This window comes from Cryptomeria japonica, chromosome 4 (assembly GCF_030272615.1).
Source record: "Cryptomeria japonica chromosome 4, Sugi_1.0, whole genome shotgun sequence".
Lineage (NCBI taxonomy): Eukaryota > Viridiplantae > Streptophyta > Pinopsida > Cupressales > Cupressaceae > Cryptomeria > Cryptomeria japonica.
In genome coordinates, this window is record NC_081408.1 from 644,188,773 (window position 1) to 644,332,951 (window position 144,179).

Below are 144,179 nucleotides of genomic sequence, written 5' to 3' on the forward strand. Positions count from 1 at the left end.
AAGTAATGAAACCTACTTGGGTGTGACAATTACAGTGGCACTGAAGTAGAATTTTAGATTTTTCACTAGTCATATGATCAACTAGGTGTCTAGAATGAATTAGAGATCTTCTTAATATGTTTGAGATATAGCAATTGATAGATTTTGGGTTAACAAGTCTCAAATAGTGAAATCACTACCCAACCATAAGTAAAGCATCATCATAGGGTAATGTTGAAAATGAATGACCTTAGAACCTCAAAGATTTCATGTCCAAATATCTAAGAAAGGAGATGACCCTTGTTTCTCTTGAATGCAAATGAATGATAAACCTGGATAGTTGCCTTGTTTTATTGGTGTTGCTATATGAAAATGCAGAAACTTTGCAAATGCGATGTATTTAAAAAAAAGAAACTATATGTAATGCAATGCTTTGAATAATATGATATGAAATGCGGAAAGTAAAACCTAAACTAACCCAACCCTTGGGTATAATATCGTTTAAGATGCATGTTGTTCATAGGGTCAGAGAGTTTTGTGTAGATAGTTCATTGGCCTTTGTTTGAAGAGTTGGATAAAGATGTCTTTTCCAATAGGATATAAGGACTTAGCTAAGTGTACATGTTCAACATCTCCAATGTTGATTTTATTAGTTTTTGGATTTTGTGGATCATCAGAGGGAAATCTAGCTCTGGAACCCTTGAATTTAGCTATAGCCTTATCATTTTCAAAGAAATCCAATTGTGGTAGGTTCTCTTGCCCCCAGTCTTTCAAGTGTGGGTATATGAGGCAAATAGATTCTAGTTCTGAAGTTGTGACATGAGTGGGTATTATGCTTGTTTCTATTGATGCATTTGAAGAGGATGATAAAGTCAACCAGGTGTTAATCTCATTAGTTGGTGTTATACTTGTTTTTGTCACCACTTTGGCATGTGATGATAGCTCACATACAATTGTTGACAAGTTTCTCTATGTAGTATGATTTGGATTGGTGATTTTATTGATAAGGGGTTCATGAACAACTTGTGTAGAGGGATTGGGATCACTGGGATCATCCTCTTGACATGGGGAAGGAGTTTGGAAATGCATGGGAGATAGTTGGAATGTTTCAACATATTGGCCTGATGAGAAAGGATTTTGAATGAGACCCTCTGAATCATGACTTGAATTAGATTGGATTTGTACGATGGATAACCCTTGGGAGATTGTGTTATTGAATAGAGATGGCATGGATTGGTCTTGTGTGACTTCAGGGGATGATGAAATGGTGGATAAATATGGTTGATTTGGGCTTTGGTTGAAAGGGATTTGATTTTGGTTGAAAGGAGTATGATTTTGGGTGAAAGATGTTTGATTTTGGTTGAATGAATTTTGATTTGGACTTTGGTTGAAAGGGGTTTGATTTTGGTTGAAAGAGGTTTGAATGTTGGGTTGGTATGAATTTTGATTTGGACTTTGGTTGAATAGGGTTTGATTTGGTTGAAAGGGGTTTGAATGTTGGGTTGGTGTGAATTTTGATTTGGACTTTGGTTGAATGGGGTTTGATTTTGGTTGAAAGAGGTACTTTGAATGTTGGGTTGGTGTGAATTTTGATTTGGACTTTGGTTGAATGGGGTTTCATTTTGGTTGAAAGAGGTACGTTGAGTGTTGGGTTGGTGTGAATTTTGATTTGGACTTTGGTTGAATGGGGTTTGATTTTGGTTTAAAGGGGTTTGATTGTTGGGTTGATATGATTGGTATGATTGATATAGTGGGTTGAAAGACAAAGAAGGTTTACATGACTCTAATGTTGGTTGAACTAAGGTAGGAATGATTTTTTTAAAGAACAAAGATTGGCATTTTTGAATGGTTTCATAAGAAGAAGAAGGTTGGTCTGATACTGATCCCGTCGTGGTCATCACTTATGTCATCATTTTTTCTAACCAACCCTTATGGTTGTCAGGACCAGTCATGTCAGTCACTTCTTGTTGCAAAGTTTTGATTTGTTGAGCTAAGGTTTCCATGGATGGTGATGGAATAGGAATGGAAGGGATGAATCCTCCACGTTCTCTATGAAATGTATAATGCCAATCCATGATGTTTTCTTGATTGGTTTGGACCTAGGATCACAATATGTAAGATTTTTTCTCCATTTCTCTGGATGTGACAATGTTTGATTGAACTTGACCAACTTGTTTGAGTTGAGGTTGAGTTTGATTGATCCTCTGATTGTGTTTTGGACATTTGGGGTTTGACTTTCTAGGATGATTATGCAAATGATGATGGACTAAGCCAAACATATATGAGGTCTAGACAAGGACTTATATGAGGATGATGGATGATAATAAAGACGTAAATGAGGACTATGCAAGGACTATGTGAGGACTATGGATGATAATAAGGATGTAAATGAGGACTATGCAAGGACTATGTGAGGACTATGGACTATAATAAGGATGTAAATGAGGACTATGCAAGGGCTATGGATGATAATAAGGATGTAAATAAGGACTATGCAAGGACTATGTGAGGACTATGGATGGTAATAAGGACGTAAATGAGGACTATGAAAGGATTATGCAAGGACTTAGGATGATAGTGAGGACATGAATGAGGACTATGCAAGGACTTAGGATGATAGTGAGGACGTAAATGAGGACTATGCAAGGACTTATGCAAATACTTAGAACAATAGTAAGGACGTAAATGAGGACTATGCAAGGACTTATGCAAATACTTAGGATGATATTAAGGACATAAATGAGGACTATGCAAGGACTATGCAAGGACTTCTTATGGTCACATGTGTATAAACCTTTGAGTTTTGACATTTCAAAACTGGACTTTGTTTTCAGTAATTCTATGTATAGGACAAGCTTCATGGTTTTTTCAAGTCCGAGAACAATTGTTTGGAGGTAAATATAGCTGACTGAATCATTTTTTCAAACAATCTCATAGAATTCAAAGATACGCAGGATAGGGCCTGAAATAGCCCAAATGACTAACTCAATACCGGTCTGATATAATGATACATATAAAGACACAGGAGACAAGCTTAGGCTAGAAATTGGAAACCATTCAAATAAGGCCCTTACGAAATATCGAAATAAAATGAACAGATATAGAGTTTGGCAGCACTGGCTCCACTTCATGGCACACACTTCTCGGGCATGCCAATCTCTCTTACTTCGAAGATCTAAAGATCTTATAATCAAGGGATTTCTATATCATAGTGTAAGGTACATTAAGGGTATCTATGGGGTACGATCTGCACTCCCGGAATCACTAAATGTAGGGTTTTGGGCTACTAAGTTGGTTCTTATTGTAGGGTTTCAAGGGGTCTCGATCCAACAATAGATTCTCAAAGCAAGCCACTTAAGACTTTAGTTGATCTTATCGGTGCAGGGAAGGCCCCCGCATACATTGAATTCACTCAAAACTCTAGCCACTTGACCAATATATTTATATAGCGGCTCGAAAAACCCACTTGAGAGTACGCTGGGAGAGATGATATCCCCAATACATCCCAATTCAAAGTACCTCTATGGGGTGATGAAATCCCTAGTCAAATATACCCCTCACTATGCAAAATAAAAAAAAATTTGCTGTCGTTGTCACCTCCTTCCTTTCTCCCAAGACCCCGAAGGTGGGTGGAAAGTTAGTCAATGCAACAATAGGTCCACCCCAAACAGGAGAAAAGTTCTTTCCCTAAAGAAAATCAAATGTGATTTAATCTAATGCAGCCTGATTCACGTTCATTTTAAAGCCCAAATTGAGGTGTTGAATATGCAAGTTCATGTCCATTTTAAACACCAAATTGAAATATGAAGGCATGCATATCCATTTTAACCATTGTTGATTTTAAGCCCAAATCGAAGTGTTATACATGCATGTCAATTTTAACCAATGTTAATTTTTAGCACCAAACTAAAGTGTTATGCATGTATGTCCATTTTAACCATTGTTAATTTTAAGAACCAAAAGATGAAGTGTGAGATTATGCATGCATGTCCATTTTAAACCCAAAATCCAAAAGTGACTTAACCCTAAAGGATCCTGCAATCAAATTGTTAATGGTGTCCAAAATAATCTGGAATGATCAAGCCTTCTTTGTAATTTCGCCACACTCTGCAAACAAACAATTAGTAAGAGAAATCAAAACAACAACACTAAAAAAAAGAAGCTTTTTTTTTTTTTAAATTTATTTTAACCCCAAAATAAAATTACAAAGAAGATACCCCTAATGAATTTTAGAGAGCTTTCCAAAAATGTAACTCACAGAAATTAGTTTATTTGCGCAAAAAAAAAAGATTTATGAAAATAATTGAATCTATCATATCTTACTCAAACATGATGATCTAAAGCTGATTTTTTTACTATATATCCATGAGATGAACATTAACGTGCAGCAAAAAAATCATGAATATATTCACAATAATATGGAAGATATGATAAAATTTTGAACAACCTGCAATCTTGCCTGGATCCCAATCTGCACAATGTTAGTCTTGAATTTTTTTTTAATAAAACACCAATTAAGATTAGAAAACCTCCTAGAATATGAATTTAAAATATAGGTGTAGCTTGCTAGATCCAATACCTATACCTGCAGGCATATCTCTGTGGTATGATGGCTCTCAGATATTACACTGGCAACCTGCAAGTGACACAAAGATTCAAAGTTCGTAATTGTTGATAATGGAGATTGAATGCTCAATTTATAGATTTTTGGAGAAGATTGATTGAAAGGTGGAATAGATTGATCAAGAGGTGGAACTCAAGTGAGCTCACATGCTGATTGATAGTTGAACTATTGATTTAGAGGTGAAACATAATAGACTGAATAGATTAATTGAGTTAACTGATTGAGAAAAAGCTAACTGAAGGAAGAAATAAAATGATTGGAGGAAATAAAGAGGATGACAAAGAAAGCTTATTTTAGAAAAATCTAACTAGAAGATGGAAATAGAGATTGGAGAGATAATTGAATTAATTAATTAATTGATTGAATTAATTAATTTAGCATGTGCTTGCATTTTAACTTAGATTTTTAATTTAATCTTTGCATGAGATTTATTCAAATAATTGAATTTATTTTAATTCAATTTAGCATTTGAATATATTTAAAACTTGACTTTGATTTTCAATTTGGTTTTTGAAATCACACACATGTAACTCGAAGAATTAATTAGTTAATTAAATAATTTAAAGAAAGTATTTAATTATTTAGAAATAGAAGAATTCATGAAATTAAATGAAATTAGAATTTAGGGATTTGGAAATAGAATTAGAAGAAATAATTAGTTAATTAAATAATTTAAAGAAACTATTTAATTATTTAGAAATGGATCTTAATTAAATAATAAAGATTATTTAAATTAAAGGATTAAAATCATAATTAATTAAATAATAAATATTTAATTAATATTTAGAAAAGGGTTAAATGATTAGATGATTAGAGATAGAAATTGAAAATAGAATTTATTTAAATAATAAAGATTATTTAAATTGGGGAATTAATTAGAATTAATTAAATAATAAATATTTAATTAACATTAGAAAATGGTTAAATGATTAAATGATGATAGAACAAGAAATATAATAATTAGTAAGATGATGAGGAAATATGAAATTAGAAGAATATGATTAATTAACTTAATTAAATAATTATTTAATCAATTAGACGAATAATTAGTGCATGGTTAATGAGACATTTTTAGGTGTCTATAGATCAAACAATATAAAACTCCCTATTGTGCATCATGGCTTCCATTGTTCTTCTCTTTTTTGTGGTATGGTGGCTCTCAGATATTGCGTTGGTAACCTGCAAGTGACACAAAGATTCAAAGTTCATGATTGTTGAAAATGAAGAATTGTTCTTGAATTTATAGATTTTTGGGTGAGATTGATTGAGAGATGGAACATAATGATCAAGAGGTGGAACTCAGGTGAGCTCACATGTTGATTGATAGTTGAATTGCTGATTTGGATGCATAACTCTATTGATTGAATAGATAAATGAGTTAACTAATTGAGAAAAATGTTGATTGAGAGATGAAAAAGATTGATTGGAGGATAATCAAAGAATGATGCAATTAATCAATTAAAATAGATGGAATAGTTAACTGATTGATGATTGATTGAAAGCTTTTTGAAAAAAAGAAAAGTGGAAGATAGAAATAGAGATTGGAAAGATAATGATTTAATTAATTAATTAATTGAATTAATTATTTTGGCATGTGCTTGAACTTTGGCTTTGATTTTCAATTTAATGTTTGTATGAGATTTAATTCAAATATTGAATTTATTTTAAATTCATTTTATTATTTGAATATATTTAGAACTTGACTTTGATTTTCAATTTGATTTTTTGAAATCATGCACATGTATTTGAATTTAGATGAAATTAGAAGAATATGAATTTGAATTTGAAAATCAAAGTCAAGTTCTAAATATATTCAAATAATAAAATAAATTTGAATATATTTAGAACTTGACTTTGATTTTTTGAAATCATGCACATGTATTTGAATTTAGATGAAATTAGAAGAATATGAATTTGAATTTGAATTTGGAAAATTAATGAAATTAGAATTTGAAAATCAAATTCAAGTTCTAAATATATTCAAATAATAAAATAAATTTAAAATAAATTCAATATTTGAATTGAATCTCATACAAACAATAAATTGAAAATCAAAGCCAAAGTTCAAGCACATGCCAAATTAATTAATTGAATTAATTAATTTGGCATGTGCTTGAACTTTGGCTTTGATTTTCAATTTAATGTTTGTATGAGATTTAATTCAAATATTGAATTTATTTTAAATTAATTTTATTATTTGAAAATATTTAGAACTTGACTTTGATTTTCAATTTGATTTTTTGAAATCATGCACATGTATTTGAATTTAGATGAAATTAGAAGAATATGAATTTGAATTTGAATTTGGAAAATTAATGAAATTAGAAGAATTAATGAAATTAGAATTTGAAGAATTAATGAAATTATATGAAATTGGAACTTGGGGATTTGGAATTAGAACTTGAAGAGTTAATTAGTTAATTAAACAATTTAAACAAATTATTTAGTTATTTACAAATTAAATTTAATTAAATAATAATAATTATTTAAATTAAAGGACTAGAATCACAGTTAATTAAATAATTAATATTTAATTAATATTTAGAAGAGGGTTAATGATTAATTGATTGGAAGATAGAAATTGGATAATTAGTAATATGATGATGGAGAAATATGAATTTAGATGAATAAGATTAATTAGCTTAATTAAATAATTTAAGAATTATTTAACTAATTGGATGAATAATTAGTACATGATCAATGAGACATTTTTAGGTGTCTACACAAAGTTTGAACAAACACAAAACAAAGTTCAAGCTAAGGTTCCCCTTCATTCGAAGGGCCTTACAGACTTTTAGCAACCAACAAGTTTAAGTTGTGACAAAAAGTGTAACCCACTATTGTGGGATCACCCTGGTAGATGAGATAATTTGAACTAGTGAATTTTGAAATTAGGGTTTATTTGTACACCAATTAAGTCAAGTTGAACACTACTATCATACACATAAAATTACAAAAAAAATTACCAAATGAAGGTGTAAATGTTTATGCTATGTTCTTTTATCATTTACAATAGCTTTTAAATTTGAAGATGAATAATTGTCATATATCACTATCATGTTCATTACATATTTATTATGGATAGTAAGTTTACTTGAGCTAGATTTATTCACCTATTTGTAGCATCATAAATTGTACACCCTTGCTAGGGTGGTACAATTCTATGCTTAGTTGAGCACCCACCTTAGTGTGTTTGCATCTGCATTGTAATTTCCCTTTAAGCATTTAATTAATTAATTAAATTAAATCTAAAGTCATATTTCATCACTCCATACATCATAAAATTGGGCCCTTTACCCTAAGCGTGCCCCTTTTTATTTTATTCCTCCAATAAATCATTAAATCATAAATCCTAATTATGTCTTATTTCAACCTTTAATGCCCAATTTCGCATATCAAAACATCTCAAAATCAGCAGTAACTTTGAGATTCTCTCTAATATCAATTTGGTGAAAAGTTGGTCGGACCAGGTGCAAAGTGCACCTAGTCCCCGACATTTTTCCCAAAATTTTGGGAGCATAATTCTATGATATTATAATGCTTAGCCCCAATAAATTGTCAAGAAATTCAAATCCTAGGTTGGCCTAAAGATGAAATTAAGATCTAGGTTTTCATACATAAGAGCTCTCTTTCTTCATTTGAAAGAATCTAATCGCATCTATGAAAATGAAGTTTTTGGCTAAGCGATCACAAGGACCCTTCTATGTAGTGAAAGAGAAGCTTATGTGGAGTCTTTAACAACATTCATCAAGCTTGCATCAAGTATTCATCAAGTATTCATCATCAATTAGGAGCCTTAAAGACAATGAAGAACAATAGGAGATGAAGTGGCTTATATCTCTCCCTTGGGGATTGGTATGGTTTCATGTTAATTTCATGTCTTTGTATGAGCTTCTTTACACTCATTTTAAAATTTAAATTCATGCTTTAGATCATTTCACGCATTTGATTTAGGGTATTCTCATTTACAAGTATTTCGGGTTTACTCTCCAAAGCGTAGGATAGTTGTAGTTTCTTATCTTTCTCATTTAGGATCTTGCATAGACACAAGGTTCTAGCACACACATTTTCAATACATTATCTACTACTTGTTGAGGTGGAAACCACCAAAATAGGGGTTTTACTAAGGAAAAACCTTACATAGCCACACAAACCCTCTCTTTTCAGTTGCAAGTGTAGGTACAGGTACCCAAGAGACTTTCAGGATCAATAGAAGACATAGGGATAGTTACAAGCCTCATATCTACCCTAAAACCATTAAGGATAGGGGCGTGGTACCCTGGTCCAACCTAGGGTAGGGGCATGGCACCTTGGTCCCCCCACTTTTAGGTGATTTTGAGCAGGGTGGGGTCTCAGGACCTTCAATTTGCAGTCTCTTAGTTGCAGCCCCCTGTCAGACAAAACAGGACTAGAGTGTGGCACTCCTATCTAGGTCAGTTTGCCTCATTTTCAACTCCAGGTACACATTCAAATTCCTCCCCCTTCTCTACTTTTAGTATCTCATTTTCAGATTTGCAAGTTTTTGCAATTTCAGTTCATATATGCTTCATTGTTTATCTCCTACTCTAGTTGATCAATCACATCCTATTTCGCACATCCTTTCTTCATACACAACAAGAGGAATAGAAACCCTAAGAGATAATCTTTGGCTCTCTCTTTCTCACAAGAAATATCCAAAGTGAGCTATCTCCCTAGGCTCTTTCATATTCCCAATGTGTTAGTAAAAGTGGGATTAGGTCCTTGTCACCCGGTCTCGCATTTTCCCCTCCACACTATCAATAGCACTTTAGGTTTGAAATTCATGTATCATTATAACAAATATAATGTGGAAGTTACATGAGATATATCTATAATTATGAGAGATTTAGATGCTCTATGGATGTCTCCCTCTATGAATAGATTTCTCTATAACTTGTCATATTTTACCATCTTTGTGTAATTGACCACCTTTACCACAATAAAATGTGTTTTATTGCTAGGTCCTCCAAACTTATTGGAGGCTTTCCCATTCTTAACTATTAGGATTAAGTTTTATGCACCTTTCATATAAAACTATTTTAATTTTATATAATTATATACTTATTTAGTTGTGGTACATCTATTTAATGTGTTTAGCCACTTTAAATAATTATTTGGGGCCACTTGTAAAGTTGTATGCAACATTGGGTTAGATAATTTATGTGGGTCACACATGAGAAAAGTATTTAACTTAATATTTTGGGAAAGATATTTAATAAAGTGAAAACTTAGTACCCAATATTAAATATGGAGTCAATGGTTTTAATAAACCACTTGGTTGTATTTGTGTGATCTTACGTCTATAAAAGAATGCACATGTTTAGTGGTTTAAGGTTTGTCTTGTTGGTGATAACTCAATGATGAACCACTAGTACCAAATCGGTACTGAGAGGGGGGGTGAATCAGTACAAACACAAATACAGCCTAAAACTAGTTTGATAGCAAATGCTCCAAATGACTGACAAACAGGGATACTAGTAAAACAGAGTGCAACCGGTAACATCCAGTACAACTCAATCAGTCATGAACTGGTCATTCAATAAGATTTCCTCTTAGCTCAATACTACAGTATCATTATATTCTCATGCATAAACAAGTAAACTTAACCACTAGATCTTCACAATAGCGAGTTCAATATGTTTTATAGACAGGCATAAAACATAGAACCTTCATGTGCTTAACAGGTCAGATAAAGCATCACAAGACAAAAGCATTTCACATGACACACATATTTTTGACATGGAAACCCAACTAGGAAAAACCATGGTGGGGATGAATACCCACAAGCTGCTTTTTGAACTCTTTAGAAGTCCACTCTGTTAGGAGCCTTATCCGGTCAAGGACATTACAATAGGTTCTGGTAGGAACCGATCCTGTTAGGGATCACCCAGTTAAGGGATACCTAGTTAAGGGTTAAACTTGGTAGGGTCATCTTGTTAGAGGATTTCAAGAACTCAATAGATGAAAGGATCTCCTAAGCTCTCTATCTTCTTAGAAATCATTAGCCTTGAGTTGCCTGGTTAAGGGATTTGAATCAAGCTGGTTAAGACCAGCCGATTCAAGGGATTTTGAATCAAGCCAGTTAAGGCTACCCTATTAGGGGATTTTACAATTGTTGAAGTGGTTAGAGATCAACAGGTATTACAATGATCTGTTAACAACACTCAATGCTAATGCATGTCTATTTAGGCTCCTCTTTTCCTTTTGTACATTCACTTTGTAGGTATCTCTTCTCTCCTTTGGTCTGGCAAGAATCACATATCACTTCCCTTGGATACACACTCACAAATTTTGCCAACAACCTCAGAAAGAAACACAACATTGACCTTATAGGAAACATATAGGTCGGTAGCAAAAACCCTAAACCCTAAACCTATTAGGTTAAGCAATTCAAACGGTTCGATCTTGACCACTAAATCATATTGCATTAAATGTAACAATATTGAATCGATCTCAAGACATTCTCCATCGTCCATTATCCACCGATTTCTTGGCGGTTGATAACCCATCACACGTTATCACCATTTGACAGACTTTGCACATTCTCGAGGTAGATAGGAATAGTCTTCCTCATGCAAGATCCTTCATGTGCACAAAGCTTACATGGCAACATGATTTGTCCTCCATCATACTGCTAACTCATCACACAAAGATCACCGATTGAGTCACACAGACTTGAGGTACTCTAACCGAAAACCTCAAAGTGGAAGCTACCTACCAACTGGTAGTCATATAATGCTTCCATGTGCTGGTTCTCATAACTACATGCCGGTTCACCTTGAACAAATATGCCACTTCACTTTCGCATATAAACTGGTTCATACATATGTCGGTTCCTCTCTCTATTCACCTAGCACATGTGCTGGTTCACACTATGTCTCATATTGACATCAATGACAACATCCAATATCATTATGTCTTCATGCCAGTTCACATAATACCAACAATTGGGGATTTGGATAGGTTATCATTGTATTGAGTCTTCTTTTGAAGAGTGCATATGTGAAGCATGAAATGGGATTTGTGGATACATGCTTGGACACATAGAGGATGAATTGGAGAGGCTTGATGTTTTAGAGGTGTTCATGGAGGCTTTATAAATGTATTGCAATGTTTCATTATGGAATAATACATTGAGCATGTATGATTTTGGAGGCTGGGTTTTTCTTCTATGAGGGTTTTCTCAAGGTATATCTTGCCCTATCTTTTGATATGTCATTGATATTTGTATTTGGTTATATCTATAAACTTGTATGCATTCTATTCTCTGAGAATATTACGTAAGAAATGAATTGATCATCATAGTTGATTTTTCTAACATTTGGTATTAGAGCCATGTTTGTGATTGTGGGGTTTCTGAGATCCCTATGGTAGTATAGCCATTGGGTGAGTATATTTAATGCAAAGTTGAAGCCATTTGAATGCAAGAGGGTTTTCAATAATTTCAAAGTGATAACACATTTTATAGGTTGCTACTTTGTAGATCTAGGGTAATGGGGCTATAGATTTGTGATTATTTTTTGAAAATATGTGGTTATTTGCAAAAGGCATTTTTATGGGTGTTTATTATGAGGGATTTTGAGGGGATATTTCAAAAATGATCCCTTGGGTCAAAAAATTATTAGAAATGTATGCTTGGTTGTCATTGATGTCAAACATAGTGATCTGGATAGGTCCAAATATAGTAAGAGTGAAGGTGATGCTAAATAGTGGAAGATAGGTATGTATGTATGAAGATGAAGAACCTTGTTGTTATGTTAGTTAGCTAGTGTTGTAGAGACAATTGTTGTAGATGTATTATAGTTGTTGTGGATGTGTTTTTCATAAGGATGTTGCTCTAAAAATATATGTTGATAGTATGAGGATATGTTTTTCATGCTGACCAAGTTTTGGACTTGGTTGTGGCAATTGAATTTGTACTTTGGATGTATGTGTAGTTGTGGAGATGACAATTGTTAACATATAGGTGACAAATCTTAGGGTTTCCGAGCTCTACATTTTTTGTCTCATTGTAGATATGGTAATACAATCTTGGTATGATGGTGGGCATAGCCTAAGATTGTTGTACTCTGGTTTTTTTTCTCTAGAAGTTGTGCTTCAAAAGTGTATTTAGTGATGATGGTATTCTAATAGTGTTTGCAGTGCTCCACATTCCTCTGTAGTTTTAGTTTCTGATGATGATCTTTTGGGAATATGTTGTTCATGACCTTAACTTCTTTGTGTCAAGTTGGATCATGTTTTTGTTCTTCGAAAACATGCTTGTGGAAGATCAAGGATATGATCATTCTGGGTCTAGCTGACCTTGGATGTTTTTGTTTCTTGGTTTTTCTTCAATGATTGTAACATGTGATATAGTCATTTGAAGACTCATGAAAGAAATCACATAGAAGAATGATGGAGAAGTATTCTTGGGGAAAGCGTTCTTGAGGCCGACTTGGTGTATATACCTACTGGTATATATATATACATATACATATATATATATATATGTTATGATTTTCTCAATATAAGGAGTGAGAGTGTTTGTGTGTTGTGGTTGTTAAGTGCATTATGTGTATGTGAAGAAGAAAGGAAGAATTGGTACGACAGTGGATTGGAGCAAGTGGATTGCAATATAGTTGCAAAGTTCTTGACCAGATTTGCTGCAAGTAGTTGTTTAGATCTCTGAGCTTATTAGAAACTAAACTCATGCATATGTAGATGCAATTTTATCACTTCATATTTGTTTCTATCTATTGGTAGTGAGCCTTCTGATAGTAAGCTATTTTAATATGGGTAGTGAGCCCTCTGATAGTGAGCCTTGTAATCTCATATAACTAGTTATATCAGCTTGAGAGTTAACCCTCTTTGTGGTTTTTCCCATTTAGGTTTTACACATATAAAAATCTGGTGTCTATCTTATGATTGTGTATCTCTTTCATTTCAATTATGTTGTATGCATTACTTTTGTGTCAAGATTAATTGAGAATAAATAAGTTTCATAAGTTCAGTTTGTAAAAGGGAATATTGATTCACCCCCCTCTCTCAATATTCTGGACTATTCAACAATTGGTATCAGAGCTTGGTCCCTTGTTGCTAGCTTAATTTCTTGAGGGAGATCTTGGTCATTTGAATAGATGACACCTATGGATATGGTAGGAGAATACTATTTGGATGAAGATTTGAAGACAACCTTTGAAAACATGGAGAGTGTGGAGAATGAGGAATTGAAAGAAAATATCAAGGAGGCAAATGAATGTGTCAAGAAACTGATAGAGCAAATCCAAAAGTTCAAGGCGAGGCATTGAGAAGTTAACAAAGAGTTGAAACAAGAAAATGAGGCTGTTATGAATCTAAAGCTGCAAATTAAAGAGAGAAATAAAGTGGAAGAATGTCTAAAGGACAAAATCAATCAAAAGACAAAAGAATGTGGAAATATGGAACAAGAAGTAATGAAGTTGAAGTCAAAGGAAAAAGTCATTGAAAATAGTTCATTACTGGATAAACTATTGACCATGTATAAATCTCATAAAGAGAAAGAAGGATTAAGTTTTCATTTTGGTGAATTCTCAAATCAGAAAGGCAAAGGAAAGGAGGAGAAGGTAGAAGTTGAAAAGAAACCTAAAGATACAAACAAGGTCCATAATCAAGGACTTACTGCAAGTAGACCTTTGGTCTGGAAACCAAATTCTCAGAGGCACCCATCATTCAATGGTTATTATTTTTAATACAATAGTTTTGGACATAAGGCTATTAAATATAGCCTCACAAAGTAAACGAGAATACTCAATGCTTTAATTGTAGGAGTTTTGGACACAAGGATAATAATTGCAGTAATCAAGTTATAAATAGAAGCTATATACCGTTTGTGACTAGAGTGAATGGATCACTTATGAACATGATGAATAAACCCCTTTCATGGTTATTTTCACCTATGCTATGGTTTTGGTCATAAAACTAATTAGTGCAGGTCTAGAAAAACTTCAATGAATTCAGGACAAAGGAATATCATGTTATAATTGCAACAAGTTTGGACATTTTGCTAATAGATGCAGGAATGTGATTTCTTTGGCAAAATCAAATGAATCTAAGAAGAATAATGTTACATGGTATAGAATAATAAAGAAGAGATTGTGTCTATTGTACCAAAGTCTGGTATAAATGCTAGCGATAGAACCCTAGGTGTATCAAACAAGATAAATATCAAATTTTGTGATCATTTTGAAATTATGTGTTGAAGAGACTGAAGAGCAAGAGTAGTTGAAGTGTGGAAGAAGAATCAGAGTAGGGTTAGCACAAAAGAGGCAATTCTTTCATCCTTTCCTATGGAATCCAAGATGATTGAAATGCAATGTATCCGTGGAGATATTTGAAAGTTGGCAAAGGTACAATTAGATGAATTTGATCACACAAAAAATCAGTAATCTTGAAATTTCTTTCATAGATGAAGAATCACAGAGAGTTAGACAATTAGGGCACAAAGGTTTGGACATTTGGAGTGAGTTTTTGTGGTTCATCGATGAGGATTCAATCAAGTTCATTTTGAACTGTACTCATAATGGTTTTATGATGTTGGACAAACCTTATCAGATTACAAAGGAAGCTATCTCAACTATTTCTAGTCTTTGTGGTGTTGGACTTGTTCCAGTAAAAAAATTCAGTCAAAAACAAAGAAGTCAAAACCCTAATTGGCATTATGGGAGATCAAAGAGCATTGCTAATTGATACAATCATTGAATCGGTGGTGAGGAATGTTGCTTATGGTGTTTCTTACAAGATTTATTTCCAAAACAAAGAAGGATCTACTTCTACTATAGTTGTGTACGTTGCACATCATATGGTAAAAGAAGGCAAATATTATAATTTGTGTGAATTATTATTGATGCAATTAACAAAAAATATCACTATGACAAAAGATGATGTATATTCTTTCTATTTTGGTTCCTTAATCATGTTCTTAATGCTTTATTTCTTGAGATATTTACCTTTGAAGGAGAATGTTGTATGGAAGTCAAATGTACCTATTAGAGAGTATATTTATAGGTATTTGAGTTCTTTAGCAAATAAAGATAATGCATGTAAAAATAATTTCATGAATCTTAAGAAGATAAGGTGTTTTGTTTTGGTTCCTAGAGTTGTTAGCACTCTTGAGGAGAGTCCCTCCTTGGGTAGAACAAGATTGAAGGGAACCATTGTAGTTTCCTCTCCAGAACCAAAGAAGGTGAAGAAAAGTGAAGAGAAGAAAGAAATAATTAACCTTGATGATTTGAAACCTCCTAAAGAAGCTAAGTAAAAGATGGCTAAAATTAAAGAACATGAAGATAGTATGGATGAAGATGACCCTTGCAAGACAATAAATATTTTAAGTGTGCTTGAAGAAGAAGATGGTATGAAGAAATTTGGAGATATGTGGCTTTCATGTCCATCCTATGATCAAGATAAAATTGAAGAAGTCTTAGTTGGTTATTTTCTTTGGAACAACATTAATTTGAATAATATGGTAGATATTTTATCAGATGTCTTGTTTGAGTAGCTAAAAGATTGCTTGAAGCATTCACTTGAAGAAATTGTTGAAAAAGATGGAGTACAAGAAGCTATAGAGAAAAGGTGTGTCAGTGCACAAACGAGATTATCTGAAAGCATAAAGGAAATAAGTGAATGTGTTGAAGAAGTGGCCAGAGTGTATAAATATTGTCTCTGGTGGCCTATTGCTATTGAAAATTTCAAAGATAAAATTGAGTCCATTGAGTCCAAGCTATACTCCCTTGATAACATTTGATATTTTTAGTGATAAAGATTGTACATAGAGAAAAAGGATAAATTCCTTATAGTTCGAGCTTATATCAATCTAAAGATAGCAAGAAGATGTAGTGAATAGTTTCTAGAAAGTAAAGGAGATGGTTAAAGGAAGATTGGAACATCTTTCTAGTTTCCTTGTTGAAGTAGAAAAGTGTGAGAAGAATCCTTCCATATTGCTTACCTTATCTGATGCTATTGACTTGATGGTGGAGAACAATAGTTTGTGTGTAAACCTTAGAATGACTATGAATTCTTGGAAGACCTTTGTTTCAAAACTTAAAGAGAGGTATAAGATAATTTTTCATGTGAAACGCAATTGAAACATTTTTTTTGGAAACATAATTTTTGGTAACCTTTTTGTTGTTAACCTTTGTCTTTGATGTCAAAGGGGAATAAATATAGACATTATCAAAGGAAGAGAGATATGGAAGATATGTACAAATGTATAGATAAAGTAGAGAATAGAGAATCAATATCTAAGGGGGAGGGATAAGTGTTTTGCCATCAATGACAAAGGGGGAGAATATTAGAAATGTATGTTTGGTTGTCAATGATGTTAAACCTGGTGATCCAGATAGGTCTAGATATAGGAGGAGTGAAGGTGATGCAATATAGTGGAAGATAGGTATGTATGTATGAAGATGAATAATCTTGTTGTTATGTCAGGTAGCTAGTTGTGTAGAGACAATTGTTGTGGATGTGTTTTCTGGAAGGATGCTGCTCTAGAAACATATGTTGATAGTATGAGGATATGTTTTTCAGGTTGACCAAGTTTTGGACTTGGTTGTGGAAATTGAATTTGTGCTATGGATGTATGTGCAGTTGTGGAGATTATAGTTGACAACATACAATCGACAAATCTCAAGGTTGCTGACCTTTACATTTTTTGCCTCATTGCTAAGCTTTGCATTGTATGATGGTGGATATAGTCTAAGATTGTTGTACTTAGGTTTTGGTGCTCCAAAAGTTGTGCTCCAGAAGTGTATTGAGTGATGATGGTATTCTAATAATGTTTGCAGTGTCCTACATTCCTCCATATTTTTAGTTTTTGATGATGATCTTTTGGCAATATGTTGTTCATGACCTTAAATTATGTGTCAAGTTAGATCGTGTTTTTTTTGTTTGGAAACATGGTTGTGAAAGATCAAGGATAGGATCATTTCGGGTCTAGCTAACATTGAATGTTTTTGTTTCTTGTTTTTGTTCTTGTGATTGTAATGTGTGATCTGACCATTGGAAGAATCTTGAAAGAAATCATGTAGAAGACTGATGGAGAATTATTCTTGGGGAAAGTGTTCTTAAGGTCAACTTGGTGTATATACCTAATGGTATACATACATACATACATATGTACATACGTACCTACATACATACATACATACATACATACATACATACATACATACATACATACATACACACACATGAGTTATGATTTTCTTAGTATAAGGAGTGATAATGTTTGTGTGTTGTGGTTGTTGAGTGTGTTATGTGTATGCGAAGAAGAAAGGCAGAATTGGTGTGATAGTGGATTGGAGTAGGCAGATTGCAATTGAGTTGTAGAGATTCTTGACTAGATTTGCTGCAAGTAGTTGTTTAGATCTCTAAGCTTATCAAGAACTGAACCCATGCATATGTAGATGTAATTTTCTCAATTTTCTTAGGATCTGAATCAGGTCAAGAAGAAGGTCATCCTACAAATATTTGACATTTGGTTGGATCAGGGGAACTTTGCCTTTGAGTACCATCTTTTCCATTGCTGAAAAACTAGCTACTAGGATTCCTCTCTACAACGAGCTCTTCTTGTAAGTGTTGTTCATGGTTCTTAGTCTGTTCCACAATTTTTTCTAATAGAACAATAGTTTTTTTATATTGACTGAAGTCGGTGTGCTTTATACATGCAAAAGACCACAACTATTAGATGATATCTTCCTGCTTGATTTCTAGCCAATTCAAGTCTAGGTTATGAAATGGCAATTTGTTGTGATGAGGCAAAACCATTTCGATAGGGACAGCTCATGATAACATATGCTCCTTCAACTAGTTTCAAAAGGTGGTGCATTAAATTGGCTCTGCAAGAATGACAATATCAAGTGTTGTAACACATGTCGCCACCTTTACGTGTCCTTAATTGCTTAACTTGCCATTAATAATGGTACTCTATGAATCTCTTCTTTGATTTGTTCCCTGGGGACTATACATGGCATGGCACCAAGTAAGGTTGAAGTCGATAATGATAGGAGGCAACTACCTATATCGACTTGACAACCTTATTTAATTCTTGGCGGTGATTAATTATGGCTTATCCTATGTCAACACTTGTGTTGCCACCTTACCAAGTCTATTGCATCGACCTTGGATCACATCCTCGATAATTGCTCCAACTTTGAAGTCAGAGGTGTCCCTTGAAAACTTCATGAAATATCCAATCCGATGAAAAAACAAGTATGTTGGGGAGTTAGGCAGGTTCATAACCTTTGCACTAATTTAGAAGGCAGTCAAAAGTCTGATCTTGTTATGAGTCCCCGTTACGAGATGCCAACCTTTGTGAGTCCTTGAAACCATGTCAGGTGATCGAGTACTTTGAAAACTTTGAAACCCCATGACCAAGTTAGTAAATGTGAGAGGCTAGCAATTAAGTTGGGAAATACACAAAAGCCACGACCGGGATTTGGTTTGTTAAGGAAAATAAAAGGGAACCTTGTAAAGACTTGTGACTTAATAATGAAAATTAAATTTTGTGGATAACATGGGCTCTAAATGGGGACAAGGACTAACAGGATGTAGAGAACCCCAAAATCTAGAGCAAGACCAATGCATAAATATTGCCTGCTACAAAGTCAGAGAAAAACAGAGGAAAGGGCACCACTTGGCAAGAGGGAGGAGGGGCAACTAGGCACAAACTAGAAATGGACAAACTCAAGAAGAGACAAGACACATGGAAACTAAACTAACCACAAACCAAAATCACTTAAATATATACACGGCCAAGGGGCCCTACCCTAGTGGTGCACAAAACTTTTCAAGAAAAACCATTAATGGGCTGAGAAAAGTATATACATGTGTGAAACAAGGGGTTGTGACCATATGACATGATGAAAAACAACCAACACTTGGCAACAACTCTAGTGCCAAACCTTTGATTAATGATATATAAAAATTTCCTGTATATGCATTCATGTTCAAACAACCATCCTTCATGATACACTTCTTGAACATAATCAATGATACTTCCACAACTTGCTTGGGATAACTAAAAGGTGTCCTCCTGGAAGAACATGACTGACATGTTTTGATTCAAACAAAATTTCTCTTGACCTAACTCAAAGATATTATCACAACCGGCATGACCAAGCATAAAGCTATTATTTTCACTGAGTAACAACTCAATGTTTGGGTTTTCACCAATTGAGGAGTCATTGATGATTTCACTAATAAAAAAATAGTCATCAACAAGTTCCTTGGAATTTTGATTTGGGAAATGAATATCACTACTTCCCATTTGTGCATGATGGCGTAGAGAATCAAATTCATCATTAGAACTATCCTAAAAAATACACCTTTCAAGTTCATTTAGATGATGTGGAGAAGGAGAAAAATGTTCTTTGATCAGCTGAGGATCACATAATTCAAAAAGAGGATTATCCCTAACTCTTTAATTTTCAGAAAACCCCATAGGCTAGTATAATGGATTGAATAAGCCTCGATCAGTTTTTGTTCCCAAGTCTTCTGATTGCCCCTCTATTGTGGATACCATGGTGGGACCTTTTTCAGGTAATATATCCCTTACAACTTCAGTCAAACATACTAGAGAGGCATCAAAAGTGAAATTTTATTTTTGCATACCCAAAGGTAGAACAAAATCTATGTGTGTTGCCCATTGTGACATTTGGGCATCACACTCTACCAACATAAGATCAAACCTAGAAAGAACTTTTTCTTTTCTTACACAAAGAAAATTGTCTTGGGAAATACAAATAGGCTGAGGGTATGATATATTTACATCAACAGATCCAACTAAATCATTTTCACATGCCCGAATTTCATTTTTTGACAAATCTTTCCCTTCGAAAGACTTAGATGATTGGGAATCCATACCTTTTCAGTAACATTAGGGTTGTTGATGAATGCTTCTAATCTAGCTTTTGTGATATGACCCTTATCATCTACAATGCCACACCAAAAATATCCATCAGAACCTTCTAGGAATCAAATTAGAATGAAAACCCTCCTATATCCATCTGATGACCTCTCTTCTTTAGGAGAACCGAATGATAGTTCCTTTAGCTAAGCTAGCATGCATGCTGAAAATGATCTGGATTTTTTGCTTCCATTTGGATGCACAACTTCTCTTTGCTGCTGGTGATAACTCCACGGTGCTGACAATTCCTTAGAATCTTGTCCTCTAAAAGTGAAGAAGTTGCATGAGGTTGGTCCTTTTAATCTTTCAGTTGCAGCCTGATATGATTCTTCTTAAAAATGACTCAATTGACAATATCTCCTATATGCATTCCCCAATAGTAGTGCAAATGTGCAATCCTCAATAAGACCTCTTTTAGCTTCACTAATGCTTCCCTTGTAAGTATTCCAAGGATATGAAATTATTTGAATAGATTTAGTATTCATTTCTTTAAACACCTATCAGTTGTTAAGTTAGGCTTGGCCCATGATCATTTTCTAGATTTTCAGCCAAACAGAGTCCTCAACCTTCTTTCCCAAGAAGACGCCTTCAAGTGTTTTCGAAAATAAGTATGTATAGGTTGATAACCAAATTTTTTATTTTTCACTCCCCCCAATAGATTCACCAAATTTGTTTTGGTGAATAGATTTGTCTTTCTAGAAATGATTATAGAATGATTCAATGTGCCCAGCTTGAAGACAAATGAGAAACTAACAATTGGAGAGATCGTCAACTAAGTTGACAATCTTCCTTTGAATTTTAGAGGTATATCTCCCTCCTAAATCTATTCCTAAGTTTTGCAATATGCTTTTTACTAGAAAGAAGGAAAGGAAAAGATACACACTTTCCTATATGTAGAAAGAAGAAATTTAGATTCAAATTATTGAATGGGAATGCAAGCAACACATAGTCTACTCACAACACAATCAATTGCATGGAACATATTAAAATATAATGTAAATAAATTGAACAGGGAACATGCAGAACTCAAAGTTTCTACATTATTCTCATTTAACCATAGAAAGTAAGTGAATACCAAGTAAAATTGCAATAATTCAAACCTTACTTCCAACATCCAAGAATATAGAAAACACCAAGTTCTGATATATTAATTCGCACAAAGATATAGAACTCCTTAGAAATGGATAACTATTCAAAATGTAACAATAATTTTCTAGTATTTTATTTCCCCCCTTATTTTAATTTATCATCTATTTATTTATAAATTAAAAGTCTATTTCCTTTCCAAGAAATAGTTCTTTTAAAGTAATGGTCTTGAAAAGGATTGTTTCAGATAAGAATTCTATCAAAACAAACAAAATTACTCTATGAAACCCATCACAAAATATTAAACTATAAAAGATAACACATTCAAGCTTCTTCGTTGGGCACTGGATTCTATCCTACAATTTGACAATCAATCCTGTCTACTATCATTCTTCTTCAATCAGCACCAAAAGGACTTTTGTAAATTCATCTTCATCAAGTATGGTTGTCTGGGTGAAATCACTCAGGTCAAGAAGAAGATCATCCTACAAATATTAGACATCTGGTTGGATCAGGGGACCTTTGCCTTTGAGTAGCATCTTTTTCATTTTTGAAAAACTAGTTACTAGGATTCTTCTCTACGGTGAGCTCTTCTGGTAAGCATTGTTTGTGGTTCTCAACCTGTTCCATAATTTTCCCTAATAGAACAATAGATTTTCTATATTCACTGAAGTTGGTGCGCTTTTTCCATGCAAAAGACCACAACTGTCAGATGATATCTTCTTGCTCAATTTCTGGCTAATTCAAGTCTGGGTTATGAAATGGCAGTTCGTCATCATGAGGAAAAACTATTTCGATAGGGACAACTCATGATAACATACACTCCTTCACCTAGTTTCAAAAGGTGGTGCATTAAATTGGCTATGCAAGAATGACAATATCAAGTGTTGCAACACATGTCACCACCTTTATGTGTCCTTAATTGCTTAATTTATCATTAATAATAATACTTTATCAATCTCTTCTTTGATTTGTTCCCTAGGGACTATGCATGACATGACAATAAGAAAGGTTGAAGTTGATATCAATAGGAGGCAACTATCTCTATCAAATTGACAACCTTATTTAATTCTTGGTAGTGATTAATTATGGCTTATCCTTTGTCAATACTCGTATTGCCACCTTACCAAGTTTGTTGCATCAACCTTGGGTCACATCCTTGATAACTGCTCCAGCTTTGAAGTTGGAGACGTCCCTTGAAAACTTCATGAAATATCCAATTCGGCGACAAAATGAGGATGTTGGGGATTCGGGCAGGTTCATAACCTTTCCACTAATTCATAAGCCAGTCAAAAGTCTGATCTCCTTACAAGTCCCCGTTATGAGACACCAATCTTTGTGAGTCCTTGAAACCATGTTGGGTGATCGAGCACTTTCAAAACTTTAAATTTTGATGACCAAGTTAGTAAATGTGAGAGGCTGGCGATTAAGTTGGGAAACACACAAAAGTCATGACCAAGATTTGAGTTGTTAAGGCAAATAAAAGGGAACCTTGTAAAGACTTGTGACTTAATTACGAAAATTAAATTTTGTGGATAACAGACAATGAGCCATTGTAATCTAGGTAGTAAGCCTTGTAATCTCATATAACTAGTTATATTATCTTGAGAGTTAACCCTCTCTATGGTTTTTCCCATTTGAGTTTTCTACGTATAAAAATCTGGTGTCTCTCTTATGATTGTGTAACTCTTGCATTTCAATTATGTTGCATGCATTATTTTTGTGATAAGATTAATTGAGAATAAAATAAGTTTTAGAAGTTCAATTTGTAAAAGGGAATATTGATTCACCCCACCATTCAACATTCTAGACTATTCAACAATAAGCTCACAACTGGTTCCAAAAGGCTAGAGATATGAAAGTTGACATAAAATTCAACCTTTTTTGGAAAAGTTGAAAAAATAATTTTTTTGCCCCTAGCCTTGCTATAGAACCATATAGATCAAGCAAGAAGGCACAATTGTCAAATAAGAAAAATAAATTAATTTCATTTGGTGGCTTGTTATAATTTCTTTAATAGGAAAAAATAAAAACTAAATTTTTTAATAAAAGTCAGGGGAGCTAGGGGGTTGTGGGTCTATAGATCACCATACCCTATTGTGAAAGTGTGACATTAGTGCGGTACTCATTGGTGGTCCACTTTATTGCTAAGGATATAACCTCACCACCATTGATAAATAAAAAAATAATTTCATAAAAAACATTTATTAGTAATTGTTATCCTCGATTTTATCATTAAGGAAAATTGAGGGCACCCTACAAATTTTTGCTCATTTGTGGTTAAATTGCTCTATGCACACTTTACAATATATCATTGTCATTGTAGAAAAGGTTTTCCCTTGGTTTTTCCCTTGTACACTAAGGAGTGTAATATAGGTGTCAATCGGATTCATAAGTCCGATTTACACTAAGTATACCTTTTTGGTGTAAATAGGGTTTATAAACTCAATTTACACCTCTTCATTCACTTGTTTTTCCCTCAAGGTGCAAATTGGGTTTATAAACCCAATTTACATCTTGTTGGTGCAAATCGTGTTTATAAACTCAATTTGTACCTATTTATGTCACTTAGAGTCATTAATTACTCAATTGAGTAATTTTTTTAGGAGTCTCCCTCTATTTTTTTTAAGCCTTTAAATCTCTTTTTAATCTTCATTTTACTTGATTAAGTTCACTTGGAGATAAAGAGGGAGATTATCCACTATTTTCAAACCCTAGTATGTATTATTTCTTCCTTTTTCTAGGGTTTTGAAAACCCTTTTTGTTTTTTCCATGAATCATGTTGGTTTTCCCTTTGCAAAATTATGTGAATGAATAATGTCATTCAGGTTTTCATACCTGAATGACATCATAGTTTAAATGTATTTCGTAGTGGTGTGAGGTGATGGTTGTTAGCCTCCTATGCACCACACACTGGTGCATGGTGGGTTGATGACCAACCCCCATGTGTTTTATTTTTCCTTGCATTTTATTTTATATGTTACCCATATTGTGGTGTTTGACAGGGTCATAGGCCCGCCACACACCACAATGTGGTGTGTGGTGGGTCGGTGACCTCGACCACCACCCATGTTCCAAATTTTATTGCATTAGTCACAATGGTGTTGGGTGGGGCTATAGACCTGCCACACACCATGCGGGTCTATGACCCCAATGACCACCGCCAAGTACTCAACCGATATTGTTTTCTTTTCTTTTGCAACATGCGAAGTGGGTTTAGAAACCCACCTTCCACCTATATTGTTTTCTTTTCCTTTCATAGGTGTTCATCGGGTTTAAAAACTCGACCAACACCTCTTTCCTATGCATTGTTCATAGGTGTTCAATGGGTTTGGAAACCCCACTGACACCTCTTCTCATGGTATTTTTAATATGTGTAATTAAGGTTTAAAAACTTGAATTACACCTTTCAATCCACACTCTTTTGTAAATGATTTTTTTTGAGTTTATGGATTTGAAATTCATTTATCACACACATGTAATGGTTATTTTTTATCCAATTTACCATGGAGATATCAGTTTGCCAAAGAGGGTTTTGGAAACCCTAATTATTTCAATTGCACTATTTTTTAGAATTTCTTCAAGTCATATGAACAAAAGTGTTTGATCAAATGTATCATTGTAATATTGATGAATGTCTTTTTCTTAGTGTGATTATTATATCAATGACAAAAGCATCTCCAAACAATTAATGAATGAAACTCAAGAAACTAGACCCTCATCCGGTCTTTCCTTCCTCTTTAGTTAGTTCAAACATTGATCACATAAGAGATATAGAGATAGGTCTTGTTGACCTAGCTGAGTTTCTTAAGAGGATTGAGAAACCACTTCATATCATAACATAGACATTGTTATCAATAGTAGAATTCATCTAGTGGTTGCTTTTCCAATGTCAACTCAAGACCCCAAATTTATAATAGTAGTTGCAAATAATTTTGATCTAGTCAATATATGTTTAAAGGATGAAACTAGGAAGATATTGATCAGACTTGATGATGAATTCTTCGATTTAGTCTTTAAGTGTCTCAGTATTGAGGAATATTCCAATATTACAATACAATCAGCCATAACTTATTTTGATAGAAATTATAACAAATACAGAAAGAACATGAATGATAATTGGCAGAAGACCCTAAGACCTACCATTGCAAGATGGCCAGAAACTCTTCCCAGATGTGATTTCATCGAAGAATTCAATGATTTAATAACTCTTTTAAGTAGAGTTAAAGGACTTCCCACTGCCAACACTTTCTATAAATGGATGTATCAATACATTCATGTGACCAGGAAAAACAAAGAGAAGATATTTTGGGGAAAATAGATCAGTGATGCTATTTGTGAGTGACTTGCCAAGGTACCTACCACACTCAAGTTCTACATGACTTCATACTTGGTGTATGTTGCATCTTTAATGAGACATTTTCATGGATTGTCTACAACTGGTGATAGGAGGCAAATTGAGGTACATAAATACTATTCCCAGTTGCTTCTTCAAAATAGTCATAGTCATTTTTTGAGTGTAAATGATTCTTTATTCAGTTATTATATGGTTATGTTGAACAAGAATTTATACAATAAAAGGGTGTTTGATCATGCCTAAGAAGTGGTTAATCAATATGGATGCATGTTTCTATTAGCAGCAATAAAGAAGGAAGACTGAGAGGGGGGGTCAATTAATCTTCACTGAAATAAATAAAACTTTAAGCACAACAACAAATCTAACAAATTGCAACAATAAATAGATAAGAGAATTAATAGGACAACACACAATACCAAGATTTTGATGTGGAAAACCCAGTTAAGGCTCCCATTTCTAGGTATGATGAGGAAAAATTCAAGATAGACTAGCTCAAGGCACAGATTGAGAAACTCACTTCAATTGTTATCAAAGTGACCAAGTCTTCAGAAGTTGTTGAACCGGTAGCTTCATGTTTGGATGAGAAAGTTGTCAAGAGAGCTGAGCACACCACATCAAGGGGCAGAGCTATATGAGAATAGATGGATCAAATGATAAGTCAAGGTACACAACTCCTAAGTTCAACTTGCACCATTGTCAACATCCTTGATGTTGTAAGAATAGACGTGGATAATACTATAGGAATTTTCTCCTAGGAACTTGAAACACAAGAAAATAATTTTGAAGCTTGGTTGAAATTTGAAGACTATTATCCATATGATCTCATTCAAAATGGTGTGATCCCCTCATGGCACATGTACATTGAGTAGCGAGAAGCATTGGAGCACTAGATGAATATCCTATAGCACCTAGTCAAAGATACGAGGAAGGCTCAAAAAGAATGTGCAAATAAGAAGGAAGAGATTGTTGCAAAAATATCCATGATCCCATGTGCTTTCCTCAATGAGAATGAAAAGGTGCTTGATGTGGATGAAATCATCAAGGAATTCAGTTTGCATGTAATTGTCAAAGTTAAAAGGGAGGACTTCTCTTTGTCCTCTATTGATAAATTACTTAATCTTCAGTTCATTCTGGATTTTTTGGATCTAAAGAAACATAAGAAGTGTTGCATTGAATTAGAAGATTCCATCACTAGGGTTAAAGTCATTACTAGAAACACTCTGAGACCTGATGGAGTTCAAATGAAGAATGCCTTATAGAAGCTTGAGGGGTTCCAAAAGTGAGATTTGACTTAATGGAAAATTCCACTTAGTCATTTTCATGTTTTTAAAGTGGCTTTTCATTTTACCCATTGACACTTCAGGTGTCTTTTTGTAATTACTCTTGTGCACTTGTTGAGTGCAGAAGTCATAAGTCAAATTGAACTCTTCTTTTGACTTAGTCTTAGGATTAGTTATAATTTCCTATTTTCATTCCACACCCCTCTTCTATATATATGAGGGTAGTATTGTAAAAGGGATCTTTTTTCCATCTATATTTATGCAACAAAACTTTGCCCAAGCAAAAACAAAATCAAAACTTTGTGTTCTTTTTGTTAATTTGCAATTTAATCAAGGAGATAAGCTTGACATTCAAACTTTGTTTTGAGTTCAATCTTTTATGTGGTATGGATGTTCTTATGTCATTTGTATCATATTTTCTTGAAATATTAAAGTTGGTTATAGTCATTAGTGTTGAATATTGAAGAACATTTGAGTCTCTACAAGTAGTCTTTGAATTGCTTTGGAAATTCAAAAATTGGAAATTAGTTGAGATAATATTTCTTTAAGTCTTTAAGCTTTTACAAGTTATCTATTGATTTTCATTTAAAGGATAAGAAGTAAAGTCTTTGTGCTATATAGATGATCTGGTTAGAGTAGAACATCTTTCAATATATTTCTCAGTCTTTGAATTAGCAATATATCTAGGTTACAGTGGTTGATAGGAGTTTTAGTATATACAAAGAATCTTTGAGTTCCTAAGTGTACAAATTCCCATCCCTAGGTCATTTTCAGAAAAGGGAAGTAATGAAAGACTTTGTTCTTTCATGGATGCTTTACTTTCTAAAGTTAGTATAATATTACTACAAATTTTTAAATTATTTAAGTTGAGGAAAAATCTATTCTTTCAAGAGAATTAGATAAAACTAGTTTTGAAAGAAGAGAACTAACTTATTATTGTATCTTGGATTAATGTAAAATTAGCAGGTAGGAAAAATAGAAAATAGTTGTAGTAGAAAGGGGGAACCTTCCCTTATAATTAGGAGTGAGCATATCTGGCCTTCTGAGAGATATTATCTTGAGTGCTGTCGTGAAACAATCATTTTGTAATCCTTCACCAGTTTACAAAATTTTCACCCAATAGTTTTTTGGTAACTCTGTGGGGGATACGAGCTACAACCAATTTCTACTTTGGCTGGACAAAGCTATACTCGAGGGCATAGAAATCAAGGTGTTGTTGATCCTATATTTTAACTTCTATAGAAACATCATTTTGATTATTTACCTATGCATGCAAGTTATTCTCTTCAAAAAACAAGGAGTTTCCCACCTACAAGTCATATATCTTCTATTCCAAGTGAAGCCTTGAGTGCACCAAGGCCTTTGGAAACTCTACAAGTACCAAGGTTTGTAATTCCTCCTTTTCAACTAGTACAACCTATTGTGATGGCTGCACTAGGACCATGGGGACAAAATTTTAAATTTAACTCCACCTCTTCATCCTCTTACACAAGGGCCGAGGAAAAATATTCCCAAATTCTTTGGTGATGGTAAGAAACACTCAGATGAACATATTCATCATTCCGTATTGCATGTGGGCTTCTTGGTGTTGAATATGAAGATGTAGCTATATGTCTTTTTGTCAAGACTTTACAAGGTGTTGCTACTAATTGGTTTTATCACTTGGCACCTCAAACAATTACAACTTGGGATGTGCTTAAGACTCAATTTGAAGCATGTTTTAAGATAGCAGAAGATGCACATGTTCTTTTAGCTAAGATAACTCCCATGAGGAAAGCGCTGCATGAAACCATGAGGGATTTTGTTGCTAAGTTTAATAGATTGAAGATTCTAATTCCTACTAATTCTCAGCCTACTAAGGAAAATTTAAAATTTTTCTTTATTAATGCACAATTTCCAGAAGTTAGGTTCTTATTGAGGAGAACACCTCTAGCAAATGTGTTAGTAGCCCAAACTCAAGCAGTGGATATGGAAGACCACTTAATCTTAGTTGGAAAGATAAAGAAAGATCCCAAAAAAACCAAAGTATGTTTTTCTTCTCAAGAAGCTTCAAGTTTTTCTCCTACAGGTACTACTGATTCTATGGTGCAGAGACTTGCAAATGAGGTTCTTTCTTTGCAAAAGAAGATTTCTCAGACATCTTTCCATACCCCATACAAAGATGTTCCATGAAGGACCTACCCAAACAATGATTCTAGCTATGCAACTAGAAATTTAAACAAGTTACCCCCTCCTCTCGAGAGATTGGCTCTTGAGGCACCTTCTATTAATGCTTTAGTGGGGTATTATGAGACTAAGCAAGGTGACTTTGTTGTTGAAGATCTTCCACCTGAAGACATAGTTAATTATTTTCAAAAGGATGAAGGAGAATTATTGCATATTAGATTAATGCAAAATTGTAGGTAAGAAGAATAGAAAATAGTTGTAGTAGAAAGGGGGAGTCTTCCCTTATAATTAGGAGGGAGAATATCTTGCCTTCTAAGAGATATTATCCTGAGTGCTATCATGAAACACTCATTTTGGAATCCTTCACCAGTTTACAAAATTTCACCCAACAAAAAATCTAAATCTATGGAATTATTTTTCTTTTAAACAAGCCATTTGGTTTGCCAATATTTTTTGCCCACCACTAGTCCTTTGCCCATGCCACTGGCTAGCCACCATATAGATATATTGGAAGATTTGTGTTAAAATGTGCATGAATTTTTCTTAGGTTATCCTTTTTTTTAACTTTCAATAGTCATCAGAAAGCTCTCTCCAAGCTCTATGCAGTGATGTAGATTTGGTTTTCAGATTTTAAAGTTTTGACTAATTTTTGGAGCCTAAAAGCTAGACATTCTTTGATATGTAGTTTTGATCATTAATTTTGCATACTAGATTAGTATTTTGATTTCAAATAGACATTGGAGAGAATGTACTATGTACTTCATGGTAGTTCCAATGAATTCTTAGTTTGATGAGTAGAGAGAGATGGACACTTGTTTGATCACTTAGAGGTGCTTGAGATTTGGGGTGCATTTTGGGTTGCATCTAGAAAAGTCAAGAGCCTAAAACTTAAAGGAGTACATGATTTTATGATATTTACATGATTTTATAGTTTATTATTAGTATTATTCTTCCTAATATAGGTTTTACAAGTGTTTTTAGAGTTTAGTATTTGACAAAGATAGGTACACATGGGTAAAAGCACAAAGTGAGTCCACTTCTTGTGTAAGTTTTAAACTTAACAAAAAACATAATGTACATTGATAGAAATGGGATCCCATAATTTTAGAAATAGGATCTCATTATGCTTTGGGGTTTCGAGCCTAAATTTACAAAACATGATTACATTATTTATAAAACAAGATCCCATTATTTAAAAATTGAGATCCCATTATTTAAAAATTATTTTTGGTAATTTTTTTTTTTAAATGGTTAAAAATGAAATTTGATCCCATTTTTCCCATTTCAAAAAGCATATAATGGGATCCTATTTCTTTAAATGTGAATTGGAGGCTTTATTTTTGCTATAGGTTTTGGCTTAGAAAAGGGTTGGGGAGCCAATTCTTAGCCTTGGACTTTCTTTGACCTACAACTTGAAGATCATGGTAGTGGCACTAGAAAAGAGTAACTTTGGACATCTATTTGAAGACATATTTTGCAAAATTTTCTATCAAAATTAAAACCCATTATAGATGAGACTGTGTAGATTTCAAATATGTATTTTTTTGCAATTGGATATATTTTTCTATTTTTAAATATTCTTTTATGAAATTGGTCCATAAGCTTGAATAACAAGTTTTTAAAATTTTTTAGTAACTTTTTTTTTAATGAAAAAAAATTTATATGTCAACAAGCTAATGACAATTCTTTTTATTTGAAAAATAAATTAAAAAAAGGATATGTTAAGGTCTACTTATGCTTTTTGTATACAAGGGGTTTTTCAAAACAACAATTACAACCAATAAAAACATAATAGAAAAAAATATTGAAAAAAAAATTACAAAAAATATCCTCAACAATCTTCACTATCTTATAGATATTTTCCCAAGAGTATTCAAAAAAATAATTTTATTTAGGTCAAAATATGCTTACCATACACATGCATATCATGGTCATGAAAAAGTGATTTTTAAACAATTACTTTTAGACATTCCTATTGAAAATCAATTTGTATCATCTGTGTATTGAAATAAATTACATATTTGGAAAATAAACTCTAAATACTACATTTCATATTATCAACTTTTTTTAAGATTCAATCTTTTATGTTTTTCAAAATTTTAGGTCAAATGTGAAAAATTCTAAAAAAAAAAAAAAACACTTACACTTTTTGGCGAAGAAGTGGACTCAACTTCTTGCACACACCCATGTTTTTTTTGGTTTTCAAGACATGGATGGACATGATTGGAGACTTGGAGTCTCATGTGGGTGATAGTTGAGTGTAGATACATTGTTGGTGTTAATTATGGTGTCATGTATTTTAAGTATATTTGTGTACAAGCACAATATAATCATGTTTGTGATTGTTTGATGGTGGCATGATTTTGTTTTAGGATGTTGTTCTTATATCCTTGATGCTTGTTTTGGTGCCTATGGTACTTGGTTGTGGATGTTTTTGGCAAATTGGATCTAGTGTTTGAGTCTTGAGATCTACAAGTTATCTTCTTGGCTATACTGGTTTGTAGGTTACTGATGTGATATTGAGATTGTATGCTTCATTGATTGTGGATCTTTGATTTATGTTGTTCATGATTTAGCTACCCTTTCTCTTGCAACGGGATGAATTATTTATAGACTATCTATATCCATAGGTATTTTCAATATTGATGTAGATTTTATTTTTTGACCTTGTTTTTGGTCATGGTGGCATTGGTATATTTGCATTGTTATGAGAAGATGGAAGATGTATAGTGCATGGATAGTTAGTTATGAGACTTGTAGAATGATGTTTTCTCACTATATCATGATATATTGGTTATACATTTTAGTTGGAGCTTTTGGTAGTGATGGTTTGGCAATATTGGATTGGTTCTTGATGTTTGACAGTGGTTGCATCTTCTTGGTGTGAATACCATGGTTTTAATTTACCCTTTAGGATCTCACAATGTTGATTCCATGAAGGATCTTCAATTAGGTGGTGGTTATCATGATGCTTGGAGTGTTGAGCATAAGTTGTCATTGATGTCAAAATTGAACATAAGTTGTTAGTGATGTTAGAGTATCAGCCATAGGTTATCTATGATGAATTAGCTCATTCTAATTGATTCTATTGTATCTAAGAGAGTGAAGAGTTATGGTAGTGACATGCAATGAAAAAGAATTTTGAGTACTGACCAAACTTATGAAATCTCATTGATTTATATGACTATATAATTAGATGAAAGATGAGTTGGTGGAAGTAGTCAAAAAGCTTGTTCCAAAGTATTTGATATTATTACCCAAATAGTGAGTTTATTATAGTAACCTTCAAGATATTTTTATCTTCTATTGACTAAGAATAATGACCTACAGTTTGAATTGTCAACATACCTACACAAGCATTGCTAGTACCCAATTTTTTTGGAATCCTAGAGTAGCAGAAGGAAGTGTTTGGTTCACCTATCTATTTCTATGGTGTTGACAGGCTTGGTTTGTGTGCCACAATGTTGTAATAGTTAATTTGTGTGTGGGCTAATAGAAATTAAGGATGAATATTCTCTTTGATTAGTTTGACTCTTGCCTTGCTTTGCATGACAAGTTTCTCTCTATGGAGCTGAATGCAAGTTGTTTGGGCTAGATGTATTGCAAAATTGATATGAATAACTCATAGAAGAATTGAAGCATGTGGAGTGTATTCTTCCTTTGGGTTGTGTATGGGATAATTAGGACCTAGAATACTATATGTTTTGATGAAATAAATTGTATGGCTGACTTTTTAATCATGCAACTATGTACATGTGGGAAATCCATGTTTGTAATTGTAAATGAAAATCATATATATGAGTATCATAGAATAATTTGTGAAGCATGAAGTTGAATGGTAATATAGTTATGAGGATACAAGTTCATATCAACCAAGAATAAGAATGGATCAGAGGGGGAGTTCTTATCAAAAAATCCTATGAGGAGAAAGAGTATAAGTGTTTGAATTTTAAATTAAGGAGTAAGAACTTGTTAGATTCAATGAAAGTCCCAAAGACACTAAGAGGGGGGGGTGAATTAGTGTCTAATGAGTTGATAGAATATTTAAACTTATTAATAACTTTGCATCCCAAAACAATGTAGCAGTAAATAAGAATTATTGCAATAAACATAAATAATCAAGACAACATAGAAACACACCATAACACAAGATATTTAATGAGGAAACCCAGTGTGGGAAAAAACTCAGTGGGATTTGTGACCCACAATACTTACTCACCGACCAATGTATAAATACTACTTACAATGAGGGACTTGCACATGCAGGGAGGCCAACAGCCTAGAGCTCACTGCTCAATAAAGAGTCACACTGACTACAAAATGGATTATCAAATCCAATACAATGTACTGCTGAAAACAACATCTCTCATGCTAGGTTCAGTACTGATTTAAGCTTAGTCAATAACCAAAACCTTCACTGTCAACTATATCACCTTATGCAAAATTTCCTTATCACACATTATATCTTTCTCTCATCTACTTACATAAAATGACCTATAAGATCTTATACATATATGAGTCTTTTACAATATACCATGTCAGATCGAGGGTTGGTATGCTTTGTTGCTGATGTAATCTGAATGTTGGTGAAGCGCCTGCTAGTGCTGGTGTCTACCAGTGTATGAATTTTGTGATGTCAGGCATGTAGAAACCAATTGTCGGTGACTTTCCAGTTGGTTGCCAGATGGTTGCCATCAATGACAACATCAACTATTCTCTAAGAGTGTAGAGTGCCAACAATCCCCCCCTTTGGCATTGATGGCAACACTCATGAGAAAAATCAAAACTGTTATCAAAAACTAAAATCCAAAAAGATGTGCTCCCCTTGAGCAAGTGATCTCCTCTGTACATGCATTTTTCTCTCCACTACTCCCCCTTTGACAACAATGAGAAAGGATGTCATCGAAAGAGTACAAAAATCCTACCTCAAGGTTTGTAACCGTTTGGTTACAATCTTAAACATTTCCACAAAAATTATATTTAAACTCTGCATAAATTTGTTGCTATCATCTAAAGTTGCCTCAGTCTCCTGGATCATACCGGTGAGATATTGCATCTACTACTCTAGTGATCATTCTCCTTGTATTATTGCCTTAGACAATTTAGTTCTCTAAGTAATCAGATTATCTAGCCTCGAACCAAGTTTATCTTTTAGTTCTCGGGCATTAGACTTTATCCTTGCCTTCTCTTTCTCAATTTTTTCTAATTTCTCCTCAAAGACTACCATTTCCTGTTCAAAAGCTGATATGAGTCTGGATGAACCTATAATATTATCCGTAATGTCATCAATTTATTTCTGTGTCTTCTTGATCTCCTTATCAATGTCCTCAGTCAAATAGTGAGGTTTACATGCTTCCCTATAGAGCTCCTCATAACATGCTCTAGGTGCTTGTTTCAAACCATATAAAGCTTTGTTCAATTTACATACCTGATCATTATTTTCTCTTTCAACAAATCCTTTAGGTTGTTCAATGAAAACTTCTTCTTCTAATATACCATTCAGAAATGCAGATTTGACATCCATTTGATATACCTTGAAATTCTTGTAAGTAGCATATGCCAACAATGTTCTTACTCCTTCAAGTCTTGCCATGGGTGCAAAAGTCTCCCAATAATCAATTCCTTCTTCTTGGGCATAACCTTTGCAAACTAGTCTTGCTTTATTTCTAATGACCTCACCTTTTTCATTCAACCTATTTCTGAAAATCCACTTTGTACTGATTACATTTTTGTCCTTCAGTCTTGGGACTAGTGTCCATGTGTCATTCTTCTTGATTTGATCAATCTCTTCTATCATAGCATTTATCCAATCTTCACTATTAAATGCCTCTTTCACTATCCTTGGTTCAAATTCAAATATCAGACATGTGTTCTGTCTCAGTTTGTTCCTTGTCATCACTAGATCATTCTTATCTCCTATAATCTGACTTGATGCATGATTCCTTTTGACATACTTGGCTAATACAAGCTTGGTAGGCTCTGTATGATCTTCTTCATCACTCGGTAACTAGATATTCTCTTCATTTCCTTCAGCAGTCTTCTTGGTAGGACTTCTCAGTTGAACATAGACAAATTCTTCATAATCTTCTAGTTTTTTGGAGTTTCCTTCATCATTTCTTTCTACAAATTCATTAATTTTCACATTTGTACTTTCTACTATTTTGTTAGATGATTTGATTAGACATTTAAATGCTTTGCTTCTAGAAGAATAACCTAGAAATGTTCCTTCTTCACTTTTCTAATCAAACTTACCATTTGTATCATCTTTGTGTACATAGCATCTACTTCCAAAGATTTTAAAATAACTTACATTAGGTTTCTTGTCATACCAGATTTCATAAGGTGTCTTCAAAGTTCCTTTCTTCAGTTGTACTTGGTTCAGGGTGTAAACTATTGTGCTTATTGCTTCTCTCCAAAATGTTTGTGGAACTTTCTTTTCAATCATCAGGGTTTTGGCAATATCCACAATAGATTATTTCTTCTCTCAGCTATTCCATTTTGCTATGGAGTTCTCAGTGTAGAGACTTGTCTTTTTATACCATGATCATTGTAGAATAAGTTGAACTCATCAGATGTGAACTCTCCTCCTTTGTTTGATCTAGACATTTTAGTTGTCTTCCTGTTTCATTTTCAACTCTTACCTTGTACCATTTAAACATTTGAAAAGCTTCTGATTTTTCTTTTAAAAACATTACTGACATCATCCTTGAGTAATCATCCACAAATAATATGAAATATTTATCACCATAATAACTCTGAACTTTCATAGGACCACAAAGATCAATATGCACAAGATCTAAAATTCCCTTAGAGGTGTAGGACTTACTTGTAAAGCTTGATCTTGTCATCTTTCCCATCTGGCATCCTTGGCACATAGCATTCTTAGGTTTCTCAAGACTTAGTAGACCTCTTACTCAGTGCTTCTTACTTATTTTGATCAGATTATCAAAATTTACATGACAAAACCTTTTATGCCATAACCAGGTATCACCTATCTTGCATATAGACACTTATTCTGAGTTGAGTCAAGGTGAAATGTGTTACCTTTTGTTTGTGTCCTGGTAGCAGCTAACTTTCCATGCTTGTCATGAACTTTGACAATTCCTTTTTGAAACTCTATTCGGTAACCTATGTTGTTTAGTTGTGCTACACTCAACAAATTGTATTTCAAACATTCAACCCAATAAACATCATTGCATTTTGCATTGTCAAGAAGTGTTATGGATCCTTTACCTCTTACCGGACATGGTGCATCATTACCAAATCTTACATAGCCTCCATCATAATCTTCTAATATAACAAACTTGTGTTTATCACCTGTCATGTGATGTGAGCATCCACTATCTATGATCCAAGAATCATTAGTATTTATATGAGATATTAAAGCTTTTTCCTCATACCTTTCTTCATCTGATCCATCTTTGATAGACACATAAACAACTTCCTCTATATCAGTTTCATTTGATTTATCATCATTGGATTCCTCATCAGCTATTAGGCATGTCTTTTTATCTCTTCTCCTGGAGTCTCAGTGTCCTCTGTAATGATTATCTTTCTGTCTATCATCTCGGTAATCTCTCTTTTCACTAGTTTCTTTGTCAGGATAGTTAGAAGCCATATGTCCAATTCTATCATAGTTAAAACATTTCAAAGGCAACTTTCCTTTGTACTTACCTTTTCCTCTCGGTAGCCTTCTGGCTAATAGTGCTTCAAACTCTTCTTGCTTTCTGATTTCCTCATATAGTTTGTGTACCTCCTCCATGTTTTTGTGAAATCTTTCACTTGCTCCACTATGATTCCCTTCAGAATACTTATACTTTCTATCATTGTAATCATCAGATTCATCAAGATGGAAAGAACTAAATGCAGACTCAACTTTATTTACCGAAGACCCACTGTTATAAAATTACTTAACTCAAATGCATGTAGCTTAGCAATAGTAGCATCTAAAGAAACTGGAATATTAGGTACAGACCTCAATTCATTGATTGCATAGACTCGGATTGCATAAGCTGGTAGAAGGGTTCTCAATAACTTACTTGTTACATCCTTTTCTTCAATAGTTCCTCCTGCTCCTTTTATTTGATTGACAATCTCCTTTAGTCTTGTACTGTACTGGGTTATGTTCTCACCTTCATTCATCCTCATAGATTCAAGTTGTCCTCTTAGACTATCCACTTTTTCTCTTTGAACATGTTCATCTCCACCATACATAGATATGAGCTTATCCCACATTGCCTTTGCATCATTGCAGCCTTCTAGATCATTAAACTCTGAGTCGGTCAATGCAGATGTTATTTCTATCATTGCTTGGATATGTTCTTGCTTTGCCTTTATCTCTTCCATTGTCAATGGATAGGTGCTTGGTGTGATGAAATAATTCTCTAGATAATATACAACACATTCTCCAACTCCTGATAAGTGTAGCTTCATCCTTTTCTGCCATGTAGAGAAACTTGACTTGTTTAGCTTTGGTGCATCCCTCTTATATATCTTTGGATCTTTGCCTCAAGTACCTTTAAACTTTTCTCCTAGAGTCCAAAGCTCTGATACCAATTGATAGTTCTGATACTAATATGTTTAGTACAAATGTCAAGTCAACAAGATGAGAGGGGGGGGTGAATCATACAAACTTAATCTTCCATAAAAACAACAGATTCAACCTTGGTAACCTTATCAGAAAAATAGTAAAGCATGCAAACTCATAAACATATAAGATCACAAAACATATAACACCAAATTTAATGTGGAAACCCAAATAGGGAAAAACCACTGTGGGATTTCGGACCCACTAAGAAATATACTCTTCTATAGTATGCTCGGTTAAAAGCAAATCTTGTTAAAGATTACAAACACATTGCTAGATGTGACTTGGTTAAGGGATTTCCCTCAGATTTGTTAGGATCTTCACCTTGTTAGAAGTGACCTTATTAAAGGATTTCAAACATTCAATCTGAATGTCACCTTGCTAGAGGGTTTTACAAATAAGACTATTAAGTCCACTTGGTTAAGAGATTTTTTGTCACTGCACAAAATAATAGTAATAAAAATTATATCTGCAACTTCACATCTAAAAATGCTAAAGCAGATTCTTATTTTCTCAATACAATCTAGTCATAGGACTTATCTTATCCCTCTGCTAGGCTCTATACTTTGTTATCAAAACAGGTCTTCAAGCTTCTATGCTTGGTAATCACTATGTAGCATCCCTATGCTTACACTTGCCCGCATACATTGTTTATCAACAATTCCTTATTTATAAACAATTTTCCAACCGCTTAATCTCCTTGATCACATTTCCCATTATCAATCATAGCCGTCAGATCTTCAAACTTGACCAGGTTCAATGTATCCTTTGATCTGAAAATGTTTGACCTCACCTTGGAACTTGCATACATTTCTTGGAACTTGTGCTAAGGTATTGCGGTTCAATATGAGCTGTAGATCTTCCTGCTGATCTTCCATTGCCATAGATTCTTAACAAAATTCATGCATGACTTACCAATCATTTAATCAACTCTAGCTCATTAGCTTCCTTCATTAAATAATGCTTTTATTCATTCAATGCATTCTGTTATTACTCGGTTACAACTCAGTAAATACTAAACTTCACTCAGTAGACATTCTGCCTTCATTAACTGATAGCGATAACCTTAGGGTTTATTGACTAGGTTCTTTGCTCGGTAACATAGTATAGTATTAACCTTACAATCAACAACATATGTAGGATATCAAAACAATCCAAACATTATGATCTCATCATTGTCTAACTCGGTAATAGTTGCCCATTGAATAACTTATTTCTCCCCTTATTCATCACATTCTTTCTATGTCTTTTACCGACATCTTAACTCTTTTCAAAACATACTTCTTAAGATATGGCAACATCATACTGAATTAGAAAATCAATTTCCTGATATCAATGACAAAATAATAATATTAAGATAGTGAATATCCTTAATCAGTTATATCCATAGTCATCAACAACCTTCTAAATATCCTTATTGAAATGCCAATAATCTCTCATTGTAATTGGAATGCCAACACCTGAGAGTCAACAGTTTGTGTCGGTTTCTCTGAAATTTTGCTATTATCAACACCATCTACCTTAACCTCTAAATTACCTTTATCCACAATAATGTTTACCTCTTGAGTATCCACATTCATTTTAAAGAGTATCTCAGACCCAAGGTTAGTGTTATCATGTGTTATACCTTCAGTATCAGTAGTCGGTGGATCTTCTAAGTGTACCGGTGGTGTATCCAAAGGAGGCAGTGGAAGGTTATCTATAACCTTTATGTTTGGAATACCACCAACTTTGCCTTTACCCTTGTCCTTGTATTTCTGATATACTTTGAATGTCTTTTTAGGTCTGCTCTTTTCCTCTTGCTTTTCCTTCTCTACAAAAAATATATCCCATTTATCTGTAGTCTCGTCTGCAATCTCTTTTACCCTCCAACCATCAAGCTTACTTGTCGGTGTCCACTAACAAATATAGATCGGTTAGCTTCAGAGATAAGTTCATTAATTTCTTCCTTGGATTTTATCGGATGAACAAATGAGAGTGCTTCAAATTTTAATTTCTTATCCAATTCCATCACTGATAGCCTTTTTGCTTCTAGTCTCACGTAGAGATCATTTGGTAGCTCATCAATCACTTCTATCAAAACTTTCTTGTATACATCCAAGTGTAAGACAATGCTTTCCTCAATTGTGTTGTTGTCAGTATCATTTGAAGTGTTATACCATTTTCTTACATTAGACAAATTACCTTCCTCTATTATCTCATTCAGTAAATCATTCAATGTGGGGGTAACCGGTGTCTATTTCTTCTTAGGTGTAAGTTTCTTCTTCGATTCCCTAACTGTCTACTATTTCTTCCTTTGTGTCCTAGTTTTCTTAGGTGAAGAAGAGGGTACCGATGAGGGTTTTCTCTTCCTTTCTACTCTTTTAAACTTAGTAGCCTTACCACTGTCAGTGTCGGAAGATGTTACAACCAGTGAAACATGTGCTTCAGTTTGTAGTCCTTCAAGTTCACTTGCTGATATACCATTGATGTTCATGACATTTTCTTTGATTTCCTTTACCTTCTTGGAGGCATCTCTAATGAATTTTTCTCTTCTCTTAGTCCTTTTCTGCATAGACACTTTACTCTCTATGGTTTCTACATTTCCAAAGAATTCCTCAGATGGCTCCCTCAGTGCATCAAGTAGAGCTTTAGCATAAGTTTCCAAAATAGACAGGTCTACCTCATATCCCATCTCCATAACCCAAATAGTTCTAGGACTTGCTACTTCCATCCAAGTTTCATCTCTCTTAATAACAAAGCAAATTTCCTTGTCATATTTATCAACTATGCTTTGTGGTAGTCTCTCTCTTGCTCTCATCTTAGATTGGAATGTTTTGAAATAGTCTATAATGTTCTTAACACTATCAATGCCCATACTAGTGAAAGTATCTTGTATCTATTTTCATATTGGGATGTCATAACCAAAATCCTTGTGACCTATGTCAAGTATCTCCTTGGTAAAGTACAACATTAGACATACTAGAAGGTTTCCAAAATGGAAAGTACCTTTCTTGTCACCCTTAATCTTCTTCAGGTTTTCAATTAACTTATCTTTAAGCCATTCAGACACATAAATCTTAGCATTATTGTGTACCATCTCATATGCACTATGAATACATAGGCTAGAAATAGAATTTAGTCTATTTGCATGAGTAGCTTTGTAACCTAGTACCATACTCACATATCTTACATTTATGTCCTTAACATCAATTACTCTAAGTGACCCATTATTAGGTGTTGCTCTAGTTAAATCCATAACTCCTCTGTTAGGAATTTTCTTGGTTTTCTCAAGCCTACTACCGGTTGAAGGTAAAAAAGTAACTAGCTTAATTGCTTCCCTGGTTATTTTGCAAACTAATTCTAACCACATGAATTCTCCATGGACTTTGCTCAATACAAGTCTAACAACTTCCTTTGGAAATTTAGGAATGTTCAGAATCTCTACAAAACCTAAATTTTCCACAATCTTATGTTTGGGTTTGATTACTCCATTTTCATCAGAAATGACCTCATTAAACATTTTCTTCAACTCCTCAGTCCCTAGGTTTTCTATGTTGCAATGTATGTAAATTCTAGGGTCTTTTGCAAATGCTACACCCTTAGGGATTTTTGAAAAATCTCCTATAGAATCATCTTGTTTCACAATCTCAGGGATAATCTTGAATATAGGTCTAGGGCGTTTAACATTTTCCACAATGGTAGGGTTTGAAATAAACTCTGGAACAAAAGATGAGGAAGCCATTTTAAAGATAAATACCTCTAAATCAAAATTCTGAATGCTTGAAAATCACTTTGCAGTTTTGCCTTAGAATGCCTTTCTCAATTTCACACTCTCTAATCGTTTGAATGCTCGGTGAGTTCAAAATGAGGGTTTCTCGGTGCTTTATAGCCAAAAATTTCTTTAAAACAACATTAAATACTCATAGGTTAAGTGAAAACTTAACACATCTGCCAATAAAGAAGAAATATAGAATCAACCGAGGGTAGAATGCATGATCTTCAACTTGCTGCAATACCCCCTACGGATTGTTCCTTAGTTAGATGAAGAATCTCCTGCCAGTGGAGGATTACTCTATTCTACTGGTGAAGATATAGTTTCATCAGTTCTTTGATGACTCTTCTTAATCCATTGTTTTGAAAATTCTTGCTTAACTTCATCTACCTTTTCTTTCCCTTTCAGAGTAGATCCTTTGTTGTTTGCCAGTGCATTCTTGCTTCTATAGAATTTAGCAATATGTCTAATCTTGTTACAAGAATAACAAGTTACATTATTCCTCTGAATAGCCTTTCCATATAATTGACCTGTTTTTGATCTGCATTGATTAGATAAATGCCCAAATCTTCCACAAACATAGCATTTCGTATTCATTCTGCAATTTTCTTAATTATGACCAACTTTGTTGCATTTGGATCATTGATTTGTGGGTGAGTTTGTATTCTGATTATTTTTAAATCTACACTGATTTTCTCTGTGACCATATTTGTTGCAATTGAAACATTTGCCATTAAATTTATAAGCATTAGGTTGTCTTACCAATTTGTTCTGATCTTGATTGTTTGCAGTACCGGAACTTTCCCCATATTCAAATCCAAGTCCATTAGTATCTCCATTAGGTTTCTATTTTTTAAGAATGTCATCAAGTTCTTCTGAACTTTTCTTGAGTTTGTCTTTGTGTTTATTTGCACTAGGCAACTCATTTTCCAAAATTCCAACTTGTCTCATAAGCTCAACTTTATCATGTTGCATGTGAATCAAGTCTATCTTTAACATATCATTTTCATGACCAAGTCTCAGATTTTCATTTCCAACATCATTAAGTCTCCTAGTCAAGTCTTCTTCATTCTTCTTCCTATCTTCAATATCTTTACATAACCTCATAGTCATATCTTGCATTTCATTCTTTATATTACTATTTTCTTGTCTCAACTTGTTTGCAATGTCTCTAAGAGTTTCTTTTTTATAATCATCATTCTGCATCTTCTCATGAAGTTCTTTTCTTTTATTTTGTGCTATAGAAAATTTCTCCTAAAGTCCTTTAATGAATTCCTGTGCAATCCTCAGATCATCTTCAAGTTTGATATTCTTCAATTTTTTTGCATCAAAATCTTCAAGGGCTCCTTCCAACTGTTTTCTTAAGTTCTCCATCTATATTGGTGTCAGAATCTTCCTCAAGCTATTAGGCTTTTGAAAATAGAGGACAAGGCTCTGATACCAATTGTTAGATTTAGCGACACTCCCAAAGACACTCAGAGGGGGGGGGGGGGTGAATCAATGTCTAGCTGGTTGACAAAATATTTAAACTTACTAATAACTTTGCATCCCAAAATAGTGTATCGGTAAATAAGAATTATTACAATAAATAGAAATAATAGAGACAACATAGAAACACACCATAACACAAGATATTTAATGAGGAAACCCGGTGTGGGAAAAACCTTAGTGGGATTTGTGACCCACAATATTTACTCACTGGCCAATGAATAAATACTACTTACAATGAGGGGCCTGCACATGCAAGGAGACCAACAGCTTAGAGCTCACTGCTCAATAAAGAGTCACACTGACTACAAAATGGATTATCAAATCCAATACAATGTACTACTCAAAACAACATCTCTCATGCTAGGTTTAGTACCGGTTTAAGCTCAGTCAATAACCAAAACCTTTGCTGTCAACTATATCACCTTATACAAAATTACCTTATCACACATTATAACTTTCTCTCATCTACCTACATAAAATGACCTATAAGATCTCATACATATATGAGTCTTTTACAATATACCATGTCGGTTGGAGTGCCAGTACGCTTTGTTGTCAATGTAATCTAAATGCCGGTGAAGTGCCTACTAGTGTCAATGTTTGCCGATGTATGAGGTTTGTGATGTCGGGCATGTAGAAACCAATTGCCGACGACTTTCTAGTTGGTTGCTAGATGGTTGCCGTCAATGAAAACATCAACTATTCTCATAAGAGTGTAGAATTCCAACAACACTATCAAAGGCCCTAACCTTATCTTTTATATTATTGAGATTGAGGTCCTATCTTTTGAGTTGCTACTCAAACATAGGCATTTGAGATTAGTGTATCTAGTGGGTTGGTGCTCAAAGTGTTTTAAGGGGATTGATGTCTATGGTAGGTTGGTACCTAAAAAATTATGTAAGTGATCTTTTGTTTATGAGGATCAAATTGGGTAGTAGATCGAGGTAGTTATTCTCAACATGGTTTTTCTCATCTTAATTTTTCCACTTAACTTTGGTGTCCCTTGTGTGTATGTGTGTTTATTTACTTACTACTTCAATGAGTTACATATGATAGTAGATTTGATGTTTATTCAAAGAAGTTATTTATGGTTATTAATATTGAAGAATAAGAAAAAAATTATATATTTATTCACCCCCTCTCATTAGAGTATGTCCCCTTCAATTGGAATCAGAGCAAGGTTCCTTGGATAAAGCTTAATATTTTGAGGTAGATCCAAGATGGCACACTTAGTTACTCTAGAAGGTCCTACTAATTGCGTCGTATTGTTTGATAGATCAAACTATGGATATTGGTGTGGAAGAATGGAGTCTTATTTGATGGCTCTATGATTTAAATTTTGGCAATATGTGCTTGATGGATATGTGTTTTTGGATAGTCCCCCAAGGAATGCAGCAGGTAAAAAAGCTTATGAAAACAATGATAAAGATATGAATGTAATAATTTGTGGTTTAACTAACACTGAGTATATAAAGGTGATGCAATTTAAGACAACCAAAGAAATGTGGACTAAATCACATACAATCTATGAAGGAGATGAGAAGGTTAAGGGGACAAAGATTCAAACTTGTAGAGCTCAATTTGAAAGTCTAAGAATGAAGGAGAATGGAAATATATCTAGTTTCATGCTTCAGCTTGATGAGATAGTGGTGCAGTCAAGGTAGGGAGATCCAATGAAGGACAACCCATCCTTTTAGCCTAACACATAGACCATGCAAAATATACTGGTAACCGGTAACAAGATGCCATAAACAACAGAAAGAACAATTGGTAACATAAAAAAACACATAACCAGTAAACAATATGAATAAATCTTATTGCAGTTTGAAGAATTACACATGCCACATGATGGATTGTATTCCATGATACAAATAATTCTTACAACATAATTACAAGATCCATAGATCATCCACATATTAGATCAGCCTCCGAAATCGATCTGTCAGTTCTACCCTAATCCAAACCTCAACCTTCCGGCCTCAATCCACCAGATCCACATCTTTTCTCGATCTCTAAAATTTATATTCTATCTTATAACTTTTTTCCTCTTAAATTATTCACAAACCTCCATTTATACCATCCGTAAATTATAACAACATAATCAAGTTGGCCCAAAGACCAATTGGTTCATGAAACATGTAACGGTAGCATGTCAACTCAAATCATCAAGAACAACTTCTAAAATGCATAAAAATAATCACGGTCCTTCGAGAACATTAGGCACGACACAAGAAACATCAATCAACGATCTGCAATTCATGGAGATAAACTGCAACTTGATCCAACTTCGCTCAACACATGACCAGAATAACTTGTAAGAACATATCAATTGGGCCAATACCGGAATCAATAACTCATCGGGATTAAATCCAAAATCCATGAAACTCGAACATGTCAAAGACCACAAACACAAGGGAATAAACCCAAAACCACAACACTAAACTAGCAAACATGAAGAAATGCCACAATCTCAAGAAATTCCACTAAAAACTACTCAACTGGTAAGAACAAGACCAGTGCTCCTACATCAGACTCTCGAGGTTAATTAAAAAGTGAGTTCCATCACTTGATTTGGTTCAGTGATCTGTCAAAAGGTACTTGCAACTGCCTCAGGGGGTTCAACAATTTGACTACAGCTTCTGGTTGCCTCTCCTCGACGATCTACTAGTCCAAACTGCCGCTTGCCTCAATCAACGATTTGTTCAAGCCTCACTAATTTCCTCAAGCTCAAGCTCTAGGATTGGAAACCTACCTATGAACCTTTCTCTACCTCACATTTGGTGATCTGAACAAGTCCACAAGTTGCCTCAACTTTCTCTCCAAACAACCAGTGCACAATCAACACTCTATCTAACAACAAATTCACAAACCAACTCTGATACCACTTGGTGCACTCAAGGTAGGGATATCCAATGGATAGCCCATCCTTACAACCTAACACATAAACCATGTAAAATATATTGGTAATCGGTAACAAGATGCCAGAAACAACAAAAAGAACAATCGGTAACATAACAGAACACATAACCGATAAATAGTATGAATAAATCTTATTACACTCTAAAGAATTACACATGCCACATGTTGGATCAAATTCCAGGATACAAATAATTCTTACAACACAATTAAAAGATCTACAGATCATCCACATATCAAATCAGCCTCCGGAATCAATCTATCAGTTCTACCCTAATCCAGACCTTAGCCTTTCGGCCTCAGTCCACCAGATCAGAATCTCATCGGATCTACATCTTTGTTCGATCTCTAAAATTTGTATTCTATCTTCTAACTTCTATCCTCTCAAATGATTCATAAACCTCCATTTATACTGTCCACAAATTATAACAACTTAATCAAGTTAGCCCAAAGACCAATCGGTTCATGAAATGTGTAATGGTAGCATGTCAGCTCAAATCACCAAGAACAACTTCCAAAATGCATAAAATAAAGCATAGTCCTTTGAGAACATCGAACACAGCATAAGAAAAATCAATCTACGATCTGCAAGTCATGGAGATCAACCACAACCTAATCCAACATCGCTCAACACATGACCAGAATAACCAGTAAGAACATATCAACTGGGCCAATACTGGAATCAATAAATCACTAGGATTAAATCCAAAAGCCATGAAACTCTAACATGACAAAGGCCATGAACAAAAAAGAATAAACACAAAACCACAATGCTAAACTTACAAATAGGAAGAAATGCCATGATCTCAAGCAATTCCACTAAAAACTACTCAACCAGTAAGAACTAGATCGATGCTCCTACATCAGATAGTCTGTTCAATAAGAGAGCTAGGTGAAGAGCTAAAAGAACCATGCATAGTGAATAAAGTTTTCAGATCTTTGTCATTAAGATTCTTTCCAAAAGTGGTTGCTATAGACACCTAATATTGTCCTAACACCTCCTAGCGACATTTTCACTAATTACTCCTCTAAATTAATTAAATAATTTTATTATTTCATTAAGCAAACAATATTCCTCTAAATAAATTCAAATTACAAATTTCTCTCCATTGTATTTATAATTATTTAATTATTTTAACTCCTATAAGTAGTTAAATAATCTTTATTGTTTAAGTTAAATTTATTCTTCCACAAAAATTAAAATATTTATTATTTAATTATTTTGTTCCTCTCTCATTAATTAATTTTTTTATTATTATTTAATTAATTACTAGCTTCTTCTCTCCCATAATTAAATAATTATGTTAATTATTTGATTAGTTAACTAAGCCTTCTACAATTAAATACATTTTTTAATTTATTTAATTCTTCACTTTTCAAAAATAACTTTTGAAACAAAATAAAGATTATTTTATTTATTTATTTATTTTTCTCATGCACAATTAAATAATTTTCTTAATTATTTAATGATAATAAAGTCTTCACTTCCAACTTTTTAAATCCCACTCACTCTGAGTTCAACTGATCACTCAATTTTGTCTAAGTTCTTTCAATTAGTTAACTTCGTAATTATCTCAATTAACCCTTCTTCTCATCATTAATTCCTCCTAGCTCTTAATCTCAACCAGTCATTCATCTTATCAACTCTTAATCTTGATTGTTTCAGTTCTCTTGAGGCTTTCTATGAAAGAGGCCTTTCTCTCTCATTTCTGCATCCACAATTCAAGTCTACATCTATTATGCCACATTTTGCTTATAAATTTCATCTTCAATGAGCCATACTACATTTCTTTATCATTAACTTGTGTTAGTGCTAATACTGAGAGCAAATATATAGATCCACAAGATCATGAAGGATAGTAGAACAACTGAGTCATGATTATCTAGTGAGTGAAGGTATAATTCAGTTTATTTTAATTTGTTTGTATAAATTTGATTTAGAGCTCAATTGGTGTTGTTGAATGATTTTGTAGATTCTAGGCTTGTGGTTGGGCTAATTAGGGATTTACAATTAAGTGTACATTTGACACACATATTTTAGCACGCCTGGTGGAACCCTAGTCCCATTGTTCTAACATTTTTTAAAATAGAAGTCCCAAAAAAAAATTAGCTTGATTTTTAAATTAGGGTTTCTTTCTATTTTTCTATTATTGATTTTGAAAATCCAAAACAAAATTATTTAGTCATTTTTAGAAAGTTTTCATTTTTTAAAACTTTCCATTTTTAGAAATTTTTCATTTTTAGAAAGTTTCCATTTTTGAAAAGTTTCCATTTTTGAAAAGTTTCCATTTTTGGAAAGTTTCCATTTTCAAAAAGTTTTCATTAAAAAAATAGCTTAATTTTTAAATTAGGGTTTTTATTTCAATTGACCTTTTGGACTAAATTAGGGTTTTTATTTTAGTTAATTTTTAAATAGTCTATCCTACATCTAAGGCTTGGAGTTGAAACTACTAATATATTAGTGAATTCATCATTTTGTCTTTGTTTTTTCTTATATCATGTCACATTTTCTTTTCTAAGGTTAATGAGTGATTTTTTTTGTGATTAGCACACTTAGACAACTTGTGTTTTACCTTTGAAGTGCATGTACATACCCTCTCCCATTGCCTTCCAATGAGAATTTGGGTGTAAGAGAAATGCATCCACTTTCCCCTTTTTAATTTTTTGTAGGAGGCCTTCCTAAGGATTTCATCACCCTAGGGTTCAATGTCAAGCACATATCTCTAGTGAGCTATATAAAGGGGCGAGAGTGAAAGTTGTAGCTTAATCCAATCATGATGTGTCAGGCATATTTTTGGGTTCCTTGGTGATGTTGTTTTGAAGGTGATTTTTCTTGTACACACATTGGTGTTCCTAGGAGTTCCCCCACTAGACAACCTTTGTGATTTTAGAGGCCAACCTTTGACATTATTTGACTAGTGCAAGGGATGCATATCATATCCTAAACATACTCAAAATGTACTCCTCTAAGTGAGATAGGAATCTTGGGGATTTATCTTGAACACCTCCCTAATAGAGACACAAGGGAAATATTTTGTAGGCTTGAATCTCTATCTATCCACTTCTTGGTTCTATTTTATTGCTCAAGGTTGGTCAAATAACAATCCAACTAAGTACTAGGTTGTGATTATCTTACAAGCACTTTTCTATGTAATGTGAAACTAGTTTATCCAATTAGCCTTTGGGCCCAATTTATGTCCCCTTTGATATTACCATTTTAGAGTTTAAAGAGTTAAAAACAACTAGTCATGTATTTTCTAATATTTGTTGTGTCTTCTTGTCACATTTATCACACAAAAAAATCATATTTTTGACAAAAATATTCAAATTTAGGAAAAACTAGCAACCTATAGCCTTGTTGTGCATCTACACCGTATACTTGTGCATTTGATTTAACAATAACACTTTCTCCACATAACATCTCAAGATCCCAAACATCATGGTTTGACATTATAAAATTATTAGACAAGGAGAAGGATCTATCCCTCCAATCCAACCAACATCATTATCATACCAACCTCCGTCCTCTTATGAGATCATACTATATCAAAATCAACCTATCAATCCATCTTACACATGTCTAAAACCTTGAATAAAACCTACTATTCCCAAACAAATATCATCCCTATTCCACCATCAACAATAAAGATTTCATCTCAACAAAGACAAAGCTTGAAACAAAAAATTGAAAACATATGAATTAGTAGAGCCAAAACCTCCACATCACCATGAAACTTTTAATTTACTATCCTTTCTACCAACAACCCAACATACTACCTCCCATCTCACAAACAAACCCATACCAAAACTGCAATGAAAACTACATTCCCCAAAACAACATTCTACCCAACCAGCAATCCATGTGCACACTTACACTCAAACAAACCAAACATTCACATCCAGTTTCAACCAAACAACTCAATCTATGACCTCCCATCACTACTAACAAACCACACCACCCAACCATGTCACAACATCCAAACCTATGAAAAATCCACACAATTTCTCATACATTTTTCATCTTCTAGAAAACATTCACAAGGAAACAACATGAAAATACCAATGTGACATTAATATTGAAGAACATCTTAATAATTCACCTAATAAGGAATTAGGCATATGTCAAGAAACTCTTTCCAAGCATGATCAAAATCATCCACATAGGTCTAGCAATAAATCATTTCAAAACAATCACACCAATGACATATCTACCTCCCATGAAGAAATTGACCTACAAGTAGCCTCCATCTCTTCCACCATTCCTTCATCTCTTGAAGCTTCACAACACCAATCCCCACCATCTCCATAAAATAAAAAATCCAATGATGATACCTTTCAAGTTTATCCAAAGGTCTATCTACTATATAAATCTAAGATAATCCACTTCTTGATACTAATCCATCCCATGATTCAAATATCCTAGATCCAATCCCACAATGCACTCCACTTCCAATAAAACCCACTCTAGAGAGACATTCAAGATTGAGTCCCATCATGTCAAAACATTAAATCCATCTAGGAATCATCCATCCATATCCAAAGTCATACCCCATGTCAAGAAGATAATCTAAAATGTGAAGAAATTAAGTCCTAAAATAAGTCTAGGTCAAGATACCAAAAATCCCCAAACCCATCCAATTTTTGACCATGATCCCATCTCCCTTGATGATTAAACCATCCCTTGTAATTTGATCCAAGATGGTACCCTTCCATATAAAGATAAAATTATCCTTCCTATTCCCATTCATAATCCACTTCCTAAGAAGGATAATGATATCCCTTCCATCCTTTCCAATGATCCTATTCAAAATCAAGAGAAAATCACTATTTCCACTAGTCAATCCCATGATCCTCTTCCATTTGAGGATCAAAGTATCCCTTCATATACTTGTCATAATCCTTCATATCCATATCAAGATCCCAACATACATCCTTATCCCCCTCATGATCCTAATACTCCTAAAGATCCCATTACTCCTATCCAAGCTAATCATGAACTCTTTACTTATCAATTTGCATCCTCCACTTTCATCCAATCTAGTCTACTTCATGAGCTTAAATAATTCCTTCCATATCTTATCCACCATATAATGGACTCACATATTATTTTAAAATAAATAACTATCCTATTGCTAAATATATTGGTCAAAACATGCATTATCAGGGAAAAGGACTAGGCATCAATGGACAAGGTATTTTACCACCCATACATATAAAATAAAATACAAATTATCATGGTCTTGGCTACATAGCTCACTCTCAAAATGTTGGTATTGATACTAAATCCCACATCCCTCCATCTAAATCTAAACATACACATCCCCCTTCATCCCTTCCATCCATCTTAGGTCCTTATAACTCAAAACCAAAGCCTTCATCTCTTCCATCCATCTTAGGTCCTTATATCCCTCCATCCACTATCCATATCACCCCTAGCTCACAACCTAGTTACCCTACCATAAATCAAGATTAACAAAGGCACACATCCTTCATAACCTTCTAACCATTCATTTATATGAACTCATCCAAACGACCTCCATATCATTCCTATCCACCAATGAATCCCATTACTCTTGGAAGCAATTCAGGTGCCAAGTATAAAATCCACAAATGACTCTACATATATCATGTTAGGTTTTTCTTATCACTTTCATCATCAATCAACCATACTTTTTTTCTTTATCATCATCTTGGTGCTAGTGCTAATTGTCGATTATAAAAAATAGTTAGAAACAAGCATAATATCATAAGCTAACCATGAAAGATAAATAACATGCAAATTGACCCAATTGAACCAATAAAGCTATCAAAACAAAATGCAAAAAAAAAGCTTACTCAAAATGAGATCAAACCCATAGCATTCCCTTGATGTCACTTCATCATTTCTTCTTTCTCCTCTAATGTGATGTAGCTCTCAAATAGGTAAGTGCACATATGTTGCAAGTAAGGATGATTTGACAATGTGATTGTGAGGGTATTCGAAGGATTGTGGTTGCAAGAATGAGAAATGAGAGTCCAATTTATAGATAAATTGGGATTGATTGGATGGCTAAGATTGATTGGGGATTGAAAGTGATCAATGGATGAGATTAAATGGGAGGACTTTTTAGGTGAGGATAAATAGGGAATTGCATTTCCAAGTGGAGGAAGAAATAGAAAAGAGATAGAGTTAAGTGAAAATAAATATTAGAAATATTTATTTTCAACAAAATATGCTATTTGAAAGTGGAGGAAAAGGGTAGTGATGAATAAGTTGAATGGAGAAAGAGAGGAGTTAAAATGGAAAGATAGAAGATTTAAGTGGGTAGATAAATTAGCAAGTGGGAGTGGGAATTGGAGAGGAAAGTGGAAGGTACAAGAGTTAGAACTGGAGATAAATTAGCATGAAAAGTAGACAAGTGAAGTGAATTAATAAATATTAATTCCTCCACATCTTAGTTAATTATGAAATTAAAAAAGTTTATTTAATTGTGACAAAGATAATAAATAAATAAATAAATAAAAATATTTATTTATCAAAGGAGGAACATTAGGATAGGAGGCGAAATAATTAAATAATTATTTGCCTTGGGAAAAATTAATGCCAAGAGGACAAAATGATTAGATAATTGACAAAATTATTTAATTGGATAGATGAAAATAGTGATTGAGGATAAATTGACACAAAATGATGAAATAGGAAAACATAATTAATAATTAATTAAATAATCAATATTATTTAATTAATGAGAGGAAGACACAATGTTGATGAATGAAAAAGACCGTGAACAACAAGAAGACATGTTAATAAAAAGTGTAGCCATAGGTGGTAACCAATTTTTAGTGTCTACATTTTTCCCCTCTTTGACACAATGTGATTCAAAGTGTCATTTCAAAGAAAAATCAAGAAAATTTACATTAAAAGTTGCCCCAACCATAATAGGTTACAAGGGTACCCCCTCAAAAAATTGAAGCAAGAGGTCAATTTGTCAAATACAATTCTAGGATTCCAAAAATGTGAATGGAAGTGAAATCATAGTTCTAATGTAAAAGATACAAGTCTCAGAAGGTAAAAGAGACCGCAACCAACACAAATAGAAGAGCATGGATGTCCATCTAGGCACTCCAAAGGGGTATAAAAGGGCTTGGGTGGGGTAAAATAGGTCATTTTCACTCTCATTAGGAAAATTTTGAGCTCTAGAGAAAGGAAGACTACATGAGGATGGTGTGAATTTTGAGGGAAAATCATTGTGGTGAGCATGTGTGGAGCTATTGGTGACTGGAGGGCATAGGACTAGAGGTATGTACCTTGAGGCCCACTTGTCAATTTGTGATTTATGCACACAGTTATAGGATTTTTGTTTCATTTTTTGATGCATTTTAGGGGGTCTTATGCAATAGCTATGTAGTTGGCTATGAATGCTACACAATTTTTGGAACTACTATGCACTTGTAGGACCATATTGCACAATTCACTATTGTTCCTACATAGTTGAAGGGTTATGTTGCACAAATGAGTAGGTTGAGTTACACTATTGCATGATCCTGTTGTGCAATTGACAAGGTTCTGCTAACCAATTGAGTAGGTTAGTTGTGCATTTGATAAGGTTTTTTGTATATTTGACCACATTGAACTAAAATTTCTTGATACAAATGCTCAATCACCTAATAGAGATTCTTAGTTAGGGTTGATAGCTATGTTTTTTTGATTGATATGTCTATTTTCCTGATAGGATATGGATTATCATTGATAGAACTCATAGTTTGCAAACAAAAGCCTTGATACACTTTCCCCATTCTATTTAGGTTCTAACCTTTATAGACTCGAGAGAGTAGGCTTGCATGTATGTCATTACAACATCAGCTAAGGAGATGAAAGAGATATGTTATTATAGCCCTCAGATTACATCACATTATGTACATGCCCAAGATTAGGGTAAATAGGGGACTCATCACCACATTAGCTGAACGATGGCACTCATAGACATGCTCATTTCATCTACCCACTAGAGAGGCAACAATCACACTAGAGGATGTGTGGCAGGTATGTGCAAGATCATGGTGTGCCAAAACAAGCCCTTAAGTGGCAATGAAATTTCATAAAATCAAAGTTATGCAACTTGACATCAAAATTTGAATAAGTTGTGAACATTATTTTTAAAATATGTAACAAGAGAATCTATAGAAAATTGAATGTAGTTTTGTAAGCTACTAGTTATTTTTTGAAAAAAAAAATCCTATTTGATGAAAATTTCAAATTTCAATGCAATGGTACTAAAATTTTAGGAAAAAGGTAAGAAGTAGACGTATGTCTGACCACCCTAATCACAATCAAATCATAATATTTTTTATAATATTTATAATATAAGTATTAGATTCATGTCCGGATGTGACACATATTTTTTTATAAAGTAAATAATTATTTATGAATTTTTTACTACAGCTTTTTAGAAATTCAGAAACTCCTATGTCTGACCACCTTAACTTGGTCAAAACCTTATGATTTTTGAAAAAAAAAAATTTCCCTATAGTAGACGAAGCATAGGATGTGATTCATGTTTTGGATTCAAAAAATGTTATACCATTTGAAAGTTATGGGTGTTTTTCAATTAGTCTATCAATAAAGACTATTGTTAGAATTCAATTAGAAAATAAATAATAATAATTTATTAAAGTCAAAATAAGACAAGCCTTATATTGTTGGAAAGCTGAGAACGTCCTTAAAAAACCCTTTTCATTTTATCAATTTTGGCTACAAAAAAAGTTGTCAACCACCAGTGTAAAGTCTGGAAAATCAAGGAATACTGAAAAACACGTTTTTTCAGTTGACTGTCCAGGCTTGTCACTTCCAAGCAAAATCCAAAAGCATTCTTGAGCGAAAATTTGAATTTTTAAAATTGTACAACAAAAATTGGATATCCGATTTTAATAAGTAAATTCACTAACTAAATTTGCACACAATTAATCTATTGTTTATTAATATATTAATATATAATATTTCAATATATTAATTTATAAATAAATCAGTATATGATATTAGGGGGATGGAGAGGGAGAGGGGGGAATGGGGGGAGAGAGAGAGAGAGAGAGAGAGAGAGAGAGAGAGAGAGAGAGAGAGAGAGAGAGAGAGATTAGAGGAGAGAGATAGGGGGGATATAGAGAGATAAAGAGAGAGAGATAGAGAGATGGGGAGGCTGAAGGGAGAGGGAAGGGAGAGGGAGATAGAGAGATTAGGGGAGAGATAGAGAGATAGAGTGATATATGACCCTTTATGACTATACGGTATCGTTATGGGTCATATGATCCCTTATGACACCATATGGTGTCATTAGGGGTCCTATGGTGTCCTAAGGGGTCATATTATGTCCTACAACCCTTTAGGACACCATATGACCCCTTATGACACCATATTGGGTCATTATGGGTCCTATGGTATCCTAAGGGGTCATATTGTGTCCTACGACCCCTTAGGACACCATATGACCCCTAACAACACAATTTGGTGTCTTAAGGGGTCATATGGTGTCCTAAGGGGTCATATTGTGTCCTACAACCCCTTAGGACACCATATGACCTCTTAAGACACCAAATTGTGTCATTATGGGTCATATGGTCTCCTAAGGGGTTATGGGATACCATATGACCCCTAAGGACAACATATGACCCCTAAGGACAACATATGACCCCTAAGGACAACATATGACCCCTTATGACACCATATGGTGTCATTAGGGGTCATATGGTGTCCTAAGGGGTCGTATGACCCCTTAGGACACTATATGACCACTTATGACACCATATTGGGTTGTTATGGATCCTATGGTGTCCTAAGGAGTCATATTGTGTCCTACGACCCCTTAGGACACCATATGACCCCTTAAGACACCAGATTTGATTGTTATGGGTCCTACGATGTCCTAAGGGGTCATATTGTGTCCTACGACCTCTTAGGACACCATATGACCCCTTAAGACAACAAATTGTGTTATTATGGGTCATATTGTGTCTGAATGGGTCATATTGTATCATATGACCCCTTTAAGACACCATATGACCCCTTAGGACACAATATGACCCTTTACAACTCTATACAGTGTCATTATGGGTCAAATGACCCCTTATGATACCATATGGTGTTGTTAGGGGTTCTATGGTGTCTTAAGGGGTCATATTGTGTCCTAGAGCCCCTTTGGACACCATATGACCCCTTAAGACACCACATTAGATTGTTATGGGTCCTATGGTGTCCTAAGGGGTCATATTGTGTCCTACAACCCCTTAGAACACCATATGACCCCTTAAGACACCAAATTGTGTCGTTATGGGTCATATTGTGTCCTAAGGGGTCATGGCACACCATATGACCCCTAAAGACAACATACGACCCCTTATGACACCATATTGGGTTGTTATGGGTCCTATGGTGTCCTACGGGGTCATATTGTGTCCTATGACCCCTTAAGATACCAAATTGTGTCGTTATGGGTCATATTGTGTCATATGACTACTTTAAGACATCATATGACCCCTTTGGACACAATATGACCCTTTACAACTCTATACGATGTCGTTATGGGTCATATGACCCCTTATGACACCATATGGTGTCATTAGAGGTCCTATGGTGTTGTAAGGGGTCATATTGTGTCCTACAACCCTTTAGGACACCATATGACCCCTTATGACACCATATTTGGTCATTATGGGTCCTATGGTGTCCTAAGGGGTCATATTGTGTCCTTTGACCCCTTAGGACACTATATGACCCCTAATGACACAATTAGTTGTCTTAAGGGGTCATATGGTGTCCTAAGGGGTCATATTGTGTCCTACAACCCCTTAGGACACCATATGACCCCTTAAGATAGCAAATTGTGTCATTATGGGTCATATGGTGTTCTAAGGGGTCATGGGACACCATATGACCCCTAAGGACAACATACGACCCCTTATGACACCATATGGTGTCGTTATGGGTCATATGGTGTCCTAAGGGGTCATATTGTGTCCTACGACCATTTAGGACACCATATGACCCCTTAAGACACCAAATTGTGTTGTTATGGGTCATATTGTGTCCTAATGGGTCATATTGTGTCATATGACCCCTTTAAGACACCATATGATCCCTTAGGACATAATATGACCCTTTATGACTCTATACAGTGTCGTTATAGGTCATATGACCCCTTATGATACCATAGGGTATTCTTAGGGGTCCTATGTTGTCCTAAGGGGTCATATTGTGTCCTACGACCCCTTAGGACACCATATGACCCCTTAAGACACCATATTGGGTCATTTTGGGTCCTATGGTGTCCTAAGGGGTCATATTATGTCCTATGACCCCTTAGGACACCATATGACCCCTTAAGACACCAAATTGTGTCATTATGGGTCCTATGGTGTCCTAAGGGGTCATATTGTGTTCTACGACCCCTTAGGACACCATATGACCCCTTAAGACACCATATTTGGTCCTTATGGGTCCTATAGTGTCCTAAGGGGTCATATTGTGTCCTATGAGCCCTTAAGACACCAAATTGTATCATTATGGGTCATATTGTGTCCTAATGGGTCATGGGACACCATATGACCCCTAAGGACAACATACGACTCCTTAGGACACCATATGACCCCTTAAGACACCAAATTGTGTCGTTAGGGGTCATATTGTCTCTCTCTCTCTCTCTCTCTCTCTCTCTCCCCCTCTCTAATATAATATTATATATATGATATAATAATATAATATATAATATATAATATATAATATATTATTATATTACATTATATATATTATATAATATTATACTATATAATATAATAATATAATATATTATATAATTATATAATATAATATAATATTTAATAATCTAATATTATATTATATATTATTTATTATATAATATATAATATAATATAATAATATATTATATATTATATAATATGTAATATATAATGTATTATTATATTACATTATATATTATATAATTTATTTTTTAATTTAAAATTACAAATAAAAATTGGATAATTGGATATCCGATTTTATCTGATATCCAATTTACTTAGGTGTTTACCATGCCAAGGTGTATTGAAACCCAGGCCAAGAAAAAAGTCAACATGGATTTTCGCATTTTTAGGTGAGTGGAGAAGGCTATTTTTTTCACATCACCACTTTTTGGCCCCCCATGATCCTGCAGTAACCCTAGCACAACTTGAGGATTTTGATTCATCGTGAGCTATCTATATACAAGCCTTCAATAGGGAGAGAGGTCTAACTAGGATGTTCAAGTGTGACATAGATGAGTTATGCATTGTAGATTATGAGATTTGGTGGGAGACGATGTGTTGTAGTCTTAGTGACACTGGACAAATGAGGTCATGGGTCCCCGATTGGATGGGGATGAGTGTTGGAGTATATAGTGATGCATAGGATGATGTTCGCATGGGGGCCCTGTATGCTTGGTATGCTATACTTTTATCTGAATCAAGTAGCATATAGACACAAATTTATGATCAATTGTGGATTGACTTTACTACAAGTCTGGGCTTTTGAGCACATAGCATGTCGACCTATCCTAGATAGATAGGTGTGGCTAGGTTTTCCTTATGTTTATTGTTATGTTGAGACATTATCATAGGGATTGCTAGGGTATATATTATATTGGCGACATGAGCTAGACCGACTCAAGGAATTTACATGGAGACCCTATAGAGATTGGTCTTTTAGAGAGATTGGAGCATGGGGACTAGTTATCATACCTTATGTTGCATATACAAAGTTTGATTAGTTATAACCTAGATAGTGGGGAGTACACTCAGGTGTGATAGATATAGGTACCAAAATAGAGTATGATAGATGATTCATAGAGAATAGGCCTATACCATTGACAAATATAGAGATATTAGTTCAAAGGATGACACCATGAATGGGTTAGAGGATAGAGAAAGATGAGGCAGAGGAGGGAGATGATGAGGAAATAGATGATGAGATGGATGAGGATGATGATGATGATGATGATGATGATGATGATGATGGGGATGGAGGTGATCATGGTGCCATCCCTATGTTGATGGATCTAACAGATGATGCACATTCTCCATAGGATGAACGTATGCATGATGATGATGGGGATGGAGGCGATCATGGTGCCTTTCCTATGTTGATGGATCTGATAGATGATGCAAATTCTCCATAGGATGAACGTATGCATGATATAGCTATGGGTGAGGAGGTTAAGGATATCCTAGATGATAGGACTTTGAGGGACATAAGGACTTAGAGGGATCATATTTCAATGTTATAAAGACATGTAGTAGCTTTACAGGTAGCCAGGATAACTTGGGATGTAAAGAGAGAATCCTTGATTGCAAAGATGGAAAAATTGATAGTAGAGAAGGATACTCTGATAGCCTCTTGATACATATTAGATAGGACAACCTGGGAGGCAGAGCGAGTATATATGATTGCAAATAGGGATTAGTTGATATTAGACCTAACAGTGTGGGAGACATAGAGAGCATCACTTATGGAAATGTTTATAGTAGAGAGGGATGCACTTATAGCCTCTTGAGACACAACTTTTTCAAGAAACAGAGAGCAGATGAGGCTATCCAAGAGTTCATTGGTAGGATCACAAATGTTAGTGTACAAGAGATGTCATAAACCCTAACAAAGATAGGGAAGGAGGATAGATATTTCAGGGACTTATGTGAGGGCATGGTACCACCAGAGTAGAGGGAAGCATTATATTGAGCAGAGAGTAGGTTGCATAGTAGGACACACTCCCATAGGACACATAGTAGAGTAGGAGAGAAAGGACCATTGAGGCTACCTCAGTCAAGATAGGCAAGACTAGGGAAAAGAAGAACTTTATCCTCAATATAGGATAGGGGCTAAGAGGATTGAGGGAGCACTGGGTGATCCCTATAGGTATAGTGATACTTTTTCTTTTATTGTAGACACTTTGTGCTTTGTACTGAGCCTGCGAGATCCACTTGATATGTATACTCTTATTTTTGTACTCTATTACATTTTATGATATATGAGACTATATGAGATGCTTATGTTACATGCATGTGTTATGCTTCAATATGATGATGCTTATGTTATGTGTTATTTTCCTATATTATATTGTGCTTATATGATGCCATGATGTTATGATACTATGATGCAATGATGTTGTGATGTGATTATATAATGTCCTATAATGTATGGATTATGATAATACTCCTATATATTCCATTGTCTAGATAGATGTTTGGGATTATGATACTAACATGCATATGAAGGATGAGTCAATGTATGGATTATATTCCATGATTATATTAAATACATGAGTATGATATTTTTATGCCTTAACATGTTGTGGATGTGGGATGCATATGTTTTTATGTACCAGAGCATGAAACCAAGAGGACCACAAGGACTAAATGAAGAAGTGCTAGTAATAAAAATTAGATAGAGAATAGTTAGTAGTGATGAAGCCTTGCTTGCATAAGTGCACTTTACCTTTAGAGAGATTTATTTAGTATAGCAAACAGATGCATCACACCATGACATATAAAAAAAAAGTGATAATGCAATCCTTTTGCAAAAAATAGACACATGATAGATAAGGAATTTTTCAATCCATCATGAAACTTGTATGTTAAAGGTTGAGGTATGTGCAATAGTCACAAAGTGAACATGCCAACATAGACACCCAAGACATACTTTCTCCAGAATGTCATGAAAACATCCCATAAAAAAAGAAAAGAAACAAAAGACCATGAACCATCCTATCCACTTTGATCACTTGTGGATATCCTTGAGTAGAATAGGAACATGACCAAAAATAAATCAATGAAAGATAGGACTCATTGGATCAAGTGAGCCAACATCCATTGTGATCTTCTTGTCAAAGTTGATAGTTTACATTTGATAGGATGGTAATGATGTCTAGTTTTAGGAATGAAGTACCTCGTTTAAGACAGACACAATTTGGTTTTGAGTATACCACACCTTGTATAAAACATATGATAGTTGATAGAGGACTGATAATGCTGATTGATTGACATGACACGTTTAATTAGTCTGATTGCTGATGTGATTAAATAGTTTTTTCTGTTGTTGTGTGATTTGTTAATTACATGTTTCCTATCCGTGTCTACTCAAATGTGTGTCTTTGCAAGACACAATTTATTGATGAAATTAAATGATTGTTATTTTTTTAGAGTTTTGTACATTTTTCAATTTTTAGGGTTTTTTGGGATATTTGATTTTTTTGAGGTTTCTTTAGGACATTTTGCAAATATTTTTGTATTTTTGTTAGGATATTTTATGATGTTTTTGAATTGTCTCAAGACATTTTCTGATTTTTTTAAAAGATTTTTTTAGGACTTTATTTAATTTTTAGTATTTTTTCAAGACTACTCGAGTTTTATGACTTTTTTCAAGATTTATTCAATTTTTAAGATTTTTAATTTATTTGCCCCTAGTGTCTAGCTAGGCAATGAATGTTATGAATGGGCAAATGAACTACAGAGATGAAGATGAATAGGAGAAATATTGAGGTTGCTTATTACGGAATCAAAGTTGAGTTGGTTTCCAAGGACTATCTCATGATGGGATAACATGTTTATCCAAGATAAGGGATTTGAAAATGTAAGACAATGGCATGGTGCATTGAATGACATGTGGTCCACAGAAAGGTACATGTAAAGAGGTTTTTGAACCCATGTTTTTGTTTTTTTCTTTTTATCCTTAGTTTTGATCAATATCAAGGATGGCTAAGGGAATATGGATGGAGTTAGGATATGGATAAGACATGTAAGATCAAAGGTGATAATGGGTGATGGAAGCAAGAAAATGATAAGACAAGTGATGTGGACTAGAATATGTGGATAATTTAAAGATGATAGGATGGATAAATGCTTATGGATATTCACAACCTTGACATGATTAAAGATGAAAAAAGGAAAATATGAATGTATATTAGGATGTGGAGAAAAAAAAAAGATGATAGATCACACATGATGCTTTTTAGGTAGGTTTTCATCATGGTACTTTCCCAAGGAGCCTATTTGCTAGGTTTTCACTAGTGGATGAATTATTTTTTACTTTTTTGGTAATGCAAGATGCTTGTTTGTGCATTTTTCATCAAGGTGACAAATTTTTTCTTTTTTTCTTTTTTTGACATTTTAGAAGATAATGAATGCATAGGTGATGGAGGATGGACTCAAGAATATTGTGCTTTGGATGGCACCCTTGAAATATGTGTTGCAATGGACCATGGATATTGTTGATGTTTTTTCCTGCAACCCTCAATCCTAAGGATTTCATCACATCTCGAGTCAGGGATAAAACCTTCAATGTGGTTTCTATACTATCAACAAACAAAGGACAAGAAATTCCAATAGTAACAAGGCTCTTATAGCCTTTTTCACTTCAAGCTCCATAATTCTTAGAAGGGTGTTCGTACTTTGGGCCTACATAAATAACAAACTTGCAACACCTCTTCCTACAAGCCTATGAAAGATGGAATGTTCTCAAATACATAAGTACATTACATGCATTGCTTTGGACTTGAGCTAAAATCCCATTTTCTTTGCCTCTGAGAATATTCAAGAACACACAAAAACTTTAAGAGAAAGGGAAAGGGTTAGAGGGAAGATTGATTAAAGAAACATTTCTGAAACAAATCTTGGACCATAACAAGCCAGTGTCTATCCAAGGCACATAGTCAATTCTTAGGTTACAAATATAAATCTTAATAGTAACTGGCTTCAAATTAGTAATCTTTTCAAACATCAATGCCTTACATTAATGCAACTCCTTCTATTGTTACATGAACCATTCTTGTTAATCCATAAACTATTTCCTAGATTCATAATTATTTGCATATAGACCTTAGTTCCTTCCTTGAAGGAAACCTATATACACAGTCACACATTGACATAAAAATATATCAAGATGAATTAAAAAATCTTTAACATTCCAATCCATATAAAATCCGGAAATGCAAATGGATATAGTTTTGCAACAATTTAACAGCTTGCTCATATACTAATTGAAATTACTGAAAAATTTGTACATTCATTCCTTTAGGAGTTTTCCACGATCGATAAAATATACACAACCCTATTTAATTTTCCCCAAAAAATTTATAAAATTCAAAACCCCTAATACATCCTTGGTATTCCTTTTATAACATAAGGAATGCACAAGCTACAGGGTGCTTACATGTGTCCAACTTATTCATCTAATCAACCTTTTCTTTCCAAAAGTTACCAAATGGATCCAGTCACCTCTATTTTGTCTTGATGTGTAACCCTCTGGATGGCCATGTGTGGTAGCCTTCATGCCGAGGATCTCAAAGCATCAAAGGGAACCTACCACCATACCAACCACACCACTGCCTACCATGGGTGGTTATAGATGCAAAAGATACTAACTTGAGCAACTTGCACTACTCATCTTGGTAGGGGAGAACTTGTAGTGTGGGTTTGTGGTGCTACCAACCTAATTCCTTAGTGTTTGCGTTGCCCATTGTCTCCCCACACTTCTACACCCAAAGTGAAATATTTTTTGTTAGAGGAAATATAGTCAGATGCAAACTATAAAATAGTATTGCATATGCACTTTAATCATCTTGTTCCTTTTTGGCAATCTGGTGCATTTTCAAGCCCCCTTTGGTTGTATGATAGATTTCTCACAAGTCTCCTTTCAAGACTTCAACACCTCTTCTATGATATGATCCATTTCTCACAAGGCATTAACATAGCTATAGGCATTTCTGAATTTATAATCTTTACCCCATTCAATCATATACACCAATCACTTATTCAACTTCATATTGATTTGTATATAAGAACATTCCCATCATCCTTACAAGCATAACTGTATACCACTCATCACAACTCTGCCTTCACACAATTGATCATGATCACAAAAATTAGATTTTCATGATTTTATTCCTTTGAAAACGCGTGAACCATCTTGTGTATCTCTGCAATTATTATAGTTGTTTGAGTACAAAACTCAAACACCAATGCTTTTGGCATGTTGACTGACTTAGGTCAAACTAATGGTCATGATACATTCATATTATAGGCTTTCCAACCAATAGATCATTAACCTCACCATGTTTGAACACAACTTGGGTTTCACTGAAGATATCTTGAATATCTCGTAGGGTTGACAATTCTCATTCTTTTTCAGTCATCGAATAACCCATTTCTTCCCCTCACTCAAGACTCAGTGAAGGTAAATCTGGGCATCTCACCATGTGTTGAGCTACTAGCTAAACCTTTACTTAGCATACAACGCATGTCTTTTCTCCTTTTACTTAAGGGCTCGATGAGATAAATCAGGGTACCTTACTGAGTATTAAGTTGCCAACTCAGACACCACACAAATCACATCCTCTCATTTGCTCGAGACTCACTAAAGTTGAAAAGACATTCCCATCAAATCTTGAGTGGTCCCACACACCCACAACTACAAAACATAGAGCTTTCTTAATCAGAAAAGTGAGACCCATTGAAGGTGGAATATTCATTTTTTTGCCATATGACACAAGACTTGGCCAGAATGAAACACACATTCTATTGAGTGTCGAGTTCCTTACCAAGGGACACCCTAGAAAAGTCAAGTATGTTGAATGGGATCATAGGACTCGGGACCCACCTTTGGCATGGGTTGAGAAGGACTTACTTGCTAGTCTAATTTCAAAAAAAATTATTGGAGCTTGATGAGCTTTAATGGGGCCAAAATTCAAGGTTAATAGTGGCTCTAATTTGGAATGCATATGCCTTGTGGGCATGGTAAGAATTTAGATCTCTAGGAGAAGCATACCATGCCTTATCTATTGGGCTCATAACCATTGTATATACTACCTTGAAAAATTAAATCCAAACTCTGTTTGATGGCCCTGGCCACCAAAAATGTAAAACTAATTTTTTTTTCCTCTGTCAAAGACCTGGTTGTCATTTAAATATGTGATCACCAATCTGAAAATACCATTGGAAATAAGCTATCACATACACAATCCTTGACACATTCAACCATATCCTTGAACATTTCACCATCACTATCACATGTGCCATATTGATTTCAATATTAAGTATTGAACTCTTTGTTGTGATTTCTGCTCCATCATCCATAGATAGATATGGGCCACATTCATTAGGTAATGCATACGTGTACAATATGTAGCAAATGTCATATGCATACAAATAATCCTTTAACTAACAAGCATTATTCACTTCACCATTTGATTGCATATCACATGAAACTGAAGTCCCTAGTTCTGATTTATAAATGTCATTCTCAGTAGGGACATACATGAACTCCTAATCAGTTTCATGAACTGTTTCTTCATCAAGAAAATTGTTCTAAAAAACATATAAATTATACTTAGTAGCATCATCATAATCATTATTGCAAGAAGATTCAATATCACAAAATGGCATTGAATCATATATTACATTTTGGTCACAATACCCATTCATCTCACAAGTTGATGCAAAATTTAAATCATCTAAAATCTCAATCACCTCCTCATATAGTGGATTAGAAAATTCATTAAATCCACATTTAAATACATTATGGGTGAGCACCACCTGATCAATGTCTACCTCTTCATCAAACAAAGGATTAGAGACCTCACTAAAGTCATTTTCAACACTATTTTCAATGTCATCCTCAAGAAAAGAGCAGTCAAAATCAACATCATCATTTGTAACATCAAAATAATTACCATCCATATTGGCTTCATGAGAAGAAAAATCCTGATTGTATTCCATATTGGTAAAATCACCATCCACTCCACTAGAAATAACATGACTATTCAAGCCATATTCAACTTCAACATTCTCAACTATGCATGCCATATGAAGAACACTTTGCTGACAAGAATACTGAGAAGTAGTCTGATCCACTACATGTAATGGAACTATTTTAGGTGTATGCACCTTAAGTGGCTCTTAATATGTATCATATTGGACCAGTACATGAGGTATTTGCATAGGCTGAAACATGTTTACTTCATCAGAATACATTATGCAACTTTTTGGCTCAACTTTTACCTCATGAGAAACATAACCAGTATTGGAGGGAGGAACACTGTCAAGGATTTTAACTAGAGCAATAAGCTGGTACCCACTTGAAACATAATTCATAGCCTCTAAACTGTGCTGCTCATTTGCATATGATTCTTTATGATACCTCATATCTTTTGGTTTGAACCTTCTTATCATCCTGAAACTTGCAAATTTCTCTATGTTTATAGCAATCTCTAATGCTTGATGCAAGATCTCTAGTTCTTCCATTCTTAGTCTGTAACTCATATCAGGATAAAATGCCCCTATGTAAATACACAAAGATTGAGCATAATTTGGTCTTGTACTATCAGGAATCCTCATCAACATCTTGATAAATCTCAAATTAAAAGCTGACACCAATTCATTTTCCTCAATGTGAATATCAAAGAAATCAGTGAGCAAAGAAAATTCACTGATCCACTCACCAAATTGCTCATTAAATGTTGATTCAAATTATGACCAAGAATTAATTGATTGAGGAAATATATTTGAGAACCACTTCCATTCTTCATCTGTCAAGGATTGCACAAATAATATCATGACAACACCCTCATGATCCACTTCATAATCCTCCAACGATCATTAAATCTTTGCAGATGCTTTTCAACTGATTCACTTTTCTCACCACTAAATTTGGGTAGTCCTTTTCTAATCTCAGGTGGAATAGGATTTGGGTAACCATAAATGCCATCAAAATTTATAGCTCTATACCATTTAGTGCTAAAACCATTTCTACTACATGTCTACGATAACTTAGTAGGCATGGTTACATTTGAAACTATGCAAGGTTGCATAGACTGAAACATCAATGAAATTTATGCTTTTATAGACACTTTTCTACTACAAGAGACCTTAGATTATACATAGCTCATAACCTATTACAACAAAGGCAAAAATCTCTTTCCATGAGCATAAATGTAAGAAATACACATACTTCTTTCATAACAACAAAACAAAATCAATGAAAATTGAGAAGTTTGCTGAAATTATCTCTATCCATTCCCTAAATTAGTGCTTAAATCACTTGAAGGGAACAATTATCATTTTACTTTCTCAAACATAGTATCCATTTTAATTTTTTTAAGAATAACAAGAAATTTGTAGCATCTACTTATCTTTCTTCTAACTGAAAATGGTTTGAAGATCTTCTTCAAAACTTAGGTTCTTTACTCAGAGTCCCCACCTCCTTGTAGAGGAAAATTTTCAAACCACTCGAAACCATTTGAAGCATACTTTCATTATGGGTTTTCACACAGTAGTAGAGTCACACATTCCTTCTAAAATTAGCTGCAAATAAAATTTTCTTTCAAGATAAAAAATTTATATCTGAAATGTATTTTAGATTGTCCAACTTTGTAGACTCTTCTTCAAAGGATTCAACGTGTAATCACCAGAGACTTGAATCATTCATCCCAAGTAGAGTCACCATCTTGTTGGTGTTTTTTCCTACAACCCTCAATCCTAAGTATTTCATCACATATTGAGTCAGTGATAAAACCTTCAATGTGGTTTCTATACTATCAATAGACTAAGGAGAGGAAATTTTGTTGGCATTGTGTTGTCATTTATTTCAACTGATATGGGATGTTTACCAGTATGAGAGATGCATGTACTACACTATTGGGTTGTCATTTATTTCAACCGATATGGGATGTTTACCGGTATGAGAGATGCATGTGCTACACTATCAGGGAGGAGTATAGTGTATCACCGGTAAGGAAAGGATGTCAACTGGTAAGTGATGTGTTGACATGGGGAAGTCAGTTCAACCAAGTGAGTGGTTGTTAGCTTGCAAAGCTCATAACCGATGTACAACCTGGAGGGCCAAGGTGCTAGAGTTTTTGTGATGAAGAGGTAGAATGTTATCTAAATCACATCAACACCAGAATGTTGTGAGGTTGCAGAAAAATAGGACTCCCAATAGATGAAGAATGTAGTCACCATATGAAGAGATGACTAACAGTGAATGTGCCCACACTAGATCACATGTGCCCATTTGAAGATATGCTGCACAAATAGGAAGTCACATGAGTACACTACATGATGCAGAAGACAAGGTGTCTCTCCACCGGTAAGTGGAACTTGTCTCCTATCATGTATTGTGTGCATCATAGTTTTGTAAGATAAGAAAGAAGAGGTGTGCATTAAGTGCATGAAATTAGGGATATGCACTGGACCAACTGAGAAGGCATGTTGAGACTCCGATACAGATGAAGAGTGCTTGTCAGTATGTAAGTCCATCGGTAGTATGGACAAGGTGCAGATGCAGATGTCTTTTCAACTTGTGGGAATGAACATTCTTTGGACAAACATGTCTGGAGATCAGTTTTGGTATTCCACTAACAATTCAACAAAGAGCAGACATGAGGAGTTAACCAGTAGAGTGTCATTTTACCGGTAGGGTTAGTGAACCGACAGAGAAGAGAAACTGGTAGAGTGTTTGGTTGGTGATCCTATTTGGATTGGCATGAAAAGTCAAGCTGGCAGTTCATTGACATGTATGCCATATGGAGTCAAGGTGGCGAACCTGCATTTGAATGAAGAAGGAATGTACACTGATGGGGTAGTTGCAGAGTTGGTTGACATTAATGGAAGATCCCACAATTCATGGGATGTGTTGTAGAGCTCTTACAGAGGTTTGTGGCTCAAGGTCTAGAGGACAACTTAGAGCCAGCTAAGAGTGTTTGAGGAGATCGAGGTAGGTGAAGGAAGAATAAGACAGATCTTGGTGTCTAGCCGAGAGATTAGCTGATAGGGTAAAAAGTAGATTGCCAAAGATAGAAGGCATGGTCAAGAAGGCATGATAATGTCAAAGGTGTATTGTTGGCTATTAGAAAGATCAGATCGGGGAAAATTTGATTGGATTTGGTTTGTCTCGAAGATGATGTGGAAACCCTAACCACCTAGATTTTGAATTGTCTTTTGGTAGGAAAACCAGATTATAAATATGGAGGCCAAAGACATAGTTAAGTGCTGCTAAATAGAAGAATATTGTGCTGCTACAAAGTGTATTACTTTTGTATGTGAGATTAAATTAGCCAAGTGCTCAACAAGTATCTGTGAAGAGAGTGAGAGTGAGGGAGAACCTAGTTGAAGTGTTCAACCAGTAGAAGAGAAGAACTAGTAGTGTCCATACCAATAGAGTAGAGGTGAAGGAAGATGCAGAGTAGACAGACATAGAACTGACAAAGTGTAGTACTGGTGAAGAGAAGAGAAGAGAAGTAAGGAGGAGATTCAATAAGAGAAGAATAGAAGAGAGGTGAATTGGTAGAGTTTATCGGTAAGAAAAGCAACATATGATAGCAACAAAAGAGTGAGTTGGTGTAGCAGAGAAGGTATCTCACCGGCAGAGTAAGGTAAATGAAATGGTTACAAGATTCACTTATAGCAAGACAACTACTTTTGAAATTGAATTTTTCATTGTGAACACTGAGTTGTAGCTCAGTGTAGGGGTTGTAGCCCATAAACAAGTTAGGGGTTGGTGCCCTAAATCAGGGGTTGTAGCTCCTTGGGTTGGTACCCTAAACATTTTAATAGATTTTTCATTGTGAGGCAAGATTGGAGCAGTAGTCTACAGTAGCATTGCTCCCTGATGTTTATCCCATCTTGGGTTTTTCTCGTACATACTGGTGTTATGTGATGTCTTGTATGTGTGTTTGCATTTGTGTTGGTCTCTCCACTAACCGCTAAGTCTGCATTGTGTTAGATCCCATAACCAGTATTCACATCTAGGTTGTCAAAGGGAAAATATTGAGAACTACTGATTCAGCCCCCTCTCAGTGGTACATTGTGTCTAACAATTGGTATCAGAGTATAGGTTCTCAGCTAGATGAGCTTTCTTCAGCTTGGGTAGATTTTGACTTAAGGACACAATGGTTTGTTTAGTGTCAATCCTTGCTCCTGTGTTTGATGGTTCAAACTATTTTGTTTGGAGTTGTAGAATGAAAGTCTTCCTATCCTCTCTAGGATTTGATGTATGGATGTCGGTTATCAATGTTCTCCCTAGGAATGTCAGTCATCAGTGAAGATAATGAAATATCTGTCACCTTGAATGCTTCTTGTTCTTATTGGTCCACTGTCGTGCCTAAACTTTTGGGCAAAAATGGAACAATTTTTTTTTTTTTTTAAATAACATAAACTCATAACATATCCTGCATTAAAATAAATTCAATAGAGTTTTGTCTTAACTAGGATGTAAATAAAATTGTTTTCTAAGGTTGGATTAATTAACCAACCCAAATGAGTGACTTTATTTAGTAGAGATTAATTAATGTCGCAATTTAGTTAGTTAGTTCATTTATCTTAATTAAGTTGTTGCTAGTTCAAAACGAGGGATAATTAGTTATCTCAAATGCATTTAAATCATTCCCGACCAAATAATGATAATGCTTATTTAAAAATTAATTAATTGACGCATATGCAAATTCATTACTTAAATCTAATCGATAAGGGTTCGAAATTCTACAATGTCATTTGTCAACTAAATTCAACATTATGCTAAAGTCAATTTTAATTTCCCTAAACCTTTAAATCTGATGATATATTTAATCTGGCCAACATTGGCCTCAAGGGCTAAGAATCCCTAACAATGATTAATAATCTTCAATTATAAATTTTTCTCCAATTTTAACCTTAATGTCTATATATAATCAAATATATTAAATAACTATATAATATCCCTAGCTGAATAATTTAAATCAACTATACAATTAATGTAAATGACATTAATCCTCCATTTTAAATTATAAAAATAGACTATATTTAAATTTAATTCTTCTAATAAAAAGGACCAACTATGCCCATGAAATATTATAATTCAACTATTAAATAACCTTAAATATTAGTTATAATTTAAAAACTTAATTCAAATTCCTCCCCCCCAAATTTACATGCAAACCATAAGTTTAAAATAAAAATTATAATAAGGATTAAATGCTCTTATTATTAATAAAATGCTAACCCTAACCTGAAATTGGGTTAGGGCTGCATTCCCCCACCCCTTTTTTTTTAAAACCCTTTCTTTTTTTTTTTTCTATTAACTCATACCCTAACTCAAAATGGGTTGAGGTTTAATATATTATATTTTTTTGTTTTGTAGTGTGTGTGTTTGTGTGTGTACAGGTATAGGGTCGAGCTAGGGCACGACGACAGCCATGGAGAGGAGGAGGCCGAAGGAGGGAGAAGAGGGCTATGAGCGGAGGTGGTGGTGCGGGCTCCCCCATATGCCACTGTGCATACACATAGTGGCAGGCAGCGCCACCCACTGTGTGCACACATAGTGGCAGACGGTGTCACCGCTGCCCACTATGTATACACACAGTGGCAGGGTGTTGCCCATTGTGTGTAGCACAGTGGCAGTTGCGGGCCATTCCATTGTGTCTACACACAGTGTGGCACCTCCCATGCCGCCCCACTGTGTGTAAACATAGTGGCTCAACCGTGAGCCATCCACTGTGTTAACACGCAGTGGTTCAGCCGATCCCCCCCCTCGATTTTGTTTTATTTATTTATTTCTTTCTAAAAAAAACTAATATATATATATATATATATTCAGTTCTAAACATATTTTAATGTTTCCATTTGTGTATATTTTGAAATGCATGAATATATATATATATATATATATATATATATATATGAAGTTATTAGGGTTAGTAATCTCTATTTTGTTTTTTGAATAAATTTTCACATAAGCTTGCAGTTCTCTTTTTTTTAAAACAGCAATATGTATATCTATTTTTTTGTTTTAAAGCTTGCAAGAATTGACAAAATAATGACAGCATTTCAATGGTTATATGCTCCATTTCCTAGGTATGATTTTTTTTTTTAAATATACAACATTAGGAGTAATGACAGTTATACTAACAGGCTTATCTATAGTAAATTTCTTTTGTTTATAGATTAGTTCTCAGCTATGCCTAAATAGAGATAAAAATGACATAAATAACAACATTTAAATATTGCAAGAAATTACTTAAAAAATATTGCATTTCTTTTTTTTTTTCTTTCATTTTCTAGTAACAATTTTTTTTTAAGCTAACCATTTCCTTTTCAAAATAATTTAGCATAGTTAACTATAGAAAAGAGATAAATTTACACTTGCCTACTTTAGCTTTTCTACTTTTTTTTTCTTTACAAAATTTGTAGAGATTAATAATAGTAGATTTCAGTTTAAGATAGAATTGTATAAAAATGAACAACAAAGTAACCCATTACAAAATTTGAATAAAAATGCTTTTCTTATAAAAAATGTGTGACTCAAGTTGTCAACTCCTACAAATGGGGAAAAATAACCAAATAGTCTCTCATCCCTAATAGATGAGGACTTAAATAAAAAGATACATTTCTTTATATAGAAATAAAAACAACATTGAGATCCTTATTTACAATTCTGCAACAAAAACATAGTATTTAAATTTCCTATTCCTTTTCTACAACTGAATAAAATTTGCAACCAAATAGAATCTAAAACTCCTAGCTTTCTTTCTTCTTTTTTCCAAGCAACCTGCATATAAAATTTAGGCCTGTGACCATGGGGTGCTCACCTCCCAGCCTAGGCTTAGTAGAAGCCACCCTCGAGCTTGGAGAACCAAGTCCTAGACAGGTTACACTCAAGCAAACACAAACAAACAAAGGGAAAACAAAACATAACAACACATTCCCTTCCCAAGGTGGAACTTCATCACATAATGTGATGATTTACTAGGGTGGAAGTGGACCAAGTACCCTAGAGGAGATTTTCTAGATAGTAACTCACAACCAACTCATGGCATCCAAGAAAACACAACAAACTCATCTCAATCCCCATATCCTTATGACCCCCAAAAGGCAAACATGCCATACTTGCTCCCCTTATGACCCTCAAATGCATAAATAGAACTATGCAGCAAGGGTCACATGGACAAACCCTTGAGATCACTCTCACAATGAGAGCCTCTTAATCTAAGGTTGTCAAACTCCTTCCGCCCCCAAGACCATTTTGCCCTCCCAAGGGTAAGATAGTCTTGGATACTCCCAAACACAACAAAATGCATAAACATAAATAAAAACATGTTGGGACTCATTAAATTTGAGTAATTTGAGAGGCCCATTTCAAAATTTTGCTCTGCATTTCCAAATGAGTCAGTTTGAATGGCCTAGTTAGAGAGAGGGTAAAATGGAGCCAGTTGATTTTCAAAGGGTAAGCATTGGGAAATGTGTCCTATACCTTTCATTTGGCCTATGTAGTGTGTTGCAACTTTCAGGATTCAGTTTGGATAAGTTTATGAGGTACCCATTTCAAGGGGTGAGCTGAAAGTGCAGTTTGGGCACAAATGCAAATTTTATTGAGTAGCCTACTTTGAGTGCTTACATATTTTGCCTTGTTGATTGTCATGAAGAAATTAAAAATGGGTTCAATTCTATGCATAAATTTGAGTCAACCTACAAAATTTCAAGTCTTAATGAATCCATTTGCTCAGTTTTTAAAGCTCAATCCATTTGCAATTTGTGTGGTTTGACAAGTCCCTATTTCAACTGCTAGTCGGAGCCCTGTTTCGCATAAGTGTAAAAGTTCCCTCAGTGAGTTTCATGTCAAAACATTTTCTCTAGGTTATTATTGGTATAAATAACAAGCTATGTTTCCAGTTTCAGGCTCCTATCAATCTATTTAGTCAGTTTTCAAAAGGGTTCATTGAGCCATCGTTTTCAGTCTTCTGTACTTTCATTGCTTTTATTAGTTAAAGTAGCCATTTTCATGAGTGCATTATTTGCACCTAGTCAGTCTTTTGATCAAACTGAGAATTCAAAGATTGAATATGTACTTCAAGGTACCTCTGTTTCAAATTTGAGGGTCTACGGAGGTCGTTTGATATTTTTGAGAAAGACATCATGTGTTGCTAGAACATTGACTTCATCAGGTCCGCAGTGTCGACAAAGCCAGTTGGTCATTTTCGACAATTAATATCTCTTCACTCAGGATTCATCTTGAGAAATTGCTTGGTAGAGTTCATCCTTGTATATTAGTGTACATGTCTATCAAATGGTGAGGTCCGGAAAGGTGTTTTGACCAGTTTGAAAAATATGTCTTCGCGATTAAATGCGAAAATTTGGTGCAAGCGCCTGAAAGTTGTAAAACTTAGTTTGATGATCCAAAAATGGTGTCGATCGATTCCAGAGGTAATTTTAAGGTTCTTGAGGCATTTCAGAGGTCAGTTGCATGAAAACAAAATTTTTTTTTAGTTGAACCCGCTTTGGGGGCCCAACCTGGCTCATGCCTATGCATCAATTTTAATGGCGAAATGGTCTTAAATTCATGGTAATGTATATCAATGTCACATCGACTACAATTTTCCAGTTGGACACTGAGAAGTGACTTCATTTTATTTGTTGTATACGGATTGATGGGCATATAGCTGAAATGTTAATGTGTAAGCTATTTTTAGTTGGAGCCAGGAATGTTTGGTTTTATTAAGCCAAGTATTTCTTATAACGCAATTGGCAGATTTGAAGCCAAATGTTTTCAGACCTTGGCAAATGCTATGTGGGGTTTTTCAAACATTATAAACTCCAACAAAATTCAAATTATAATTCATGGTTGTGGCAATATAAAAAGTGTGACAACATCTGGTCTTATAAAGTTGGTAAAGTTGGACATTGTCAGATGTGAAGAGCTTGTTTAGCAGCCATTGAAACTTTCAATAAAATGTGTATTGCCAGAGACTCCCATTCAGTGTAGTAGACCATGTTATAAAATTCAAAGTAAATGCCATGACTTCTACTAGGTCCTCCTCTCTGCTATGGCATGGATCCTCTACAAGCAATGGAGAAGCCGTTTTCTTTATAAAAAAAAACCTTTATGCAAATACATATGGCAATATCATCCTCCCTGCTGTGAGAATGGAGTGGGCATTTTTAAACTTAAACAAAAACAATGTGCAACAGTCTTCCCCCTGCTATGAGCCAGAAGGAGGAAATGTCACATGGTTTGAAGCTATAAAAAACTTAGCAAATGAAATTAGCTAGCACTCCCCTCCACGTGATGGCTATTGAGGATAATGCATAAATTCTCATTCAAATTTCCCCTCACATTCCGCCCCCTCTGTGTGGTTTATGAGCAGCAGTTAGAAATTTTGAAGGAAATGCGAGTTATGTGGTTGACCAAGGCATTGAAACCCCAACATCCTCCCTCTCTACTGTAGCATGGTGAAAGACTGAAGTTTTCAAACTTTAGCAAATGCAACGTGGCTTTGGCAATAGCGTTGAATTCCAAATGCAAATAGAAATTGTAGTCCTCCTCCCCTACATGAAACCTCTAGTGTGGCATTGAGTGGGCAGTAGAAGCTTTCTGCAGGTGCCATTGACAGTTGATAGGCATAAAGTGATGTCTATCCTCCCCTTTGCATGGTTGTAGCTTTGGAAGAAGTTTTTAAAGAAAGCAACCTTCAGTAAATGCAATCAACTGTCAAACCCTCCCTCCATGTGAGCCCTCCAAGAAAGTGCAGATGGCGTGAAATAAGAAGAAGGAACTTTCAAGTTTCAGTAGATCCAATTGGCAGCCATGAAAGTCTCAGACAAAGCTTAAGAAAATATAGTCCCAGACAAAGTCATTTATCCCACATTGGCTAGGGAGTGAACTTTTTGATATTTATAACCAAAGGCACACTCATTCATAGTGTCAAAGCCTTAAGGGATTTTGACACAAGGTGTTGATGGGCACCCAAGCGGACCCCACACACGTGGGTGCGAATCTCGAGGCAACTAAGGAGGCCGAGTGACGACTAGGTGGACCCCACGCAAGCATAGATCCTGAGGTAGATGAGTTTTGTAGGAAACAAATGACTTAACTAGTGAGAAATTTCAGAGAAGATCGGCAGTGTGTGTGATTTCGCAAGCCAAAGATGCTCGTCCGTTACCCTATGTGAAATGGCAAAAAGCATTTTGCAAAAATGAGCAGGGTAAAGATTGTGTAAGTTTGGTGGTAATCTACAACGCGCGTGATTTCAGAGCTTGAAGATGCACATGGGTTAGCCATTATGAAATGGCAAAAGATAGGTGGTAGGATGACATGGCGGTCTAGCTCGCAGGTCCTGCCTAGTGGTGCTAACATGGCACTGAGGTGGCACACAGGTGAAAGACACATGATGATGACGTGGTGATGAACAAGCAACCTAGTGGCAGTGACGAGGTGGACACGTGGTAGAGTGATGAAGTGTCATCCGAGGTGGCACCTAGTGGATGCTATCGGCGAATCAGAGACTGCTACTTGGCAAGACATTAGCATGTAAAAGAGTTTAAATGACAGAGCCACATGAATGATTAATTCGCCTAGAGGTCTATTTTTGGTCAAAATGCCAAGTATTATATATTACTAGAAAGCTCTTGGGATAGGGAACCCAATTAGGTAGTTAATTTTAACAAATATGGGATACTTAGAGAGCAGTTTCCATGGGAAATAGAAAGGGATTGAAATTCAGTTAGAAAAAAGGACACTTGGTAGTGTGTTATGTAGATCTGATCTTTCCCTCCTCTTTATTTTCTCAATTCTTCTCAATTGTAAGGGTTCCAGAATTCTGTGAGAGTGGCTCCAGTTTTCATAGCTTCCAATTCTAATTTCTCTTCAAAATTATACAAGGCAATGTCCTTTTCCATAGAATAGAGTATCTTCTTGCTGTAAATGTTTTTGTTGTAGGTCATGCATGTGTAAGGATATACACGGTTTATTGGATTGTCTCCAAGCATTCTCTATCTTCAATAAATCTGGTCTTCAAGGGAGTTTTGGTTTGTCCTCTCAAGTGGGAGTGTAAGGGTTGTTTTCAGGTACTCTTCAAGGAAGAGTTAAAATTCTATGAGCAATCATTTTGGATTTAGGATAATGTTTAGATATGTATGATCCTCTATCTGAATTTAGAATGTATTAATGTTAGGCATTAATACAAGGGTATCTTTCTTAATAAATTATATTTTCAACAAAGGTGTTCATTTTCAGTTTGATGTATGACTCTATTGCCCTTAGATAAGGCACTGATCTTCAGATTTTGGGGTTTTCTCAAGAATTTAAAATAAAAAATCAGAATATTTACCTTTAATTTTATGTTTGTAATGTTAAGTTTGTTCCATCCATCTCATGATTCAAAAATGCTGAGTTGCAAGTGTGGATCTAGCCCATCTGTAGTAACCTCCTAGTTTTTTGAACCTTTTGAGATCCATCTACTTTTGTTGATGTAGTCTTGTGTGTAATGGGTATGATTAAATGCATCACAAGTACACCCACCTAGGTTTTGTAGAGCCTGAAGAGTAGAAGGATTTAGGTCCTTGTTATGTTGTCCAAGCCTTGAACTATTTCATTGATTGAGATTGGCTATCTCATAGATAGATTTGCAAGTGTTCTTGGGTTAACCAGATTTGGTGAACAACACAACATATACATTCAACATCCTACATATAGATTTCAAATAACAAGTAAGAAAACACCAACTTGAATCTACCAAGGGTATGCTAGGGGAAAGCTTGAAGAAGAGCAGCCCAATCCACAATTTTTTCTGCAACACTTAGCCAAATTTCCTGTCCCAACTAGTTTTCCTCCAAAAATTATCCAAAATCTCCAAAGATGGAGAGTGGGTGATTAGCTCACTAAGCTTCAATTCCTAGCCTAAGAAGGCTTCTCTCACTCCTTCCAACCTCTTGGATAGAGTGAGGGAATCCCATTGGTTGGTCTTCCCTAGGTCTTACACACTCCCTAACCAAGCCACCTAGAGAAGGGGAATGAAATGGGGAAAAGGAATTACACCTATCAAGATGGTTCTCTAACCAAGGATGGCACTCTTATAGATGGAATTCGTCCATCTTGGGAAAACCACTTTTTTGGGTGGTTAAACAAGCCCTAAGGGAAAGACACATGGCCAATTTTGGCCTTCACCCATAGGTACCCCATGAGGCGTAATAAAAATGCTCTAAAATTGACTCTAGGAGTTGATTTAACCCTTAGAAAGTCCATCTAAAGTTAACCTACGGGTCAAATCTGAGTTGACCCTCCTTGTGGCTCGCTAACCTAAATTTCTTAGTTCCTTCAAGGATAATTAGGAGATATAACAATTAACAAAAATAAAACTCTCCAAAAAGGTGACATGACAAATTGCCAACACATCATACAACATAGGTGTCAAGTGATACTACAAAATAATTCCACATCACAAATACACACATGGTAATTGTCCCTTGAATGATTTAAACAATTCAATAAATACAATTTACACTCATGCAACATTTTATTTTTATGAATAAAAAATAATACATATGGGTTGTTGTCTCTCCAAATAGACAACCCCTGGTTTTATGAACGTACATAGGCCTAGGCTTGGTTCTCCATAATATTTCCATGGTCACATGGATAGTTTCCTACGCATCTCAATTTAAATATTAGTACTTTCCAATAGCCTCATATAATATAAAACACATAATTAAGAATACAATACAATCATTCTACATCGAATTGACATTATACAATACAATTGCCACATATCAAAGCAATTCACATAAGCAATTCATCATAATCCTCGTAATTTAATCCATTTATAAGTTATGCAAACATATTTCTAGCATCATAGTAAAGTCCTGCAAATCGGATAATGACATACATCATCACAATGTTACCCTATTCTAGGATCATATAAAATTCTATATCCATGAAGCATAGAAATGAAGCATCAATATATATCAATGTTACCAAATTTGTGGGACCATATAAAGTTCTATATCTATAATGTATGAAAATAAAGCATCCATAATAGTTCCAACATGAAAATAACTGAAAAGATAGGATGGGTCGGGGTAGGGCCTCACACCCTCCCCCTCTAAGCATGAACATCCTCCTGGAGTTCATAAAAAAGATGAGGGTACTGTGATCTCATACGTGCTGCATCCTCCCATGAAGCTATAACCTCATCATAGCAATCCTACTGGACCCTAACCTGGTCTAGCTCTCGACCTCGAAGGGCCAACATCCGGCAAGCCAAAATGTGAATGGGCTCCAAAGCTAGCTTCCCATCTAACTCCACCTGCAAGGCATTCTAATCTAAAATATGAGACTCATCATAGATATACTTCCTCAGAATTGATACATTAAACACATCGTGGATGCGTGATAGGCTAGGTGGCAAAGCTAGGTGATAAGCAACTGGTCCTATCCTCTCAAGGATCTCAAAAGGTCCGAAAAAGCGAGGTACAAGCTTAGAACCCTTTCCATAATGGATTGGACTCTTATGCAGCCGCACTCTCAGAAAAATTCTGTCTGCAACCATGTAACTCCGGTCTATTCTCTTTGCATCCGCATACTTCTTTTGCCTATCCTGTGCCTCACTAAGGCACTGTCTAATCAAAAATACCTACTGCTCCATATCATGAACCATCTCAGGGCCTATGACCACTCTATCCTCAATACAGTCCCAACTCAAAGGTGTCCTGCATGGTCTGCCATACAAAGCCTGACAAGGTGACATCCCTAAAGAAGTGCGATGCCCATTATTATAGGAAAACTCTACTAAGTGAAGGTACTCCTCCCATCTCATTTGATGATCCATAACATACATGTGGAGCATATCCTCTAACACCTGGTTAACCCACTCTGTCTATCCATCCATTTTTGGATGATAGGCTGTGCTGAAATTGAGCTTGGTGCCCATTGCTGCCTATAATGCCTTCCAAAAGGAAGAAGTGAAGAGGGAATCCCTATCAGAAATAATCTTGCATGGAACACCATGAAGCCTGACAATGTCTCGCAAGAACACTTGTGCCACTACTAGTGCTATGAAGGTAGTCCATACTGGTGAGAAGTGGGCCACTTTGGTCAACTTGTCAATTGTCACCAAGATAGCATCATGGCGATGAGATGAAATGGGAAGACCAATGATGAAATCCATAGATATAGTATCCCACTTCCACTCAGGTATAGCATGAGACTGGAGTAACCCACCTGGATGGTGGTGCTCCATCTTGACTCTCTGACACTCAAGGCATCGGGCTACTAATCAGCGATAAGCTGCCACATACCTGGCCAATGATATAACTACCTCAAGTTGGCATGCACCTTCTTAACCCCAGGATGTGCTGCATTAGGATCTCTATGAGCCTCTATGACAATGAACTCTTGCAATCCCCTGGGAGAAGGTACATAGATGCACCCTCTATGGTGTAATAAACCATCAGACTCTAAAGAGTAATCCACATACTTCCCCTCTAAAATCTCCTAAGACCGGATCCTCTGACACACCTCTAGATACCATCCATCCTTTGGCAACTGTTGCAATATACAGTCTCTCAAATCTATGCTCATAGATATGGTGTATACCTCACGTCATCTACTATTTAAGGCATCAGCGACTACATTCTCCTTCCCTTTGATGTAGTGGACATCAAAATCATACTCGCAAAGGAACTCCATCCATCTCCTCTGACGGGCATTAAGATTAGGCTGGGTGAAGATGTACTACAAACTCTAATGGTTTGAATGAAGCTTGAAGTGATGACCCAAAAGGAAGTGTCTCCACCTCACAAGTGCATGTCCTACTACTGCAAGCTCTAGGTCAGGCATAGGGTAGTAAAGCTCGTGAGTCTTAATTTTCCTAGACTCGTATGCTATAAACCTACCCTCTTGCATAAGGATTGCTCCTAATCCATCTAAGGAAGCATCCATGCATACCATGAAATCAGGCGTGGGGTCTGGCATAATAAGAATAGGTGCACTAGTGAGTGCAGATCCTGAAAAACCCTCTCACACTTCTTTGTCCACTTGAATTTATTTCCCTTTTGCTAGAGGGATGTGATGGGGTGTGCAACTCTAGAAAATCCCTCAACAAAGCATCTATAGTATCCATCTAAACCCATGAAGCTCCTGACCTTTGTCACACTGGTTGGCGCTGGCTAATCCATGATAGCTCTAACCTTTGATGGGTCAACTAAGATCCCATCATCAGATATAACATGTCCAAGGTACTTGACCTCTGATCTAAAGAAAGCACACTTTGACAAACTACCAAACAACTGGTTGTCCCTCAAACACTGCAAAACCTGCCTCAAATGCTCCTCATGCTCCTTGTCATTCTGAGAATATATCAATATTTCATCGAGGAACACAATCACAAATCAGTTGAGGAAAGTGTGGAATACCTCATTCATGAGACTCATGAATATAGTTGGAGCATTCGTAAGACCAAATGGGACCACAGTGAACTCATAGTGGCCATATTTGGTGTGAAACGCGGTCTTGTGGATATCACTTTCCACAATCCTCAACTGATGATACCTTGACTTCAGATCTATTTTGGAAAACACTTTAGCACCTTGAAGCTGATCAAACAAATCATCAATCTTGGGTAAGGGATAATGGTTCTTGATGGTTACTTTATTCAGTTGCCTGTAATCCATGCATAATCGAAGGGAGCCATCCTTCTTCTTCACGAAGATGACTGGTACGCCCCAAGGGGAGATGCTAGGATGAATGTGGCCCTTCTCTAAAAGTTCCTCTAGCTGCATCTTAAGCTCATTAAGCTCATGTGTGGTCATCCTATAAGGTTCTCTCTAAAATGGCTTGGCTCCTAGTATTAGATCTATGTGGAAGTCAATCTCCCTGCTAGGTGGCATACTAGGTAGCTCGGCTGAAAACACATCTGCGAATGCCTCAAGGATGGGATGATCATCTATGGAAGGCTCCTTCTCATTTTCTTCCTCTCTATTGTTGATGCTGATAGAAAACAACTGGCATCCCTTTCGCATGCTCCACTTAAGCTGCATAGAAGAAATCATATGAAGAGACACAGGCCTCTAAATCCCAGTGATTACTATGGGAGTACCATGATCATCCTTGCACTCGATCCTTTTTAGGAGAAAATTCATCTTGGCTTTGTGGGTACAAATCCAATCCATGCCAAGTATGATGCCATAAGATCCAAGTGGCGTAACTCTAAGGTATACTACAGTGGTGGTATTACCAATCTGGAGCAGACATCCCCTAACCTTTGAATCCACTAACACTCTAGCCCTTGATGCTAACTCCACTTCCCAACTAACTCCTTGCCTAAATGCCACTAGCTTGCAATGCTCCACAACCAATGGAGATATAAAGGATTTAGTCACTCGTGAGTCTAATAATACAGAAATACCGATACTTCTGATCATACCTGCAGCCTCAATGATTGTGGCCTAGTGCTTTGTCTAGCGGTTGTCAACCACTACAAAGACTCTGTGGGACTTGCCCATATCTCCAACTATAGGCTCTGATGCTACCATCCTTTGATTACCTACCATTTGACCCTGCAGACACTCTCTTGCCATGTGTCCCATGGTTCCACATGTGAAACAAGCACCACGTGCTTGAAACTGTGTTCCCTAAGGCCTAGAGAAAGGCTGCCCACCTGTCCTACTGGAACCATTGTACCCAACCCTGGAGGACTGTTGAGTCCATGCCGGAGGTGTGTATGTACCCTATGCTCTCTGGTCATGCCTAGGACCCTGTGACTACCACTTCTTGGGCTTAAATCCTTTCTATCCCTAAGGGGGCCTCTATCTCTGATTCTATTGTGACTACTGCTACGAAGGGGGTTTATACGACCTTGATGCATTTTTGTGGTTGCCTTTCCAATGGGGCTTCTAAAACTTGAAAGACTGGGGTATCAAGTTTTAGTTCTGAAACTGATCCCTCGTGTCCTATGGCTTGACTTGAATCTCCTTGGCTATCAAGGCCTTCTACACAGCAACCTGGAGGCTCCCTAGAGTGGCCATCATCACCGGTCCTTCTATCCTGACATTAAGTCCCCTGATAAATTGGTTGATGAGAAGCTTCTCATCCTTCGAGTAGTCTACATAAGGTAGGAGCTCGATGAACTTGCTCTCATACTGGGTCACAGAGAGACCCTTCTACTGGAGGTTGTGGAACTCATTGATCCCATGCTGCCTGAAGTTCCGACAGGTACCTCTCCCTAAACCTCTCTATGAAAATCTCCCATGTGAGGGTGTCTACAGTTAGATCACACTTGAATTCCTCCTGCTTCCACCATGTGGAGGTCGTCGATCTTAGAAGGTGGACTGCAACTCGTGCCTTTAGATTGCTTTTGTAAGAACGCAATGTGAAGCACCAATCTAGGCTCAAAAGCCATGCCTTAGCTTCTACCCCATCGGTAGATCACCCAAAAGATGGTGGTTGGAGGCACAAAACCTCTCTAATCAATTCTCTTGGTTCCCAACATGCTCTCTCAAAGTACACAGGTGCTACTACTGGAGGTGGTCTGGGTAGGTGAATGGACTTAGGCTCATGCTCAACCTTGCCCTCTATGGGATTAGGAGGTGGACTCCTACTCTGTTCCCTATCTATTGACCCATGGCTCCCTGAGTTCTGATTATCTGCATGATGGTCAACTGCTGGAAGCCTATCATGCACTATCCCAATCAGGTTCTGAAGTGCTAGTAAGATGTCTCAGTTTGGGTCAACCGGTAGTTCAAGAGGGACTTCCAAGTTCCCTTCTGGAACCGGTTCCTCCCTATCAACATCCTCACATGTCATATGTTTACGCTTATGACCCCTTCCGCATTTGCGAGTTTGTCACGTAGTCAGAGGCATCCTAATGAGAAAATGAAAATAAAATAAAATAAATAAATAATTTTCAGGGAAAAACTTAATTAATTTAAATAATTAAAGCGAAATGTAATGGAGAAAGGTTCCTAGTGTTGGAAACCTTGCTCTGATACTAAAGTGTCGTGCCCAAACTTTTGGGCAAAAATGGAACAATTTTTTTTTTTTTGAATAACATAAACTCATAACATATCCTACATTAAAATAAATTCAATAGAGTTTTGTCTTAACTAGGATGTAAATAAAATTGTTTTCTAAGGTTGGATTAATTAACCAACCCAAATGAGCAACTTTATTTAGTGGAGATTAATTAATGTCGTAGTTTAGTTAGTTAGTTCAATTATCTTAATTAAGTTGTCGCTAGTTAAAAATGAGGGATAATTAGTTATCTCAAATGCATTTAAATCATTCTCGACAAAATAATGATAATGCTTATTTAAAAATTAATTAATTGACACATATGCAAATTCATTATTTAAATCTAACCGATAAGGTTTTGAAATTCTACAATGTCATTTGTCAACTAAATCCTATATTATGCTAAAGTCAATTTTAATTTCCCTAAACCTTTAAATTTGACGATATATTTAATCTAGCCAACAATGGCCTCAAGGGCTAAAAATCCCTAAAAATAATTAATAATCTTCAATTATAAATTTTTCCCCAATTTTAACCTTAATGTCTATATATAATCTAATATATTAAATAGCTATATAATATCCCTAGCTGAATAATTTAAATCAACTATGCGATTAATGTAAATGACATTAATCCTCCATTTTAAATTATAAAAATAAACTATATTAAAATTTAATTCTTTTAATAAAAAGGACCAACTATGTCCATGTAATATTATAATTCAACTATTAAATAACCTTAAATATTAGTTATAATTTAAAAACTTAATTCAAATTTCCCCCCCAAATTTACATGCAAACCCTAAGTTTAAAATAAAAATTATAATAAGGGCTAAATGCTCTTATTATTAATAAAATGCTAACCCTAACCCAAAATGGGGTTAGGGTTGCATTCCCTCCCCGCCTTTTTTTTTAAATCCTTTCTTCTTTTTTTTCTATTAACTCATACCCTAACCCAAAATGAGTTAAGGTTTAATATATTATATTTTTTTGTTTCATGGTGTGTGTGTTTGTGTGTGTGCAGGTATAGGGCCGAGCTAAGGCACAACGACGACCATGGAGAGGCGGAGGCCAAAGGAGGGAGAAGAGGGTTGCGGGCGGAGGTGGTGGCGTGGGTTCCCCCAGACGCCACTATGCGTACACACAGTGGTGGGCAGTGTCGCCCACTGTGTGCACACATAGTGGCAAACGGTGTCGTCGCTGCCCATTGTGTATACACACTGGCAGGGTGCTGCCCACTGTGTGTAGCACAATGGCGGCCATAGGCCGTTCCACTATGTCTACACATAGTGCGACACCTCTCGCACCACCCCACTGTGTGTAAACACAGTGGCTTGGCCGTGAGCCATCCACTATGTTAATACACAGTAGTTCAATCGATACCCCACCCCCCGATTTTGTTTTTTTTATTTATTTCTTTTTAATATATATATATATTCAGTTCTGAACATATTTTAATGTTTCCATTTGTGTATATTTTGAAATGCATGAATATATATATATATATATATCAAGTTATTAGGGTTAGTAATCTCTATTTTTTTTTTGAATAAATTTACACATAAGCAAGTAGTTCTTTTTCTTTTTAAACAACAATATGTATATCTGTTTTTTTGTTTTAAAACTTGTAGGAATTGACAAAATAATGACAGCATTTCAATGGTTATATGTTCCATTTCCTAGGTATGATTTTTTTTTTAATATGCAACATTAGGAGTAATGACAGTTATACTAACAGGCTTATCTACAACAAATTTCTTTTGTTTATAGATTAGTTCTCAGCTATGCCTAAACAGACATAAAAATGATAGAAATAACAACATTTAAATATTGTAAGAAATTACTTTAAACACATTGCATTTCTTTTTTTTTTCTTTCATTTTCTAATAACAATTTTTTTTTAAGCTAACCATTTTCTTTTGAAAATAATTTAGCATAGTTGATTGCAGAAAAGAGATAAATTTACACTTTCCTACTTTAGCTTTTCTACTTTTTTTTTTCTTTACAAAATTTGTAGAGATTAATAATAGTAGATTTCAGTTTAAGACAGAATTGTATAAAAATGAACAACAGCGTAACCCATTACAGAATTTGAATAAAAATGCTTTTCTTATAAAAAATTTGTGACTCAAGTTGTCAACTCCTACAAATGGGCAAAAATACCCAAATAGTCTCTCATCCCTAATAGATGAGGACTTAAATAAAAAGATACATTTCTTTATACAGAAATAAAAACAACATTGAGATCCTTATTTACAATTCTGCAACAAAAACATAGTATTTAAATTTCCTATTCCTTTTTTGCAACTGAATAGAATCTGCAACCAAATAGAATCTACAACTCCTAGCTTTCTTTCTTTTTTTTTCCAAGCAACGTGCAATTGACCATGGGGTGCTCACCTCCTAGCCTAGGTTTACTACAAGCCACCCCCGAGCTTGGAGAATCAAGTCCTAGACAGGTTACACTCAAGCAAACACAAATAGACAAGGGGAAAACAAAACACAACAACACATTCCCCTCCCAAGCTAGAACTTCATCATATAATGTGATGATTTACTAGGGTGGAACTGGACCAAGTACCCTAGAGGAGATCTGCTAGATACTAACTCACAACCAACTCATGGCATAGAAGAAAACACAACAAACTCATCTCAATCCCCATATCCTTATGACCCCCAAAAGGAAAACATGCCATACTTGCTCCCCTTATGAACCTCGAATGCATAAATAGAACTATGCAGCAAGGGTCACATGGGAAAACCCTTGAGATCACTCTCATAATGAGAGCCTCTCACTCTAAAGCTATCAAACTCCTTCCATCCCCAAGACCATTTTGCCCTCCCAAGGGTAAGATAGTCTTGGATACTCCCAAACACAACAAAATGCATAAACATAAATAAAAAAGGAAACCACATAGAACCTTCACAAATACAATGCAAGATACAACATATACATTCAGCATCCTACATACAGATTTCAAATAACAAGTAAGAAAACACCAACTTGAATCTACCAAGGGTATGCTAGGGGAAAGCTTGAAGAAGAGCAGCCCAATCCATAATCTTTTCTACAACACTTAGCCAAATTTCCTATCCCAACTGGTTTTCCTCCAAAAATTGTCCAAAATCTCCAAAGATGGAGAGTGGGTGATTAGCTCACTAAGCTTCAATTCGTAGCCTAAAAAGGCTTCTCTCACTCCTTCCAACCTCTTGGATAGAGTGAGGGACTCCCATTGGTTGGTCTTCCCTAGGTCTTACACACTCCCTAACCAAGGCACCTAGAGAACAGGAATGAAATAGGGAAAAGGAATTACACCTATCAAGATGCTTCTCTAACCAAGGATGGCACTCCTATAGATGGAATTCGTCCATCTTGATAAAACCACTTTTTTGGGTGGTTAAACAAGCCCTAAGGGAAAGAAACATGGCCAATTTTGGCCTTTACCCATAGGTACCCCATGAGGCCTAATAAAAATGCTCTAAAATTGACTCTAGGAGTTGATTTAACCCTTAGAAAGTCCACCTAAAGTTAACCTACGGGTCAACTCTAAGTTGACCCTCCTTGTGGCTCACTAACCTAGATTTCTTGGTTTCTTCAAGGATAATTAGGAGATATAACAATCAACAAAAATAAAACTCTCCAAAAAGGTGACATGACAAATTGCCAACACAACATACAACATAGGTGTCAAGTGACACTACAAAATAATTCCACATCACAAATACACACATGGCAATTGTCCCTTGAATGATTTAAACAATTCAATAAATACAATTTACACTCATGCAAAATTTTACGTTTACGAATAAAATACAATATATACGGGGTGTTGTCTCTCCAAATAGACAACCCCTGGTTTTACGAACGTACATAGGCCTAGGCTTGATTCTCCATAATATTTCCACGGTCACATGGATAATTTCTTGCGCATCTCAATTTAAACATTAGTACTTTCCAATAGCCTCATATAATATAAAACACATAATTAAGAATAAAATACAATCATTCTGCATCGAATTGACATTATACAATACAATTACCACATATCAAAGCAATTCACATAAGCAATTCATCATAATCATCATAATTTAATCCATTTATAAGTTATGCAAACATATTTCTAGCATCATAGTAAAGTCCTGCAAATCAAATAATGACATACATCATCACAATGTTACCCTATTCTAGGATCATATGAAATTCTATATGCACAAAGCATAGAAATGAAGCATCAATATATATCAATGTTACCAAATTCATGGGACCATATAAAGTTCTATATCCATAATGTATCAAAATAAAGCATCCATAATAGTTCCAAGATAAAAATAACTGAAAAGATAGGATGGGTCAAGGTAGGGCCTCACATCCACATAGATTTGTAAGAACCAAATCTAACAAGTTCTCTACTGAGAAGGACCTGCTCTTGAAATTTGAATAAGTCATCTTTCCTAGATGAAATTCTTTACAAAGAGAATTAACCAGTTTGTCTAGCTAAGAAAGACCTCTTATTGTCTTAAAATTGCTTACTTTAACAATATTGTCAAAAGTTATATGACAAAATCTCCTATGCCAAAGCCAGCTATCATCTAATTTTGCAATCAAACAGTTTCTAACTTTAGGATTCAGATGAAATAGATTACCTCTATTCTATTTCCCAGTTGCAATCAATATACCTTTGTTGTCAAAGATTTTGCACATTCCATTTCTAAACTCCAGTAGGTATCCTCTATCATTAAGTTGTGCCACACTTAAAAGATTGTGCTTTAGGCCTTCAACCTAATAGACATTGTCAGCACTACTTTTTCCATTAAGAGAATTAACTACCTTACTTTTAACCATACAGGGTGAGTCATTACCAAATATGACAACACTGCCATCAAATTCCTTTAGGGAAAGAAATTTACTTCGATCACTGGTCATGTGATGTGAACAACCACTATCAATGATCCAATAATCAGAGTTATCCATTCTGGATACTAGTGTTTTCTAATATGATATTTCTTCCTTAATAGCTACAAACACAATATCTTCATTAGCATCATCATCAAATTCTTCATCAGTAATACCACTATTAATAGATACAAGACAATCTCTCTTACCTTTACCCTTATACTTCATAAATTTGTCTCTCTTGTATTCATTCTCACCATTAGGACAATTAACTGCTATATAACCAATCTTGTTGCATGCAAAACATTTGAAAGGTAGCTTACCTCTATATTTATCAGTGCCTCTAGGTAGTCATTTTTTCCAACAAAGTTTCAAGTTCCACTAAGTTGACTTCATCTTCAACATCTCTGCTAGATCTAGATTCATAGCTATGGTCAGTATCTCTACTTCTTCTCATAGATGGGTTAGAGACAGAAGCTCTAAGAAGATTCTGATTTCTATACACTACCATCATAGCCATTTAGTTCAAAAGTAGTAAGTTTTCCAATAATAGAGTCAAGAGTTACCTTTGTCTTGTCAATGGATTTTAGCACCTACATAGATGCAACTCAGATAGCATAGACCATTAGCAGGGTTATCAGTACCTTACTGATTACTATGGCATCTTCCACTTTCACTCCTGTACTCTTTATCTCATGAACTATCTCTTTAATCCTTTGACCATACTACTAGATATTCTCACCTTCATACATTCTCATGTCATCAAACTTTCCTCTTAATCTCTCCTCTTTGGCAATCTTAACATGTTCATCACCACTATAAATCTCTTCAAGTTTTTGCCACACTTCATGTGCAGTTTCAAGACCATGAACATCTACATATTCAACATGAAACAAAGAATTGATAATAGCCTCTAATGCTTGTTGATTTTCTTGTTGTTCTTTCTTCTGATCATCAGTCAGGATTCTAGTAGGTGTAATATACTTAGTTCCTATATGATCCCAATCCTGACTACCAAGACTCTTAATGTAAATCTTCATTTTGTCACTCCATATTCTATAGTTATCTTTGTTGAACTTTAGACCTTCTTTCTTCATCATGATCTACATGATCTCTTCCGGAAGCTATTAGACTTTTAGATTAAAAGGACTTGAGATGCTATGATACCAATTGATGGTATGATGAAAGAATAAGTATCTGGTAGAATACTAAGGGGGGGGTGGGTGAATTAGTATATTGAAAAATTGATATAAAGTTCCCAAACCCAAATTCAATCTCACAAAGTAAACATAAATCAGTCAAGATGAATATTCATAAGAATAATTGACATCAACCAGTTTAACTATTATGAGAACTTGATAGTAAAAAGCTTCAATCTTGTAAACATCAACAATGCTTAATCATAACTGAACATATTCATCTCTTAATGCTTCTAGTTATCATGCCTTATCAGAAGTTAACCAAATCAACAAATAAGATCATAACCACAAAAACATTCACCACTTGACACAAATGTTTATACGTGGAAAACCCAAATAGGTAAAAACCACGGTGAGATGAGACTCACAAGGATAGCTATCTGAACTCTTCTAAAGTTTGCCCTAATAGGAGCCAAGCCTATTAGAGCTTTACAATTAGTCCTATTAGGAACTAATTCCAGTTAGGAATCACCCAATTAAGGGATTTACAAATATGCCTTGATGAAAAGTACAATACCCTATTAGGAGTAACCTCACTGGAGGATTAAAGAATCCAAGCTAATGGACCACCTTGTTAGAGGATTTAATGAGTAACCAAGCTTGTTAGAGCTTACCCGGTTAAGGGATTTCACTTCTACTGTAATTGTTAGAAAACAATAGGTTTTCTTGATCTGTCTGAGTAGCACTACATTTTCTTGATCAGATCCTTTTAAGCTTCAATCTACCTTCACTCAAAGTGTAGGTCCATTCACTGGTTAGGTAGCTACACACTCAACAGGTTTCTATCAATCTTGCCAACAACCTTTACAAACAACTTCATCGACCTTAAATACAAATCAATTAGGTCGGTAACACAACAAAAACCTAATTCTCATCATCGATATTACAAACAAGCTGGTACAATCTTGACCGTTAGAAATCATGACAATCTCTTCACATTATTCAAGAAAATTCCAACCGCTCCATGATCAACCCTTCATTGGACTTTGTAACTCATCACGCACTATGCATTAGATGCAATCCACTTTGCTCCTTCCCTAGACAAAAACAATTGTGCTAAAACAATTTGAATGTATCCTCATACAATGATCACACATGTCTCCATCATTACCGCTCATCAGATAATAAACCAAAAAACTTGATCGGTTAGGGTTTAACAACTGATAGGGTTTATCGGTTACATTGCATAGAAAGTTTAACCCTTTACACTGGGTCACTGGTTCAACTTACAAACTTCACATACCAGTTTACAACATCTTCCACAAGACTCTTCTTACCAGTTACTAGCCAATATTTAAAACAACAATATCAACAATAACATGAATACCATTACCAGTTCAATTGACATCAATGACAACATATCATTAATGCAATCTCTATGCAAAATGCCAACAAAATCAAAATGCCAACAATCTCCCCCTTTGGTGTTGATGGCAATACAAATATCAATGCCTCTGATTGCTGCTGAGATTGGTGAATAGGAATCCTAGTTTACATTACCAAGTATTCACCTTACTCTATCTGTCTTCAGCCTACCACTAGTTCACATAATTAGATACATAACTCTTCTCCCTAATCACATAATTCTTCTCCCCCTTTGACAACAATGCCAAAGCGAAATAAAAAGAAATGTAATTTTGCTCTCACTGTGCATCAACATCATTCTACACCTTGATGCTCCCCCTGTGGAATACATCCACTTCTTCATCAATCCATGCAAAATTCTACAAGTGGCTTAGGGACTGATGTAATCAGCATCTGTTGGAATTCTACACTCAATGAGAATATGGTTGATGTTGTCATTGATGGCAACCGACCAGTAACAGGTTTCTACACAGGCACCAGCAGGCACATTCATCGACATCTAGATTACACCGGCAATGAAGTATACCGACTCTCAGACCAACATGAGACAAAGTTTTGTTTATATGAATTGTATTGTAAATGTGATTATTTATTTGTAAGACAAAATGATTTATTGTAAAGACTCATATATGTATGAGATCTTATAGATCATTTTGTACAGAGAAGGATAGGATATTATTATTGGTATATGTAAAGACAAAAAAAGGTTTTTGGTTAAGGTATCTAACTGAGCTTAAACTGGTACTGAACCAAGCATTAGAGATGCTATTTTGAGTAGTACATTGTATTGTATTTAATTATCCATTTTGTAGTCAGTGAGACTTTTCTATTGAGCAGTGAGCTCTAGGTTGTTGGCCTTCCTGCATGTGCATGCCCATGTTGTAAGTAATATTTATTCATATTGGCCAGTGAGTAAATATTGTAGGTCACAAATCCCATCGAGGTTTTTCCCATACTGGGTTTCCTTGCCAAAATATTTTGTGTTATGGTGTGCATTTATGTTGTCTCTGTTATTTCTCTTTACTGCATTATTTCTTGTTTACCGGTACATTGATTTGGGTTGCAAAGTTATAAATAAGTTTAAATATTTCATTAACCAATTAGACACTGATTCATCCCCCCCTCAGTGTCTTTGGGAGTGTCATTGAATCTAACAATTAGTATCAAATCTTGGTCCTCTATTTGCAAAAGCCTAACAACTTGAGGAAGATTCTGAAACTGGTATTGTTGGAGAGCTTGAGAAAATAGTTGGAAGGAGCTCTTGAAGATTTTGATGCAAAAAATTTGAATAATATCAAACTTGAAGATGATTTGAGGACTACTAAGGAATTCATTAAAGGACTTCAGGAGGACTTGGCTATAGCACAAAATAAGAGGAAGGAACTTCATGAGCAAATGCATAAACATGATGATGAAAAGGAAACTCTTAGTGATATTACAGATAAGTTGAGGCAAGAGAACACTAACATGAGGAATGAAATGAAAGATTAATGCTGAGGCTATGTAAGGATATTGAAGACAGAAAGAAGAATGAAGAAGACTTGACTAGGAGACTTAATGATGGAGCAAATAAAAATTTGAGACTTTGTCATGAGAATGATATGCTAAAGAAAGATCTGATTCACATGCAACATGATAAAGAGGAGCTGAGGAGACAAATTGGCATTCTAGAAAATGAGTTGATCACTACAAATGAACACAAAGAAAAGTTCAAGAAAAAGTTCAAAAAGACTTGATGACATGTTGAAAAGACAAAAACCTAATGAAGATACAATTGGACTTGGATTTGAACATGGAGAAAGTTCCAAGACTGCAAATAATCAAGATCATAGTAAACTGATAAGATAACCTAATGCTTATAAATTTAATGGGAAATGTTTCAATTGCAACAAATTTGGTCATAGAGCAAATCAATGCAGATTTAGAAATAATCAGAATACAAACTTACCCACCGGTCAATGTTCCAAATGAAATAAAGTTGGTTACAATTTAGGAAATTGTAGAATGCATATGAAATGCCATATTTGTGGTAGATTTGGACATTTATCTAATCAATGCAAAACACAAACTGGTCAAGGATATGGAAAATATATTTAGAGGAATAATGTAACTTGTTATGCATGTAACAAGATTGGGCATATTACAAAATTTTGTAGAAGCAAGACTATACCGATGAACAATAAAGGATCTAATGAGAAGGGAAAAAAAAGGTAAATAAAATAAAGCAAGAATTTTCAAAACAATGGATTAAGAAGAGAGACCAGAGAGTTGATGATGTTAGGCCCAATATGGAAAGCTAATGTACTAAGAGGGGAGGGGTGAATCAATACTTCAAAACTTTTCTTCAACAATAACTTTACTATTAAGCATAAACTGAATATTGCTGTAACATAATATAATGCTAAAACAAATAAATAACAATCATACATGATTCACTCCATAACACATATATTTTGGTTACACAGAAACTCTTGGTTAGAGGGAAAAACTGTGGTGGGGATGGCACCCACAACTTCACCACTGCAATAATAAAGGTTGCTCAGTTAGAGCTACATGTTTAGCTATTTCTAATAGCTTACCCTATTAGGAGTATCAAGATCTATTAGATCTACCTTGCTAAAGGATTTTACAACACTTATTCTAAATGCTGCACCTGGTTAGAGGCTTTACAATTTATAGACTTAGTTAGAGTGTTTTACCCTATTAGAGGTTTCTCTTACAACTCAAAATATTACAATTAAAATCTTTACAAAATATCTGCAACTTTACATCTAGAATGTTATAGCAGATTCTATGTGATCAAAATGAGATTATCTTGCTTATTATAGCATACCTCGGTAATCCATATATTAACTCGGTAAACCCTTCTATTTACTTTGTTCTTTGACTGTTCTCTAAAATCCTTCTTGGTGACCTCTGTGTTTCTCTATCAACTGTAATAGTCATAACACTCTATGATTTCTCATGATTTTCCTTTTTCGTACAAGCCTTGCTTCATACACACATGCACTCACACATTTCAATTCTTAACTCATGCTATATAAATAGATCTCTTATGTTGGTGATCTGGTTCATGCTTCGATCTTACAAACATGATTTATCAAATGAATAACCATGCAAAATATTTCATTGGTTAGATGACCTCAAAATCATACATAATCTTTAAGTGCAATTTCCAATGTGATAATGGTTACTTGTTCCTCAATCTTTGTAACATGTTTCCCATATATGTCAAGGTTCAGTGAATCTGGTAACACATTTCACTCGATGTGTGTTCACTTGATATATCATTCTTTGTTGCTCAGTAGACATAGAGTGTTACTCGATAGATAGATCGGTCTACACTAGGCTCTGAGACTAGTTTCTTCTATAACCGACTGCTCTGTGCTTACCGACTAAATGATTCGGTAGTAGTAACCAACTTGAATAACTTTGAACATAAGACTAATGGCAACTTAGTAAGTAGTAACAATCTCCCCTTTTGACATTAGTTGAGATGTTTGACAAAAACTACTTTCAAAGTTATAACTCAAAAATCTATATACTTGCAAAATTTGACTAAACTGATAATATATACATTTTTCAATGAAATAGTATATTCAAATATAATCCCCTTATCAATCTACTATACATAACTCTGATTTTGCATGCTCGGTGATCAATGTTCTGTGTGTTGCTCTTGTTCTTTTCTCTTTGATTACTAATTGGTGATTACTGCTCTGTTCACTGCCTGGTTTACTGCTACCCTTGACAAATTCAACTATGCATTGGATACTCTGCTCGGTATACTACACTCCCCCTATATACTTTGATACTATACTCCCCCTTTTTTTACAAACATCAAAATTTAGTTACCATTTGGTTGAGGCAACTAGTCAAAAATGGATCTATACTTTGTCCTTGCATCAGTGAGAGCGACAGAAAGGGCATCCTTTACACTGTCCATTAAAGAATTATGTGCTTGAATATCAGCTAATAGGGAAATTAAGCCATCTAATGTGCTTCCCTCTTGTGTAGTAGATAGGTAGGTGGCTCAGTTGATCTATTCTTGGACAAAGGACAAGTGTGGAATGAATAAGGTTTGCAGAGTCATAATGTCCATCCGTATTTTTGTGTTCTTGATTCTTGAGTTCCAATTGTTGAGCCATGAGCTTTTGTAACTTTGTATAAACATTCTGAACATAATTGGGCTCTATGGTCAACTTATTTGAGAGATCGGTGATCTCTTTCTCAATCACTACTATTTTATTTTTGATATCTTTAATGAATAAAGAGAATGTACAAAGTTTTTGAAATAAATAAAGAATGTGCTTCGGTTGAGGGGACAATTCAGCAGTAAATTTGACAAGTTTAACTTTGCCAATAGCAATAGCTTTCTATACCTCTTCAATCATTTTTGCAGTGAGCTCTTTGTCCTTTAACTTGCTCAAATATTCAGATGCATCTACTCCAGATGTCTCTATCTGATTAAGGAGTTCATCTAGTTGAATATGGATGGCTACATCTATTGACACTGTAGCTGTAGGTAGCATAATCATTAATAGTGTCTTCACCTTCTGAAGTAATTTGTTTTTCTTTTGTATGGCCATTTGTTTTTCCTGTTTGGATTTTGCTTTGCATAGTTCATCGAATTCAATGAGTGCTTGCCCTTTTAATTTAGATATGTCTACATTTGGCAACACTATTGGTTTTGATAAATCTACCTTGAAACTATTCTTTTTCATTTTCTTTTCTTTAGATTTTTTTGGTTGAACCAATACAATAGCTTGGGAGGCTTGTGGATCCTCGGTAGGTTTCTTGGTGGAGGCAACACTTTTGTTAGTTTCTTTAGCCTCTGCTGAGTCCTTCAGTGGTTCAGTGCTCTAGGTCTCAGTTATAACATTTTTAGTGTTAGAAGGAGCCTGAGAGGTCTATTCCCCGATGGCCTGAGGAGTAGCTTCTCCTTCTGTAGACTTGTGAACCTTTGCACCTTGTTCAATATCTTGAGGGGCCTCAGTTGTAGCAGACCGAGTGACCGGAGGATAGGGCTGAACTTGTTCCAAAACTGACTCACTGGATACCAGTTTTGCATATGCATTCCCTTCGATCATTTCCTATTTAGGTACCTCGGTGTCCATGATATCTTCATCAATTTGTCTAGTATCAGTAGGGTCTTGCTCGGTGATATCAGGATCTTGCTCGATGACATCAACTATTTCAACTTCACGTTGCTCACCTGCAGTCTTGATTTGAAAGATTTCCTACCACTTTTCTTTTGTCTCATTCTCCACTTCAATATACAGACCATTCATCAATTTTAAGGCTCTTTGTTTGACGAGGAAATTATGTGGTAGGTTTTCAGATTTTCATTTATTTCAACTACCGACATGTCTAGAAAGAGATGTACCTAACTTTTTTTTCTAATCTATTTTTCTGAGTCCATGGCATATTTCCACCTATTATCAATATGCAAACATAATTCTTTTGGAAGAGAGTTAGATACTTCCAATGGGACCAACCAAAATTTTAAAAGTGTGCAGATGACAACTTCTTCTATTTGTCTCTTTTCATCATCAGATCTAGATTCATACTTGACAAATCTGAATGATCCAAATCCACCATATTGCTTTAGACTGGCACAAAATTTTTCAACACTATGTACATTTTCTTTCGTACTCTTAACAATCTGAAATTTGTTAGCATCTTTAGACTCTGTGTCACTAGACTCTTTAGTCAAAATGAGTCTCTGAGTAGATTTCTTATAAGTTTTTGTTACCTTTGGAACAACAACAGTCTTTGGTTTCTTACTTGGTGACACTACAGATGATCTTGTGTTTGGGCAATTCACTGAGGGAGTCGGTGATACCTTTGATGTGTCTTGTTTCTTCCTATTCATAACTTTCCCTTTAGGCAGCTCGGTGCTTAATGTAATAGTAGCCTCTTGGGCTTCAGATTCCTCCTCGATGATGACTAGAGTGCCTTTGATAGGTGTGGAGGAAGAACCTTCTCCAAATTTCTTTAATAATGCCTTGATCATTTTTGTTGCTTTTCTTGTAGCTTTTGGTACTACAATGCTCATCTTTACTTTCTCTTTCACTTCTTCATATGCTCCATATCTTAGCTTGGTAGCATGCCTTGGTAATGTAAGAAAGGCATCTATCTATTGTTGTGTGATGTCAAAATCAATCTCATAACCCATAGGTAGCAAAGATTGAGTTCTCGGTTCCACAACATTCACATAGCAGTAGTCAGTGTCTAGTTCAAAACATATGTCATCTTTGTATTTTTCCACTAGTTGGGGCGGAATTCTATACCTGTTATGCATCTTCTCTTGAAACTTGCTGAAATAATCATCCATAATATCATTAAAGTTATCACCTAGACATTTGATAAAGTCATTGATTTGATGGGTGATTGGTCTGTGTAGCTCCCAAACTACTTTACTGACAGTTGGAAAGAATTTTTCAAAATAGAAAAACATGCATACTAATAGTGATCCAAACTTTAGTGTATTGGCCGAGTTGTTCTTCTTCATCTTCCTTATTGTGTTTAGATTCTCAAATAGGTTTTTCAGCAATACTTCACAAAGATCAATTTTCATTCCCTTTTTCAAAATTTTGTATGTTAAGTCGAATGCTGCATAGGGTACACTATTTTCCCTTACTGATTGGAAGAAACAATAACCTATTACTCTAATAGAAAACTTTAGCTCTGCATCAGTTACATTGTTCAATTTCAATCCTCTACAATCAGATTCCACTCTGGTTAAAGTGATCAATTCCTTTTGTGATATCATCTTCTGAGCCAGGCATGATCAAAAATAGGGTAACGGGTGATCAAATGAATGATTTCCTTTGTGATTTTGAATGGTTGCTCCTCTAACCACATGAAATCATTGTGAATACTGTTCTTAGATGATGTCTCAATTTGTTCCACTAGCTATTGAGAGTCCTGCAAATTATCAGACAATCTTCTTCTAACTTTTAGAGATTTTTGCATTTGTCTTTGCATGTCTGCAATCACTTGATTAACATGATCCAACTCTTCTTGTAGATATACAATTCTTTGAGATTTTTTATAGCCTTCCATTGATAAGATCTTTCTCTTTAGGTAGTTAAACCCTTTTCCAAGATTCAAGCTCTAATACCAATTGTTAGGCCCAATATGGAAATCTAATGTACTGAGAGGGGAGGGGTGAATTGGTACTTCAAAACTTTTCTTCAACAATAACTTTACTATTAAGCATAAATTGAATATTGTTGTAACATAATATAATGCTAAAACAAATAAATAACAATCATACATTATTCACTCCATAACACATATATTTTGGTTACACAAAAACTCTTCGTTAGAGAGAAAAACTATGGTGGGGATGGCACCCACAACTTCACTACTGCAATAATAAAGGTTGCTCGGTTAGAGCTACACGTTTAGCTATTTTTGATAGCTTACCCTATTAGGAGTATCAAGATCTGTTAGATCTACCTTGCTAAAGGATTTTACAACACTTATTCTAAATGTTGCACCTGGTTAGAGGCTTTACAATTTATAGACTTAGTTAGAGTCTTTTACCCTGTTAGAGGTTTCTCTTACAACTCAAAATCTTACAATTAAAATCCTTACAAAATATCTGCAACTTTACATCTGGAATGTTATAGCAGATTCTATGTGATCAAAATGATATTATCTTGCTTATAGCATACCTTAGTAATCCATAGATTAACTCGGTAAACCCTTCTATTTACTCTATTCTTTGGCTGTTCTCTGAAATCCTTCTTGATGACCTTTGTGTTTCTCTGTCAACTATAACAGTCATAGCACTCTATGATTTCTCATGATTTTCCTTTTTCATACAAGCCTTGCTTCATACACACATGCACTCACACATTTTAATTCTTAACTCATGCTATATAAATAGATCTCTTATGTCGGTCATCTGGTTCATGCTTTGATCTTACAAACATGATTTATCAAATGAATAACCATGCAAAATATTTCATTGGTTAGATGACCTCAAAATCATACACAATCTTTAAGTGCAATTTCCAATGTGATAATGGTTACTTGTTCCTCGATCTTTGTAACACGTTTCCCATATATGTCAAGGTTCAGTAAATCTAGTAACACGTTTCACTCAGTATATCATTCTTTTCTACTCAGTAGACATAGAGTGTTATGCGGTAGACAACTCGGTGTACGCTAAGCTTTGAGACTAGTTTCTTCTATAACCGATTGCTCCATGCTTACCGATTGAATGATTCGGTAGTAGCAACCGACTAGAATAACTTTGAACATAAGACTAATGGCAACTTAGTAAGTAGTAAGAGATGAATCTATCTCTACACCAGTAGAACACAGTAACCCTCCACCGGTAGGAGATTCTTCATCTAACTAAGGAATAATCCTTAGGGGGGATGGAAGAAAGTTGAAAATCATGCATTCTACCCTCGGTTGATGGTAAGAAGACATATTTCCTTTTTACCGACAAATGTGTTAATATTTCACTTAACCAACAAGCATTAAATGCGGTTTTTGAAGAAATTTTTGGCTATAAAGCATCAGAAAACCTTCATTTTCTATCCACCAAGCATTCAAGCATTCAGAGAGTGGGAAATTGAGCCAAGGAATTCTAAGGCGAAGTAGCAAAGCATTTTTAGGAATTCAAGGATTTCAAGCAAGAGGTATTTATCTTTCAAAAGGGCATCTTCATCTTCTACACCTAAGTTTATTGCAAACCCTACTGTGGTAGAAAAAATTAAGCTCCCTAGGCCCGTGTTTAAGATCATCCCTAAAATTTCCAAGCAAGATGATTCTATCAGATTTTTTTCAAAAATTTTGAAGAGAGTCACTTTTGCTGAAGACCCTAGAATTTACATTCATTGCAACATAGAAAATTTAGGGACTGATGACCTAAAAAACATGTACAATGATGTTATTACTGATTAGCAAGGATTGGTTAAACCAGAGCACAAGATTGTAGGAAACCTACGATTTGTTGAAATACTAAACATACCTGAATTTCCAAAGGAGATAGTCCATCTTGTACTAAGCAGATTTCATGGAGAGTTTATGTGGCTTGACTATTTTTAAAATCTCAAAGGAAGCAATCAAGGCATTTACTAGTTTACCCTCAACAGGTAGTAGGCCCAACAAAACTAAGAAGATACCTAACAAGGGTGTTATGGACCTAACCAAAGCTACATCAAACAACAGATCTATTAGGGTTAATGACATTATTGATGCAAATGTAAGATATGTGAGCATGGTACTTGGCTATAGAGTAACTCATACAAATAGATTAAACTCTATTTCCAGCTTATGTATTCATAGTGCATATGAGATGATTAAGAACAATGCTAGGATTGATATCTATGAATGGCTTAAGGATGAATTGGTTGATAACCTTAAGAAGATTAAGGGTGACAAGAAGGGGACATTTCATTTTGGCAACCTACTTGTGTGTTTGATGCTTTACTTCACCAAAGAGATACCCGACATTGGTCATAAGGATTTTGGCTATGACATTCCGATAGGCAAACAAATCATGGAAACTATCACCGGTATAGACTCTAATAGTGACAACATTATAGAAGACTACTTCAAAAACTTCCAAACTAAGATGAAAGCTAGAGAAAGGTTACCATGGAGCATAGTAGATAAGTATGATACACAAATTTGCTTTGTAATCAAATGAGATGAAACATGGATGGAAGTTTTTACTCCTAGAACTATTTGGATAACAGAAATGGGATATGAAGTTGACCTAAATATTCTTGAAGCATATGCTAAAACACTTCTTGATGCACCTAAAGAACCATCCGAAGAAATTTTTGGTAATGCTGAGACCATTTAGAGTGTTGTTTTGATGCAGAAGCAGAGAAAAAGAAGAGAGAAGTTTATCAGAAATGCATCCAAGATGACTAAGGAAGTTAAGTAATGAACTTGAGTGGTATATCTACTAGTGAACTGGAAGGACTGAAACTAAAAGCTCATGTTTCACCGGTTGTCACTTCTTCGGATACAGATAGTGGAAAAGCAACTGAGTTCAAAAGAGGAGAGAGGAAGAAGAGAAAACCCTCACCAGTACCTTCTCCTTCACCTAAAAAGGCAATGACATTAAGGAAAAAGTAGTAGGCTGTAAGGGAGCCTAAGAAGAAGTTAACACTAAAGAAGAAACAACAAACTAAGACACTAGATACCCTTACACTGGAGGAACTGGTAAATGAGATAACACAAGATGGTAATCTTTGCAATGTAAATAAATTGTATCATTCATTCAAAGATTCTGACAAGGACACAATACAGGCTAGTATTATTTTGCATTTAGACATCTATAAGAAGGTTTTGATTGAAGTTGTAGATGATCGGCCGAATGACTTGTATTTAAGATTAGAAGCTAAGAGAATGTCAGTGTTGGAATTAGACAAAAAGTTAAAAGTTGAAGCATTATTGGCAGTGCACCCTGTAAATTCTAAAGAGGAAATTGATGAACTAATTTCTAAAGCAAACCGGTCAGTTTTTGTGAGTGGACACCGACAGGTTAGCTTGATGGCTGGGAGAGTGAAATAAATTGCTGATGAAACTATGGACAAATGGGACATATTCTTTGTTGAAAAAGAAAAGAAAGAGGAAAGGGAGAGACAAAAAATGGACAAATCTTTTGCTAAGGTATACCAGAAGGACAAAGGTAACAAAAAAATTGGTAGTATACCTATTATAAAGGTAATAGATAACATTTCTCCACCAACATAGGATACTCCACCATTAACTTTAGATACACCAGTACATAAAAAAAATGAACCGGATAAGGAAAATGGAGAAGTTACACATGACGACACTAACCTGGATTCTGAAATTCTTTTCACCATGAATGTAGATACACAAGATATTAACATTGTTATGGATAAAGAGACTGCAGAGGTTAAGGTAGATGATGTTAAGAATAGTGAGATCTCTAAGTCATTGACACACACTGTTGACTCTCAAAACACTGAGATACTAACACAAGCTAAGCAACCAAAGATTGAGAAATTGAAAAAGGATAAAGTAACTAACACTAAGAAATCAGAGAAAGAGAAACCAATAGTTGTAGAGGTACTTACACAAACTGGAAAACCAAAAGAAGTAGAGGTAATAATATAGACAAAGAAACTAGTTGAAAATGTAACTAAAGAGGAGGCAATCAATGGAAATAAGGAAGAAATAGTGAAGGTAATTGGGCAAGTATCTATTGAAAGGAAATCTATTGCAAAACCAAGCACATCTACTAGAGAATTCAGACCCACTAATGTAACAAATGCTCTATTGGAATCTATTAAGAGGATAACAGATTGCAATGCCTTAGAATTTAATGTTATTGATGACACTTTACCTATTTTGAAGATGATTGCACCAACCTGTAAGATAGATCACATTGAGGATTCTTTAGGTAAATTGGAAACATTGTCTAAATTTATTGCTGAGAATGTTCTAACAATAGATAAGGCGAATGAGGATATTGTAAAGGAAAGAGTAGATAAAGAGAAAGGTGAATTCTTTGAGAAAACCATCAAAGACTATACTAAGCACATGGATTCACTATTACTGATACTTAACAATTTTGGAATATAAGGAGCTGTATAGAGAAGCTTGCAAGACTCACCACCTAACTGAAGATATTGATGAGGAAATTAAGAAGACACAGAAGGAGATAGATGACATTGCAGATAATATGATAGGTTCTTCGAAACTTATCTTAGTTTTTGAATAGGAAATGGTAGTTTTTGAGAAGTTAGAGAAACTTGAGAAAGAGAAAGAAAGAATAAGGTTAAAGGCTTGGGAACTGAAAAGAAAACTTGGTCCAAGATTGGATAGTCTTATCACTCAGCGAGTTAAGCTATCAAAGGCAACAATTCAAGGAGAACAGTCACCGGAGTAGCAGATGCACTATCTGACCAACATGATCCAATAAATAGAAACCATTATTTCTAACAATAACAAATTCATGTAGAGCTTGAATCTAATTTTAGCGGACATTTTTCAACTTGTATAGAACCGATTATAGGCTATGAGGTAGCATTTTTGTATTCTTTGATTCTTTTTGACATCCTTTTCCATTGATGTCAAAGGGGGATTAGTATGGAGAAAAATAATGCACAGAGGAGATCACTTGATCAGGAGGAGCACACTCTTTTTGGGATCAGATTTTGGACTTCATTTTTGGATAATAGTTTTGGATTTTTCTCATGAGTGTTGCCATCAATGCCAAAGGGGGAGATTGTTGGCATTCTAAACTCTATGAGAATATGGTTAATGTTTTCATTGATGGCAACCAACTGGTAACAAGTTTCTACAAAGGCACTGACATCGTAGACATCATACATCGATAGGCACCGACACCAATAGACACATTCACCGATATCCAGATTACACCGATAATGAAGTATACCGGCTCCCAGGCTGAAATGAGATAAAGTTTTGTTTATATGAATTGTATTGTAAATGTAATTATTTATTTGTAAGCCAACATGATGTATTGTAATGACTCATATATGTATCAGATCTTGTAGATCATTTTGTATAGAGAAGGATAGGATATTATTATTGGTATATGTAAAGACAACGAAAGGTTTTTGGTTAAGGTATCTGACTGAGCTTAAATTGGTACTGAACCAAGCATTAGAGATTCTATTTTGAGCAGTACATTGTATTGGATTTAATTATCCATTTTGTAGTTAGTGAGACTTTTCTATTGAGTAGTGAGCTCTAGGCTGTTGGCCTTCCTGCATGTGTAGGCCCATGTAGTAAGTAATATTTATTCATATTGGCCGGCGAGTAAATATTGTGGGTCACAAATTCCACCAAGGTTTTTCCCACACTGGGTTTCCTCACCAAAATATTTTGTTTTATGGTGTACATTTATGTTGTCTCTGTTATTTCTCTTTACTACATTATTTCTTGTTTACTGGTACATTGATTTGGGTTCCAAAGTTATAAATAAGTTTAAATATTTCATTAACCGGTTAGACACTGATTCACCCCCCCTCTCAGTGTCTTTGGGACTGTCATTGAATCTAACATCATCATGCTCAACTAACTTCATGAAGAGGGACAACCCCCAATTGAATTCTAAGATAATTGAAAGTGGTCTTAGGCAGAGGTTTGGTAAAGATATTTGCAAGCTGCTCCTTGGTAGAAACATGGTCCAAAATAACATTTTTTTTTTGAACTTTTTCCCTCAAGAAGTTATATTTCAATTCAATGTGCTTAGTCCTTGTGTGCAAAATAGGATTTTTTGAAATGTTTATTGCACTTGTATTATCACACAAAATCTTTATTGGTTCTGAGATTTCCATCTTCAAACCTTCCAAAATGTGCCTCATCCATATAGCTTGTGTGCAATTCATATAAGCTTCTACATACTCAGCTTCAACAGTAGATTGTGAAGTACAACTCTACTTTTTACTACTCCATGAAACAAGCCTTCCTCCTAGAAAGAATGCTCCACTAGTAGTACTCTTCTGGTAATCAATATTTCTTGCCCAATAAGAATCTGTGTATTCATTCAAATCAAAACTTCCACCATATGGATACCATAACCCATAGTCAACAATACCTTTCAAATATCTAAAAATTCTCTTGGTTGCCATTATATGTGCATCCTTTGGATTCTTCTAAAATCTACCAACAATACCAACTACATGGGCAATATCCGGTCGGCTATGAAAAACATAGTGTAATTTTCCAATCATTGACGTATATTCCTTTTCATCTACAGACTTAGATGCATCTTCTTTGGACAATTTACATCCTGTAACCATTGGGGTTCCAATTGGTTTATAGTCACTCATACCGAAAGTCTTCAAAACCTCTTTTACATACTTGGATTGAGTAATGAAAATACCACTCTTCATCTGATGTATTTGTACGCCTATGAAATTTTTTATTTCTCCTACTAATGAAATCTCAAATTCATTCTTCATTTCATCTGCAAAACAATTACTCATGTCATCATTACCTTCAAATACTTCACTGACCAGTATTTCATCGCCTTCAGATTTGAGATAAATGTTTTTGTCATCACTGGTTCTAGCAAAGCCTATCTTCATCAAATGAGTATGAAGCTATTCATACCATGCTCTAGGTGCCTTCTTTAATCCATCCAAAGCTTTATGCAATTTGCATACCATGTCTTCCTTATTTGTCAATGCATAACCATTAGGCTGCTCTATATAAACCTCTTCTTCTAGTATCCCATTCAAGAATGTAGACTTAACATCCATTTGGTATACCTTGAACTTCTTATGAGCTAAAAATGCAAGTAATTTTCTAACACCTTCCAGTCTTGCTACTGGTATAAAAGTTTCTCCATAATCTTATCCTTCTTCTTGTGCATAACCTTTGCATACTAATATTGCCTTGTTGTGAACTACAACACCATTTTCATTTAACTTGTTTTTGAACACCCATTTAGTACCTATAACATTTTTGTTTACTGGTCAGGGTACCAAGGTCCAAGTATTGTTCTTCTCAGTTTGATCCAACTCCTCCTCCATAGCTTTCACCCAATGATTATCACCAAATGCCTCCTCAGCACTTCTAGGTTCAAAGGTGGAGATCATGCAAGAGTTCTCTCTTATTCTCCTTCTAGTTAGTACACCAGCATCCTTATCTCCAATTATCTGTTCAACACTATGATTCAGTCTCACATACCTAGGAATAACATGATCATTCTCTTCAAGTTCAGCTTCTTCATTATCATCTTCTTCTGAATTTATTTGTTCCGGTTGAACAAGTACATTATGATTTGCTTTACCGATTTCTGATTTAATAGTTTCAGGTTCCAAATGAAAAATGCAAGGATCTTCATCCTTCTTCTTAGAATTGGTTCCATTTGAAACTTCAAGACATTCATCTACATGAACATCAACACTCAACAATTTTCCATGTTTGGTTTTTGAAGCATTTATAGGCCTTACTCTTGGTGGAATAGCCAAGAAATATGCCTTCATCACTCTTAGCTTCAAACTTGCTTATGTAATCATCTCTTTTAATAAAACATTTTCTTTCAAATATCTTAAAATACCTAACATCAGGTGATCTCCCATACCAGTATTCATATGGGGTCTTGTCCTTACCTCTTTTCACTGGAACTCAGTTCATTGTGTAGACAACTATACTTATAGCTTCTTTCCAAAATGTTTTTTCTACACCTCCTTGTATCAACATAGTCCTAGCAACTTCAACCACTGACTGATTGTTTCTCTTTGCTATACCATTCTATTGTGGTGTCCTTGGTGCAGAAAGTTGTCATTTGATACAATTATCATTACAATACTTAGTGAACTCCACCGAAGTGAATTCACCACCTTGATCTATTCTTAAACATTTTATCTTTTTTCCACTCTCTTTCTTAGCTAAGGCTCTGAATGCCTTGAATTTATCAAAAGCTTCATTCTTATCCTTCAAGAATGTGACCCACATCATTCTTGAATAGTCATTAGTGAAGATCATGAAATATTTGTCACCTTGAATGCTTCCTGTTCTTATTGGTCCACATAGATCTGTATGAACCAAATCTAACAAGTTCTCTACTAAGAAGGACTTTCTCTTTAAAGTTAAAGAAGTCATCTTTCCTAGCTGACATTCTTTATAAAGAGCATTAACCGGTTTGTCTAGTTGAGGAAGACCTCTTACTATCATAGACTTGCTTACTTTAACAATATTGTCAAAATTTATATGACAAAATCTCCTATGCCAAAGCTAGCTATCATCTAATTTTGCAATCAAATAGTTGCTAACTTTAGTATTGAGATGAAATAGATTACCTCTGGTCTATTTCCTAGTTGCAATCAATTCACCTTTGATGTCAAAGATTTTTCACATTCTATTTCTTAACTCCTATGGGTATCCTCTGTCATTAAGTTGTGACACACTTAAAATATTATTCTTTAGGACTTCAACCCAATAGACATCATCAGCACTACTTTTTCCATTAAGAGAAATAACTCTGTTACCCTTAACCATACAGGGTGATTCATTGCCAAATCTAACAACACCGCCATCAAATTCCTTTAGGGAAAATTTTTTTCTCCGATCACCAGTCATGTGATGTGAACAACCACTATCAATGATTAAATCATCAAAATTATCCATTCTGGATACTAGTGCTTCCTGATCTGATATTTCTTCCTTAATAGCTACAAACACAATATCTTCACTAGCATCATCATCAAATTCTTCATTATTAATACCATTGTCAATAGCTACAAGACAATCTCTCTTGCTTTTACCCTTATACTTCTTAAATTTGTCTCTCTTGTATTCATTTTTACCATTAGGACAATTAGCTACTATATGACCAATCTTGTTGCATGCAAAACATTTTAAAGGTAGCTTACCTCTATATTTACCAGTGGCTCTAGGTAGTCGTTTTGCCAACAAAGCTTCAAGTTCCACTAAGTTTTCTTCATCTTTAGCATCTCTGCTAGATCTAGATTCATAGCTATGGCCAGTATCTCTACTTATTCTCATAGATGGGTTAGAGATAGAAGCTCTGAATGCAGATTCTAATTTTTGTACACTACCATCATAGCCATTTAGTTTAAAAGTAGTAAGTTTGCCAATAATAGAGTCAAGAGTTACCTTTGTCTTGTCAATGGATTTCAACACTTGAATAGCTGCAACTCGGATAGCATAGACCAGTAGCAAGGTTCTCAGTACCTTATTTATTACTGTGGCATCTTCCACTTTCCCTCCTACACTCTTTATCTCACCAACTATCTCTTTAATCCTTTGACCATACTGCTAGATATTCTCACCTTTAGTCATTCTCATGTCATCAAACTCTCCTCTTAAAATCTCCTCTTTGGAAATCTTAACATGTTCATCACCGCTATAAATCTCTTCAAGTTTTTACCACACTTCATGTGCAGTTTCAAGACCATGAACATCTACATATTCAACATCAGTTAGAGAACTGATAATAGCCTCTAATGCTTGGTGATTTTCTTGTTGTTCTTTCTTCTGATCATCAGTCAGGATTCCAGTAGGTGTAATATACTTAGTTCCTATATGATCCCAATATCGACTACCAAGACTCTTAATGTAAATCTTCATTTTGTGACTCCATATTCTGTAGTTATCTTTGTTGAACTTCAGACCTTCTTTCTTCACCATGATTTACAAGATCTTTTCCTCAAGTTGTTAGGCTTTTAGATTAAGAGGACCCAAGATTCTCTGATACCAATTGATGGTATGATGAAAGAATAATTATTTGGTAGAATACTGAGAGGGGGGAGGGAGGGGGAATGAATCAGTATATTAAAAAATTGATACAAAGTTCCTAAACTCAAATTCAATCGCACAAAGTAAACATATCTTAGTCAAGATCAATATTCATAAGAATACTTGATCAACCGGTTTAACTATTATGACAACTTAATAGTAAACAAATTCAACCTTGTAAACATCAATAATGCTTAATCATAACTCAACATATTCATCTCTCAATGCTTCTAGTTATCATGCCTTATCAAGAGTTAACCAAATCAACAAATAAAATCGTAACCACAAAAACATTCACCACTTGACATAAATGTTTATATGTGGAAAATCCAAATAGGTAAAAAACCACGATGAGATGAGACTCACAAGGATAGCTATCTGAACTCTTTTGAAGTTTTCCCTATTAGGAGCCAAGCTTGTTAAAGCTTTACAATAAGTCCTGTTAAGAAATAATTCTAGTTAGGAATCACCCGATTAATGGATTTACAAATATGCCTTGATGAAAAGCACAATACCCTGTTAGAATTAACCTCGTTGGAGGATTTAACAATCCAAGCTAATGGACCACCTTTTTAGAGGATTTAATGAGTAATCAAGCTTGTTAGAGCTTACCTAGTTAAGGGATTTCATTTTTGCTGTAATTGTTAGAAAACAATAGGTTTTCTTGATCTGTCTGAGTAGCACTACATTTGCTTGATCAGATCCTTTTAAGCTTCAATTTTCCTTCACTCAAAGTGCATATCCATTCACTAGTTAGGCAACTATACACTCAACAGGCTTCTATCAATCTTGCCAACAACCTTTACAAAAAACTTCATCGACCTTAAATAAAAATCAATTAGATTGATAACACAACAAAAATCTAATTCTCATCACTAAGATTATAAACAAGTCAGTACAATCTTGACCATTATAAATCATGACAATATCTTCACATTCTTCAAGAAAATTCCAACCGCTCCATGATCACCACTTTATCAGACTTTGTAACTCATCACGCACTGTGCATTCGATGCAATCCACTTTGCTCCTTCCCTAGACAAAAATAAACATGCCAAAACAATTTGAATTTATCCTCATACAATGATCAGACGTGTCTCCATCATTACCGCTCATCAGATAATAAACCAACAAACTTGATCGGTTAGGGTTTAACAACTGATATTGTTTATCAGTTACATTGCATAGAAAGGTTTAACCCGTTACACCGGTTCACCGGTTCAACTTACAAACTTTACATACCAGTTTACAACATCTTCCACAAAGCTCTTCTTACCAGTTACTATCCAATATCAAAAAAAAGAATTCAACAATAACATGAATACCATTACCGGTTCAATTGACATCAATGACAACATATCATTAAATCAATTTCTATGCAAAATGCCAACAAAAGGAATGTAGAAAGAGATCTAGAAAGAATAATATATGATCTCATGGGCATCATTTATATGAGAAAAATGTATCCAAGAATAGATGCATGCATGTCCCCTCTCCTAGTTATGCAAATGTTGTTTGTCATAATTGCAATGGTTTTGGCCATAAAGAGTTTGAGTGTAGGATGAGAAACCTTTAGACACATGGAGGTTGGTATAGAAACTATGCTTTGTAGGAAAGTAGGTACAAAGAATATGGAAGTCAAATACCTGCATGGAACCAAAGGAGGAATATCCCTACAAGAGCAAGAGGTCCACTAGCTTCAGTTTCTAGTCACAACAACATGACCAGAAGAAGATGGTCAAATCAGTATGTCAAGAGATTCCCAAATCATGAATTTTGGATGGATCCTGTGTGCTACTATAGCACTACTTCTAGTTATGATGGAGAATCAGGAAATGGAAGGTCTCATCAGTAGAAGAAGGAAAGACCTACTCCCAAACATGAAAAATGGGAAGATGAATGAGACCAGACATGTATGGAGGAAGAAGCCCATGGACTGGCACTATTCATCTAATGCACAGGTGATATCTCCTAAGGCCTAACAAAGATGATGCATCTTAGGGGGAATAGCATAATGAATTTATCATTCACCCCTTGAATGAAAGAAGGATACTTGGAAAAACTAAGTGTTGCTGGTATGAAGGAAGAAAATGAGAAGTTAAGTGTGTGTAGAGGCTGACTTGACTACACACCCACATATGAGAGCTGAATCACTACTTTTGTATCAATGTATAACAAGATAAAAATTGGAATTAGATACAATGTGATACAAAATGTCAAGAGTCACAAGAAGGTGCTTCGGTAGTGATAGTGAATTGGTATAGGGAACTGAAATGTGTAGGATGTTACCGACATAAATACTATAGGTACTTGTAGGTTATGTAAGACAATGAAGTTGGAAATCATTGCATTAGTCCTGGTAGAATGGAATGTGGAATTCATGTCTCAGGTGGTATTGGAAAAGACCTGAATGACATATATTGGCCTGATGGTTGATCATGCAAGCATGCATATTTTTGGGCTAACTAGTTAGATTTATGACTTGATGATGATATTGTATGGCATTATGTTCATCTAGGATAATGTCATAGGTTGTGGTGGATATATTGGAACTGAAAGATCATCATATGATCATAGTTGCACAACTCAACTGGTATGGAGACAATTGGAGCCCTGGTATTAGACCTCACTAGATTCGAGAAGCTGAGATGTATGACTTAGGGGGAGTTCAAGTGGTTATGATGCAAAGCCAGGATGCTTGATCTTGGAAGAGTAAGTGCATAGAGTGCCCAAAACTACAGATGATGAAAAGTTATAGTAAGAATACCTAGGAGAATTTCATTGTAAGGGGTACCTACCTATCATTTGGTTGGTTGTGTTATTAGTACAATCACATTTGATTCCTACTTGTCAGTTGGCTGGTTGTATTGGTACTACAATCACATTTGATTCCTAAATGAAATATTGGGATCAAATAGGAAGTGTTGCAAGGTGACTGACAGGTGTGCAGTATTCAATGACACATCAACAATTGGAGTCAATCCCTCTAGAATTGAGTAGTTTAACAAATGGTATAAAATTTGTATGCCCAATTGGTGTCAGTTGATGGTTGAGTTCTCCATCTTAAGTGTTGTGACTTGAGAAAATGTGACAAAATGTAACAATTGGTATTAGAGAAGGAGAGACATCCAGTAAAGAGAAAGGGGGAGAAATAATTTTGTAAATTCTTGGAAAATACAAGGAGGAAAGATACTCTAACAATGCCCTTTGCCATTGTTGACAAAGGGGGAGAAGGATTCTGTAGTATACTGCATACTACATGTGTGTGAATCCATTGGATCATATAAAGGGGAAGAAATACTATGTAGTATGCTAGATACTACATGAGTTGACATCAATGCCAAAGGGGGAGATTGTTGGTATTGGGTTGTCATTGATGTCAACTAGTATGGGATGTTTACCAATATGAGAGATGAATGTGCTACACTATCATGAAGGAGTACAATGTATCACCAATAAGGAAAGGATGTCAACTGGTAAGTGATGTGTTGACATGGGGAAGTCTATTCAACTGAGTGGTTGTCATCTTGCAAAGCTCATAACCAGTGTACAACCTAGAGGGCCAAGGTGCTAGAGCTGTTGTTTGTGATGAAGAGGCAGAGTGTTACCTAAATCACATCAACACCAAAATGTTATGAGGTTGTAGAATAGTAGGACTCCCACTAGATGAAGAATGTAGTCACCATATGAAGAGATGACTGATAGTTAATGTGCCCACACCAGATCAAATGTGCCTATTTGAAGATATGCTGCAAAAATAGGGAAGTTACATGAGTACACTGCAAGATGCAGAAGACAAGGTGTCTCTCCACTGGCAAGTGGAACTTATCTCCTATCATGCATTATGTGCATCGTAGTTTTGTGAGATAAGTAAGAAGAGGTGTGCATTAAGTGCATGAAATCAGGGATATGCACTGGACCAACTGAGAAGGCATGTTGAGACACTGATAGAGATGAAGAGTACTTGTTAGTATGTAAGTCCACTGATAATATGGACAAGGTGTAGATGCAGATGTGTTTTCACCTTGTGGGAATGAGCATGCTTTGGACAAACATGTCTGGAGACCGGTTTTGGAATTCCATCAGCAGTTCAGCAAAGAGTTGACATGAGGAGTTAACTAGTAGAGTGTCCAACAGGGTTAGCAAACTGGCAGAGAAGAGAAACTGGTAGAGTGTTTGGTTAGTGATCCTATTTGGACCGACATGAAGAGTCAAGCTGGCAGTTGGTTGACATCGATGCCATATGGAGTCAAGGTGGCAAACCTGCATTCGAATGAAGAAGGAATGTACACCGACGAAGTAGTTGCAGAGTTGGTCGATATTAATGGAAGATCCCATAATTCACGGGATGTATTATAGAGCTATTGTAGAGGTTTGTAGCTTGAGGTCTATAGGACAACTTAGATCTATTTAAGAGTGTTTGAGGAAATCAAGATGGGTGAAGGAAACAACAAGATAGATCTTGGTGTCTGACCGACAAATAATTTGATAGGGTAAAAAGCAGATTGCCAAATATAGAAGGCATTGTCAAGAAGGTGCGATAATGGCGGAGGTGTACTGTTGGATGTTAGAAAGATCAAATTGGGGAAGATTTGATTGGATTTGGTTTGTCTTGAAGGTGATGAGGAAACCCTAACCACCTACATTTTGAATTCTCTTTTGGTGGGAAAACCGGACTATAAATATGCAAGCCAAAGACATAGTTAATTGTTGTTGAATAGAAGAATATTGTGTTGCTGCGAATTATATTATTTTTGTATGTGAGAGTAAAATAGCCAAGTGCTCAATGAGTATCTGAGAAGAGAGTGAGAGTGAGGGAGAAATTGGTTGAAGTGTTCAACTAGTAGAAGAGAAGAACTGGTAGTTTTCATACGGAAAGAGCAAAGATGAAGGAACTGTAGAGTAAGCAGACATAGAACTGATAGAGTGTAGTAACAGTGAAGAGCAGAGCAGTAAGGAGGAGATTCAGTAAGAGCAGAACATAAGAGAGGTGAACTGGTAGAGTTTACCGAGAAGAAAAGTAGTGGATGAGAGCAACATAAGAGTGAGTTGGTGTAGTAAAGAAGTTATCTCACCCACAGAGTAAGGTAAATGAAATGGTTACAAGATTCATTTGTAGCAAGATAACTACTTTTGAAATTGAAGTTTTCATTGTGAACACTGAGTTGTAGCTCACTGCAGGGGTTGTAGCTCCTTTCGGTTGTAGCCCATAAACAAGTTAGGGGTTGGTACTCCTTGGGTTGGTGCCCTAAATCAGGGGTTGTAGCCCATAAACAAGTTAGGGGTTGGTGCCCTAAACATTGTAACAAATTTTTCATTGTGAGGCTGGATTGGAGTAGTATTCTCTACTAGCATTACTCACCAAGGTTTTTCCCATCTTGGGTTTTCATTGTACATACTGGTGTTATGTGATGCCCTCTATGTGTGTTTGCATTTGTGTTGGTCTCTCCACTAACTGGTAAGTTTGCATTGTGTTAGATCCCATAACCGATATTCACATCTAGGTTGTCAAAGTGAAAAGATTGAGAACCATTGATTCACCCCCCTCTTAGTGGTACATTGTGTCTAACAAATTCCAATAGTAACAAGGCTCTTACAACCTTCTTCAATTTGAGCTCCATCATTTTTAGGAGGGTGTTCCTATTTTGGGTTTGCATAAATAACAAACTTGCAACACCTCTACCTACAGGTCTACGAAAGATGGAATGTTCTCAAATACATAAGGACATTACATGCACTGCTATGGAATTGAGATTAAACCCCATTTGCTCCACCTTTGGTAATATCCAAGAACATACATAATAAAAAAATTTAAGAGAAAGGGAAAGGGTTAGAGGGAATATTGATTAAAGAAATGTTTCTGAAACAAATCCCAGACCATAACAGGCCACACTCTATCCAAGCTACATAGTCAATTCTTAAGTTACAACTATAAATCCTAACAGTAAATGGCTTCAAATTAGTGAGCTTTTCAAACATCAATGCCTTACATTAATGTAGCTCCTTCTATTGTTACATGAACCATTCTTTTTAATTCATAAACTATTTCCTAGATTCACAGTGATTTTCATATAGAACTTAGTTCCTTCCTTGAAGGAAACCCATATACATAGTCACACATTGACATAAAAAAATATCAAGGTGATATAAAACATCCTTAACATTCCAATTCATATGAAATCTAGAAATACAAATGGAGACAATTTTGCAACAATTTAATAGTCTGCTCATATACTAATTGAAATTACTAAAAAAATTGTACATTCATTCTCTCATGAATTTTCCTCCAGTGATAGAATATAGACAACCCTATTCTATTTGCCCCCAAAATGTAAAAATTTTAGCACCCCTAATACAACCTCATAATTCTTTTTATAACATAAGGAATGCATAAGCTACAGGCTACTTACATGTGTCCAGCTTATTCATCTAATCAACCTTTTATTTCCAAAAGTTACCAAATGGATCCGGTCACCTCTATTTTGTCTTGATGTTTAATCATCTGGATAACCATGTGTGGTAGCCTTCATGCCTAGGATCAAAGAGCATCAAAGGAGACCTACCACCATACCAACCATGTCACCACTTACCATGGGTGGTTATAGACACAAAAGATACTAGCTCAAGAGGCTTCCACTACTCATCTTGGTAGGGGACAACTTTGAGAGTGTGGGTTTGTGGTGATACCAACCTAATTCCTTAGTGTCTGCGTTGCCCACTGTCTCCCCACACTTCTACACCTAAAGGGAAAAATTTTCAGCCAGAGGAAATCTAGTTAGATGCAAACTATTAAAAAATATTGCATATGCACTTTAATTATCTCATTCCTCTCTAGTAGTCTAGTGCATTTTCAATACCCATTTTGTTGTGTGACATATTTCTCATAGGTCTCCTTTTAGGACTTTGACACCTCTTCTGTGATATGATCCATTTCTCACAAGGCCTTGACATAGTTGTAGACATCTTTGAATTTCTAATTTTCAGCACATTCAATCATATACACCAATGACTTATTCATCTTCGTATTGATCTATATATAAGAACATTCCCATCATCCTTACAAGAACATTTGTATACCACTCATCAAAACTCTGGCTTCAAACAAATGATCATGATCACAAAAAATCAGCTTTCTGTAATTTTATTCCTTTGAAAATGCATGAACCATCATGTATATATCTACACTTCTTACATCTATTTGAGACTAAAAATAAAACTTTGACACTTTTAGCATGTTGACTGACTCGGGACATACTAATGGTCATGATAAATTCATATGATAGTCTTTCCAACTGAAATATCATCAACCTCACCACATTTGAACACAACTCTAGTTTTGTTGAAGATATCCTAAATATCTCGCTGGGTTGACAATTCTCATTCTTTTTCAGTCATCACATAAATTATTTCTTCCCCTTACTTAGGACTCAATGAAGCCAAATCTGGGAATCTCATCGAGTACTGAGCTTCCAACTAAATCTTTACTGAGATTAATCAGGGCACCTCACTAAGTATCGAGTTGCCAACTCAGATACTATATAGCTCAGGTCCTCTCATTTCCTTGGGACTAACTGAAGTGGAAAAGACAATCCCACCGAGTCCTGAGTGGTCCCACACACCCATAATTGCAAAACATAGATCTTTCCCAATCGACAAAGCGGACCCATTGAAGGTGAAATATTTGATTTTTATGCGATATGACTCAGGACTCAGCCAGAACGAAAAACACATTCCTTTGAGTGTTGAGTTCCTTCATGAGGGACACCCTAGAAATGTCAAGTATGTTGAATGGGATCATAGGACTCGGGACCCACCTTTGGCATGGGTTGACAAGGACTTAATTTCTCACCAATCTGATTTCAAATTTTTTTATTGGAGCTTGATGAGCTTTAATGGGGCCAAAATTTAGGGCTAACAGATATGAAAGTATGCCTATAGATGTTGGTAGGATAATGAGATGCGAAATTATATGACATTTGGATAAGGTCTTATGCAAAGGATTGGATAGGAGGGATGAAAAATGGAAAAGAAGTGTTGGATAATGGATGGGATGTTAGAAGACATACATGAGTGGATGGGAATTTTGGTAAGATGAACATTGACAGACAGCTTGCGAGGTGGTGGAGTGATGTAAGAATAGTAGATTTTAATGGAGGAATAGTTGATGATTTTGAGACATAATGACCGGCCAAAATGGATAAAGGAGGTGAGGAAGGGATATATTTGAAAGCTGGGAGATGTTTGGATGGAGGAATAGCAATTTTGGATGCCAATCTTATTTTTTCTCAAGAATACTATGCTTCGAGGAGCTGCTTGGGAATCCACATGGTTTTTGAATTTTATTTCTTTTGCAATTCCTTGGAACAAATTGCTTCTACAAGTGACTTAGGAACCCATGTGGCTTTTATTTTTCTTTTTGGATCATCTTTTTCTTTGTTTTTGCATCTATAGACCTAAGATGGAGGGAAGAGATGAAGAGGAAGGCATATATTTGGACTTAGATTTTGCAGGGATACCAATGTCTTGAGAGTAGGGTATGTAACCCGAGTCATGACAATCAATATTTTCTTTGATATGGAAGGATTGCAATGTACCTTTTTCATTAAGGCCTAACTGTTTACCTTGATAAATCTTTTCACTAATGGGATACTCATTTCTTTGGGAAGAAGACAAGCGTCCATTTTAAGGTGGATATGGTAAGGAATAAATGATAGGATCATGAAGTATACCAAACTGAATGAAAGTGGAGGAACCCATTTGACATATAAGGGGTTCATGAATAACTTGCGTTGAGGTGTTGGGATCATGAGGGAAGCTAGGAGGATTGATAGGATCTTTAGGTGGAATAGGAGGAATGATAGGCTCATCAAGGGAGATCAAATATTATGTGGGACATGGAGGATTAGGACATGGAGATGAAGGGATGGAGAGATCTTGATGGGGATCTAGAGGGAAGATGGGATCTTGTGATAGATATGAAGGTGAAGGGATACATTGATCTTGACTTGGAAGGATATCATTTGAATCCATTTTAAGGGTTTTTTGATCATTAGGAAGAATGGAATGGATGCTATGATATTTCTTAGAAAGATAAGTGTCAATAGGACTTGGAAGGAAACTTTGTTCTTGAGATGGAAAGAGATCATTTGGATATGATGGATAGGGATGGTGCGATCATCATGAGATTCTGGGAAGATAGGATCTTGGTCAACAATTGGATGTAATGATAAAGTTTTGGTATCTTGAACTTGATTTTTTTCAAGACTCATTTCTTCATACTCTAGATCATCCTCTTGATATGGATATGATTTTCCATATATATGGGGGATTTTGGAAATGACTCAATTTTTTGACTCGAGGGGGATGGACTTGGCATGACACTCTTTGGAATGGGAGAATTGGGTATTGCATTTCTAAAACATTTAAGGGACTTAGATCATGAACGATATTAGCATGGAAACCTATTATGGACAACCCTTAGGAGGTTGCATCATTTGATGGAGATGGTGTACATTGCTCTCGTGAAACTCTAGGGGATGAGGAAATGGTGGGCGATATGGAGGCTACTTCAGGCAAAATTTCTCGCTGAAAGGTGGGTGTGTCATTGGTGTGATTACTTTAAAATGAGTCATTGCTAGACATGGGTAGATGATCATGTTCAGAGCTAGTCTCCTATGTAAAACCTAGTTTTTGAAGCAAATTTTTGTGGAATTTTCACTGTTTGGGTGATATTGTTTGTGTTATCACTTTGACATTTGTGTGTTGCAAGATATTTGTTGATTGACCTTGTTGCATGATAGGTGCTACATTGACTACGTTTAGTTGATATCCAAAGGGTAGCATGTTTGTAACTACACTTGTGTTTGTTTAGAACACCCTTGATGATGCATTTGAGGTCATAAGAGGATGATCACTCACATGTGATGTGACTAGAGGCAAAGTTGGGTTTATAATTGTATGTGACCTTGGTAGGAGTTGACTTGTTTGTACAATGGTTTATGTGGTTGCCTAAGGAATGCCTAGTTGCATTGGAAAGAAATTGGTTCATAGTTTGGTGGTGGCCCTAGTTGAATTATATCAAACTCTAGTTAAATGATATTACCCTCTTGTTGTGTCAAGTTGAATTCTAGTTGTATTGGGGGCTCTAATAAGTTCCAATTCAAGATTTGATTTAATGAAGTTTGATTAGGATTTCATCAAATGAGGTTTGATTTGGGGCCTGGTTGAATAAGGTTGTATTTGAGACTTGGTTGAATGAGGTTTGACTTAGTACTTGGTTGAAATTTGTGGTCATTATCTAAAATTGGTTTTTCATTTCTATTTTGTTGGCAATTTGGAGGAATTGATTATGTGTTGCTTTGATGTTTGTCATTGATGTCAACACTAGCTTGTTTGGTTATCTATCGGGTTCCAGTAGAGTGGTTGGTCTTTGATGTTGATCAGGAGATTTATCTTCGGTATGTTCTGATTGGTGGAATTGGTTTGGTTTGGTTCAGTCATTCATGTTATTTAGATGGATGTCACATTCATTTGGTTTGGGATTTGGTGATCCAGAAGCTATCATATGTTCTAGTAAGCCTTTTGGTTACCGGTAAGGGTTCTACCAACAAAGCTTTGTGGAAGATATTTTGATGGATTCGATAAGTGGTGTTTGTGTGACTTCTAGAAGATTTTTGGGATGCTGATGGTTATCTTGTTTGTGTTCCAGTTGATTGGTGGTGTTGCATTAGGTTTATGGTGACCTATTTTAGGTCCAGACTTAATGCTATTCTGTTAGGTTATGGACCAACTTATCTAATGTGTTGTTGGATGCTACCGATGCATTACTGCTTCGATTTATTGTTTGATTAATGTTGTTTCAGTCTTAGGCCGACTTGGATTATCATTGGTTTGTAGGTTTATGTAATTGATTTATTGTATTATCTTTTATGAGGCTGACCTAACTATTTAGGGTTTGGGTTGGTATAAATATGATGTAAGATCTCTTTGTAGATCATTGATCATGGGTTATGGGATTATCTTTGTGCGAATAAAGTTGTAATCATATGTAGAGGTTTTGGTTGATCATAGGTGATCGAATTGGGTTTGTGAAAGAGGTTTAAGACCTCTAGAATTGAGCTTAACTGAAATTGTACTCAGGCATAGGAGATTCTATTCTTGAAGTTCATTCTTATTTCTGGATTGTAGTCTGGATATCTTTTGTAGTCAATGAGTCTCCTTTATAATGAGCAGTACGCTCTAGGTTGTTGGCCTTCCTGCATGTGTAGGCCCCTTATTGTAATCACATACTTACTACAAAAGTATCATCTAACTATGGGTAGGCTTCCCACTGTGGGTTTTCCCTTTACCGTATTTTCCACATACAAATCTTGGTGTTATATGTTGCGGATGCATTGTATTTGGTTTATGATTTATGTTTGTGCTTAATTGATATATATGTTATTCCGGTATTTGGTTTATGCATTCTGGTAAAAGGTTTTTTATGCTTAAAGTTTTATAATCTGTTAACAACTGATTCAACCCCCCCTCTTAGTTGTTCACCGTGTTGGAAAATGCACACTCCAATGAGAAATTGTAGGTGATTGAAGGTATTATCATTGATGGCAACCTTATAATCCTATGGCACCAATAGACATCGTCACAGGCATAGACACCAGCAGCAGTAGCGGCAAAGATGTTTACCAGCACCCTGGTTGACAAGATTTTGTTTATTGTATTTTGTATTTAATTATTAAATCTTTTTGTAAGCCAACAAGGAGAATTGTATTAGGACTCATATAAGTATGAGATCTTGCAACTCATTTGTAAGAAGCAAAGAAATGCATGGAAGGAATGTAATAGGTAGATGTGAATATTAAGGAAAATTTTGGAATAAGGTTTATGGAAGTTGTATGAACTTAAACTAGTATTGAACTTGATATAGAAAATGCTGAACTGAAGCAATACATGATATTGGATTTACATAATCCACTTTTGTAAGTCAGTGAGACTTCCCTTTTTGTATTTAAGTAGTGAGCTTTAGGCAGTTGGCCTTCCTATATGTGCAGGCCCCTATTGTATAAGTAATATTCACTTATTGGCCAGTAAGCGAATATTGTGGGTCACAAATCCCACCAAGGTTTTTCCCCCATCGGGTTTCCTCATTAAAAATATTGTGTTATGGTGTGCTTTCTAAGTTGTCTTTATTGATCTTATTTACTGCATTATTTCGGGTTTACCAGTACACTATTTTGGCATGCAATTCATTTAATAAGTTTATAAAATCCATTAACCAGTTAAATATTGATTCACCCCCCTCTCTCAGTATCTTTGGGAATCCTAACAATTGGTATTAGAGCCCGGTCCTCTCCTTTCAAAAGCCTAATATCTTGAGGAAGATTCTGACACTGGTACAGATGGAAAACTTGAGAAAGCAATTGGAAACAACTCTTGCAGATTATGATGCAGAAAAGTTGAAGAATATGAAACTTGAAGATGATCTGAAGGCTGCATAGGAAAACATTCAAGGACTTCAGGAAAATCTCACTATTGCTAGGAACAAAAGAAGAGAACTTCATGAGAAGATACAGAGTGATGATGATGAAAAAGAAACTCTCAATGATCTTGTAAGTAGGATGGAGAAGGAAAACATGGCCTTGAGGAATGAAATGCAAGATATGACTATGAGGTTTTGTAAAGACATTGAAGACTGAAAGAAGAATGAAGATGACTTGGCTAGGAGAATCGATGATGCTGGAAATGAAAATTTAAGACTTAGTCATGAAAATGATATGTTGAAGATAGATATAATTCACTTGGAGCATGATAAAACTGAACTCATGGGATAGAAAGATCTCTTAGAAAATGAGTTGGCTACAACAAATCAACACAAAGAAAAATTCAAGAAAAGTTCAAAGGAACTTGATGACATGTTGAAAAATTAGAAAACTAATGGAGATACTAATGGCCTTGGCTTTGAAGTTGGTGAAAGCTCCGATATTGCAAACAATCATGACCATAATAAACTAGTAAGACAACATAATGCCTACAAATTTAATAGAAAATGGTTTAACTATAATAAGTATGGTCATAGAGAAAATTAGTGTAGATCTAGAAACTATCAAAACACCAATGCACCCACCGGCCAATGTTCTAAATGCAACAAAGTTGGTCATAATTCAAAAACCTGTAGAATGAATGTAAGATGTTATGTTTGTGGAAGATTTGGACACTTATCTAATTAATGTAGAACACATACTGGCATAGGATATGGAAAAGCTATTCAGAAAAACAATTTGACTTGTTATGCTTATAACAAGATTGGACATATTGCAAAATTTTGTAGAAGTAAGGCATCATCGACAAATAAAAAAGGACCCAGTTCGAAAGGTAAAGAGAAGGTTGAAGAAGTAAAGCAAGAATTTTCAAAACAATGGATCAAAAAGTTAGATATGAATGTTAATGAAGCTATTCCTTCACCGGTAGAACATAGTATCACTCCACCGGCAGGAGATTCTTCATCTAATAGAAAAGAAACCTTTTTTGGGGTCTGGCAACTAATTAAAAAACATGCTAATTTACCCTCGGTTGATGGTGAGAAGTTGAAATACTTCTTTACTAGCAGATGTGTTAAGTTTCACTTAACTAGTAGGCATTTAATGTGGTAGTTGAAGGAAATGACATTATAAAGCAAATGTTTTGGCTCTTTTTCATTCATCAAGCATTCAAATTTCCTAAGGGTGCAAAAATCCTGAGCGAAGGCATCCATAGCGAGAAGTGAAGCAAATCATTCAAGCACTCATACCTAAAGGAAGATTAAGGTATTTATATCAATGGCTTCCTCCTCTGCACCTGAATTCATTGCAAACCCTACTGTAATTGAAGTTGTTAAGCGCCCTAGACCCGTATTTAAATTTATTCTTGAAATTACAAAGAAAGATGATACCCTAGGAGATTTTTCAAAAATACCCAAAGGAGTTACTTATGTTGAGGATCCTATAATTTACATACGTTGTCATATTGAAGAACTAGGATTTGAAGAGATTATGAACATGTATAGAACAATAATTTGTGATATAAATGGAAATGTGAAACCAAAACAAAAGATAGTTGAAACCCTAGGTTTTGTGGAGATTCTTAGTATCCTTGATTTTCCAAAGGATGTTATAAGGATTGTGTTAAGAAGAGTTCATGGGGAGTTCTTTTGGTTGTATTCCATTCACAAGATAACAAAAGAGGTAGTTAGGGTAGTGACAGGCTTACCTTCCATTGGTAGCAGGCTTGACAAGACTAAAAAGGTTCCAAATGACATTGTAATGATCCTAACCGGCACAACCTTTGACAACAAATCCTTGAGAGTGAACGATGTAAAGGATATCAATGTAAGGTTCATTAGAATGATTCTTGGATACAAAGTTACACATGCCAACAGATTAAACTCTATTTCTAGCTTATGTATCAAGAGTGCCTATTACATGTTAAATAGCAATGTAAATATTGACATATGCGAATGGTTGAAGGATGAACTGATAGACAATCTGAGGAAGATCAAAGGTGATAAGAAAGGTACATTCATATTTGGCAACTTGCTTGTATGCTTATTTCTATATATCACCAAGGAAGTTCCTAGTATTGGTAGAAAGGATTTTGGATTTGATGTACCAGTAGGAAAAAAACTTTTGGACATGCTAAAGAATATGGGAGATGATAGAGAAAAGAACATAAATGAACACTTTCAGGCATTAAAGGCTAGGATGAAAACTAGGATAAAGGCTATCTCAATCTATAGTAGATAAATATCAAAAGGAGATATGCTTTGTGATAAAGAAAGATGAAATCTGGATGGAAGCAGTGGTTCCAAGGACTATTTGGGTTATAGAGATGGGATATGAGGCTGATGAGAACATAATAGAAACTTATGTAAAGCCCTTCTAGAAGCCCCTAAAGAACCAATAGAGAAAGTATTTGGAAATGTGAAAATAATTGAAAGCAACATTCAGTCACAGAAAAGAACAAAGAAAAATGAACAAATAGTTAGAAAAGGAACAAGGTAGGAAAAAGAAATCAAGGAAGACATATTGAATAAAACTGGTATTAAGGAGAGTGACTTGGAAGGATTACAACTAGAAACACATCTTTCACTGATTGCTACCTCCTCTAACAATGAAATATCGACAGAGTTTAAAAGGGTAGTAAGGAAAAGGAAACCTTCACCAATACCGACTCCTACACCTAAGAGAACAAGACAGAAACAACAGGCAATTAGGTCTCCAGCAAAGAAGTTAACACCAAAGAAAAGAAAAGAAAAACAAGTTGTTCCTCCACTTGACAACCTTTTGAATGAGATAGTTCTGAAAATGGTCACTTGTGAAACATTGGTAAGTTGTATGATACTTTTAATAGTGATGAAAAGGAAAGCATAGAAAATAGTGTTATCCTACACTTGGACATCTACAAGAAATTTTTGATTGAGGTTGTTGATGATTTACCCAATGAGTTGTATAGAAGGCTAGAAGCAAGGAGAACAACAATCATTGAATTGGATAAAAAGATGAAGGTAGAGAAACTACTCTCAGTTCACGAAGTAAATTCAACAGAAGAAATTGATGAACTGATAAGTGAGGCTAACTAGATAGTATTTTCAACCAGTCATCAGCATGTAGCACTAATGGCTGGCAGAGTTAATGAGATATCAGAAGAAACTGCAGACAAGTGGGATATATTCTTTGTTGGGAAAGAGAAATAAGAAGAGCTTAAGAGACCAAAGACTTTTAAAGTCTACCAAAAGGACAAAGATAAGGGTAAAGGTAAGGTAGGTGGTCCTCCAAGTATAAAGGTGACAGATAACTTACCCCCACCTCCTTTTGATACTCCACCGGCACAAAATGTTGATACACAACTGGCAACAAAGAGTATGGAGACAACACATGAGGACACAAATCCTGATTCTGAAGTATTGTATACAATAAATATTGACACACAGGAAGTCAACATTGTGGTTGATAATGAATCAAGTGAGAAGAGAGATGTGGCAACTGAGCCACCGGTAGAAGACACTATAGTTGAGATAAATATTGAGGATATAGTTGGAAACATTGAAACTGGGACTAAACAACAAACTTAGCAACCAACAACTGATAGCAATGAAAAATCTATTGAGATACTAACTGTAGACAATTCAAAGGTAAACACAAAGAAACTGGTAGATAACACAGAGTCACAATCAAAAAAACCAATAGTGGAAAGCTTTGAGAAATAGACTGAGGTACATACTGAGAAATCAAAAGAGAAGAAGGATGAGCTAAAGGTTCAGACAAAGACTATGCCACCGACATCAACTAAGAAACCTAAACCCTTATTTGTAGAAATGCAGACTCAAAATGATCTACCAGAGGTCACCATAAGCAAAGAGGTTCCTCACATCAGTGGATTACAAATTGTTAAGATAGTTGGTTAATCATCTGATTCTTCACTAATAGAATTCCAGCCAATCAATATAACAGAGGTATTGCTTGATTCAATTAGAAAATAACTGATTGCAATGCACTTGCATATAAGGCAATTGATGACACCATACCAATTTTGAAGATGATTGCACCCAAGTGTAAGATAGAGAATAAAGATTCTTTAGGCCAATTAGACACATTGTCTAAGTACATAACTGACAATCTTCTAACAATTGATCAAATCAATGAGGATACTTTCAGAGAGAAAATGAATAAAGAGAAGGAAAAATTCCTTGAGGAGACAGTAAAGAAGAGTAAGGAACATATAGATACATTATTACCGGCACTAGGAAAGACAATTTTGGACTTCAAGAAATTGTACAAAGACACATGTAAGACAAATATTTTGACATAGGATATAGATAAAGAGATCAGCAGAGCTCAAAAGGAAATCAATGACATTGCCAATAATTTAATAGGTTCATCAGACTCCATGTCAGTAGTAGAACAGGAAATTACTGGCTTTGAAGAGAAAATTGAAAAACTTGAAAAAGATAAAGAGAGATTAAAGTTTAAGGCAAAGGAATCGAAATGTAGACTAGGTCCTAAACTAGATATCCTTTTCTAAGGCTCTTGTTCCAAGACTTAAAACATTGAAAGAACAAATGCAGATACTCACTGTTACAATCCAAAGGACTAAGCAACACTAAAGTACAGTGAGAGATTCTATAACAGCCTAAATTTTGCATTAGCAGAGTTATATTAGATTGTAACCAACTGGTTACAGGGATCAAGATAGGAAATACACTTAATTGACATTGAATGATAACCTTTTTCATTGATGCCAAAGGGGGAGTAGTAGAGGATGAGAAAAAGGAGTAATATAGAAGAGATCATCTGCTCAAGGGGAGCACATAGTTTTGGAGCACACAATTTTGGTAACACGGTTTTGACAGTTTTGGTAAAACTTTTGGTCAACACCTTTTGGATACAATTTTGGCTTTTTATCATGAGTGTTGCCATCAATGCCAAAGGGGGAGATTGTTGGAAAATGCACACTCCAATGAGAAATTGTAGGTGATTGAAGGTATTGTCATTGATGGCACCGGCAGACACTGACATCAATAGCGGCAAAGATGTTTACTCACACCTTGGCCGACAGGATTTTGCTTATTGTATTTTGTATTTAATTATAAAATATTTTTGTAAGATGACAAGGTGAATTGTATTAGGACTCATATAAGTATTAGATCTTGCAAATCATTTGTAAGAAGTGGAGAAAAGCATGCAAGGAATGTAATAGGTAGATGCGAATATTAAGGAAGATTTTGGAATAAGGTTTATGGAAGTTGTATGAACTTAAACCGATACTGAACCTGACATAATAGATGCTGAACCAAAGTAGTACATGATATTGGATTTACATAATTCACTTTTGTAAGTTAGTGAGACTTCCCATTTTGTATTTAAGCAGTGAGCTTTAGGTAGTTGGCCTTCCTGCATGTGCAGGCCCCTATTGTATAAGTAATATTCACTTATTGGCCAGTAAGTGAATATTGTGGGTTACAAATCTGATAGAGGTTTTTCCCACACTGGGTTTCCTTGTTAAAAATATTGTGTTATGGTGTGCTTTCTATGTTGTGTTTATTGATCTTATTTACAACATTATTTCTAGTTTATCGGTACAATGTTTTTGCATGCAATTCATTTAATAAGTTTAGAAAATCCATTAACCGGTTAGATATTGATTCAACCCCCCCCTCTCAGTATCTTTGGGAATCCTAACACACCGGTTATCCTAACATATTTGCAGAATGATAGTTGGTATGTATGATTGTGAGATGAGAGCTTGTATGTCAATTGGCTCAAAGCTTGGATTTGGACCTTTACATTTTTTAAATAGTTTGGTCATCTGGGATCTACTCTTTTTCAGTGTTTTTACTTTTTGTTCTAAGATCTCTATTTATTGAACTATTTTTTCCTTTAGTGATGGAGAAATAGGGATTATATTTGTTTGGCCATGATAAGTTTGATCCAAGTTTTGGGACACGTATAAGTTGGATTGACATGATTGATTGCTTGATTGCAATGATATGGTTCAATGAGAGTTGGAAGGTTAATATGGAAATGATGCTCTTTTAATAGGAGGGTCACCTTCTCCATGATTTCAATAGCACCAAGTCATCATGTATGTTTTGGACTAAGATCAAGAATGCTTGGTGATGGAATTGGGCCTTAAATTTTTTGAGATTTTGGATTTTTGAGATTTATGAAGACCTTGGAAAATGCAAATCTAGAGACGTAGCCCTAAGAGACTCAAATGAAGTAAATACCTTAAAGGATCAAAAAGACAAAATGATGGATAAAATTCAAAGTTGTACTTGTTACTAGACTAATGAGCTAGGGTTTTGATTTGATAATGGTGATAATGTTAGATAGTTAAAATAACCAGAAGACAATTAAGAGGAGGGGGGGTGAATCAGTTGTCACTAGAATACCATAATCTTAAGAAATTAAAACATAAATACCAGAACCCGAAAGATCAATATCAAAATAGAACATATACCAATTAAGCACAAGAAATAATCAGAGAATAAATACCATCTACATGACACCAAGATTTGTACGTGGAAAACCCGATAAAGGGAAAAACTACAATGGGAAGCCTACCCACAATCAGATAATAATTCTATAGTAAGTATGTGATTACAAATAGAGGGGCCTACACTTGCTAGAAGGCCAACAACCTAGAACACATTGCTCATTAAAAAAGGAGTCTCAGTGACTACATAAAAATCTAGACTACAATCTGGAAGAATGAATGAACTGCAATGTTAGCATCTACTATGCCTAAGTATAGTTCTGGTTAAGCTCAATACCAGAGGACTAAATTCTCTTACATAAACCCAACTCGATCATCAATGATTAACCAAATCTATTGCATGAATGATTATTACATTATTTGCTCCTTACATATCCATATCCCTTAGACATATGATCTACAATGAGATCTTACATCATATATATACAAACCCTCGACCACAAACAATAAGGTAGTCCACTAGACAATAAAACATATTACATAATTACAAAACATGTCGACCAGAGACCAAACAAATAATATCCAACCCATAAGACATCCCAGAAACACATCAAGAAGTCCAAACACGTTACATTAAGATGGTCCATAACCTAGATAAATCGGGACCCAATTTAGGTCCACACACCCTAAAGCAATGATCCCAATCAACCAAGTCTTGAAAACAATCACCATTAGCATCCTGAATCTCCACTAGAAGCCACACCAACACCACTTATGCATAACATCAAAGATCTTCAATAAAGCTATGCTGGTGAAACCCTCACCAGAACAACAAACCAAGCTTACTAGCATACACGATAGCATCCAATCACTAAATCAAATCCAATGAACTGAACATGAATCTGAGTAGCATGAATAAGCCAATTCCATAAGCCAAATATACTAGAGCATACCAGATCATCATGATCTAATCCAACCAGAAACCAAAAAACCTATCAGGACCAGAAGGATACCGGTAAAGCAACCAAAACAACTAGTGTTGACATCAATGACAAAACATTAATGCAATGCATAATCAATTCCTTCAAATGGCAACACTAAATGTAAAAACATCCAAGTGCCAATAAACTGCCAAACAAGTCTCCCCCAATGGAAGACATCCAATGAACTCTCCAAGATGATATGACAATGAAGTTCTAAACCAAAGACCAAACTCCCCTTGTGAATGATATCTCTATAAAGCTCTATTTTTCACATATATCTCTCCCTTGTTGACATCAATGCAAAAAATCTAACATAAATATCAAAGCAAAAAAAAAAACCACTAAATCACAAGGCTAACTACTCCCCCTGAGCAGTAGCATCCCCACATCAATCTAGAATGAATAATATCTATGATAATGCATACCAAACTCATGCAAAATAGCATCAATCAGTTTTCTTTTGGAGGGGCAGAAACCCTTAACCTGTCTTTGAGGTACTCAAATGATTCTTTAGGCAAAATTTTAGTGAAAATATCTACAATTTGTTCATTAGTGTTCACATAAACAAGTCTAACCTCATTTTCTTCCACCTTCTCCTTCAAAAAGTTGTACTTGATAGATATGTGCTTTGTCTTAGAGTGAAATACCACATTCTTTGATATGTCTATAGCAGTAGAGTTATCACAGTAAATAACTACTGGTACAATGCAATGCAATTTAATGTCCTTCAACATTTGCTTCATCCATAGAACTTGTGTACAGTTAGTAGCAGCAACAACATACTTAGCTTCAAAAGTAGATAAATAAGCACATGATTGTTTCTTGTTGATCCATGAAATAAGTTTCCTTCCAAGAAAGAAAGCTCCACCGAAAGTAGTTTTCCGGTCATCAACATCACCTACCCAATTTGCATCTGTATATGCATAGAAAGTAAAGTCATCATCCTTAGGGTACCATAAACCATATTTAGATGTACCTTGCAAGTATCTAAAAATTCTTTTCACTGCACTCTCATGGTTTTCTCTAGGATCACTTTGATATCTTGATGCAATGCAAACATCATTCATTATATTAGGCCTAGTTTGAGTCAGATATAGAAAACCTCCAATCATAGACTTGTATCTATTAGGATTCCCACAAATACTGAGAGGGGGGGGTGAATCAGTATCTAACTGGTTAAAGAAATTTCTTAACTTAAAACATGTAGAACATATTAAAACTATATACCAGTAAATAGAAAGTAATGCAATAAATAGAGATAACAACAACCACATAAAAAACACACCATAACACAATATTTTAACTAGGAAATCCATTGGGAAAAACCTTGGTGGGATTTGTAACCCACAATATTCACTTACTGGCTAATAAGAGAATATTACTACTACAATAGGGGCCTGCACATGTAGGAAGGCCAAGTGCCTAGAGCTCACTGCTCAATTACAAAATGGGAAGTCTCACTGACTTACAAAATAGATTATATAAATCAAGTGTCTTGTACTACTTCAAAATAACATCTACTATGCCAAATCTAGTACCGATTTCTGCTCTACTTCTTACATAAACCCTTAACCTATAATTCGCATAATTGGTCTGCCTTATTTTGCCTAATTACTCTCTTCCATGATAACTTAAATGTTCTACAATGATCTCTTATATATATGAGTCATTTTACAATTTTGCCAAGTCGGCTTACAATGATTTTACAATAATTAACAAAATATATTACAAACAAAATTCCTGTCGGCTTCTATGCCGGTATGCTTCCTTTGACTGTCGGTGTCAGTAGTCTGTGTGCCAGTGTAGAATCTAATCTTGCTAGTGCTAGTGGATTGCCTTGCTGATGTCATAGGATTGTAAGGTTGACATCAATGACAAAACCTTCAATCACCTACAATGTTTCATTGGAGTGTGCATTTGCCAACAATATCTTGTAGGATTTATTGGTGCAAATTCATCTTTCCTTGACAATTTCTCACTGGTAACCATAGGAGTACTGGTTTAGAATCTTCATACCAAATTTCTTCAACATCTCCCTAGCATACTTAGTTTGAAAGATGAAAATACTTTTATCCATCTGAGTAATCTGCAAAGCTAAGAAAAATTTCATTTCCCCAATCATAGATATTTCAAATTCATTCTCCATATTTTTAGAAAATTCCATGCACAACTTATCTTCACCTCCAAAGTTGTTGTCATCAACAAAAACCTCAATAATCAATATATCATCATCAGTGACTGTATAGTATAAATTGCTATCAGCATTACCTTTAGTGAAATCAAGGTTCAAAATATATTTATCTAAACTTGCATAACAAGCTCTAGGTGCTTGTTTCAATCCATATAAATATTTCCTTAACCTACAAACCATCAGGTTGCTCAATATAAACTTCCTCATCAAGATCTCCATTCAAAAAGGCACACTTAACATCCATTTGATAAACCTTGTAGTTTTTATGTGCAACATAGGCAAGAAATAATCTTACAGCTTCAATCCTAGCTACAAGTGCAAAAGTTTCACCATAATAAATCCCTTCCTTCTGAGAATATCCTTTACAACCAATTTAGCTTTATCCCTCACAACTTGTCCATCTTCATTTAGTTTATTCCTTAAAACCCATTTAGTTCTTGTAGCGTCCTAAAATTGTGACACTTACAATTTCGACTGCATTTTTGTCTTCACGATGGCGACGCAACATGCAACCTGAATGGAGACCCCGAAACTTGCTCACAACACTAAAAACTGCATTTTTCAAGCACCCTGGCCTGAACCTCCTTGCAACCTGCTGTCCCGGGAGGTGGGACCAGAGCGCCCAGTGCCTTGGTCCTTCAGGACCAGGGCACCCAGCGCCCTGGTCCCCCAGGACCATGGCGCCCAGCGCCCTGGTCCCTGGGCCTATTTTGGGCCCGGTCTCCTATGGGGTCTCGGGTCTTTTTGTTTGCAATTTGGAAATTAAGTTTCCTGGTCGGCCTAAGGTCGGGAAAATCAGTCTTTTAACCCTAATTGGCAAGTATATAAACTACATTTTCTCTCTCATTTTGGGTAGAGGATGAACATATGTGGAAACAATACTCAAGCATTCAAGCATTCAAACATTCAAGCATTCAAGCATTCCTTCTAAGTCTCCATTCAAGGCTAAGTGTTGCATTCAAGACAAGGATTCAACCATTGAAGAGGAGATCACTTACTACATGCTACATACAACATACTACATACAACAAACAACAACATCTATACCTTCACACATAAGGATACAAACATCCTTACAACAAGGTATTAGTACTTGTTTTACATTACAGACATTTACATTTACAGCATTTCTCATTTCTTGGTTAATTCCAAAACTGGGGTTTGACCTAAAGGCAAACCCCTAATCCCTAACCCCCCAATCGTCTTTGCTTTTCTATGTGTAGGTTGCAGGTACGCGACTGAAATTGAAGATCTGGAATCCTTGTGCAGAGACGAACAGATCCCCCTTCGTTTCGCGGATTTTTCGGAGGACCGTGGCGCCGGGCGCCATCGTCCCGACAACTTTTGCTCAAATTTGCAGGACAGCGCCGTATCGACATTTTACTGCTAATTCCAGGTCTGCAGCTTCATCCTATATCCCTATCTCAATTTATAAGCGAATCTTTGTCACTTTCTATGCATTCCTAGCTTAATTCTTCTATCAACATTCTTTACAAAAGAGGGTAGCCTTGCTTTCTTAACCCTTGAAACTCATTTTAGCATCCAATCTTGCCTTGTGTGGGATTGGATCTTGTGGGTTTCAACCCCTCTTTTGAATGTAAAGTCTCTCCCCTAAGTGAAAACCATCAACCCTAGCGACCTCCCTTCTCTCTCCTCGGAGTTGGAAGAGGGGAGAGCAACTAGGGTTCGATCGCGATTTTCTGCTTTATAGTTCTAAACATTCTTATTTTTAGGCCAGGGAACTAAAGTCCATGTGTTATTCTTTTCTATCTGATCTAATTCTTCTTCCATAGCTTTCATCCAACATTCATCTTTACACACTTTAATTACTGATACCGGTTCAACTTGAGAAATTAAACATACCTCATTAGTTTCCAATCTCCTTCTTGTCATCACTCCATTGTTCTTACCCCAATGATCTAATTTTCTGAATGATTCAACCTTACATACCTAGGAGTCTTATGATTCTCTATTCCTCTTTCTGTTTCTTCAGTTATTGTTGAAGTTTTCTAATACTGCCAGAGTAACTGGTTCAACATTCTATTTTGGTAAAGGTGTTATCAGTTCAATTATCATCATTTCCACTGCCAGTTCTTGCTCATGAACTTTGATTTGACTTATGTTATGCTCATCCACCTTGACATTAGCACTCTCCACAATTCTTTGCAATCTCTTGTTATAACATCTATATGCTTTGATTTCATTAGAATAACCAAGAAACATTCCTTAATCACATATAGGATCAAATTTTCCAATGAAATCATCTTTCCTGATATAACATTTACTACAAAAGATTCTAAAATAATTAACTATAGGTGTATTACAAAACCATAATTCATAAGGTGTCTTACCAGTTTCTCCTTTGATATAAACTCTGTTGAATGTATAGATTGTTGTTCTCACTGCTTCTCTCTAGTAGATATGAAGTAGATTAGCTTCCATCATCATAGTTCTAGAAGCATCCAAGATAGTTCTATTTTTCCTTTCCACAAATCCATTCTGCTGAGGTGTCTAAGGAGCAAAAAATTGTCTTCTTATGCCATGCTTCTCACAAAAGTTATTAAACTCACCGGATGTGAATTATCCACAATGATCTGACCTTAAACATTTAATCTTCAATCCTGGCTCAGTCTCAACTTTAGCTTTAAATATTTGAAACTTTTCAAAAGCCTTAGATTTATCCCTTAGAAAAGTAACCCACATATGCTAGAATAATCATCAATGATTAGCATAAAATATCTATCACCTTGAAAGCTTTTAACCATGGCAAGGCCACACAAATCAGTATGAATAAGATAAGGAACATCATTAGATTTTCCTTGTATACTCTTAAAAGAGGTTATGTCATCTTTTCCTATTTGACATTCTTTACATCCTGGATTATAAGGCTTCACAATCTTAGGTATATCTCTAACTACCTTAGTTGAACTGATATTTATAATGCAATCAAAATTCACATGACATAGCCTTTTATGCCATAGCCAACTCTCATCAATTTGTGCAATGAAATGTCTTTGCACTAGAATTCAAAAAAAATATATTACCTTTTGTCTGAGTACCGTTTGCAATCTCCAATCCAAATCTATTAATGATTTTGCATTTTCCACCCTTATCCACCAATTGTCCTACACTCAAAAGATTATGCCTTAAACCTTCAACATAATAAACTTTATTAGTATTGTTCTTACCATCCAATGATATAGTTCCTTTTCCTTTGATCATACATGCTTTGTCATCTCTAAATCTAACTAGACCGCCATCAAATACTTGCAAAGATAGAAATTTCCTTTTATCTCTAGTCATATGATGTGGACATCCACTATCAATCACACATTCATCCTTATCTTCAGTTTTAGTAGCAAGTGCCTTCTCTTTAGGTACATTCTCTTCCAATGTCGGAACATTTTCCTTGATAGCTAGGAAAACCCATTCCTTTCCATTGTTGGAACCACTAGCAGAGTCTTGTGTCGGTTCATCATCAAAATCAGTCACACCTTCCTCATCCACAATGTAGCATGATTTATCTTTGTTTTTCCTATACTTATAATTGTTCTGATATCCAGGGTTAGTCTTCAAAGATCTTCTAGCTCTTTCTTCAAATATTGAGTTCCTTTCAGGATATCTAGATGCAAAATGACCTATCTTATTACATGCAAAATGTTTAAAAGGTGCTTTTCCTTCATACTTACTTCCTATTGGTCCTTTAGGTACTTTTCTAGAAAACATGGCTTCAAGTTGCTCAAATTCTTATCTTCTCTCTTCATATCAGCCAATTCCTTTACATACAAAGCTCTCCAATCTTGCTTGCCGGTTGATGATGTAAATGCATGAAAAGAAGGCTCAAACTTCATAGCTCCAGAAGGTCCAAATTCTTCAAGCTCAAAAGCAAATAATTTCCCAACCTAGGTATCTCTATTGACAAAAGTATTAGCCATTGTTCTCAATTCATTAATTGCAGTAGGCTTCATCTTATAAGTCGATAGCAAAGCTCTCAGAACTTTAGAAACTATTTCATCTTCACTCAGAGATCCAACACAACATTCAAATCCCATAATAATTTCATTTACCCTTTCCATGAATGCAGTAATCCTTTCATCTTCTTCCATCTTCAAGTTTTCATATCTCACCTAGTAACCATCAAGTTTAGCAATCTTAATAGTAGGGTCACCTTCATTAAGAGTCTTCAACTTATCCCATATAGCCTTTGTTGATGATTTGTCAGTTAGTCCCATTATTTGCTGATCAGAAAGTACAAAAAAGAGGGTTTCTCTTACTCTACAATCATTCTCAAGCTCCTTATCCAAGTTTTTTAGAGGAGGATTTCCAGATGATAGATTAAAAGGTCTAACAACATTCTCAGTGATTTCCAAAATTTCCTTACAGAGACATCTCAGATGAGTCTCCATCTGAATCTTCCATACTCTGTAATTTGTTCCATCAAGCCTAGGAATATCTCTCTGAAAGATAGAAACAAATGAACTAGATGAACTTGAACTATTAGCCACCATAGGATCTTCCTCAAGCGGTTAAGCTTCTTCAGAGAAGACTAGAGCTCTGATACCAATTGTTAGATAGTTCAAATAACTGAAAGACAACTGAGAGGGGGGGTGAATTAGTTGTCACCAGATTACCAGAACCTTAAGAAATTAAAACTTTAATACTAGAACCCAAAAGATCAACACCTGAATGCATAAACCAAATACCGAAATAAAAAATATATTAATTAATCACAAGCAATAATCAGAGAATAAATACCATCCACATGACACCAAGATTTGTATGTGAAAAACCTAGTAAAGGGAGAAACCATGGTGGCAAGCCTACCCATAGTAAGTATGTGATTACAAATAGAGGGGACTGCACTTGCAGGAAGGCCAATAGCCTAGATCACACTACTCATTACAAAAGGAGTCTCATTCACTACATGAAAATCCAGACTACAATCTGGAAGAATGAATAAACTACAATGATAGCATCTCCTATGCCCGAGTATAGTTCTGGTTAAGCTCAATATGGGAGGACTAAATCTTCTTACATAAACACAACTTGATCACCAATGTTAGACCAAATCCTCTGCATGAATGATTATTACATTATTCTCTCCTTACATATGCATTTCCCTTACACATATGATCTACAATGAGATGTAACATCATATATATACAAACCCTTGATCACAAAAAATAAGGTCGACCACCAGCCATTAAAACATGTTGTCCAAAGACCAAACAAATAATATACAACCCATAAGACATCCGAGAAACACATCGAGAAGTCCAAAAAACATGTTAAATTAAGCCAGTCCATAACCTAGATAAACTAGGACCCAATTTAGGTTCACACATGCTAAAGAAATGATCCCAATCAACCAAGTCTCGATCATGATCACCATCAGCATCTTGAATCTCCAATAGAAGCTGCACCAACACCACTTATGCATAACATCAAAGATCTTCAATAAAGGTTTGTCAGTGAAACCCTTGCCAGAACAACAAACCAAGCTTACTAGCATACATGATAGCATCCGATCACCATATCGAAACTAATTGACTGAACAAGAATTTGAGTAGCATGAATAAGACAATTCCATAAGCCAAACATACCAGAGCATACCGGATCATCATGATCTAATCCAACCAAAAACCAAACAACCTACTGGGACCAGAAGGATACTAATAAAGTAGCCAAAATAGCTAGTGTTGACATCATTAACAAAATATTAATGCAACACATAATCAATTCTTCTAAATGGACAATAGATAAAGAGATAATTTTTTGACAACGTATACACTCATTAACTATAACCTAGGATTTGATCTTAAGATTTGATTTTTGGGATCTCCAAAACTTGATTTTGGGAATCTAAATGCAAACTGTGCACCAAGGAAATGAAATGAAATATTTCTGAGAATGGACTAAGCAATGACCTAGATTTGAGATAATGCAATAATGGAATTAAGACATAGAATAATGATGTCTAAATGACAATGAAATATTGAAATGAAGTCCTTAAAGTTTTATAATATTTTGATTGAAAATATTTTTTTTTTGAGTTAGACAAAGTTTTGAAATTGATTTGTTGTGACAATTGTGTTTGGGTAGCTGTTTGAGACTGGTTTGTTTTAAAAATTGTATTTAGGATGTTGTTTGAGATTTTAGTGAGTTATCTTTGATTGGATTTTTTTTTTAACACTCGCATAACACACTTCAGATAGAATGGTTGTTTGACTCTGAAAAATCAAAGTGAGATATGAGGGACCTAGATCAGCCCATTTTTAAAATCAACAGTCTTAAAAATTTGAAAAAATTGCAAAAAATGACAACCTAGGCTAGAAATGGATGATATTTTTCAAGATTCTCACCATACAATATCAGAAACAATATAGACAGATAGAGATTAGGTAGCGGTCACTCCCCAAACATGACACTAACACACCTTTTCTCTTACCCTGAAGGTTTGGAAACCTCATGGATTATGGAGTTTCCTATTTCACAATGTAAGGTACATGGAGGGTATGTTTGAGGTATGATGTGCACTCCCTGAACTAATGAATATGGGACTTGGGCTACTAAGACATTCAATTCATAGTGGAGGAACTTCGAGGGCTTGATGTCTATACATGTGATAGTGATTCACTAAATAGCCTATCCTAGCCCTTATAAAAAAGGGTTTGATATACCTCAAGGAGTGTGGGTACTAGGGAACTGTCAATATAGATAAACATCACCAAGTAGCTTTGAACTTATCCTAGGCCATTTATATAGAGGACCAAATGAAAGTATTGCATATAGTCATCCCTTGGGGTGAGTACTTTTTCCCACCAAGGCAAGCTCTTTTCTACAAAAGAAAAAGTCGAGTGTCATTGAATCTTTTCTCTTACACCCAACAAAGGGGCTAGGATACTTAGTACAACAATAGGTCCACCCTACATAGTGCAAGTGCACAATAAAATTTAAAACACACATTTTTCATTAATCACTAGCAAATTAATTGTGTTCTAAGCTATAAAAAAGACATGCAATGTTTGAAATCACATCTTTGTCAAGTGTCGTGCATCAAACTCATTAGTAGTTTTTTTCTAATATTTTTCATCCCATGATCACCAAAATTCCAAATAAAACATCAGTAACATCAAAACCTTTTCATGATAACACAATAAAAAACTTGTAGATTTGAATGACAACTCAAAATAAAAAACCACTTTTTACCAAGCAATTGTGCAACTCTAAGGCTGAACTTCATAATATCATGGCTCATTTACATAGTATAAAGGCATTGTTGGCATATGGTGAACTGGTATGATAATATGATAATAATATATGTTGTCATTGATGCCAATAAGTACAGGTCAATCAGTATGAAGATTGGAAGAAGTTGTTATTGATGATCAAGTTGGAGAACTAGTATGAAGAGATTTAGTGAACCAGTGTTAGGGTTTCACTAAGTGTGACTATCGGTTAGTAGTCTCAGATCTAGGGTTTCCAGTTAATCTAGCTTGTTTGATGCAACTAATGATATTATGTGATGAGTTAGCTAAGAAATAAGGATGAGATCGAGATGCCACGTCAATTTTGTGCACGTGAAGGATTTCCTTGAGGATCTTGCATATGAAGATCGACTACATTTAATGTCTACCTTGGGAACGAACACACTTCTTAGCGGTATGAGAAGAAAGCATGATGGGTTACTGATTTCTATGTGCGGTGAAGAATGGACAATGCAGAATGACTTGTGATCTGTTTGAGATTGTTTCATTCTATGTAATGTGTTTGGATGGTCAGGATTGGACCGCTTGTAATAGTAAACCTAAATACTTAGAGTTTATGGTTTATGTTACTGACCTAATTGTTGTCTATAAGGTCTATGATGTTTGTTATTGTAAGTGTTGGAAAAAGTTGTGTATGTATCTGAGTGATGAGATAATTGCCAGACCAGTGAGTGAAAACTGCAGAGTATGATTGTAGAGTAGAGGAACTGAAAAGGATCTGCCTTAGCATATAGTGTTATTATCAGATCAGAGTTTTACCTATTATCTTCTAACCATTTCAAGAGAAGGAAAATACCTTGACCAAGTAGCTTTTACAAGATTATTGTAAAACCTCTAACCAGGTGACTCAAGTTCATTGAGTTCTTTAAATCCTCTAGCAAGGTAGCCTTTAACAGGGTATATAGCCATCCCTCAATTGGGTGATCTTTAACAAGATCGGTTCCTAATAGAACCTTATTGTAAAGTCTTTAACTAGACTAGGCTCCTAATAGAGTGAGCTTCAAAAGAGTTCAAAACAAGCTTGTGGGTATTCATCCCCATCGTGGTTTCTCCCATTTGGGTTTCCACGTGAAAAATCTATTTGTCATGAGTTGTACATTTTTCATGTGATGATTAAGTATTCTTTGTTTAGGTGATTATGCATGCAGAGATAATGGTTATGATATTACTGATACACCATATGCATAGAGTTATGGGTGAAGTAGTTATCAAGTATTGAATGATATTTGAAGTATTCAGTTTTACAGGTTTAAGTTGTCTTAAGTCTTACTTTGTTGAACTGGTATTGCCATGGTTAAGTTTAGTAATGAAGACAACTAGTTAGCGTTGTTTTAACTTGATAAGTTGTTGGAGAGGTTTTTGTATGTACTGATTCACCCCCCCTCTCAGTACCAGTCAGGATATTTGTTGTTCATCATTATTCATCAATTGGTATCAGAGCAACTCCAGGTCCTCGGTGATATAAGCTTAACTACTTGACATAAAAGATCTTTCTTTAATGATGAAGAGGGAAGGTCCTAAGTTCAATAAAGATAACTTCAAAATATGGAAGGACAGAATGAAGATCTATATCAAGAGTTTGGGTGCTCAACACTAGAGCTATGTTGAGAATACCTATGTAATCCCCATTGGCACTCTAACAGATGATCAGAAAAGAGAGATTCAAGAAAATGGGCAAGACATGGAAGCCCTTATTAGCAGTTTGTCCAATATTGAGTTCATTGATGTACAAGATAAGGACACTCCTAAGGATGTATGGGACACACTAGAAACTATTTATGGTGGTGATGAGCATGTCAAGCAAGCTAAGGAAGAGAGCCTTAGAGGAAAATTTGAAGACATGAGGATGGTTGAAGGTGAGACCATTCAACAATATGACATAAGGATCAAGACTATTGTTGGAGATATCAAGAGCACTGGTGGAACAATTGAAGATGCCACCATTGTTAGTAAAGTTTTGAGATCATTCTTATCAGTCTATGCAATCAAAGTTGCTTCTATTCAGGAACTAAGGTCTATTGACAAAACCAAGGTATCCTTAGACTATCATTGCAAAGTTGACTACATATGAGTTGAATAACTATGATGGTAGTGTTCAAAAGACCGAGTCAGCTTTTAGAGCATCTGTTGCACCAACTAGAAAAGGAAAAGAATTAAGTACCAATTAAGAATCCATGCAAATAACACGTATGGATGATGAAGAGATTTTCATGGAGTTTGAAGTTCTTCTTGCCAAGAGACTTCCAAAAGGCATCGGAAAATATAGAGGTAAGCTTCCTTTAAAATGTTTTTCCTACAATAAGATAGGACATATAGCTATTAACTATCCTAACAATGACAACAAGGATAAACTAGAGAGGTTTAGAAAGTACAAAGAAGGACATAGAAGAAATTTTCTTGTTGCAGTGGATGAAGGTGTTATTGATGAAGAATTTGAGGATGAAGAGAATGAGGACATAGTGTTTCTAGCTGTAAAGGAAGAAGTGTTTGACAAGAAAGCACTTGTCTCTCACATTGACAACTCTAATGAGTGGATTATTGATAGTGGTTGTTCTCACCACATGACTGGTGATCGGAGAAAGTTTATGTCTCTAGAAGAATATGATGCAGGTGTTGTCAGATTTGGCAATGATGCACCTTGATTGGTAAAAGGTAAAGGATCCATCTCACTAAATGGAAAGAGCAGTCTGGATGATGTCTACTGGGTAGAAGGTATTAAGCATAACCTATTGAGTGTTGCTTAGCTAAATGATAAAGGACTCATTCTGGAGTTCAAAGTGTTGGTAAATGCACACTCCAATGAGAAATTGTAGGTGATTGAAGGTATTGTCATTGATGGAAACCTTACAATCATGTGATACTGGCAAGAAGACACAAGCACCGACACCAATAGACTCTACATCAACATACAGATCACCAACACCAAAAAGGAAGATTATCGGCACCTTGGTCGACAAGAATTTTGTGTATTTATATTTTGTAATTAATTGTAATATCTTTTGTAACCCGACTTGGTAGATTGTAATATGAATCATATAAGTATGAGATCATTGTAGATCATTTAGGATGTGAAGTATGGAAAGATGATAGCAGACCTAATGTGTGAGTTATTGGGGTAAAGATTTATGTATATTATATAGCTTAAACTGGTACTAAATCTGGCATAGTAGATGTTGATTTGAAGTAGTACAAGACATTGGATTTGTATAATCCATTTTGTAAATTAGTGTGACTTCTTTTGTAACTAACTAGTGAGCTCTAGGCACTTGGCCTTCTTGCATGTGCAGGCCCCTATTGTAAATAGTAATATTTTCTTATTGGCCAATAAGCGAATATTATGGGTCACAAATCCCACCAAGGTTTTTCCCACACTGGGTTTCCTCATTAAAAATACTATGTTATGGTGTGTCTCTTATGTTGTGGTTGTTATTCTTATTTGCTACATTATTTTTGGTTTACTGATACACAGTTTTGATATGCTTTTCATATTATAATTCAAGTAAATTATTTTACCTATCAAATACTGATTCACCCCCCCCTCTCAGTATCTTTGGGAATCCTAACAATTGGTACTAGAGCCTAGTCCTCTATTTTCAAAATCCTAACAACTTGAGGAAGATCTTGACACTGGTAGAGATGGAAAACTTGAGAAAACAATTGGAAACAACTCTTTCAAACTATGATGCAGAAAAGATAAAGAATATCAAACTTGAAGATGATTTGAAGGCTACAAAGGATATTATTCAAGGACTTCAAGAAAATTTCACTATAGCAAGAAACAAAAGAAGAGAACTTTGTGAAAAGATGCAGAATGATGAAGATGAAAAGGAAACTCTTAATGATCTGGTAAACAAGCTAAGACAAGAAAACAATACAATGAAGAATGAGATGAAAGATATGACTATGAGATTTTGTAAAGAAACTAAAAATCAGAAGAAGAATGAAGAAGACTTGGTTAGAAGACTGAATGATGCTGGAAATGAAAACACAAGACTTAGTCATGAAAATGATATATTAAAGACAAATTTGATGCATACACAAAATGACACAAATGAACTCATGAGATAGAAAGGAATCTTGGAGTGAACTGACTACTGCAAATAAACATAGAAAAATTCAAGAAAAGTTCAGAAGAACTTGTTGACATGTTGAAGAATTAGAAACCTAATGGTGATACAAATGGCCTTGGCTTTGAAATTGGTGAAAGCTCTGGTACTGCAAACTATCATGATCATAGTAAACTGGTAAGACAACCTAATGCTTACGAATTTTATGGGAAATGCTTTAGCTGTAACAAGTATGGTCATAGAGAAAATCAATGTAGATCTAGAAATTATCAGAACACTAATACACCCACTGGTCAATGTTCTAAGTGCAACAAAGTTGGTCATAATTCAGAAAATTGCATAATGAATGTAAGATGTTACGTTTGTGAAAGATTTGGACACTTATATAATCAATGCAGAACACAAACCATCATAGGATATGGGAAAGCTATTCAAAAAAACAATGTGACTTGTTATGCTTGTAACAAGATTGGACATATTGCAAAATTTTGTAGAAGTAAGGAACCACTGGCAAATAACAAAGGTCCTATCTTGAAAGGTAAAGAAAAGGTTGAAGAGGTAAAGCAAGAATTCTCAAAGAGATGGATCAAAATAGAGTAATAGAGTAATACTCCATCGACAAGAGACTCTTCCACCAACATAATAGAGTAACACTTCACCGATAGGAGACTCTTCATCTAACTAGAGGAAAATCATTTGGGGGTTTAGAAACAAATTAAAAAACATGCTATTATACCCTTGTTTGATGATGAGAATTTGAATTACTTCTATACCAACAGATGAGTTAAGTTGTGACTTAATCTGCAAGCATTAAATATGGTAGTTGGAGAAAATTAAATTATAAAGCAAGTGTTTTACCTCCTTTTTCATTCACTAAGCATTCAAATCTTCAAGAGCACAAAAATTCCCAAGTGAAGGCATCCTTAGTAGAAAAGTGAAGTAGTTCATCCAAGAACTCATCCTTAAGGTAGTTTGAGGTATTTATAACTATGGCTTCCTCCTCCACACTTGAATTTATTGCAAATCCTACTATGATTGAAGTTATCAAGCGCCCTAGACTTGTATTGAAACTTGTTCCTAAAATAGCGAAGAAGGATGATACCATAGGTGCATTCTCAAAAATACCTAGGGGAGTAGTTTATGCAGAGGATCCTAGGATATACATACATTGTCATATAGAGGAATTAGGAGATCATGAAATCAAAAACATGTATAGGACTATGATTTGTGATGTAAATGGTAATATCAAACCGGAACACAAGGTAGTAGAAACCCTAGGTTCTGTGGATATTCTTAGCATTCCTGATTTTCCTGAAGATGTGATAAGAATAGTCCTAAGAAGAGTCCATGGTGAATTCTTTTGGTTGGACTCCATCCATAAGATCACCAAAGAAGTAGTTAAGGTAGTAATAGGGTTACCTTCCACCGGTAGTAGACCTGACAGAACTAAAAGGGTCTCAAATGACATAGTGATGGACCTAACCGGTGCAACATTTGACAAAAGGTCTCTAAGGGTAAATGATGTAAAGGACATTAATGTCAGATTTGTTAGTATGATTTTAGGCTACAAGGCTACACATGCAAATAGGTTAAACTTAGTATCTAGCCTGTGTATTAAAAGTGCATATGACATGGTTAATGATAATGGTAGAATAGATGTTTGTGAATGGCTCAAAGATGAATTAATAGACAATCTGAAGAAAATCAAAGGGGATAAGAAAGGAAACTTTAGATTTAGAAATTTGCTTGTATGTTTATTGTTGTACATTACTAAGGAAGTACCCGATATTGGTAGGAGAGATTTTTGCTTTGATATACTGGTAGGAAAGAAATTATTGGATTTATTAAACAACATGGGAGAAGATAGAGAAAAAAACATAAATGAACATTTTCAAGCACTGAAGGCTCGAATGAAAACTAGAATAAGGCTATCACAGGCAATTGTAGATAAATATCAAAAGGAAATATGTTTTGTAATAAAGAAAGATGAAATCTGGATGGAGGCAGTTGTCCCTAGGACTA